Raw genomic sequence first — 116453 nt, forward strand, 5'->3', positions numbered from 1 at the left:
AAGCTCTTGATAAATTATCACCTAAGAAAAAGTTTGTCGCGTTACCAACTTCGACGAACATTACATCAAACGATTCATATCGATATGACGATTAAAAATCCATTTATGAGGTTGAGAAGATGGTGGAAAAAAAGAAAAGAGAAAAAACGCATAAAGAGAATAAAACCGATTCATTACGATTATTGGTTTATAAAAGAATAAGTTTTTTTACAATACGGTTTGAGTATCGATAAAGTCTTGCAGACGTTTTAACATTGTTGATTTAGTAATGCAATATAATATATTTTCGATTTGTTTTGATACACCCCATAGATAAGCGCAAGTTCTTAATCGATCAACAAAATCAGTAATGTTTACAGCAATTTGAAGAAAGATAGTAATGGCACTTTTGATTTCCCTTTCGTCGATATTCGTGTTTCGATCGTTGTTTGCTTCGTTTAAAAGTGTATTTATTTCATTAAACGGAACGAGGTTCTCTTTGTCGAGCGAAAGGATAAACAAATAACGATTTCTGAATTTCCACACATCTTCCCATTCGTTGGTGTTGTATGGATCAAATCGAGCATAACAGTGGTTGCATTTTTTTTTACAGTTCATCTAAATATAGTAATTTAAACCGTTTAAAAATAAGAACAAAAAAATATATATATATCGATGTAAACTAAAACATTAACAGAGAAATGGAAAACACCGAGAAAAAAAGTTGTATTAAACAAATAATTGACGTAATAAAACAAAATAAAATAGCCAGTTTGATAACGTTTTTTATTATTGTTTTTTTTGGTTTATATTTTGGAAAAGAAAAAACTCAACAGCTTCAATTTGCTATCGATTGGATTGCAACAGTTTCACCTAATTATAACAGTTTCACTAACAACACTCGTGTTACTCATATACCACCACCGATAAAACCAACACCAATTACAACAAAAAAAACAACGTTTTATCAATGATAATAGTTTATAAATGAGAATTGAATAGCGAAAAATCGATCACCGATTCGTCGTTGTCGACATTTCTATGGACTGCTCGATGTTTAAGTTCGCAACTGTTACATAAAGGAATACGACAAATATCGCACATTGTCGAGTAAACAGAGTTTTTTTCCATATATATTTCACAAACAAAGCAGACCGAAAAAGATGTTTTTTTGTGTGCGTAATGCTCGTGCAATCTTTTTTTCAATCTCTTCCATTTTTTTAAATAAGTCATGGCTAATTTGTTGGTCTTACGTACGGAACTTTTTAAATCTTCTTGTTTTTGCGGGGAAGCGATGTACTGTTCAATCAATTCACATAATTTTTTAAACATATCGTATGCTTCTTTTTTTCCTCGTTCGACTTCCGCTTTATAGTCATTATCGATGACTTCCGCTTTATAGTCTTTACCGATGACTAAAATCTGACATTCAACATCCGTCAATAGATAGAGGATTTTATCAGCTTTAGTGTGAGGAGTAGACATTGTATTTACTAAAGAGATTTTTTTTTATCTAAATAAAAAAATATGTATTTTATATTATTAAGCAACTAAATAAACAAACAATAGATCTTTTCGTTCTATTTTGGTAAATATATGATTCCAATAAACATATTCGTCATTCGTTAATTCATCCTCCATCGAGTAACCTCTAATTCTTAACCATCTTCTAATGGTTTCATAGCATTTTTCGTAAGATTTTTCTCGTTCGTAATCGTAATCGATAGAGTCCAAAAGATGTTGATAGAGTCCTAACTCTCTTCCCATTTTTTTCCAATCTTTTCCAATACGAGGAGCAATAGCGTTGATAAATTCTTGGTATTTCATTATTATATAACTGAAAAAAAATCAAAAAATTTATTAAAATATATTTAACTGTTGTATTAAAATATATGTAAACTGTCGTTCATTTTTATTCGTTGTTGTTCGTCAATCTTCATTATTTCGGGTAATCGAATCATTATATCCTTAGCGATATCGACGGTGTCTCCGTTTTCATCATTTTGAATAATGTAAATGTCTCCTCTGATCGATTTAAGAAGTGGATAATCTTTAACATGAGAATTTCTCGGATAGGGAAAAGGATGAATGCTGTACAACGCGGTGAGATGAGGAGATATAACGAGATACTCTTCCATCGTTGGGACTTTTTTCACGTTGGTCAGTCTCGGTTTTCTAAGTCCGCTTTTTGACAAATGAAGAATGCGCACCATTTTATTATTAATATGCTAAAAACAAAAAAAAATTACATAAATAAAAAATTACACAAACAAGGATTATCGTCGATAATCATAGATTTTCCTTCTTCGTTTTGAATTATTGTACGAGCGTGATTTCTACAATGAGATAACGATGTTTTGTCTACAACGTAAACGTCGTAATTTGCAAACAAATTGTCAACGAACATTTTTCTTTTGTAAAGATTAGCAAAACATTTGTGATTTTCTAACCAATCGACTAATTATCATTTGAGAGTTGTAAAAGCGATTCTTTTTTTTCTTTTTTCAATTGTTTTTCGACTTGACAACACGCACAATTGCAGCAAATCGAATCAATCTTTCTGAGTTGACGAATATCTTCTTTTTTTTTTCGAATATTCTGCATGAAACGAAACGTTTTCCATTCTAGCGAGTTTTTTTCGAATCGTTTCTTTTCGCATCGTTTGCAAGAACAATTAATATTCATCTGAAAAAAAAAGAAATGACAATTTTTTTATTAGAATTTTTTTATTTGGTCGTTATAAAAAGACAATCTTTGGTTAGGGTTTAAACCCTTTCCTTTTAAACCGGAAGGATCGACTTGAGGTTGTTGTTGTTGTTGTTGTTGTTGTTGTTGTTGTTGTTGTTGTTGTTGTATAACCAAAGGAGGTGGTTTCTTTTTTTCCGTCTAAAATAAAAAATCGTTTTTCGCACAAATATCGTATCGACCTATAAGTTGAATTTTAAGCGACAGTTCTTTTTCGATATCTTTTTCGTTTCTTGTTCGTTGTTCTCGTTTAAACCAACTGTTTATCATTTTAAAGGATTTTTCTCTTATAAATCTGTAATCGATATTGATACAATCAAGTTCGTCTTCGTCTATGTTTAACAGTCTTCCCAATCGTTTCCAATCGCTCGCAATTTGATTAGCAATTTGTTCAAATTTTAATCTTCTTACCTGTCTTTTTTCTTCGTTATCCACTTCTGTATTTGTTATTTTTCTTTTTTTTTCCATCTATAAGAATTATATGTAAACATTTATATATGTAAACATATGTAAGAATTATATGTAAACATTATATATACATATATATCAATTTTTATATATCGTATTTTTTAGTTTTACACAAGTTGCAAACAAAAAAGTTCTCTTCCCAGTCGCCGTATTCATCTGTATTACAATGCGAGCACGTGTCGTATTCGAATTCGTGCGATTGTATCGTTTCGCTTTCACAAAACATATCTTCGTACATTTTTTGAACGCTGTCTTCGATAAGCTTCATTTCGGAGGTGAGTTTTTCTTTCGCCTTTTCGAATATTCCAGCATGTAAAATGACTTGTCGGTTAATCGAGCTCAACACCGCTTTTACGAACATTCTTTTGGGGTGTTTACAATCAGATTCGTTCACTTCGCGATCTAGTGTAAAATGATTTATCGGTAAAATAGCAAATGAATTATCGGTAAAATAGCAAACTTTTATTTTACGAACAAAAGAGACTGCGTCCGAAGTTGAAAAATGAGGAGTTGTGGATTTTAACGCCAAAAACGCTTTGACACGATCGAACAATTTTGTTTTCCAAACCAAGTTGTTATCGTTCAATCCGATATCGATGGAAAAATTCGTTATCGAAGAAACTACGTTTCCATCATTGTCTAAACATTCGTCTTGAATATACAGTCGCGTTATATGATGAGGAGTATTTCCAAAATCGATTGCGTTTTTAGAACCTGGTGTCATCCTATTGCCAAAGTAATACACGTCAAACATTTCTTCACGCATATCTTTTAGTCGTGTTTCAATTTTTTCGTAATCGGTTTTGAGTTTCTCGTGTTCGTCTTCGAACGTTCGTTCTTGCAAGTCTATTTGCTTGCTAAAAGACGACATCAAAGCGTTAACCAAAGTAAGACCGGGATAATTGTAGTCAAACTCGTTAAGTTTTCGATCTAAAATAACGAGTTCTTTAAGGTTGTGAATGTAACGAACTTTTATTTTACGAACAACCGAAGGATCGAGCGAGGGAATTAAGTCGTACTGATACAATTTTTTTCTCCAATCGTTTTCTTTCCAATCGACGTCAATCCCAAACAGGATTTTATTGCATTGTTGTTCGTATACTTCCAAACAACTAGATACTTCATCGCGTATTTCCAAACGAGTAGATCATCGTATACTTCCAAACGAGTGTAAAATGACATTTTTTTTTTTTTTTTTTTTTTTAAGCAATCTGAAAAAAAAACACAAATTAAAAGAAAAAAAATATTTTTTTTAATGTCAGAAAAATAAAATTTTTTTTACAATGTAATATCGACAGCGTTAATTTGTTCTGCCTCAGGATAAAAAGGAGTGAAAAATTTTCTCAATCTTTCGCTGTTATCGATGCAAAATTCCGTAGCGTCGATTTCTTGAACGACAAACTCGTTGTTCATTATTTTTTTAGCCTTCCAAGGATTTTCAAAATGTTCGCGATTCCAAATGGTGTTTTGATAATTGACACATTCTTTGATGAGTTTCATCACGGTTTCAGGGTTAGAAGTATCGACGAGTTGCACGCAAAAGAGATCCATTTCATCGCGAACTTCGTACGATCTTTCTTTGTTGTTGTTCAAAATCATGGTTCGTTTGACAGAAGGGTCGTTGTTGCAAAATTTTCTCTCCGCTCTGTAAAAGACCATGTGCTGTTCGAGGGTTTTTTTAAATTCGAGCAAAGAATACGAAGGCATGGCGTTTTTAATGGTTGTCCAACGACGATCCGCTTTCAAAGGTAAGTTTACTTTGATGGGTTTTTTGTAAAAAGTAGAATCGACAGTCGAATACACCTTGTTCAAAGTGAGAGTGTCTAGTTGAAAAAGAGGAACTACGTGAGCTTGAACATAACCTCCTCCGGTGATGGAATCGTTGACTACTTTTTCCACGTTTGAAACCATGTAGCAAGTAGCTTCAATACATTACCAAGACAACGAGGTTTTACGTCGGAGAACAGCTGAACCAACATTAAAAAAGATATAAAAAACTCATCAATTTCATCGAAAAAAAAAAAATATTCGTAAAGAAAAAAAAAAATGACGAATAAAAAACAACCAGATCGAGAAGAAAAAGAAGAAGAAGAAGAACAAGAAATTTCGTTTATGAAAAACGTCGACGCTAAAAGAAACGTTTTTTTAACAGGAAGTGGTGGTTGTGGTAAAAGTTACATGATTCGAAAATGCTATCGTTACTTAAAATCGATCGGAACGGAATGTCGCATGACGGCAAGCACCGGAATAGCCGCTAGTCTGTTCGAAGACGGAACAACGTTGCATTCGTTAGGCGGAATCGGAATCGGAAACGGCTTAAAAAAACAAATGAACGAAATCGCGAAAGAAACGTGGAACGAATTGGAAGTGTTGTTCATAGACGAAATAAGCATGTTGGACGGGAGTTATTTCGATCTTTTAAATCGATCGGTGAAAGAGGCTAGAGGAAACGAAAGACCGTTTGGAGGAGTGCAAGTGATCGTAAGCGGTGATTTTTTTCAAATATCGCCGGTGAGCGGAAAGTATTGTTTTGAAAGCGAAACTTGGAAAGAAATGAACTTTGCGAAAGTGGAACTGAAAACGTCGAGACGACAAAAAGACGAAGCGTTTGCGAGCATGCTTTGCGAAATTCGCGTTGGGACGGTGTCGAGTAAAACTTTGTCGATTCTCAATTCGCGTTACGAAGAAGATTTGCCTTTGAACGTTCCTCGGCTTTATTTTAAAAACGCCGAATGCAACGTTCACAATCGTTACATGTTGAGTCTGATCAAAAACGAAAAAACGCACGTGTTTACGAGCAGCGATTACAACGCTCGCGGTTATTCGTTTCAGTTGCCTCAAAAAGTCGAAGTTAAAGTGGGAGCGATGGTAATGTTGGTTAAAAATTTGAACGAACGTTTGCACAACGGTTCGTTGGGAATGATAACTAAAATAGACGAACGTTGCGTATACGTTAGATTCGATAACGAAAAGCAAACGTCGGCGATCGAAAAAATCGAAGAAAGGCATTAAGAAGGGGAAACGGTGGTTTCGAGTCGAACAAACTATCCGCTTATTTTGGCTTACGCGATGACCGTTCACAAAGCGCAAGGTTGTACGTTTGACAAACTGGTGGTGTTTTCTTCGTATCAGTTTGCTCCGGGGCAATTGTATACCGAAATAAACGAAACGTTAAAAGCGACATGGTGAAAGCGTACGGAGCCTCGCGTCCCGAATACGACGTTTTTTACAACGTGATGCTGAGCAAAGCTTATCAACTGTGCGGTGACGGTAGAAAACCGGGAACGAGAGAAATATTGTACGGAAACGAAACGTTGAGCAAAGCCTACGCGACACAGCACGACAAGCTGATGACGTTGTTCGAAGATCACGTGGTGGTAGATCACTGTCATTGGACGGGAAAAACGATCGGTTTGGCTCACAACAGCTGCAACATGAGTTACGGCGCTCGAATCGAGCTGGATCCCGTCATCAACGTGTACGCTCACAACTCGTGGTTCGACAATCAAGTTTTGAATTTGAGCAGTTCGTTTTCCAACTGTTTCAGCTTTTTTAAAATGACCGCCCCTCGCGACGAAGAAGAAGAAGAAAAAAAAGAAGCGGAAGAAGAAGAAGAAAAATACAAAGAGACGTGTCGTCACGTTTCGTTGGAAGACAAACTGTTTACGATCGCCAAGAGCTCTTCGAAAATTGCGCTTTACACGTTCGACGACACGGTGCGGGTGTTGGACAGCTTGAAAATATTGAACCAATCTTTGGATTCCGCCACTTCCATGCTCGGCGAAAAACTGCAAGTCGAGGTGCGAGAAAACATGATGGAGTTTTTGAAAGAAAAAAACCTTCTTCCGCCGACGACGAACGGTTTGAACGAAAGCGAAACGGCCGAACTGAGCTCGTTGTTGAACAAAAAAACCGTGTTTCCTTATCAACACATTAACGACGAACGTTTGGACGTCGAATACGATCGTTGTCCGCCGTTAGAACTGTTTGCCGAAAACTATTTGAGCAAAAGCAAAACGAAGGAAGAAGAGATGAAAAGAATAGAACCCGCCTACGTCAACGTCGTGCGAATGTGGGAGCTTTTAAAGTTGAAAACGTTGAGACCGCTGTTGAAATTGTACGCCGCGATGGACACCACGAGCTTGGGAGCCGTGTTGATCAATTTTGACAACAAGATGTTCGAAAACACGGGTTATCACATGATGAAGGTGGTTTCCGTTTTTAAATTTGCCAGCTTGTTCAATTCTGTCGACAGCGGAATTTCCATTCGTTTTCCTCAATCGTTAGAGCATCACAAACGATCGAAAAAATGCTCAAAGGCGGAATGGCAACCAACGGAATAAGCAAGTTTGCGGGCCGATACGGACGACTTTCCAGTCGCGGAACTGCCGTCGTATCGACAATGCGTAAAAATGTACGACGAAAACGGACAATACGCTCGAGCGCAGTTGCAACCTCTGGTCTTTCAAGCCGGAGAAATGGACTACTCGTGCGACACCTTGGAACGAATAAAAGAAAAATACGGCGATTTTTCTCAAAACGGATTCGGAAAAACGTGTTTGGTGTACGCCAACGTGGAGATGACGAAAGAATACCAAGACGCGATTGGAGGCTATTTGCCCATGATCGAAAAACGCGAAACCGCTCCCGAAGAGCTGAGTCCTTACGAAATCGAAAGAACGAGAAAAAAGTTAAAAAACGGCACGTACACGTTGCCTTTGAACAAAATGCCCAAGCTGGTTTTTCGTTTGTCGGCGCACGACACGGTGGAATATTTCCCGTGCTTGTTGGATCTGATAGAGCGATGGGGTTGTCGGTTGAACAAAATCTATTGCGTGGTGCCGTGTTGGACTTTTCCGTTGGCAAGAAACATGGTCAAAAACAACATCGCGCGCAGACAAGAGGCCCTTTTGCGAGGAGACAAGATCACGGCCGAAAATTGCAAGCTTTGCACCAACGGACATTACGGTTGGCTTTGTCAAGACGCCGCTAAACACAACACCAGCGTGCACGTGAACCATCAAGAAAAAACGTTGCAACGAACGGTGGCTCGCACACGAAGAGTGCTCGAAATGCTGTGCGACGAAGAAGGAGTTACGACGAAAGAAGCTACGGAAATGATCGATCCGCGATTTTTGTATTTGTTCGTAGACGACAACGAGAATTTGATTCGCCAACCGGTCGAACGTTACAAATTGGACACCTTTGCTCATCGCGTACGTTTAGACGGAACGTACGTCACACCCGATTATACTTACGACAATTACTACAAAGAGTATTTGAGAGAATGCCTCGTTCGCGACAGCAAATCGATCGTTTGTCTCGCACCGTCTTATCGTCATTGTGGTGGTGGTGGTGGTGGTGGTGGTGGTGGTGGTGATGGTGGTGGAGACGAAGAAGAAGAAGAAGAAAAACACGTGTTGGAATGGGTGTTTCGAGACGACAACGATTTGAACGAATGCGTTTTTTTGGTCGTTCGCGAAAAGAGAAAGCAAAAGATGAAATCGTTGAGACTGACGGCCGCCACCGTTTTGTCGCTAGCCAAAAATCAAATCAATCGATTCCGTTGGAGTTTTCAACAAGCGTTGCCCGAATGCGACGTGCAATTGTTGTTGGCCGATACAGATTCGTACGGAGTGGCCGTTAACCATTATTCGTACGATGGCGAGGAACGATTTAGAGATTATGTAGACAGACGTCTTTACGAAAATCCCGACGCTAGACGTTGGTTAGATTGCAGCAACTTGGACAAGAACGATTATCGTTACGACAACTCTCACGCCAAAGAAGCCGATTATTTTCAAGAAGAAGTGCCTTCACCGTGGTACATACAAGAAGCTGCAGCTTTGGCTCCCAAGTGTTATTCGTTGAAAAAAATCAATTTCAAAACTCGAGACGTCAGCGAAAAAAATACGGCCAAAGGCATGAACAAAACGGCTCTTTGTTTCGAAGATTACGTTTGCAAAATCGTCGACGACGACGAAAAAAACGAGAAAAAGGTGTTGCAAAATCGCATGCAAAGCAACGTAAACGGAATTCGCATTATAGAAAACACGCTCGACTTTGCCAAAAACATCAACAGCAAACTTTACGTGTTTAGCGACGGCGTGATGGGGGAAATACGCAATCACTATCGTTTGGAACCCGTTCGAGAGTTGAACAAGAGTTGCAAAGGCGATTTGCAAAAAATGTGCAGCGACGAACACGTCGCAGCGTTAAAAGCGTGCGAAGAAAAGATCGTAAACGAATGGTCCGTTTATCGAAACAGACGCAGCATGATCGAACATCACACTATTCCTCATTTTAAAAGAAACAAACGTTTGTAAAAAAAGCAAATAAACGCGTTGTTGTTAAAATGTAAATATTTATATAATCGTATGATGTGTAATAAAATATAATTGTATGACGTAATTGTATGGAAAAAAAAATGATGAACGAAATGACTCGTGAAATGATTCGACGATTAAAAGAAAGAGAAAAATCTTTTGAAATGAACGAAAAAGAAGATCGAGAAGATCGAGAAGGAGAAGATCGAGAAGGAAAAGATCAAGAAGGAGAAGAAAAAGAAAAAGAAGAAGAAGAAGATGAAGAAGAAGTCGATAAAAAGAAAGATTTTTTGTTTCGTTTGTTAAAAGAAAAAGGTTTCGAACCGTGCTATACCGAACGGGGAGACGGAACGTTGGAAAAAAAAAAAAAAGCCAAACATCTCATATTCGAACCTCGTTTAGACGCTTATCCGGAAAACGGTATTCTGTTGGGTCCTACCAATTGCGGTAAAACGACTTTGGCTTTGAACCTGATCAAATCCGGAAAATATCCTCACGCCGAAATGCGTTTTGTTTTGCAAAGCAGACAAACTTCGCCGTCACAACTCGAAGCTTGGCGTTCCATCGCCAGTTCTGATTACAATCGCATTCGAGCTGTGTATTTGACCATCGTAGACAGTGTGGAACGGTTGGACCAAGAAATATTGCGAATTTCTTCTTTGAGTTTGGAAGCGTTCGGAGTTCAAAACAACAAAAAAAGACGCATCAAAACGTTGGTGCTTTTTGACGATATAAGCCCTTTGTGCGTGAAAAGCGAGCAATATTTAACGTTGTGTTCTAGCGGTTCGCATCACGGTTTGGGCACCATGACTATTTTTCACAGCGTTCCCAATCATTCGGTTCATTGGCAAAATTTGCAAGTGCACTACAAGTTGGTGATTGCGTTTAACGCGTGTTCGTCCGTTCACGCCATGTTTCGAAACGAGTTTTCGTCTGGCGGAAGCAGATTGAAACATCCCATAGTGGATTTGTTAGACGAAAAAACGAAAGAGGGAAAGCATTTGGCTTTTTTTAGAAAAAACAGCAGCGTGGCTCGATTGAGAAGTTCGTTAGACAATCCCGTTCGACAAGAAGTTTTTGTGCCCGTAGACGGTAAAGGCGAATGCGATTTTGATTATTCGAGCATGAGCGTGGCCAAAAAACTGGTTTCTTTTCAAGGCTTTCCGTACGTCAAAGCTAAAGATCGCAATCAGCATTTTTATTTAAAATCGTGTCATAACGAACCCCCCGAATTAAAAGTTGTTTACCCCCCGCCTGACGATGTAAAAGAAAATATAAAATCGCGCGATGCAGACGAAACGATTCTTTACCAACAACAACAACAACAACGAAAGAAAGAGAAAAGAGAAAGAAAAAGAAGAAAACTAATCGAACGTGCGGACGTTTTGCTCAAACGAATAAAAACGCAAGTCCGTGATGACTACGACGACGACGACGACGATAACGACGAATATTAAACGAGATTGTGATGAAGACGCGTGGTTGATTGAAATTTTGCAAGAAAATGAACAAGAAAATACAAACATTTTTGAACAAACGTACGACGATTTGTGGTTTGACGAATTGAACGCTTATTTGTCTTTGTCAAAGACGAAAAAAGAAGAAAACGAACACCACCGCTACACCCTAGATGAAACGGAGTTTGGTAAAATCGACAAAAAAAAATTAAAAAGACAAAACACGAGAATCAAACTCAAACTGAGAGCTTGTTTTTTTATTCCGAACATGAAACAACGCAAAGATTTCGATCGAAACGAGATTGAAATTTTGCTGTTGCACATGATAAATCATTACAATCCTGTTCAGTTTGCCAAATGCGAATTGATGAGCGAAGAGGAAAAAAAAATGTTTGCAAAATGTTTTAGAGATAACGTCATTTCTCTGATAAAAGAGTTTATCAAATTGCATTTGTATCCGTACCCCGACGAATACGCGTTTTCTGGAAAAAAACAAAAGGATAAAAACGAAACGATAAAAGCGTTTGTTTTCGAAAATATAACGGCGTTAAAAGAATATTTCAATTCTAACGATTTTCATAAATACTTGCAACAAATAAACGTTCACGCTACCAAGTACATGTCGTGCATTACGAAGAAAAAAAAACTTGTATCATAGATTTGTTGAGATTAAAATTTGATATCGATTATATGAAATAAAAAAAAAAATGAACTTAAATTCTGTTTTTGATTTGTTAAAAAACATGAGAGAAAACGTTTGGCAAAGACAACGTCTTTTTGTGAAAGATGCCGAACCGAATAAAGATAACCCGGAGAATAAAGAGACCGAAGATGACGAAGATCGCCAACGAGAGGAAAATCGAATAGCGTTTGACAATTTACCTTCCAAACTTTTGTTTCAAAATTTAAACGAAGATCCTTTCACTCATCGCATGAGGAACGAACAAGTTAACAATCGCTTGGCGTTGTCAGACATGAAATTGCAAAACGTAATGCAAAACAAAACCGTGGCCGTAAGCGATAACGCTTGATGGGAAACGTGGGAGCAAACGGGAAGAAACGGAAGTTTGTTCGGTCGGCTTTTAAAACGTAATTATGCCAACGCTTTCTCGGACCGAGTGAAACAAATGGAATTATCTCGTTTGCTTCGTTCGCAAAGAGGTGCGAATTATCGTTTATCGAGTTCTAGCTCGAGCGGTATAAGCAACAACGGTATGTCGAGTTATTCCCCTTCCATAAAAAAAGAACGCGTAGAAGAAGAGGAAGAAAAAACGAAATTTATCGATGAAATGCACGTAGACGACTATTTTGCACGTTTTCGTGAGTTAAAAGATGTTTTAATATTCCCCGACACGCGTTACGAACACGAATACGAGCGTTCGTTTTTAAAACGAATGTGTCAAACTTCCGTTACTGTCGAATACAACGTATACAAAATCACCATGGAAGTACGTCATCGCGTGGGATTAAATCGTCACCCTCAATTGGACGATTTGAATGTTTTCGTCATACACGGTAACAGGGTGCGAAAGACGAACGAAAATTTAAAAAAGCTGTACGAACATCTTACAAACAACTACAAACCGAACGAAACTAAACTCAAAAACAGAGATAAAATTTTGTTCAAAGAAAACGTAATTCGTTCGGTTGCGACAGGAATTTCGCTTGTCGACGATTCGTTCCCGTTTTCGAAATTATGGAAGATGGAAATCAAAGCGGACAACGTCCATTTTAAAAAAAGCAACGTCGAACTGGAAAGCGTTACGGTACAAAGAGACTTGAAAATCGATCCTTATTATCCCATCATGAAAGGACTGCTCTCACAATCTTGGCTCGACGAATCGCCAACTCAAACGGGAAAAATAGCTAAAAGATTCTTTAAAAACGTAGAAAACGACTTGAGAAAATGGGAACACTGGTTGCTATCTCGTTACGCTCATTTCGATTATCCATCAGAAAATTTAAAAACGTCAATGAGCAACTTTGTAGAAGAGTATCAGTCGAACATTGTTAAAGGTACCGCCCCGCTGAATAGTGCTATTGAAGATTTTGCAGAATTTGCAAAGGGGAACGAGTGGGAGGAATTTTTGCCGTTGCTTTATCAGTGTTTTGTATTTAACAAAGTCTTACCGTTTAGGGATAAACAAGACGTTGTCGAATTGCATCAACGCTACGTTAATACAGTTATGGTTGGCAACGTATCGACGTTTTTAACAGATTTCGACGCTTCTTTACACGAAACGACACACGGAATATTTGCTGTATTTGCTCGTTTTATCATGTTTTTGGTAATGGGTTGCGTTTTGACTTCCAAAACAGGAAAGTTGCCTATTTATTTGAGAGGTTTTTTTAGTTTGTTCGAAACAGATTCGGAAATAAACGAAGCAAAATATATAGTTAACATCTTTAAAGAGTTGAAAATAACAAAAGATTTAAACTTGCTTACTCAACCTAAACTATACGACACTCGATCATGACGTTGCCTCGCGTACACGAACATATCGAACAATGGAAAACAAACATCAAGAGCAAGCTGTTTGTTCTAGGTCGACGAGATAAAATTTTTCGCTACTTGACCGATGCGAAACAAAATAAAAACGAAACAGACGAAAAATTGCTAGACACGTTGAAAGATGTACTAAAAACGCAAAACGACTTTGTTTCGATCAAAGACATGTTAAAAGCTTGGTCTACGACGAAAAAAATAAAAACTAAAACCGATTTTGACAAAAGCGAAGCTCCGAGAAAACCGTATTCGTACGAAACAGACATGGACAGATATAACGATCCCAGAACTTATTTTCATGCCGATTTGGCCGACATGAGAACGTTTAACGTCGACAGAAGAATATTTAGACCTAAATACTGTTTGGTAATGATCGATGGCGTTTCGAGAAAAATCTATTTGCGAAGTTGCCTGAACAAAAAACCGTCTACAATTGTAAAAGCTTTCAAAAGCATGTTTGAGGGAATAGAAAGAACGTTTGACAAACGTGTGCATTTACAAACGGACGAAGGAGGGGAATTTTTCAATTCGTTGTTTAAAAACTGGTGCAAAAAAAACGACGTTGTTCATTTTTCGAGCAAGACGGGTCATGCGTACCGCGCGGAAAGAGCTATTTATACTTTAAAAAGTCTAGTAAGACGATTGAAAATGAGCGAGCAACTCACGGTGAAAAAAAATTGGGACGTATATATCGAAGAATTACAAGACGTCATCAATTCGAGTCCTTGTTCGTATAGCGGTTTCACCCCTGTTCAGTTGGAGGGAAACAGTGACGAAAGTAAAGCGATGAGAATGAAAGATCGTTTGTCCGCTCAAAAAAAAAGAAAAGCACAATCGAAATACAACAACATGACAAGAGTGGAAAAAGAAAAGAAACCGATTTTAAAACCATTACCTGTTGGAACGCTGTGTTATCGAAGACGTTTGAAGAATCTCGATCAAGACACGTTTAGCAAAACTTCAACGAGAACCGATTCTTATTGGAACAAAAACGACGTTTACAAAATAATCAAGGTGATGACAACCAAGAGCCAATTGGATAATTTTTACGCTCCTACGCATCGTTATTTTATCGAACATACGATTGAAAAAAGAAAATATATCGCTCGCAGAGAAGATTTGTACCCTATTACATTAATCGATGAAGACCGTTATTTTGACAATTTCGAAGATTATAAAAACAATTATCTTAATCGTGTGCAACTTTAGAAGAAAAAAAAAAAAATGTCAACTTATACTACGTTTCGCACCTATCGCGGAGGTAACAACGAAAGAAAATACATGAAAGAATATCGAGGGTCTGGTTTAAAAAAAACAAAACAAAAGAAAATTCGACAAATCGTTCATCGCGCTATCAATAACGGAATGAAAAAAAGAAAACAACGCGGTGGAATGCCTGTTTTACCGTTGCTCGGTGGAGCCTTGTTAGGAAGATACATTTATAAAAAAATCAAATCCAAAATGTAATAAGTGTAATAAATGAATAAATCGTATCATCGTATCATAGTTTTTTTTATTCAATCAATTTCCATAGGTTCTTCTTCTTCGAATTTTTGTTCAATCGGTTCATCGATTTCCATCGGTTCGTCGATTTCCATAGGTTGCTCCTCACTTTTCTTTTTTTTTTCTAAACTCGTCACAAAAAAAACTCATAAATTATTGTATTGTATTTTTTAATTTAAATAAATCCTCCATACAAAATTGACACAAATAATAACTAAAGGTCATAATTTCTATAGATGGACAATGGATAATTTCACCATCATCAATATGTCCACCGCAATGTCCGTATTTATAAGGCGATGCGATCTGTTCTATTTTAGGCACCCCTAACAATTCAATATTGTATGATAATATTTGGTTTCGTTCGCAAAATCGTTTTTCCCATATACCGCCTTTGTATAATACAACATCGTTCTTCCCAATATATTGCATCAAATAGTTATCTACGTCTTTACAACACACCACTTTGGTACATGAAAACAATGAATCGTTAGACGACGTTAAGAGAGCGGTTTTTGGATAAAAGGGCAGTCTATGAATGTATTTACAACAAAACTCGAACGCGTTTCGATATTTCCTTCCCACGTAATCGTAATCTATACACGGCACGGCGTGAACATTTATCATAAAACCAAAAGGATCGAACATTCTTGTTAAAGAAACTTCTCTTATACAAGAATGTGTTTTGGTAATTTGTATCATCTCCATGTCCATTATCCACCATTTTCTTCGAACTTCTACTTAAAAAATAAAAAAAAAATGTGTTACTTTCGTTTTGTCAAAACCCACTTAACGATTCTTTTTCCGACTCGATTTAATTTTTTATTCATCGCATTGTTAGTATATCTCGAGTTTGTTCTTCGTTTGCAAAATTTCAATTTTTTACATTCAATTTTTCTTTTTACTATATTTTTTTTTCTCCACCATTTTTTAGATTTTTTTACCGGCAAAGAACTATTTACCGGTACTGATGATTCTATTTTAAAATCAATATCATCATCGTCATCATCAATAATTTGTCTCGGTTTGTATTTTATAATGGCCATTTTTTTTTATAACACTTGCACATATTCAATATATATTGTTAAAAACTTAGATATGTATTAATATCATACTGTCAAAATACAAAAAATAAACGCTTACCTTTGTTCATTTGTTCTATTCTATTCTCGTTATTGACACGCATCATTTTTTTTTACAATTGTATTATTTATACTGAAAAACAAAAAAAAAAACAATATAACAATATGGTAACAAACAAATCTTTGCACGATTATTTTACTTCAGAACCAATATTTGATGATTATTATTTGGGAGTATATTCATTAGACGAAATAAAAAATGCGTTTGATTATTCGCATTTGAGTAAAAAATTAAACAAAAAAGGTTGTTTTATTATATATAACAGCGATCCATCTTATAAAAAAGGCGAACATTGGCGTTTGTTAATGAGAATAGATAAAGATCATCTATTTTCTTTTGATAGCTTCGGTAAACAGAGTTTCGATCAGCAAATCCCTCTATCATTTTTAACATGCAACGTGCTTTTTGAAAACGCAAGTTTGGTAAATACAAACTCATATATTGATAGTTTATCGGTTAATTACAACGAAATCGACACCACTTTGCGAGATTCTAAAAAAGATTTAAAATCAAATACTCAATTTTATTATTTTTCGCAATTTATCAAATGTTATTCTTTGGAAAACAACATACAAAATCTTACCATTTCGTACAATCGTTTGACTTATCAAAGATATGATACTGTTTTATGCGGTGGTTGGTGTGCTTATTTCGCCTCTCTTTTCTTTCGAAACTTTGAAAAAATCAAACCAAATATCGACATGTCCTACTTCAAACAGCTGTTGTCATCACATTTTCAAGAAATCAACGTTTTTGATCAGCGTTTAGTTTTTGAATTTAGAAACTTTATTAGAAATGTATTTTTAAAATATTGTGACGTAATAGCCAAACGAGCTTTCTTACACGATATACAAGACAAAGAAGAAATAAACTTTCACGATTTTCATTCGACATCTTTCAAATATAACCCTATTCATATTTTTCAAAACGAAGTTGCCATTTTACAAAACAACGAAAACAAAGCTTTACTTAAACAATTTGATTGGTTAAGAACAGAACAAAACACTCACAACTCGACGTTTTTACACGAAAACGATTTAAACAAATTACCATACTATTGGTTAAACGATTCGATCAACACTTTGAAAGAAAATGAAAAAATGATTTCATTACAAAAAAGATTAACAGATATAGCAAGAGAAAATAAAATTTCAGAGGAAGATCGTCGTTTATTAACATTATTATAATATTTACATTTTATTGTTCTTCGCCTTCATGAGTCTATTTTCTTTTTTCAAAACAAAACAATTCTTTTTTAATTTGGCTAAACTGATTTTGTATTGTTCATTTTTGTCAATAAGATCTTCGTTTTCACAAAGCATATCTGTAACTTCTTTATTAAGCATATACCTTTCGTATTTCAAAGACTTTATTTTTTTCTTCAACCGTTTTATTTTCTTCACCATTTCGTCTCCGCTTAATAACGTATTCATGTTTCTATTCATTGTTATCTAAAAAAAAAATTACATAAAAATTATTATATATCATCAAACTCGAATTGTCGCCAATCAAAATCTTTTCTCCATTGATGTTCTTCTTGACATCTTTCTCTATTACATATATTTAATTTACAACACTCGCATTTATATACAATATTGTCTCTATGTAACCATATTTCATCACATATTTCACATTGCGATACGTCTTTCACCATTTCCATAATTATTTCTCGATAACGATTTACAGTTTTAGTTTTTTGCATCTAAAAATAAATTTTTTTTTTACATTTTATATCGACATCGCAAAAACAAAATACAATATCGAATTGACAATACTTTTGGATTACATCGTCACGACTTTGCTCTTCATTGCATTGATTTGTTTTCGTTACATCGCATTGATTCGTTTTCTTATCAACGATTGTTTCATCTTTAAATACGTCATCATCATCTTGAATATTTTTTCGTTTTCGTGTTTTGAGTATTTCCATGTTGCCTGTATTAACGAAATGCTATCAAGTAAACCTATCATCGACTTATATACGTTTCTCTTATTAATTCACCTGTTATTATTTGTTCCTAATAAGTTCTATTTTGCACACATTATATTTGTTCCTAATCAATATTTTTCAACGTCGTCATTAGCAACATCAATTTATTAATTCACCTGTTTATTGATGTTACTTCTATTTTGCACTCTTTTAGTTTGTTCCTAACCAATAACACCTATTTTATTGATTCACGTGTTTTACTTTTGTATACATTATATTTGTTCCTAATCAATATTTTTCAATGACGTCATTGATTTATTGATTCACCTGTTAATTGTTATCAAAAAATATAAGTTAACTAATTTTTTTTTTCGTTTTTATTTCAATCTATCAACATGACTCTCGTATGTTATACATCGTTTTTTGAAAAATATATGAGAGAAATAAACGACTCGGCTTTGTTAAATAATAATATTACTATAAAATTAACTTCTGATATGAAAGTTGAAAGAATAGAAAAAGCATTTTCTCTTACTATTAAAGGTGATACGTTATTACACTGGACACACGATAAGATTGTGAAATTGGAAGATAAAATGATTCGATTACGAAGTTTAATAGAGAGCGGTTGGGTTGATGAAGAAAACCAATTGAAAAAATATTCTGAGAAGCAACGACGTTATTTTGATTTTGAACATCAGTTACGATGTGGTATGTTTTCGGTTGAACAACAAACAATATTTCATTTTAATGTAAATTCGCTCTCTATGAAATATGCTGCTGTTTTTAAACAATCAAAAAAAAGAAAATGCAACGAATAATATTTTTTTTTGTTTTTTTAAAGTTGTATTACATTTGTTGTTGTATCATTTATTATTATCAATTATTGTTTTCACTCCTTGACCAACACCAGCGCTTATTGCTCCACTCGCTGCGGCTTTTGCTGTTCCTATTGCAATAGCTCCTGCTTTAGCTGCTAAAGCTGCTTTCGTAGCAATAGCAGTTGCTGCCGCCGCTTTACCCGCAATGGCCGCTTTAGCCGCAATGGCTGCTATAATTGGAGCGATAATAAAAGGTAATCCTCCTCTCTGTATTTTTCTTCTTCTTCGTTGTTTATATCTTTTTTTCTTTTTTGATATTTGTTTTATTCGTAAATATTTAATTCGTGAATTACTAATCATGTCTTTTATATTAATTGACTTCTTCGTGCTACTGCCCAATCTAATGCTTTTTTCCGTATGATGAAGATAAAAACTGATCACCAGCAATTTTTCCCAATCGAATAAGTTTTTGAATTTTTTCCCCTCTTCCTCGTTGTTTTCTGTTTTTCTTTCTGTGATACCTTCGCTTTACTCGTCGACGATACATTATTATGTTGTATTTTTTTTTATTCTTCCATCTTATATAACAAATTAATGCAAAAAAATACCGACTTTAACTGGCTTTTAACGAGTTAGGCGAATATGTTATTTCCTCATGTAAACCCGTTCCATTTTGAATATATTCGGTTGGAACATACACACCAATTGTTACTTGTCCTGTAAAATTCTCATGAAATTTTAACGTAATTTGAAAAGCGCTACTTCCCGTCATGATTTGAGGAGGGGCATTTTGAACAGAATTATAATCACTCGTCATATCAAACACTAATGGTTGATCGTAATTGTATTCCGGATTAAAATATTCTTGCACATTTGGAATAAAAGTATCATTCTGTTCATGATAAGCAGATATAAAATTATCAATGTTAGATGTTGATGAAAGTCCACCATTGTGCCAACTCGCATACATACGATATACTTGACAGCGAGTCAAAAAATCTTTCATATCAAATTGAATCACATCACCCGCATTGCTGTCATAACTTCGTCTGCAATTTGAAAACGAAACTTGAGATATAACAGCCGTAGATACATCTCGCAAAGTCATACAATTTTTATTTTGATGTTCTAACTGATCTTTTCGATAACAAGAAATAATAATAGTATTTCCCAACCAATTGGAAACTTTATTGTTTCCCATGTCAATAGTAAATTCATTTCTATTATTAACAACATTATCAATTGTTTCTAAATGTTGCATACGAAATAATGTATAAGGTTTATCTGGATTAGACATCATCAGAGATGTTTTCTCTGCAACCAACGTAGGATTTATTTTATGATTTAACATAAACAAACACGGATCTTCCATTTTTAAACCAATATTAGCTAAACTTGCAATTTGCACGTCAGTAATCGGAAAAATATGTTCTAACAATTTCTCATATTTGTTTTCAAAATATATTTCCAATGAAAATTTCTTTCTTCCAACGTATTCTTCTATTTCGAATATTTCATTCAACAGTTTTAAACGTATAAGAAAGTATAAACCGTTACCACAAGCTTTCTTATTATATCTTTCGTTCAAAATTGTTTGATAAATAGGAGCTTCCCCACCAATCGCACGAATATTAGCATTTGTAGCTTTGCTCTCCGTCACTGTTGGATGTTTGGCATAAAATTCTTTGCTTGTTTTATCGCCATAACTAACACTACCCATTTGTTGATCTAAATTCTTTTCGCGATACGTTTTTTTATAATTTTTTTTATAAGTTAACGCTTTCATGCGAGACAAAAATTCAGACGAAACAAAATTATTACTGCAATGTTCTTGATTTTTCGCTAAATTTGTGAACAATTTAATTCCTTTTATCCAGTAAAATATAAAATCCTCTCGCACGCAAAACTTTTTCATTAATGCGTCATCAGCATGTCCGTCTGTCATATTAAAATATGAATTATCATTCATATTTTTTAATATTCGCAATTTAAAAGCAAGACATATTTCACTCAACTTTATATGATCAACGGCTTCCCATTCGAAACGAAGTTTGATATCACGGGTTGTATTATTATTAGGATACACCACTAGCGTGGTAGACTTTATTATCTCTTCTTGAACTCCTGTTGTATTAAAACCAGTCCATTTTTCACTCAACCTTTCTTGCCATTCTTTAGATAATTTTCCCGAAAGAGCTTGTTTCAATAAATCTCCTTCTTCTTTCGTATTAATTAAACTCTCTTCAAGAGTAGCAGGATTATCATTAGGACTATAACGATCTTCCAAATTCTTTTTACGTAACTTACTTTCTGTAGACATTTTTTTCAAATAATTAATACAACATTATAGAGTCGTTTATATATTATTCATTAAAAAAAGTACATCAATTAGAATCGCTTTCAGATTCACTTTTAAACACGTCTTTTTTTTGTTTTTTAACGTCTTTCAATGCTTTCTTATAACCTTTTTGTAACCATTCTTTTTTTCGATTTTTATCAGGTCTTTTACATACAACAGTTCTTAAAGCGCACGTTCGACACATACCTTCAACATTTACTGCTTCAACATTTTCTAAACACACATTACACAATATATTTTTTCGAAATCTTTTTTTATGTTTTCGTACTTCAACATCGCTTTCTTCTTCATTCTCTTCTTCGATTACATCATTATTTCGTTTTTCGTATCGCGGCTTTATTTTTCTTTTTCTTTGTTTTGTCTTCGTCTTCATTGCTATATCTCTCTTTATCTTTCTCCTTCTCTTTCTTTATCAATTCAAGTTTATCATTCATTTCTTTTATTCTTTCATTCATTTCTTTTTTATTTTCTTCTTTAATTTGTTGTAAATATCCGTTTATTTGTTTCATTTTTTGATTATTTATCTCATTGTATATATGTCGAATCTCGTCATGAGATTTACTTGATGATTTATTTATACTAAATCTATTAGCATACGCTTTAATATGACTCATTTTTTTATCGTTTAGCTTGAAATTCAACAATAAATAGCGGATTAAATTTATCATCTTCAAAAATTAACGGTTCCTTATTCGAATTTAAAAACGTGCATTTCATTTTCTGAAACATCGTTACTCGATTTAAAATAAACGTTCTCATCACACCATCAAGTTGAGGTTTTATATCATTATTCAATGTCACATGAATATAACCAGCTCTTCCACTTTCATAATACTCATTCATGTCAAAGGAACAAACAATATTTTCAACAAACTTATTATTTAAAAATACCATTTGAGCTAACGCATTTTCAAACTGAACATGCACCATTTTATCGTCTTCGTGAGGAAAATTCAAAACATTAGTCGACATAAAATATATTTGTTTAACAACACATTTTACTTTATTTTCACCATATCTTTGTAAACATTCATCTATAGATTCCATCGACACTTCCAATAGAAGAGGATTATTTTCATTATTTTCATTTTCTTTCCATTTCCAATTTTTATGTAAAATAAACACATCTTTCAAAACACTGGTACCCATTGTAAAACAAATATTGGATCGATGACGTAATTATATAATAATTTTTCATTTCTCGAATTCAATAACGTACAACTAAATGAAGAAAAATCAACCGTATCTTTTACTTGAAAGTAACGCATTTGACCTTCTAAAAGAGGTTGATAATTATTTAATAATGAAATGTTTGTTCTTTTATCTCCTTTAACTGAATATTGATTTAAATCAAACGAAGCCACTACATGTTCTACCTTTATATTGTTTAGATATACATCACATTTCTCCGCCATATTAAACGTAATATGCACCCAACGATCTTCTTCAGAAGGAAAATTAACAGCTTCCGTTGGAAAAAAATAAATGTAAGTTAATACGCAACGATAATATTTTTTATTTATATTTCTTTGTTGAATTTCATTAACTACTGAATTCGATAATCTTAATGAAAAAGGGTTACTCTCATATTGCATACTATTATCATCGCGATGAATAATCATAGTTTCAAACACATTTGTTAATTTTTTATTTTTATTTCTTTCATCTCTAGGCTGATACACTATTAAATGAACACCTCTAATAGGATAACTTTCCTTCCAATTATCAATAATAGTACCATCATATCTTCTTTGAACAAGCGGTTGTTGATATATATCGGTACAATAAAATGTAAGCTGTTGAATAGCATCATCCGTTAATATATTCTTTTGTCCTTGACACCAACGATAATAATTCGTTTTATTTTTAGAAGGAATTTCTTTTCTCCACAAACCTAAACATACCAAAGGTAATTTTACTGAAGAAGAATAACTTTCTTTTATTTGCTCGCAATATAACCACACTTCCAAATTATTCTTTTTATCATTCATGTATGGTTTAAATTTAACTGATTTAAAATCTCCATTTAATAATGAAACATAATCATCATTATATTTTAATGAATATTTAAAATTTCCTACTGGATTTTTAAGAAATTTAATTACGTTATACACAACAGTTTTATTAATTGCTTCTAAAGATATATCATCATATAACGTAGGACACCATTTTAAGTTGTCTTTTTCACTCCATTGCAGAGTCCATAGTTCTTTACACATTACTTTCAAATATATATTATTCTTATAATCTTCAAAACTTAATCCATTTAACACCATATTTGTTTTTCCATCCATTAATCCTTGTTTAAAATAATCTAATATTTGAGGTGATCGAATAGGAAATATATTCTGTTCTGTTTGAAACCATGGAATAGTTAAATGAGATACAATAGTATCCTTATTCGCCGACACTTCTAAATACGAATAATCTGCTTTGTTCGCAACTCTATTATTCTTCAATCTTATAGACGACATCCCAAATAAAAAATCTTGAATACGAGGAGGAAAACAAGGCGCATATTTCCAATACGTCTTATCTGGATACAACAAATGCTGCCACTCTTGTAATATTGACTCTATTTCTACTTGTTTATCTTTAATTCGATCGTTATCTTCACCGTATAAGTATTCGTACATCGTTTCAATCAACAAACATTCGTTAGGGATTCCACTACTATGTCCTTCTTGAATAATATTGTTTCCAAACCAATACCTCATATCGGTTAAATGTTTATTTTTATTAAACTTATAATAATATTTTACACCAGTCGGATATATAGATCTTTGAATGTACTCTTCAAAAAATCTTGCAAACGGTGTTGGTACAAATATAGGATATGAATATCCAGTTTTAGGATCTTCACCAAACACATGACCAATATTAGAAACACGAACAGTAATTTTAATTTCATTTACATCACCACTTTTTTTATATTTATCGGAATCTCTAGGTTCTATTTTTATCGAAAACAAATATGTAAATTTCCTTCGATCGGGATCAATCATATCTAAAACGTTACTGTCTTTCGGATTATTATCATGTTCCACAAAAAACAAAAATGGCAAATTATGATATTCAGACGGATCTCTTAAAACATATTTTCCATTCTCAAACTTTTCATAACCTTGTCGAGCAAAATTATGAAGATTATCATACATACTTAATTTATCGTCATATTGAAAACTAATATATTGATGAAACGGAAATACTTTATAAACAGCAACCTGAGAATGAGTAGGAATAAAACTGAAATCCATCACACTTACAACTTCAGGTGAAGTAGCAGGTAAAGGGGTTGGAAGAGGAAAATAATATTGATTATGAATAAATGTCTGCTTCACATCGTATTTATCACTTTCCGGTTCGTTTACTATTCTCACGTCTTTACCCTTCGGCATTACATCATACCAAAAAAAATTTTTTGGTCTTAACCCTCGCATTTTAAATTTAATTTCTCCACGATTTTTATCTGTCACCATCTTACAAAAATTTCTTTCTCTTGAAATGTAACTTTCATTTCTCAAAGGACTAGCTGATATTCCACTACAAAATGAACCATTCCAAAATTTAAACGGTAAATACGAATTCGGAATCAACGGAAAATTCATGTTCCACCAATTTTTATCAATATCACTTCGTAAATCATCCCACTTAACCCACTTTGTACCATCATTCATAAATGTTCTTTTCATAAATACATTATCATCATCATTCCTTTTCAAATATTCGTCATTTACTAACTGTACAATACTATGATATATATTAGGTTTACTCCGTACATCTTCTCGAAAATCGATAACTTTTATATCCCATCCATGCACAATACACACCTTTTCTGTAATCCAATCTAACATAACCGGTTCCTCATTCAGTCCGATTCGAGAATAAAATTCATAATTATTATTATTATAATACTCTTTCACCTTGTGAATCCACGGATCGTTAGTTCTTTCTTCTTCCTTTTCCATTAAAGATAAATTAGTAGGTATTAACATAGATTGTAAATGGATTATAGAATCTCTCTTCAACATATTTCGAGACACGCTTTTTCTGAAATCAACAAAAGGTAAAGTAAATTCATTCGTCACATTAAAGAGATTTGTCGTTGATGAAGAATCGCCACGAATTTCAGAATAATAATAATGCGTGGCTTCATATAACGAATCATCTAACACTTCTTCCCACAACATATTTTTTTTAAAAAACAAAATATCATCATCACCTATATTTATATTTATAATCGATATTATATAATAATCGTTATTTTTATTCGTTTAAAACCGTATTTTTTCGTTATTTTACTCGGCATATTTTTTATTCATTTAATTATATTTTATTCTGGGAATTTCCCAGGGAATTTCCCTAAAAAATATGCAAAATATACTGCAGATTTTTGTTCATTACACCCGTCTTCGTTTTGTTTTACCCCCGGTTTACTTTTTTGTTTACTTTTCTCTGCATTCTGATTGGTCGGTTTACTTTTTTGTTTACTTTTCTCTGCATTCTGATTGGTCGGTTGGCGGACCCCCCGCAATGGTTTGTTTACTTAAGGGCCGTCGTTTGTTTACTTAAGGGCCGTTTTCTCTATATATACCGGTGCGTTCTTCAAAATTTCATTTGGGCGAAAGCCCCAAAGGAGATCAGACGGCGAAGCTCTGCTCAAATTTTTTTCCAAAATGGCGTCGAAGGAAGGTAACTTTGTTGTTCGTTTTATTTTTTCTTTATTTATTAAAATGTGCGGTTTAGTATATTTGGAGACTGGGAACTAGTTATATTTTAAACGGTGTTTTTTTCATTATTCTACACGGTGTTTTTTTTCATTATTTTATACATATATTTGTTGTACACATTTTCTTTTTTTGTATTTTTTCTATATTGGATGCTGTTTCAGATGTGTTTATTTTTCAGCAATTCTCTATTCACATTTCTGTTTCCAGAGTCCGAAAACGTACATGTCACCATGTACACTTCCACCTTTCTCTGATTGGTTGCTCTCATCACGTGATCATGACCTCATCATTGTCGTCACGTTCCATCACGTGATCATGACCTCATCGTTGTCGTCACGTTCATTAACGTCACAATCAGGTTGGGGAGTCGTGCTTGCACGACGACACAACGTGGTTGGGTTTCATTATTCTACACGGTGTTTTTTTTCATTATTTTATACATATATTTGTTGTACACATTTTCTTTTTTTGTATTTTTTCTATATTGGATGCTGTTTCAGATGTGTTTATTTTTCAGCAATTCTCTATTCACATTTCTGTTTCCAGAGTCCGAAAACGTACATGTCACCATGTACACTTCCACCTTTCTCTGATTGGTTGCTCTCATCACGTGATCATGACCTCATCATTGTCGTCACGTTCCATCACGTGATCATGACCTCATCGTTGTCGTCACGTTCATTAACGTCACAATCAGGTTGGGGAGTCGTGCTTGCACGACGACACAACGTGGTTGGGTTTCATTATTCTACACGGTGTTTTTTTTCATTATTTTATACATATATTTGTTGTACACATTTTCTTTTTTTGTATTTTTTCTATATTGGATGCTGTTTCAGATGTGTTTATTTTTCAGCAATTCTCTATTCACATTTCTGTTTCCAGAGTCCGAAAACGTACATGTCACCATGTACACTTCCACCTTTCTCTGATTGGTTGCTCTCATCACGTGATCATGACCTCATCATTGTCGTCACGTTCCATCACGTGATCATGACCTCATCGTTGTCGTCACGTTCATTAACGTCACAATCAGGTTGGGGAGTCGTGCTTGCACGACGACACAACGTGGTTGGGTTTCATTATTCTACACGGTGTTTTTTTTCATTATTTTATACATATATTTGTTGTACACATTTTCTTTTTTTGTATTTTTTCTATATTGGATGCTGTTTCAGATGTGTTTATTTTTCAGCAATTCTCTATTCACATTTCTGTTTCCAGAGTCCGAAAACGTACATGTCACCATGTACACTTCCACCTTTCTCTGATTGGTTGCTCTCATCACGTGATCATGACCTCATCATTGTCGTCACGTTCCATCACGTGATCATGACCTCATCGTTGTCGTCACGTTCATTAACGTCGCAATCACGTTGTGTCGTCGTGCAAGCACAACTCCCCAACTTGATTGCGACGTTAATGAACGTGACGACAACGATGAGGTCATGATCACGTGATGGAACGTGACGACAATGATGAGGTCATGATCACGTGATGAGAGCAACCAATCAGAGAAAGGTGGAAGTGTACATGGTGACATGTACGTTTTCGGACTCTGGAAACACATCATCAGATCCCTCCATTTCAAGTTCGTCGTGGGAATTTTTTTTTTTCCGGACACGCAAACCGAATATAGCTTTGGCTTTGATGGCTGGAGTGATGAGTTTGCTTTCGTTGATTTCTTTTTGCGTGGGGTTGGGTGTGGAGTTCATTTCTTCGACCATCATTTGATCTGCCCAGTTTCAAAAAACATTATTGTTTTTTCGATCGTTGAAATATTTGTTAGCGAAATCGTGATGGTAAGTGGCGTTGTCCACCCTGTCGACGGGTTTGCTCCATTTCTGATACATGTTGGTGGAAGTGAGTCTTTTATCCAAGTTTGTTCCAGGTCCTGCAAAGTTCATGCCAGGAATGTGCATTTCTTCAGGGAACTTTGCCCACGGCAGTTTGATTTTGCTGGATTGTTTGTTGAGCGATTCTAACAAGTCGCCCCCTTTCATCGATCCGTGAGAAGCTGACGAAATAAATTTGCTCTTAGTCGATCCGCAAACATCACAAGTTCCCTTGAGCATGCTTCTGTTGTTTTCGCTTATATCATCTCTAAAGTGAAGGGTGTCTGTTTTATTTTTGCATTTCACGCAGTACATTTTACATATTTAGAAAAAATATTTTCCAGTAAAAAAATGGACGTGATTTGTTTGTCATGGAATATGGGTAAGAGCAAAAGTAACAACAACAAGCTATTGCCGAGAAGTATTCGAGGAATCATCGTCGGAAAGTCTGGTTGCGGAAAAATGATTTTGCTGCTGAATTCGTTGCTTAGACCTGGATGGTTGGATTGCAACAACTTGCAGGTGTTTCGAAAGTCTCTTTTCCGGCCAGAGAACAAAGTACTGAAAAGTTTCTTCGAGAAAAAACTGCTATAAGAACTTATCCTCGAGTTGTTCAACCTTCCAAATTAAGATGGAAAAACTAAACGCGAGTCCTGAATGTGTCATTAAGGGGATTTCAAAAAATTGGGGCGGAAAAACAGACATGGAGTCCAATTTTTTGAATAGCCGACAACGTGCCTGAACCAGAAGATCTTGACGCCACGAAAAACAATCAAATGATCTTTGACGACTTGCAATTGACCAAGCAAAACAAGTGCGAAAAATACTGCATGAGAGGAAAAAATTCCAACGTCGATTGTTTCTATTTGGCTCAAAATTATTTCACGCTCCCATGACAAACCATTAGAAAAAATGCAAACTTTATATGTTTGTTCCCGCAGGATGACAAAAATGTGGATTTTATTTATCGAGACCACGTTACCTGCGAAATGAAAAAAGAAGAGTTTAAAAAGTTTTGCAGGCATTGATGGTCTGAGCCTCATGGATTAGCGGTGATTGATTTGTCCTCAAAAAAGAACTATGGAAAATATCGAAGCGAGTTTGACGATTTTTATTTTCCAAGTGTATAAAAATATGTCGGGATTTTATTTCATTGTAAAAGCAAAAAAAGAAACTCCAACATTAGGAAACAGTTCAATCAAAACATTCTTTGAAAAGCCAATCGAGTTTGATTTTAACAAAAAGTATGAAATGGCTTTAGTGGGGCTTAAGACTTATCACAGTTACACAAACATCAATTCTAAAAATAATGTTTTTAGGTACAGTCCAAACGTTGGTACAAATTGTCACACCATTTACATTGAAGAAGGAGCTTATGAAATAAATCAGATTAAAGATTATCTTCATAATGTAATGAAAAAGCAAGTTGGAAATTTGTACATTCTTACATTGAAATCCACATTGACATTTGGAAAGCCAGGAGCAACAACGAGATAATGGGTGTATTTTAACGTAGATAACAGTTTGGCGTCACTCCTTGAATTTGATAAAAAGCAATATACCTAAGTGGAGAAAAAAGAAGATCCAGTAAATCCTGATAAAGTTACAAGCTTCATTGACTACTACGAGTCTGAGAGTATTGTGAGAATTGAAGACTTTGGAGTAATAAGAGTGACGAACGACATTATCGGTTCGTCTTTTTAAGATGGAAAAACTACAAACGACATTTATTCTTTTTATCCTCCAGGGGAAAAAAACTTATCCTTTTTAGTTCCTCTAGGGGAAAAAATCGTCGAAAAGCCTTTCCACTTAATATACTTGCCCATCGTAGTGAACAAAATTTCAAGAATAGAGACGCAATTTGTGGACCAAAATGGGCATTTATTCGACTTTAGAGGGGCAGATATCATCGTGAGATATCGCGTCAGAGAAAGAATATCCTCAGTGCTGTATGACTTTTTACAAGCAGTGCTGTCGATCGGTTTCTTTTGTTAAAAAAATGAGCAATTATCAAAAGATTAGATTGAATATTTCACAGGGTCAAACGGATGAAATAAAAAAAGCGATTCAAGAAGAGAGCGACGTTAGTATAAGGCTGTCTCATCAAGATCTGGACGGAAATCACGTCCTGGCAGTGACAAAGTCTCAATTGAACAAAATTAAAAAGCGTACGGCAATGGCAAAAGTATCACACTTAAACTGAGCAAAAGACAGTTGATGCACAATTCGAAAATAGAAGGAGGATTTATCGGAACTCTTTAACCATTATTAGGAATGCTTTGAAGCACTCTTGCAACAAGAGTCGTCCCAGCTCTCGCCACAAGACTGCTGGCAGGAGTCGGTTTGTCTGCCGGTTCTGCCATGGTTGACAAAATTGCAGGAAGAGGCATTGTTTATTTAAACAAGAGTGAAAGAGGAATGAAATTGAATGCAGCTGGGTCAGTTTTGTTTTTAAGACCTTGGGTGAAAAAGATATCTGTCAATTGAGATGGATTGTTCTTAAGAAGCGGAAAAGGATATGAATCCGTTGAATCCGGTTTATTGCTAGGTCCAAATTCACCGTTTTCCAGCATTCCGTTTTTAAATTTAGTTTTATGAAATAACATCTCCCATTCGAGACCAAGAAGTCATTGTAAGAAGAAAGATTAAACAGACAGCGCATCACGAGCATGAAAAAAATTGAATCAAACTTAAGAAAAATCAAACTGAAAATATAACAACGCGAAAAATATTAAAATATATAAAAGTTTTTTAATTTTCAAAACGTGCACACCAATCATGCATTGGAAAATATAAAATTCATGCCTCGATTATGCTTAAAATGAAAATGAGCCAGAATCCTGCCCACAAAATATATGTGCAAAAATGAAAATGAGCTAGAACTCCCATTTCTCTCCTACTTTGGATTGTGAGAGTAGTGAAATATTTTGAATAATAATAAATTGTGATAAACGCCGCTTAAAGTAAATGAAGTTTTGATAAGATGCAATGAATACATTTGAAATTTTTGTAAAAAGCATTTGGATCAATTCAGCATAAAGTAACTGAAATTATAGTAAGATAACAATATGGAACAAAAATCGAATGGTGCAATTCAGTTTCACGGAATCAGTGAAAATATTTTGGATAATAATAAGTTGTGAAAAACTCAGCTTAGAGTAAATGAAGCTTTTTAGGATGTTATACTTTTCATCAAAATGATCACTTTTTGTGCAAGAGAGGAATTTAAGATAATTTAAAATAAAAACAACCTTTATACATTAAACTTAAATAAACCAATAGAGTTGTAATCCAAACTTTTATCTATTTTTAAGTTCATCCCCAATATCAACTATCCATCTAGTTGAAAACGAACTGTAAAACCAGTCTTTTTTAAACAATGCAAAAAATATTTTCCCATAAAAAAGAAATAAACTTTATTATCATCGGAAATGTTAGCTTTATATGAACTGGACAAATATATATGAGTCAATGCTCTAAAGACAAAAATAAAAAAGAATTTGTCTTACAGATGTCTATGAGTCAACCCTTCTGTTGGTGTAATTGTTCCTTTAACTCGCAAATTAAACTCAAAAAGCTTTTCTCCTAAGGATGCACAAAACCGACAAGGATAGGCAAGCTGGGGCGCAATCTTTTCGTTATTAATAATATCATGAGAATTAAATTGAACAAGAGATAAACAGAAGCACAAAATTTCATTAAAACAGAATTAGCAAAGTGTTATTGGCTACTTACGACGGATTTTTTAAAATAAATCAAGCCGTTCAATACCGTCTTCATCTAGAATAAGGTCAATTTCACTTTGCAAAAGGTTCATTTTGCCTGTACTTAGGAAAGTGAAGGCAGCATTTCAGACATTTAAAATATGCCGCTGATTTATTCTCATAACACGCGAAAATGGTTCATCATTTTTGCAGCTTTTTTTGACGAAGTTTAGAAAAGTCAGCGTCTGTAGTTGGGTCACTGTCTTAACGGACTGAATGCTTAAAGTTAGCAGTATTGAACATGCTGCTTTTAAATAAAATGATACAGATAGTAATGCCACTTTATTCGGAGATAATGGAGCTTTTCTAGGTCAGTTTTTAGAGTTTTACTCGTTAATCGATCTTCTAAGAAACTTTTTCTTCCACTAATGTTAAGACCCATAATTTGCATGCATGACGCCCCTGTGCAAGGTTCGGAGCAAAAGGCATTCCGAGCGCTGTTATTAAAAGAATGACGTTCGAATATTTGTGATTAATTAATTGTTCCAATAAAACAAATTCATCTAATCCATCTAAAATAAACATGGTAGAATTGAGCAAAGAAATTTCGTATCCCCTCAGAATATTTTTGTAAAACTTATATATAAGTTGTTTTATGTTTGAAACATTTTGAATATTGTTGAACTTTTTGAACTCAAAATAAAAAACAAAGTTCGAATCATTCCAATGTAATCCGTCTGACCAATTATAAAGACAGTTTTGGTAAAAGCTTCTTTTCCCAAGGCCTTTAGATCCAGAAATCACAACCAACCGTGACCTTTTTTTAAATACCTCCTCATACTTTATTGGTTTGTGACTATTTTGTTTATGGCAAAAGTACTCCCATTCGTTGAAGTCATCATTAACCGCCTTTAAGTCTGCTTCTTCCACTAAAGCTAACTTTAAATTATTTATCAGAAGGTTGAGATCTTTCTTTGACTCTCCCCATATCGATGGCTTGTCCCTGAAGTGTTTAGATAATATACTTTCAGCTGATCGCTTGCAGCTAAACAAGAAATATGTGAAATTACAGGGTTAAAGTGAATTAATACTTTATAAAGTTTTGTGTTTTCTCGAAAAATTGAAATATGTTTTTTAAACAGGAATTTTCGAATTAGCGTTTCTTAAACACTTAAGATGTGTTATACTTTCAGGGTGAAAGTGAAACAGTTTTGAAACTTTAATGAGAAAATAATATAAATGCAGCTTTGTTTTTATTCTCTATCTTATTTCGCTTTTTTTCTGTATAAAAAGTATTAACAGAGAGGAATATCCAATGAAACTGTTGATAATTTGTTTAGTGATTATTTTTATAAAATTAGCTTTAAATTAGAAAAAGAGAGTTGACTGAAGTTATATAGACTTTTTGAGATACCTGCACGTAGCATAGAAATATAAATAGCCGCATATAACATTGGAACCAAAGACATTAGGGTAATGTTTACAAACAACTCGTCATAAAACTCCGTGTTTGTAACGTTTACAAACACGGAATTTTATGACTAGTTTCCAAAAGCTATTAATAAGTTTAATTACTTTAACTTCGCTTCTATATTACTGTATCAAATGTCTTGATATTGAATGAAAAACCTAAATGAATGCAGTTTGTGGTCTCAATTGAAATTTAAAATGACGACGTTCAAAATGTCGCATTCGAATCTAAAAACCGCTTGATTCATGCAGACAGTAACAGATCTCGGCAAATCCTGACTGCATCTTCATTAGCAATTAAATCATCAAAGAAAGTATTCCAAAATTTGATGAAGGAAGGAAGATTAATCTTTCTTGAGAAAACTTCAAAATAAGTATGCATTTTTTACATGTGAACTTTATGTTCGAAAGGCTAAATAATATGGATATTACACACCACTAGTAAAAAGAAAACGAAAGATGTCTCTAAAGAAGTCAAGTTATTTTAATGGACAGTAGCTATAACAAAATGAATGAATGCCAAAAATTTCTGGAAGACTCTACATATTTCTCTGTAGGAACTATATCTAATTCTAATTTAACATTAATTACTTTAAGAGTAGAATTCCTAGATAGTCCAGGAACAGTTTAATACTATGAAGAATCTAAACCATAGGTATTTTTACAAAAGTCTCTAAAATTATCTTTAACATCAGTCAAAGGTAAAATATCTGACCTATTATGAATGTTATGATTATCTAAAAGTTTTAACTTCAAAGCCTCTCCTCACTCTTTGTGCATGTTCATAGTATTTATCACTAATATGCTAGCCAATAAGTCGACAGCAAAATGCTTCTTTTTGAGGTGTCCTTTAACTTTAATAATTGTCATGTATTTATTTGGAAACTCACATTTTCCTAAAAGTAGACCTAAGTGTTTAGATTCATTTTAGCACTTCTTAAAACTATTTTTATTAAGATAATTCATATTACTATCCAAACTAGCTGCTATAAGTATTTTGTTTTTATTATCGTCATCTATTATAACATCTTTTAAAAAGCTGGTATATTTTTCGTCGTTGTTAGGTATATTCTTAACGCCACTTTTAACTTTCTAAGGATTTTTTATGAGAAAAGGATAAGCTCGTGCGTCTCGAAACTATTTTTGTTACGAGACATTTTGATACGAGATCTCGAAATGACACTGAGTTTCGAGAACAGTTTTGATCAAGATTGTGGTTTTCACATGTTTTTTTTTCATTTTTGTACCAAAACTTTGATTAAAATAACAAAACACTATTTCAATGGCCAACTAAGCTGCCATTGACAATCCTCATCGTGAAACATTCGACTCTTTTTTCAGTTTCTACTAGATTGAAGGGAAGATTGCATCTAGCCAAGAACTTGGCAATTACAGTCTCCTCGTAGCTGCTCTTTGTCCTGCGGCTTATAGGGGAGACCGGGACTAGTTGCAACAAAGTTTAAAAAATGCATTTATCTCCTTAAACTTTAATATTTTTGAAATTTTTTTTTCAGGGTTATAAAATAGATCTTAGTTATTCCGCAATAGTGAAACAAAAATGAAAAAAAAGATATTGCAACTTACCCCGCATCGGGGCAAGTTGCAACAGTGAACGGGGTAAGTTCTAACATAATACTCTAAAAGTGTAAGCCTTGAAGAGTTCACAGAAAAATTACTAGTTAATCTTCAATTTCTATTTGGCAACAAAAATTTTATAATTACAATTTTAAAAAATGTAGTATTTTCCTAGAGCTGCAATACATTATTTTGCTAGACTTCCCACATACCTGATTTGTTTAGTAAACTAAGAACTATTTTTTGATCACTTGAATCATTTTATATAATTATCTATATTAAAAAAATCTTTTTTTTTTAGCTTTTCGTGCTTGAAAAAGATTTTTTTTAACTTACCATCACTTTATTATGGTCATATACCTGAAAGTTTAAAGTAAAACCCAAAAAAAATTCAAAACGAAAATCAGATTTTTATATCGAAAAATAACTTTTGAAATTCAGTAAAGTTTTTTACAGCTGACGTGTTAAAGTTATAGCTATATTATTTAAGAAAAATTTAGGAAAAATATATAAAAACCATTCTTTAAACCGCAATTTTGCAACTTACCCCTGTTGCAACTAGCCCCGGTCTCCCCTACTTCATGCATACATGGTGTAGATGTATTGATGGTCCTACCAAATTCCTCTTTTTAATGCCTCTATCCAAGATTTTAGGGGTATGTCCTCCTTGCTCTTGTTCGTATCGCTCATCTTTCTTTCTGAAAACTTTCTCAATGCCATTCTGGATGACTTTTTCCTCAGTAAAGTGCTTCCATATTTCTGTCCTCTGACGAACCGTGTTGTCAGACTAAATATATGAAATCAAATATCACGATCAAAATCAAAAGAAATATTTAACAAAAAAAAATTTCCAGGACAATAATTAAATACGTCCGATCGTTAAAAAGTTACAGTAACTACAAAAGAAAACTTGCACTTTCCCAGAAATGATTAACAAAGTTTGTACTGACATTAGCCAATTACTTCAATACGACATTTCATCTACATGACAATTCAAACTTGTAAGTTTTAAACATAACTGTTTAATTCCCTGACATCATTCACTTTTAACTTTTAACTTTGTCATCTTATTAAAAAACAAAAAAAATACTTTAAGTAATGAACTAAAGTAAAAAGACAACAAAATAAACAATAAATTATAAAAATATATAGCAATAAAGTGTTTTCTTACCTGATTCTTTGTAAAAAAGATGATAATATTGTTGAATAACAAAAAAATATTATGTTTAATATAATTTGAACTAAATTCGTTAAACTTTTAAAAAATTTTAACTTTTAGCTCCGTTTACATTGCAAAAAAAAAAAAACAATAACAATCCTGCTGTCAAGCGCGTCAATTGCCCCAAAAATGCATACTTTATACGGATTAACTAATTTATCCCTTTTTTTTTTGACAAGTCATTACGAGAAACTCGTAATATCTCGTAATATCTCAAAATTCTCGTTCTATCTCGAAATGAAGTAAATACGAGATTCTCGTAACTAATCTCGAAAAGAATCTCGTAACTCTCGAAAGAAACTCAATAAAATCTCGAAGTCTTCGAGATTTTATGGTGAACTTTCATACTCAAACTCGAAACTTCTTGTATCATCTTGTATCATCTTGAAATAAAAATCTCGATTGAAAATTTCGAGATGATACAAGATGATACGAGAAATTTCTATATGATATAAAATGCCTGTCAATTTCAGTTCATTCACATAGATCGCCGTTAATTACTTAAAGATTTCTCTTTCCAGAAAATTTTGTCTTTTATACAAACCAAATAAAATCTAATAACATCATCACTTAAGGGTTTCTAAAACGAAAAAAACCGAATCCGAAAATACGCGGTTTACTAATCATGTATTTGAATGATATCTGTTAAATATATGAAATACTCGTTAAGTACTTTTTACAATTTAAATTTTTTTGAGCATTCAAAATTTAAATCTTTGATGCAATCTTCGTTAAATGTACACGATATTTTAGTTTCACATTAAAAAAGATACGCCGAGAACTTTAAATGAAATTGAGCTTAATTTATATGCAAACTATTTTCCCTAGATATTTACAGTTATGTCTCTATGTATATAAAAGTATTTACACGTAATTATACTGCTACACGTAATTATACTGCTTATTAGCTTCCTTTTTTTTCCATTTTTCTCGTAATAATAATTTATTCGATATATCATTCAGTAAAGTAATATATCAACAGATCCTTCGGACTAGTAGTTTTTTAAAGTCAGATGGTGTTATGTTTAGATGTGTCTCCATACACATGTCCCGTTTTTTTCTTGTGCAATTCCTATTATAGTCAGCAGCAGAATATCTACTTGAATTCAATGTGACGCAAATGTTCACAATGTTAAAGATGGCAGGATTTAGCTACTAATTGCTATTTTTAGTAATTTGAGATCCAACCAAAATAAATGTAGGTTACGTTGCAGAAAGTTTCCAGGTAAAGTTAGATGATGCAGGTACATCAAACTGATCAAACTGTCTCATTTTATGAGCTATTGGTAAGAATAATTTAAACTCGATTGTTTTTAAACTTTTCATCCGGTGAAGTTGTTACTTTTGTATCCACCTATAAACTCAATCCAATATTACTTATCCAACAGCTGCTGCATAGTGTTTCACAAGTGCATCATCATCAGACTTTCTTGTTAGTGTTAGATTTGGTGAAGATTATGATAAAGTAGTCTATGTTAAATCCCATACACTACTTAATTGTAATCTTCACCAAATCCAAAGATTTTTCAAAAAGGTACTTTCAAACTAAATGTAGCCTTTGAAAAAACGCCTTGAGTAAAATAGGCTAGTCACAGGGAAAAACCTAAGCTACCTGCTTTAGTGAATGCTGTTGTTGTGTCTTTATGGCATAAATGGTTAAAACCATGAGAATTTGAAAAGTCTTCCGTATATTCAAACAATCCAAGCATTGTTGTGCCTTAACCTCATAGTTGATTCTTGATATTGCTGAAAAGATATATTAAACTATTGTTAGTAAGATTGACATTGCAAGCTTTAGAATAACCATTGCATTCAGCTTTAAATAATCTACGTCAAGTATGAGAAAGCTCTCTATTGAATGTGTAAGTAAATCTTGTAATTCATTGTTTATACACATATTACCAGGACTATTTATTTTTGTACCGTTTTCTGGCTCGTATGACTATTACTTTCATAAGTCAATTCTTTCTTCTCTTCAGTAAAAATTAAAATGTCCATTTTTTATTATGTTAATATAATTGATACAAAACGTTTAATGTTTAACGTTTAATGTTTAAGAGCGCGTTCTCTAAATACACGCGGTCATTGGAGAAAGATCTCTTAAGCGAGTTAAAACTTTTTTCCTTTTGGAATTTAATTATCAGTTTAGATATATTGCGTAAGGAATCATATTAAGATAAATTATCATCGTTAAGATCATATTATAATTGAAGTAAGTATATAAAATAGTTAAATATACAATTTTATTAGATAAAGTAGAGAGGGTTTAAATTTTTATTAGGTAAAGTAGAAAGGATTTAATGTAGAAAGATAAAAAAGAAAAAAAGAATTTTAGTTTTTTAAATCGTTTATAATTTGTTTGTTTTTGTTTTTGTTTTAGCAGTTTTATTTTTATTATTTTATTTTTTAGAAGAAAAATAGGGGTAGGGATGTTATTTAAAGTATTATTAATGCTATTTCCATAAAACTGTTATTACTACTATGAAAGTTCTGTGATGCTAATAACTAATTTTGTTCCTTTTTAGAAAATTTAGAAAAATAAATTAAAATTTTGTGCCAACACTGACTTGGCATGTCACATGTTATTGTATGTAAAGGTTAAATTTTGTTATGAGGATTACAGTTCTTATGAAAAAAAAAAAGAAGGTAAAGAGTATTGTTTGTAAATGTATATTTCATTTACTTTGAATCTTTTTAAATTTTCTCGTGTCATTTTTTAAATTTTTGTTTGCACACGTTTATTGTTTGCATATATGCTTTTTGCATATGTATATGTCGTAATAAGTACTTTATAGTTGCTTTATCAATGCGTTTTTATAATAATGTAAAGTGTTTTTTTATTGCTTGTGTATGTGTTAATATGTGTTATATAATTATTTTAAAAATGTGTTTAAATATGTATATAAGGTATATATTTTACCTTATATACATATTTAAACACATTTATTGTGTTTATAGTTGATACATATCTTTATATTATGATGTTTCCGTGTTTTCACAGCGCTATGATTTGGTAAACGTGTAGAGCAAGATTTGTCAACTTTGCCAGCCAAGTGATGTACTTTTAACAAAGGGTTACAAGATAGCGTTTAGTGTCAAACTGTTTCTGCTTTAGGTCTAGCTGTTTTCAAGCCTTTATTATTAATCATTCTAAAAATACATGATAATGTATTTTAATAACATTTTGCGTAATGTTGTTACTTATGTTTTGTTATATTTGAATGTTATCTTACTCAAGTTATATTATATACATATTATATAAACTTATGGTGTGTGCTTTTGTTGTGTGTTGTTGCTGTGATATTTTTTTTGTTATCTTTTGAGTTAATAGACATTTGGCTTATCTTCATATTGGTGTCTATTATTAAAAATGATAATTTTATTAAAAATCACTGCTTTTAATTATTCACTAAAGGCTCAGACAAATTATTTTGCCATATGTACAATATGTTTTATCTCAATTTGATTATTTGTCTATAGCGCTGTTTACTACATGATTTTGCTTTAAATATTTTGGAATCATGATGTTCCAGCATAAATTATTTTGTAAAAGCTTCTCTGGTAAATCACAACAGCTTTTCTCTATATGGTACATTGATTTTCATTTTTTTTATGTAATGTTTTTCTTATTCATTTACAAATTCGTTACCTTTTTTATTTTAGATTTATCAGATGATGTATTTACGTGGTATAGATGAACAAAATATTGTAAAGTTTTATGAATTTTTTAAAAACGTTTACTAATAACTTTTTTTGAAGAAATAACATTTAAGTTTGCAAAAAAGGGTTTACAACGTTTTTTTTTTTTCAATTATTCTTTGTTAGCAGTATGTTTATTTTCGTAATTGAATGTTTTTTAAAATTTTTTTAATATTATTTGCAAAGCTAATTTTTATTTTTATTATACTTTTTTTATAACTTTTATTATATTTTTTCATAATTTTTATTATATTTTATTAATCATCTCCTAGCTGATGTATATATATATATATATATATATATATATATATATATATATATATATATATATATATATATATATATATATATATATATACACTGTGTGACAAAAGTTATCGTACGCTAAGAAAAAAAAAAAGTATTCAATATAGACACAATTTCTCTGCTATATTTAATGAAAATTATTTATGATTTTTTTTTTAATTGTATTTATTTTGTTAATTTATGAATTTTTTGGAATTTATATTGAAATAACATTAAAATTAGGCTCAAAATTTGAAAAAAGTACATTAAAGATGATGACTAAAGTTATCGTACACTTGGCGTACACTAATATTTATTTAACTCCAAACCGTTATGTCCACCATTTTTCATACATTTTTGAAAATAAAGTAAACTGTAAACACTTTAAGATTATTTTCAATTGTTTTAAAAGAATTTTTTGGTTAAAAAAAAGTAAAATGAGCTTGAAACGGGTTAAGACCACTGTAGAAATTCGTAAGCTAATAATTAAGCATTGGAATGAAGGAAAATCGTTAAATTGTATTGCAAAAATTGTTGATTCTAAAATATCTACAGTTTCTTCAAATATTAACAAGTTCAAAAAAACAGGAAAATTAGCTGATTTGCCCCGAAGCGGTCGTCCAAAAAAACTGAATAAGCGTGCTGAACGAAGCTTAGCTTCCACAATCAAGAAAAATCGTTTTGTAAGTGCCAAAACTTTAGCTTGCGAAATAGAAAACGATTTGGGGGTTAAAATTAGTCCAAAAGCAGTCATTCGAAGTCTTAAAAGACAAGGAATAGTGAGTCGCGTTCCAAGAAAGGTTCCTTGTATTAGTGATAAAAATTTTAAGCCTCGATTAAACTATGCTAAAACGTACATTGATATGCCAGACTCATTCTGGAATAAAGTCTTATGGACAGGTGAGTCTAAATTTAATGTAAAAAGATCTGATGGGAGAATTCGTGTATGGCGTTCATCAAAAAATTGCTTAGAAAATGGAACTACAGTCCGAACATTTAAACACGGAAAAGGATCAGTAATGGTTTGGGGATGTATGTCGGCAGCAGGTGTTAGAAAGTTAGTATTTATTGAAGGAAATATGGATAAACATTACTATAAACGTATTATTAAAGAAAATGTTGAACAATCAGCCCGTAATCTTGGTATTGGTGATAACTTCGTTTTTCTTCAAGATAACGATCCCAAACATAAGGCCAAAGATGTGATGGAATTTATGGAAAAAAAAGGTTGGGACATACAAAATCATCCACCTCAAAGCCCTGATTTGAATGTAATAGAACATTTATGGGATGAAATCGATAGACGAATAGATAGAACAGGTGTAAACACCATTGAACAATTAAAAGTCCAAATTGTAAAGACGTGGGAATCAATCGATCCGTCTATTACAAAAAAACTCGTTGAATCGATGCCAAGACGTTTTGCTGCTGTTGTAAAAGCTAAAGGACAAAATACACGATACTAAAATATAAGTTTAGTTCCCATAATATTTATAAAAGTGTACTATTTTGAAAGCGTACTATAACTTTTGTCACCTTTTTGTTACTTTTCTTGCTTTTTCATCAAGATATTAAAATAAAATTTTTTTCTTCTGTTTTTTCAATTTTTGTTTAAATAATTATAAATCAAATAGTTTTTATTCAGTTTTTAACTTGTTCCTTGCATTTCTTTTATTCTAAATTAATGTAAGAGATGGGCTTAGGCGAGATGAAATAAATAATCAACAAAATGCTAGAAATGCTGCTTAATACGAAAGAATCCATTGTATAGCAAGAAGTTATACTATTCCAGATTGTAATTATTTAGGAGAAATGAATTATACTTGTCAGCATTGCTAAGAAATTTCCTGAAGAAAGACATTTTTTATGTTGCCATAATGGAAAAGTAGTTTTGTTGCAACCTTCATCATTTCCACATGATTTAGAAGATTTATTTAAAGGAAACAATCCAGATAGAATAACGAATCTAAATTTTTTAAAATATATTAGAAATTATAATGCGTGTATTTCTTTTGCTTCATTTGAAGCTAATGTAGTTCAACCCATGAATTATGGGCCGCCATGTTTTAGATAATGTAGTCAAGTTTTTCATCGTATAGATAATCTAAGACCAAGTTAAGATGTTCCGCCTACATATTGTCAACTATACATCTATGATCCACTTGCAGCAGTATATTTTAGAATGCAACAACGTGGTATTGATCTTTGCTTAAATGATTTAATGTTTTGATTGCAAGCTATTATAAGTGAAGAAAACCCATTTGCTCTTGCATTAAAAAACATGGCTGAAGTGGAAGATGAAGAAATTCGTCGAGCAGCTCTAGAAGGTCGCTCAGTGTCAGTTTTAGAAATGTCTTTACTTGAAGGGCAAGATAGACGTCGTTATAATTTCCCTTCACATAATGAAGTTGCAGTTGTATTTGTTGGTGAAGATGGTGCACCACCTGCTTCCAGGGAAGTTGTTATTTACACAAGAGGTCATCCTCTTAAAACTATATCAAGTATGTCTTCCAACTTAGATCCTATGGTTTATCCTCTAATTTTTATCTTTTTTCTTACTTTAGACAACTTTAGGGAGGAAATGAGGGGAATAGGTGAAAAAAATATATAATTATATATTCATTTATACTAGATAGAGTTGAGTTTACTCATGACTAACAGAAAAGCTTTTAATACTCAGTTAAAGAATAAATTGGTTTTAAATTGTGGCGACTTAAAACGACAACATGTTTTTGATGCAAAATCTTACAAAAAAAAATGTTGTGTTATAAAAATGTTTATTACCAAAAAACACGGATTTAAAGGAAAGTATGTTGATAGAAGTGCCAGATCCTTTGATATTATTTCTAAATTCCTCATATGACTGATTAATAGAAAGGGAACAAAGCATATTGCATTTACAGCTGTAGGTGCTGGGAAAGACTTTACGAAAGCAAATAATATTTTTGAAAGTTATATGAACTCATATTATATGTCTGATTGACATTTTAAAGTTTATACTGTTAGTTCTTGATTAAAATGATTTTCAGATCTTTTTTTAATAAAGTAAATTAAAACTAATCACTATTAATTAAAACTAAGTGGAGGAGCGGGGTTTCGAACCCCGGGCCTCTCGCATGCAAAGCGAGCGCTCTACCACTGAGCTACACCCCCTTCATACAAATGATAAAAATAAATTAAAAATTTTGATTAAATCATTTTGTTAAAAAAAAAAAAAAAAAAAAAAAAAATGGAATTATTTTACATTAAAAACAATTAAATTGGTTTAAAATAAGCTACTTTTTATAAATCATGGATAAAATCCATTTACTTAAGATTAATTTTATTTTGCTAATTACAAATCTTGATCTGTTACATTACAAAATATAACAGATTGTAACATGTCTAATTGTAACATGTTAGATTAGAGAGCAGACGGGGGCTTGTTGGCTACAGTTTCAGTTTTTGAGCTCTGTGCATTTCAGGGTGAACTTTCTTGAGGATATCAAATTGCAGTTCAAAAGAATATAAATTTGGTAAAGCTTTTATTACTTTGTTTATCTTTAACAGAAAAATAATTCTTCAAATCTTTAAATTTCGAAGATAAATGTATTTTTATATATAAAGAATATAATCGTGTAAACTTTTACTAAAAAATCCATCTTCTAAGCTTATATAAACTTACAAATGATTTTTGTTCAAAGTAATAGTAATACTTCACAATCTTCCAATTCCATTAGATCCTTTTTCTACTTATTCATATACTATTCTTTGTTCATCTTTGATCAATTCATTCTATCTAGTAAAGTAAATAATTCTACATCTATTTATTGCTATGATGCAACGCCATTTATGCTCTATTATAGCAAGCAAAAACTATGTTTCCCTTACAATTAAATCTCCAAGACATAAATATAGATGAACAAAAGTTATATTTTTTTCAGGTTAAAATGCTTCAAGTATTCTAGTATTGCCGTCTTCATATAAACTTCATTCTACACTTCAAATTTATGCGAAAAAATATTACTTTAAATTAGATCCATTCATTTTCCCGTCTTTGTAAAGTTATGTTTACACAAATGTTTTCCAAAAACCATGTTTCATGGTTTTCCAAAACCATAAAGCATGGTTTTTAGAAAAACTCTTTTTCAATCAGAACATATTAATGTAAAGAATACCTTTGAAGAAAAAATTGAGAAATATAGCAAGCTTTTTTTATGATAATGAGGTTATATTGCAAACAGGTATGTTTCTCCACTTATTGAGACAACACTAAAATGAAAGAAGCACCTATGTGATATTGATTTTAACTTTTTTGAGTCAGGATCAGATTTTCTAGATCCTAAAGAACTATAATCAGAAATTTAAAATCTTCTCTCTTTTAACGATGAGTTATCAGAGAAGCAGAATAAACGTATGGTTTATTACACTGGTTAATAGAAAAGTAACGTGGATTTTATCTATCATGCTGAAAAAGATTTTAAACTTCCAAAACAAGCAGTACGTGAAAATGCAAATTTTGCTTGTCTATTTTCACAAGATGAAGAAAGTATAAACCATATGTTATAATCATGTTAGTCGAGACGTGCCAATTATTGAACTTAAAAGATTTTGTAAAACGACTTGGAGGAAACTACATGGATTTATAGTAAAAAATCAAACAAGTAATGTAACAAATGGAAAGTGTGGATATGGATTTGATACCTTCTTTTTTTTACAATGTTGTTTTAGTGAGCAACAAAAAGTTAGGTACATTTATAAAAATAGAACACTATAAAATCTTAGAAATCATAAAAGTTTTTAATTGCACTATTGCTAAATTGGTTAATAATGCGTCATATAAAGAAAGAATGCAAATAGTATTGTCAGATAATAAGACACAATTTATAACTAAATTTAATCCTCACTATTGCTAGACAAAAATAAAAAATATAAATGGGCGTTAGTTAACTTGGAAAAGTACGACTCATTTTCTGACATTGACTTTACAAATAAACTACTTTAAGCATTCATCACATGGTGAAGTATCACTTAATGTCATTTACAGTGGGTGCAAAAAGTATCCGACACAAAGGAAAAACTTTACTTAATTAAAGTCTATTCAACAAAATAACATTATCAACCATTATTTTAATGTTATTTTACATGGGAAATACAAATATCATACCAAAACAACAATACCATTAAATGTTGACTTGATAATTGTAATTTTGTAAATGTTAAGGTTCAAAAAGTATCCAACACATTGTAAAAAATTTACTCAATACTTCTTCATGTGAACTGAAGCAGCCAAAACTGCTTCTAAACAATTGGAATACTTGTTCTCAAGATTAGCACATATGCTAGTAGGAATTTTAGCCCACTCTTCTTTGCATATTTCTTTTAATTAGAAAAGATTTCTTGGATCTCTCTCCTGTACCCTCAATCTAAATTCCCCCCACAGATTTTCAATTGGATTGAGGTCAGGAGATTGACTTGGCCATTCCAATAAGTCACTTTCCCTTTCCTGAAACCATGCACGAGTTGCCCTAGCCGTGTGCTTAGGGTCTTTGTCTTGTTGGAATATCCAACCTCGAGGAAGATTCAATTTTTCGGCTGACTTCACGAGACATCTCTCAAGAATGCTCCGATACATTTCGGAGTTCATCCTTCCTTCTATGATTTCCAATTTCCCAGGGCCAGCAGAAGAGGAATAACCCCAATACATTATGCTGCCAACTCCAACCTTCACTGTTGAGACGGTATTCTTCGGGTAAAACGCAGAGTTCTTCTGTCTCCAAACACGACTGACACAGTTCCGACCAAACAACTCTATTTTAGTCTCATCTGATCATAATATTTTATCCCAAAAACTCGAAGGTTTACTCAAGTGCTCTTCAGCAAAGTTCCGGTGTTTCTTTTCGTGAATTTTCTTCAAGAGGGCGGTTTTTCTTGGTGACCGAGACTGGAATCCTCTCTTTCGAAGAACTGTTCTAATTGTATTCTTGTAAACATTTTTCCTAGATGATTGAAAGTCCTTTGGCAGTTCAGAGCAAGTCAGTCAAGGATTATTCTGTACTTTTCAAACTAAATTCCTAGCTGTACGGTAAAACATTTTTGTTGGACGCCCTGAACGAGGCAGACTAGTCGAAAGATGGAAGGATTTCCACCTCCGAACAGTATCACCAACTTTCGAAATTGGGATATTTAACACAGATGAAATTTTTTTGTATCCCAAACCATCTCTGTGCAGCTGAATAATTGATTTTCTAGTTGATTCAGACAAATCTGCAGTTTTAGGTATTGTTGAAGAGTAAAATTTAGGCCACCTTCAAATGAAGATGTCAGGTAATGAATGACTGCAGTTAGAAAAATTCTATGACGTTCTTTTGCATTCTAGAATGTTCCAACGTTTTCTTATTCTAGAATAATCCCTCGAACATAACGGATGACAAATTATTGGCGAATCAAATTCTTTTTTTACGATGTGTTGGATACTTTTTGAACCTCAACTTTAACAAAATTGCAATTATCAAGTCAACATTTAATGGTATTGTTGTTTTGATATGATATTTGTATTTCCCATGTAAAATTACATTAGAATAATGGTTGTTAATGTTATTTTGTTGAATAGGCTTTAATTAAGTAAAGTTTTTCCTTTGTGTCGGATACTTTTTGCACCAATTGTACATTTAAGAACGTAGTTATGAATTGGCCTCTATTAATATTGCTATACAAAAATAAATAAAGATAAATGGTTGTTATAAGACATTACTTCAGGATCTTATGTAGATGGTTCAGCATTAAATGCTTTTTAATTCTTTCTACCCAAATGTATTATCTTGGATAAAAGTTATGAAACTCCATCAAGTAGTGTAAGTTTGACCGATCAATATCAAAAATGTTCAACAAACTTGCGATATGTAGTAATTATCAAACCAAAATATGATCAACAAACTAGCGATATGTAGCAATTTTTTATTAAAACAGGTAAATGACAAGAGTCTATTAATGTACAAAAAATGGTAAAGAAGAATATTAAGAATAGGTCTGAAACATAGTGATAAAAATCTATTATTTTTAAAAAAGCTGATGGTATAATAGGTTTTCTATTAGATATACTTCTATTAGATAAGGCCAATATAGGGGAGCATATTCTGTTGATGGTCAAGCAACAGAATATGCTCCGCTATATAAGGTGTGCCAATGACGTAAAAGCAAATCTTCTATAGCTTTTTGACTTTATATCCATTTCTCAAACAGTTTTGACCAGGGCATCTACCATTTATGAATGTCTGATTTGTAAGATTGCCAGAATCAAAGGAAATCAGGCTCACCCACTTTTTCAAAGCTTGACTTGGATAACTTTTTCACCAAAGCGAAGCTCAGAAAAAAGATGCTCTTCTTGTTTTTCTTTGCTACAAAAAGGCTTCCAAAATCTACACCGGCTACACTTCGAAAAAACTTTGCAGACGTTGCTTAAAAAGACAAAATTGCCTCATCTGCAGTGATTTCTTCTTCCTCATTGTTTCTAGGGGGAGCAATTCTACATCAGCAAGCTCATGGCAGAAAGCAACCAAATTTGCCTGATAATAATTTTTATATTCTTAAAAATTTGAAACGCTTTATATTAAATTAGAAAGCAATGCCAATGGCAATTTTTGCTTTAAAGCATGCAATATGCCATTACTAGATCCAAAATGTTAATGAAATTTTAATTATTGAAACAATCAAAATAGATTTTGACAAATATAATTGATGATGAGTAATTTATCAGAGATTCTCTTTTTAATCTATACATCACTAGTATTTTTCCATAAACTATTTCCTTTGCAGAATACATTAGAGGCAAGAAAAAGTTGGAAAAATGTGGGAAGTTTATTGGGTTAAAGAATTTGATTTGAATTTATTCATTTTCAATCCATTTGAAAGTGAAAAAGAATTTTTCTCTCAAATTTAAACATTCATTTTCTAATATTGCTGGATCATCAAAGTCAATTAGAATATCAAAGTCCTTCTCTTGCCTCAAAGCTTCAGATTTGGTTCATGTCCAACTCAAGATTGATCTTTCAAATATTGGAGTGAAAAAATAAGCAAGCGCCTGGAACAAAGTCTCACCTTGCAGGATTGCCGAAGAGGACTTTAAAACCAAATTTAACATTTTTGGCCGGCAACTAACTGAAGACTTTTCTATAATTAAAGTTATCCTGACTCATACAGTAAGATTGTGGTTCAGTGCAACAGCATGAAAGATTTAATTTTAAAATTGATGCAAGCAGTGAAAAACGGAAGACTTCTTTGAAAAAGTTGGAATCGATGGGGGTGAAGGCTTTTTGTAGGTGTGCCTTGGTGTCATTGACATTCAACAGGCAGTATTTAGGCTGTCCAACCATCCAAATGGCTTCTAATTTGAAAAAGTTCAAAAGGCACTGGAGACAAAGAACAGTTTATCATTACTGTCTGGGAAGAGCTTTTTGAAAAGTATGAAAATGTCAAGCTTATCCTAGATTTGATTCAAGCAACCACTGTTGAGTTTGTTTTGTCATATGATTTTAAGCTTGCTAACATCATATGTTGATTGTAATCTCTCCAGCTTCCACCCGTGCACTTGGTGCAAATCGGACTCAATACACCTTCACTTCTGTGTGACACCTCCACTTCTGTGTGAACCTATGGATCATTACAGATAACCTTTGAGGCATTTGTCAATGCTGTTTCAGATAAAAAACGAGCCGAAGACATTGATAATGTAGTCAATATGCTGCTCATTAAATAACAAGAGAATTTTCTAGTTTTAGAATCACATTGTGAAAATGTTAAAAATTTACTGGCCTCCAGTTAGTCAGTGCCTTTAAGACTTCCATATTCACATGCAGCCATTCCACGGTGGGCGTTTTGATCAACCAGAATGCGGAAAAAGTTTGAAAAACTCAGACTTCATACTTCAACAAACAGAGGAATCTGCAGTTGTCAGTGCCATTGGATTGCTTAATTTGTTGAAAAAGTTCAACTTTCTTGTTAATGCATGCCTTGGAAACCGTCTAGATTAGCAGTATGGGTTAAAAATTCATCACTTCAAAGACAGTTATTTATGTCTTGACTTACCTATTACACCAAAAGTGCATTCTGTCTTTTTCCATTTCAGCCAGTTCATAAAGAAAAAAAATTCCTAACTGGTATTGTTTAGTGAACAACCCACAGGAATTGTACATCACATTTTTCAACTACATTGGCAAAGGTATAAGCGCTCACAAGACCATCCTCAATATGCAATTGACTTAAAGAACTGCATCGTTCACTACAACAGTAAAGTCATGGGCAATTTGAAAAAAAGATTTCTCCCATAACCTTGGCTTTCCGTATCTTAAAATTGAAGCTGTTAAACAGAAATGTTTTGTAACAAAAAAGAATCTGGTGATTAATATGATACTTAACTCCTACCACATTTCTTTTCTGAATGATGCACTAAACTGTAAAAACATTCTTCTCCTTTTTGGCCTAATACAACTTTTAGGTAATTCCCATTTGGGTAAAGGTATCAAAAATGTAACTGTATTCTCCTCTTATTTTTTTGCTTTCTAAAGTTTTAATAAAAACACAGTTTGAATGAAACCTTCAGTTTTGAAGTTCAGACACCAGGACTTTGTAATTCATCGTTGCTATTTTATTGTCCTTGATTTAACGAAGCTTTTGAGATCTTTTTGCCAATATGTTTTGTTTTTCAATTCTTCTTCTCATTTTTTTTGCAACATTTTCTTACTTTTTCATGAATTTAAAAAATATCCCATTTCTTTAGCTCTTACTCAGGTGAGTTATTTGTAAATACGTGAAATTTTCTGAAACTGTGCCAAAAATTTATTGGTTTTTTTATTTGAAGAACTTTGAGCACATGCTTGAATACTTCAGAATTTTTTTTCTAACTCATTAACATATACTACTGAAAACAAACTGCAAAATGATGCTAAAAATGTATACAATTTTGTGTTATTTGCAAAAAAACAAAGTCTATATAAAGTTTTTTCTGTGAGACTTATAATCTGAATTTTTTTGTGAACTTCTAGGGTGACGTAAAACAGCTTTTCACATAAAAATGACTCAGTACTTGTTTTTAACGCACAATTTTCATAGATAATTGATTGTTAGTTGTTGTTTTTTTTTGGTTATAAGTAGATCAAAATTGAACTTGGTGGTTCCAGGTTTTTATATTCAAAACTAAATGTCTAAATATATTTGAGAAAATAACTCGGCTGCTATGCATAATTCTTGGAAAGTGTAATTTCATGAAGACGAATATTTCATTTAGGAATCACATTTTGAAGAAAATGTAGAACATAAATGAAAAGTTCGGAAAAACTTTTACAAATAACAACATTGTTACGATAAAAAATGTACAATGTATATAAAAAGGAGCTACACTTACGAATCGTTTGTATCTCATTCAAAATATTGGTTTTACCTATCAACCTGAGAGATTTTTCGACCACGGAAATGCAGTTGGAAGGACTTTTTAAAACTAGTTTTTTAAGCAACTCTTCCATTTTTTGTTTATAAATGTCTCTATTGATACCAATGTAATCAATAACAGAATTATCAAAAGCAGCATCACTTGCAAATCTTTTCCACTCCGGAAAAATTGCTGTCAACTAAAATGCATTTTATTCTTGGATCCATGATGAATGTCTCTAAAACAATTTAAAATTTGATGCATTTAATTTTTAACCAGTTGCTCATTTATTTATGAAATCTGGTTATCCTTTCAAGAGGTCACTTCATCAGCAAATGGCTCTCAGTACACACATGAAGTGTAAAGAAACACAGATCAAAACAGAGGTGGAGGATTTTGGTTTCGAAAAAGCATTTGGTTAGAACTAGAAAAATGAAATAGAATATGTACTTTATGAAAATAGTCATTATTTAGATTCAATTGATTCATCGACAAGTAAGAGATAATACTTTCGTTTCGATTCAGAAAGAAGAGTGTTTGTGTTGACCAATTGATGGAAAATATTAAAAAATGGTACGAATAATTTAATAAACGCAGGAAAAATGTTGCACTAAATACTATAAAATATATAGTTATACATAATTTGACATAATTGATAAATACTCAATTTATAGAAAAAGAACCACTAACAAAACAGTAACATAGTTGTTAAAATTCCAAGCATAGAGGAAAGTGGATATAATATAAGCTACTCTAACTATAGGATTGATAATGGCAACAATAATCATTTAATTGACTTCAGTTTCAGTTTGGTGGAGTTTACAAGAAGCTGTAAATTGTGAGCTAGATATATTTTCATAAGCTATTGTTGTGAGAAAGTAACCATTTCCTTCCTCACAACAGCTGCGGACGACGGAAACGAGTAGTTAGAACTTTCAAGATAAGTTTGTAAACTTTCTTTTTTAGTTAAAACAGAACAAGTTTTATTTGCGGTAGACTAACTTTTATGTCTCAAAAAAAAAAAAGAGAAAGAAAAATTGCGTAAGAAAAACGAAAAAAGTAATGATAATTGCCGATCAACAATTTAAACTTCTATATATGAAATGGATTAGATAAAGATATTTGACAAGAAGAATGTACCTTTTTATTTTAGCTACGAACGGTTTAAAAGATATATAAATGTCAGTTCAAAATCTCTCCTTTTGAATGGTTAATCAAAATTTTATATAATAACTTTGTGATGACACACTGTTTGAGCTCATTTTGTTAACAAATAATGACGTTTGATTGGAGATTTGTAAGTTAGCATAAAAAAAACGATTGAAAAGCTAAGTAATTATTGAATGTTTTATAATAGTAAAAATGCCGAGACTGTTAAAGTTATTAAAACAGCAAGAGGATTATGAGGAAATTCAAACACTCGCCATAATGTTCGATATAAATGACATAACATTTACAAGATTTAGTAAATAAAAACTTTTTGAGACTTATTTGATTCAAGTGAAAACAGCTTTTTTTAAAAAATTCAATTATTATCTCTGATTTCCATACCCTAAAGTACAACATTTTCTTTAAAAAAAACTTGCAATATCCGAATTCATACTTCTTGAAAAAGGCAACTCCAGAATTAGAATTACTGGAATTGAAAAAAGAGCAGGCTTTGCAAATGCATCATAAATCTCAGTCTCTAGCTAAATTTTGGAAACTGGTGTCAGAATCAAAGTATTTAAGGAAAGAAGTTTGCCGTAAACTTTCTATTTTCAGTACAACATACTTATGCGAAGCATTGCGCTCTACATTAAAGTTTGTAAAATTAAAATATCGTTCCCAATTAACAAATGACCATCTGACTTGTCGCAAACTATTTTAACAAATTCCAGACCAAACTTTAAAGATTTGACGAAAAGTAGTCTACCAATGTCATGGATGTAATTAATGAATTGGTTTTATACGTTTTTTTTATATGTTTTTGTTTATTTTGAAATTTAAATCTTGAATTGTTTTCTTTTAATACTGTATAAGTTTAACTATAAGTATTAAGCTAACTATACTTGAGTAAATAAAATGTTGACATCTAAAACAGATTATACATTCTTTGGGTATTCAAAGCAACATACGTTCCTAAACACGCAAAATGAATGTTGTTATGGCAACATTCTTTATGCGTGTTTGTGACTCTAAGTGGTTCATCATCAAGAAGGAGTTTTCTTTCATAAGGTAGTAGACAAAAACATGAGGTAGTAGACAAAAATAATCATACAAATGCATTCTTTGGTTATCAAGAAAATATCTTTCTGGAAAAAATATCAGATGAGCTCTCACAAGTATTTGAACTAGGTGTTATGATAAAGAGATGGTTTGATACGAGTCCGTCTGCAATCTAGGAAGACTACGCCAATGTTAAACACCAAGGCATACTGTAACTTTAGCTAGTACACTTTTTGCTCTATGCATGTTTCTATTTCAGCTTTGATTCTAAAAAGCTTTTCTTTTGACTCTTTTATGTAACCTCGCTGAACGATAGAACTTACACTTTAAGGTGATGTTTAACAAATGCAATTTGTTTTTATATATATAAAATTATAACCGGAGCAGAGTTGTAGCAGCTTCCATTAAATCAAAGACAATATTATTAGTATTATCCATTTTCTGGTTATATTGTGCTTTTTCCGATGTTCCATCCGAACCCCATGAACTTAGAAAAACCATATGTTCTTGCTGTTTGTTATGTTTTTCCAAGTCATTCAAAATATTCCTTTCGTTCATATTTACAATTCTATCAGCTGCATGTCTCATAAGTGGTTTAAATTTTACTCTAACGTAAGAATCAGTAGTTGAAATAGCTTCTGAATCAAATTTGAATCAACTTTTTCATTTTGAATGCTGAGCCATCAAGCCAATCTTTTTCATGAAGCTCAAATTTATTCTTGGTATTGTTGGTCAAAGAGCATTGATAATTAGGTAAATGAAGAAACAGAAAGACTTTAATGAAACATTCCTTTTTTTATGACATGCATAATGAAAGAAAATTTTCATGGGAGGTTTACCAACAAAAGAATTTTTTAACTTATTGGATAAAAATTTTAAATGATATTTCAGACAAAAAAGTAAGAACCCAGCAAAAAGAAATTGGCGTGATACAAGTTAACCCTTTCGTGCCGAAGGCGCACATATGTGCGCCTTGGACATACCAATCAAAACACCTCTCTAAAAGTTAGTTCAACCCTTTTTAGTCTTAAATAATAACCTTTTGTGCTTGTTGACATATAAATTGAGCTTAGGAAATTTGGATCTTTCAATTCACGGATAGTTTTCATGTTTAAAACACTAAAGATAATTGACAAAAATATATGTAGTTGTTAGACGATTTCAGCGCAGATGGCTTTGAGAAATAGGATTATAAATGATCCGAATGAAGCTCTTCGAATCCTTGATGAAATGGACGATGTTAGTGATTTGTCTTCTAAGTCTTCAGAGTCTGATGACAACGAATTCCAAGAGAATAAAACTGATATTTGCTCAACAACAGCTCCATTGACTATGGCATTGTCAGCAAGTCAGTCATCATCATCAGAAATAATTTTATCTTCATCATCTGAAGAATATGTTTGTTCGGAAGATGATTCAACAGAAAAAATAGTTGTGGATTTTTCTATTATTAATTCAGGAACTAATAATAAAGGACTCTATACAATAGCATTTGCTGATAACAATGGTACTGTAAATAATAAAAGAAAAATCCATAAACAACAAACAAGTAAATAACTTCATACCATTAAGACTAAGAAGCCTAGTATTAGTAAAGATAATAGAGAATGGAAAAAAATTAAAACTATTAGAACTATTAGAACTAGTTTTATTTTTAAAATTATATATATATATATATTTACTTGTGTTGGCGAAATATAATAAATAAAAAAGCTTGAAAAATTTTTCTTTGCTTTAAACAAAGTGTGGGCTTATTATTTTCTACTGATCTAAATAAGGAAATTATCCCATTAAATTAGTTACTTTTCCTTATAGGTATTTTTAATATTTTTATTGAATAACAAAATTAGGTAAAAAAAAAATTAAAAAAAAAATTGACGTCACCAGAGAAAAATGTAATTTATTTATTTTCTAGTTATCTATATTAGAAAAAAAAACCATAAAATGAAAGGTGAATAAATTTTGCACCGTTCTACAAGCCTTTAACCACTTTTAAAACAATATAGCTAGCTATTTGAAAGGCTTCATTAGCAAATATTTAAAAGTCGCAATGCTACTTCATCAATATGAAATAATGTCGACGTTATCAGTTCAATTTTTTTACTTTTTTAATTTAATTTTTGGATTCTGAATTTTGCCTGCTTTCCAATGATATATACTTTGTTTAACTTATTTTGTAAGGAAACCCATCTATTTAAGTGTTTACGTGGCATAGTATTGCGTTTTTTAAATCGCCTAAATAAATTCCGGTACGAAAGGGTTAAACACGATTGAATTTCCATAAAGGTTTTTATTCAAAATCTTTATTATAAAAATAAAAACCAAGCTGTTAATTCTTTTAATAGATAATTTTTGAAAAAAACTAATCATAACTCAAATTGGCGAATATTAGCGACTAGTATATTTTGGTACTTCAACATCAGATTAGAGAGCATTTTAATTTGATTATAAGACCTATGTTGTTATATGATTCTTAATCAGCATAAAATTCTCTATCATAATCATAAAAATAGAGAGCGAGAGAGCAGGGGGGGCAGCACTCGGGCGAACTGCAAAAACTTTTGAAGCCGTTTCGTTCTTTGAGGAGAAAAGGTGTCATTAGAAAAAAGGGACTCAATCTATTGTATATGAAGCTACTCACTATTTATGGAAAATCTGCTTTTGTTAAGGATCTAGAAAAGACATTCAAAAACTATGATGTCAGACCGACAAAAGAAAATGTAATCTCCATAAAAAACTATATGATGCTTTCGCTGACCATTAAAAATAGTTTGAGAAAATCAAACAAAGCATTTCTTAGCATTAAAGACTACATGGCAGCAAGTAACACAGTGTACAGCTATTCTTTAGTGCAAGAGAGATACAAAATTGTTACAATATTGGTGGCCAAAAAATTTTTGTAACCACAAATCGAAAACTCCTCATTGTTTGTACTCGCTGAAGTATCATGATTTGCTTATAAATGACTTACAGTTCCTTAGTAAGTCTAAAAATAAGTAAGAAGTTAACAATATCTATAGGTTGTCGGTTCCATAAATGAGGTCTAATCAAGATGGTTATTTAATTCTTAGTAACACCAAAATACCCAAATACTAGATGTGGGCGCTACTCGGTTTTCTCCCCACCACCACCACCTCCACCACCCATAATTTTATAATTGGTTCTGATAGAGAATTTTATGCTGATTAAGAACCGTATAAAAACATTGGTCTCAAAATCAATGAAAAGTGCTCTAAACTAAATTTGAAAATAAAAATTATACGAACAATCCCTAATATTCGCCATCTTGAATAATCTAACATTATGGTTGATTTTGTTGTGAAAAGCAAAATATTGCCTGCCTGATTATTATTATAAAGAAATGTTTTTTGGATTACTGATGGCGCAAAAGTTCTTTCGAGTGTAATCAGATATACGAACGAGCTATAAAACATTTTACTCTAGAATTTTGTTTTTACAATAGAATTTACGACTATTTTTTCTATAAAAATATGCATTCTTGTTAAAGAAAAAAGTTATAGAAAAGATAAACTTTAATTAAATAATAAAAATGGAATTTTATAATGTTTATTGCAAAAACTTTGATTAATAAAATTTTGCGACTGTGAAAATCGCCGTTTTTAATTAGCATGATCCAACCCATTAGGGTTATAGGGTTTGTTTGTTAGTTCTTGAAGAGCTGTGACAAGTAGATAAATGAAGAAACAGGAAAATTATTTTGAAACATTCCATTTAGTATGATAGAAATAATGAAAATAATGTTTTACTGGGAGTTAATTTGAAGTATAAAAAAAAAGACTATAGTTTTAAGTATATATACTTTGCTTATAAAAAATTTTAATTGTTTTAAAATTTATTTTAGTATATAACCAATAACAGAAATTTTCAACTTATTTCATATAAACGTATTAAAAGATAATCTAAACAACAAAGTAAGAATTCCAGCAAATTTGAGTGATTATTTTAACGCGAATGAATTCTCATGTTCTATTATACAAAATCTCAACTACGATAAAATAAAAATTAGATTGTAAATACTTTTAAAAGATAAATTTTATACAAAAAAATAATCATGAGTTAATATAGCGAAAATTAGGGATTTGTCGTATAATATTGTACTTTCAGCTTCAGTTTAGAGCACTTTCCATTGATTTTGAGACCTATGCTTTTATTCGATTCTTAACCAAGATAAAATTCCATATCAAAATCAATCATAAAATTAGAGGCGAGGAGGGTGGGGGTTGGGAGAAAGTTGAGTAGCGCCAAAAATATGATCGTGGAGAATGCTGAGAAAACCCCTAAGAAAAATCGGAAATAATATATATAGTCGGAAATAATAGATTAGCTTAATAGATTTGAATTATCTGTATTGAAGAGTATAGATTTTTACCTAATCCAGATGACTCTGACATGGAAGAATGTGCAGCTACTTCTGAAGTTTTTTTACAAAAAAAAGTTACTTCTGAAGATATTGTAGCTGTTCTAGCTGAACAAAACTCTTAACTTCAGACTCTATGCTTTAAACTTCAATCAGCCAAATTCCACCAATTTCCTTCTTGATGAGATAATACCAAATGTTGCTTCTACTGCACAAAGTTCCATTAATCTCCTCTTCGTAACTGAACTTCATAAGTTACTCCTTGTGAGCAAACTCCAATGCTTCTACTTCTCTCTCCAGTTTGGAAAGTTCAAACTCTAATTAAATTCTTACTGAACAAAGTTCTGGTGACTTGATTTGACTTAGTTAAAAATCATCAAGGGTCCTTTTTATTAAAGTTAGCACCAGTTGTCCCTGGTTAATATTTAAATGCTCCATTTGTTTTGAAACAAAACTCTAGTGTCTCTCCTGCTTAAGGTGGCTACCCACTATTAAAATCTGAAAAAATAAAAAAAAAGTGAAATTTTTTTTTTTCTTTTTTGTGGAAGGTTTAACCTTTATAAACAATAAATAACGTACAACAATGATATAAAAGTTCTGTGTAACTTTTATACCATTCTTTTACTAAACTGTATGCTATTTTTTACTTAATTTTATTTGTTTTTGTGTTTTTCTCCATTTAAAAATTTTCTATCTTCTAGCAAAGATATCTTTAGTTTGGTATCCTATTCAAATAAAAATTTGGGTAACTTGGTCTATTTTGGTATTTAATTTAAGCATTACACTAAATTGCAAATTCCAGAGCATTAAAAAAGACATATAATTTTTTTTTTGACTCAGCACATAGTTCATACAATAAACAATGTTTTTGAAAAGTTTGACTTAATTTGAAAAATTTGGCAGTTAGTTATCCTTGTTGAAAAATATGCTGTTTTTAAGTTAATTATGCACATAATTAATGACGTAATGTTGAAAATATGAAAAATTTGTATTTTTTTTATCTATTTTGATTCCAATGCTACTAAAATGTTTAAGTGTGAGGTAAAAAAGCGATTCTGTCAATATTTTTTTTAAATAGTGGGTAGCCACCTTAACAAATTTCAAGTATCTTTCCTGCTGAACAAAAAACAACTTATTCACTACATATTACACAAGAATATATAAAAAGAAATTTTCCTGTCACTGATCTTTTTGATATCATCAATTTGCCATATGTTAATCTCAGTTACGTTAAAGGTAGATACTTCATGTATTCTTATACATAAATATATATGATCCGAAGGTGATCACGAATAATACCTATTGCGTGTTATAAATTAAATTTTAAGATCAACTTTTTGTTTTGTTTTTTTTTAATGTTATGATATTCTGAATTATTTACAAAACAAAAATACTTACATTTAAATTCGTGATGTATATATTTTTGAGAGGAAAATTTTCATTTTATATTTATAAAGTTGTCAAAAAAAATTTTGCAATAAATTTTTTTCGTATAATACTTGAGTACGGAAAATTGAAAGATCCGGCAAAAAGGTGATAACTTTTTTAAAGAATAGTGGAAGAATAGAAAATTTACGGATATATAAGATCAGTTTACAAAAATTAATTACTTGAAGAAAGAAAGAAAAGGAAAAAATAGGAAAATGTCCAGAAAAAAAAGGAAAAAATTATTTTATAACGAAATAAAAAATGAATAAAAAAAAAAAAGTTAAAAAATAATGCTGAAGTGAATGTTTTATTGAAATGACGGGAAAGAGGGATAGCTAGGAAGAATTGTATACAATGAAGTGTGTAGTATGAAGGAGAGATTAAATCTTTATATTTAGTTTTCCGTGTTCCAATTTGCAGAGTTTGTTTCTATGGCAGAAGAGTTTATTGAACACACTAAGCGTGCCTTTTTCTGCGTGATAGTTGTATTTTATTCTTATGATTTCGGTCAGCTTTTTGGTGATGTTTTCGATAACTTTTTTTTACCCGGTACAAAAGATTTGTAGACGTGCTTAACATACTCCAATATTTCAATCAAGGGCGGACAATGCGCAAAAATGTGAATCACGTCTTCGATGCCGCCGCAAGTTTTGCAGTTTTCAATTTTAACCGTTAGTTGCCGTGAGTTCCTCGTGAGTATTGTCGCTGTCGGTAAACTGTTTTGTAGAAATCGGTACAGCACGTTTTGCGTCGGTCCGTATGCCTAAGAAGTGAAATTTCGTCTCCAGATAAGACAATTTTGTTTTTGTTAGTCTGGTCCAGTAACGTCCTGACGTCACAACTGTCTTTTGATTTTTTGTCATTTCCATGTATAATGATTTGCACGTTTTGTTAGCCGTGTCGAAGAGGAACTGATGTTCGGTTAAGTACTGTATTGCGGTTCTGTAGTATTTTGACGTGTTGTTGTCCCAGTGTCTCGGAAAGTTGTTTTTTCTCAAAAAGTTCCAGCCCTAGTACTTGTGAGTGAAATTTGTCAGGGAGCTCGCCAACCAATATTTGTAGAGGTAATGACTGTCGTGCGTGTCATCCACGTTTCTCTGTCTTCGTTGGAAGATGGTTTTGAGGTGAAGCGCGAGACATTGTTCTTTTGGTGAGAGTATGCCGAGACCTCCCCTTCTGTTATGAAGGAAAAAAGTCCTTCGTTTGATTGGATTGAAGTTTTGTTTTTGCTAAAAGTCGTCGAAGATGGTGGCAAGTAGGCGTTCCACAACCCATTAGGGGACGGGGAGTGTGTTTGCCAAATACCATATTCGACATGTCCAAGGTGTTATAAAGTAACGTTTTTCCTCTTAGCGATACCAGAAGGAGTCTCAAAAAGTGCAGCGTTTCGTCGAATTTGTTCAGGGCCGTTAACCAGTTAAAGTTTGTACTTTGGTTTAGTCTGGTGTTAAAAGTGACTCCCAGTGTTTTCATGCCAGTCTTGTTTGTCCAGGTTATGTCTTTTAGTCCAGCGTCAGTGCATGGTTCGAATCCGCCTAGTACCAAACCTCTCGTTTTCGACTCGTTGATAAAAGAACCGCTGGCTCTTTAGAAAATACTTACCTTTTGGAAGAAAGAATGCACGGATTCGACGCCTCTGGCGAAAAGAAGAGAGTCGTGAGCGTTCTGTTGGATTTTTAATGGTTTAAGGGTGCCAGGCAAAGGAAAGCCCTCGATGCCGTCGTCCGCTCTTACCACCAAAGCCAGCGCATCCTCTACAAAAAAGTACAACAGCAGCTAGAGCTGATCGCCCTGCCTGACACCGCGCTCTGTTAGGAAGAAAAGTGACATTAAACCGCCGTTGATGATGGATGCCGAGACATTAAAGTAAATAGTGTCAATGAAGGAGATGAAATTTTCGCCTAGTTTGTATTTTTTTAGGATTTTGATCAGAAAAGCGCGATCGACCTTGTCAAAAGCTTTTTCTTGGTCGATGGACAAGATGTTTGAGCTCAGCGTATTCTATTAAGTCCCCGACAAGATAAACGTTTGAAAAGATGTTCCTTCTCGGGATGCCGCACATTTAGTTTGGCTCTATGATTTTTCTCATCACTTTTGATGATCTTAGCGCGAGGGCTTTTGTTATGATCTTGTAGTCCACGCCGAGGAGGGAAATGGGACGCCAGTTTTTTTTGGTCTGTCGGGTCACCTTGACTCGAAGTCGTCTTCCAAGTCCTGCCAGAAAGTTTAATAGAAGTCGGCCGGAAGACCGTCTAAGCCTGGGGGTTTTCCGCTTTTAAACATGAACAACGCCGCTTTTAGTTCCTGCGTTGTCAGGCTTGCGTCACACATCTGTAAGGTGAAAACGCTTTTTGAAGTTGTCCAGTTCTGCAATGCCGTTCGTGTAGTATTTAGCGTTGTTGGAGCTTTCAGTGTCGAGCGCAACGCATTCCACCATGTTAAAGTCTCCGGCTATCACGATGGGGAGGCCTGTGTATTAGCAAACTAAGGTTTCGATGGGATGACTAATCGTGTTATTGCGGACACGCGATGATTATTTTATAAAGTAAATAGAAAATTTAATGACACACCTCACAATGCCGTGACGAACTACGAATTTTGCTTTTACCAAATGAGTCAAAAGCATGAATGACAGGAAAATAATAATAAAAAACAAAATTAAAATAATAAAATAAATAGAAATTTTTGAAGGATGAAAAGAAAAAGAAAAAAAGAAAATAAGCAATAAAAATAAAATGAAAAAATATAAAGTAAAAGAAAATAAAGTTTCTTAAGTTAAAATAAAATCGGAAATTTAGGTATATAGTCGTTATATATAATTTCATGAGAATATAGCCAAAAATAGTGCTATCAAAACATGTGAAGCAATAAAAAGGAGTGATAATTAAAAACATAAGTAAAATTTAGGATAATAAGAAGGAGAAAAAGAAAGATAAGAAGTTTACTCACTAGGGTTTCTAGCATACATTTTGGAATGATGAGGTCTTCCTCGTCGAAACTCAGTTCAACGTCTTCTTAGATGGTTAACGAATCCGTGGTTTCAAGGGTTGTATCAATGCTGATTGTGGATTTTAGTTGTGGAGCTGTAAAAACGCTTTTTTCGATTTGTTGAGGAACGATGGTGCTTTCGGTTTCTTGAACCTCGGTGACGGTTTCTTCAACTACTTTAATCGGTTCGTCTAAAGGACTGATGGGGTTAATTCGATGGGTAGGATCCGTTGATTGTTTTCTAGGTTCAGGTTGTGCTCTATGTTTATAACGAAGAGTCAACCCGTCCACATTTTCATACCTCGGTAATGGGTTCAAAGATGGATTATTCCAGCTTGATATAACTACGATAACATTACCCGTACAGATTTTTTCGCCTTCAGCATTCACCTTTTGGCAGTAGGAAGACTCGACTTTGCCTCTGCCCTTGGCTAAATGTTCTCCAAGGACAGCAATCGTATTTGAGGATGCGTTTTTCAAAAATCCAATGGGTATATTTTGAACTAGAACATGTGCTTTGGCTTTAGGTATAACCTTCTGACGAAAACGCAGCACGCATCCCTTCACAGTTATTTCTGTGTTCAGAAAAGCAGTGAGACAATCTGTATTATGAAGAGTGAATTCAAAATGCCGATTTGAATGATGTCGGGTGACACCCCTAACGGAAGAAAGTAGATTTTTTTCCTTTAAAGCGAGAAGAAACTCCGGTATGCTACAGTTCAAGTCGCCGTAATCGCAAACAAGTACAAGAGAGTTTTCGTTGACTGTAGACCTGCTGATGAAAATACAGAGTGAGACTTTCACTGACTTCGACAGCAAATAGGAGACATTAGACACCACAGCACTAGCGTAGCTCAGAGGAGCGAACGGCCGATCCACAATCATATGTGCGGTAGTGGCAAAAAACCGAATCACCAACCACAAAAAAATTAAAGTAGCAACCACCAATCAATAAAACACCACAAAGATAAACTAAGCACCAAATAGCAATATAAATTCTTGTTAAGAGAAGTTGGCTAATACTTTTGCACAGCAGCTATTAAGTGTTTCAACACCGTTTATATTTGCAACTTTTAAATCAACATGTTACTAATAATATTTTTACTTTATTTATACATTTTAAAGCTGCTAAAAATAGAGAAATTAGTTTTTAATAGCCCTCATAAATGTGCTATATATGGCACATTTATGGTAATTTGGCACATAAAAACACCCAAACACCATAACTACGCATAATTATATGATCGGCATGTCCCTTCATATGCCAAGTTACAAAAAATAATTTTAACGTAAATTTCTTCCGATCAATATTCGAGTTGTAAAAGTTGTAGCTGGCCACGTTTAGTAACTGCAATAATAAACAAACCAAATTTAAAGTTAAAAAGCAGCTAAATTATTTATAAACTGAATAATATGTAATTTTTCTTAAATAAGTGAAAAAGAGCACTTCAACATGTTCATTATTAGACTTACAGCTGGAAAAGAAAAAGTTAAATTTGGAAACACAACCCAATGACAAATGACAATTAGGTAAACTATTGACCTTGTTTTTCATTTAAATATATACTTTCATTTAAAAAAATCAGTACTAACTTATTCCAACATTTTAGAATGCAACAATTGGTCTGACAAGCGAATTTGTTTAAAAGACATACAAACTATCAATAGTTGGAAATAATCAAACTGATAGGTATAAATTTTTTATAATAAAACTATGCAAATATATAAACATAGATAATACAATATAAAGTGTATATTTAAACAAAAAAAATTTAGACCGTTCAGAATTTTTTTACAACTCAACATTTATTTCTCAAAATTCTAAAAAAAGTTGCACTCAGCCATAAAACTTTGCTTTGCCAATACTTAATATTTTGGCTCATCTAAAATGTTAAATTCGTTTAAGTAAAAACTTTGCAAATTTATTTTATTAAAGTTTTGACAAAAGATAAAATGTTTATTTGAAAACAAAGCTGAATTTTGCTTTTACCACGTCCATATAGTTGTACATATGAATATATATTTACTATTTTTGGGGGGATTTACTCATTTTATAAGAATTCAGTAGAGTTCCAAAGCAAAGTTTTAAAAATTTTATTTTTAGGATTTATATTCTAATTCCTAAAGTTTCATGTTGTTGTTTTCGCTTTGATGAGATTTATATTATTTGTGAAATTTCTTTACTTAATCTTGTAGTATTGCAAATGTAAATAAAATAAACTGTGGTAAAATCTCAAGAAACAAATTTCTTTCAGTTGTACATTCAAAAAAGATGTATTTATTTTTAATGTGTGTGTATATATATATGTATAGTACTGTCCATATTTACTTAAATAGCACTACTTTTTAATGTTTTAAATATTTTACTAACAAATGAGTGGAAAATAAATTTGAAGCAATCACTTGAAATATATGGTTTATAACAAGAAGTATATATTTTTGTATACGGAAACTATTTAATAACATTCTGCACGCTGTTATATCTCACTAACGCTGACACATGCGTTTGCACACAGTTAACCCTTATTTGGGAGAAGGTAAGTGTTTACATCAGTAGTCAAAACTAGTAGCAAAAAGATTGGTGACCGAAAAAGTCCCAATTCGATGTTTCAAAACTAAGCCAGAACCTTAAAAATGATAGTGACTCCTAACTACAATAATTCAACTTCTCTATATGATTGGCTATAAGTAACATGAGCTTAGGAAGAGAATCTTTATTTTAAGAAATTACGTTAAAACTTTTGAAATCAAAATTTTTTCTATTTTATTTTTTTATTAAAATTCAAATTATCACAAAGAGTGATGAAGTTCATAAGTCCATTCCATTAAAAAAATAATTCAGAAAGTTTGTAATGAGAATACAAGATGTAAGGGGAAAAAAAAAAAAAAGATAACATCATTTGGTATGTTATTTTAAGTGTCATTTTCTAGCAGAATCTAGGAACACAATATCCACTTGCAAGAGTTTTCCAATTCAGCCTATTTTAACTATGCAACTTGTTTTTGTTATCACTTTTGAATAAAAACTTCAGAATTAAGACGAATGGGTGAATAGTAGAAGTGCATTTGTTATACAAATTGTTTATTAATTATTGATTAAAAAAATCATATCAACTTGGACAAACCAACATATTAAAAATGCTTATTATTTGTCATTAACAAACACATTTCAACTAATGTACTTATTTTTACCAAAATATCCAATTTTGTTATCTGAACTTAAATAAACTTGTAAATTTTAACATTTTTTTTACTTTAAAAAGAGTGGAAATAAATCTTTGTTATTTTTCTCTTCATATTTCTGGGGTTTAAAACTTGATTACAAATTATTATCAAAAATCTTTAAAGCATATCAGAATCTAAAAGACTTCGTGCTAAAATAATGCGCTGCTTTGTGAAAATAAGCGTTATTAGACTCTTCAAAATTCATTCGATAACAGGAGTCAACAAATTTTCGTTTTTGAAAGGGTAAACCAAACCTTGAAGTTCGTTTCGGTGATACGTTTGAACATCCTAAAAATGGATATAAAAAAAAATAGAAAAATCTGTTAATGAACAACTTCTTTTGCCGATTTTCTATAACAATAAATTCGCAACCGTACTGGATTGGGTCTTGCGAATCCATAACATGGCACGTAATGTTGTTCTTTATAATCCTTTTCTCCCTCTTTTTCTCTAAATTTTACTGGTTTATGTTCATTTAGCGAGCAATATGTGAACGGATGCATCGTAGGATGGCCTAAGAAATGAACAGGGGGTTTGCCAATTGATAGATAGTGTTCTAAAATGAAAAACACCACATAAAAACAAGATAACAAAAAAATTTTAAATCAACTTTCTCTGAGCAAAAAATCATTTTTCTTGTTGTGAGCCAGAAAGATAAGCAATTTTGACCGAGGGCTAAATAATTTTTAAAACTTTGAAAAAAACTGCCCTTTTGAATTTAATTTTGAAAATTTGAAACTATTTTACAAAAGTAGTCTTAATAACATTGATTGATTTTGCGTGAAGTTCTTACAATACAGTTAATTATTTTTTAAAAATATCAGTATATTTCAATTAAGAAGGCAAAGGGTTGGGCTAATTTACCCAAATTATTTCAACTTTTGAATACTAACAATTATCTGTAAATTTTCACATCTAGCCAAGACAATTTCATCTGATTATGGGAACCAGTAAAATACTTTTATCCTAGGTATAGTCTGACCGTAACATGGTTCGTGTGTACGCCTGATTCAGAATCAATATGCTTAATGTGAATCTTAAACTCAAACACCAATTGTTCATGTTCATAGCATAAATTATACCACCCAAAGTTCAGCTGCATTTATCATGTTTGTGCAATTTAAAACCACTGAATATGGGTTTTAATGGCTCATTGCTTTATTACTGTTAATGTGGGGAACAACTATTTGAAAATGAAGCTTTCTTTTAATGTTTTTATCACAGTGTTTTCTTGAAAAAAAAAAACGAAACCATTTTTGAAAATGTGAAACATATCTTCCTGCACTTTTGAAATCCATGGCAGTGTTTAACTCTAAGTTTATTTTCTGTGGCTTCTTTTCGTGATAAAATGGTACACAAACAAAATTATTACAGAATATATACATTTTTAAGTTTTTATGATGAAATTTTTACCACAGTTTAATAGAGCTACCATTTTTTTGATAATTCCTTGGCTGTGTCTAATTTTGCTGAGTAGGTTGCCGGCCAGCTCCAAAAATTGTGTTATTTTCAGTTTTCTATTTGTTTCTAGCAGTTTTGTCTTCCACATTTTTTATATTTTTCTAGTTTTGTTTTATATGTATTTCTAGTAATGCTAAAAAAACTAAATCCTAATGCTAAAAAAAAATTAAAAATAGAATGTGAATATGTGGAGCCTTCAAAGAAAACGTTTTCTGATATTTAGAAAACATGTATTAATTTCTTCAAGGGATGAGAACATTATAAAGTGAATAAAGAGAACATTATAAAGTGAATAAAGAGAACATTATAAAGTGAATAAAGAGAACATTATAAAGTGAATAAAGAGAACATTATAAAGTGAATAAAGAGAACATTATAAAGTGAATAAAGAGAACATTATAAAGTGAATAAAGAGAACATTATAAAGTGAATAAAGAGAACATTATAAAGTGAATAAAGAGAACATTATAAAGTGAATAAAGAGAACATTATAAAGTGAATAAAGAGAACATTATAAAGTGAATAAAGAGAACATTATAAAGTGAATAAAGAGAACATTATAAAGTGAATAAAGAGAACATTATAAAGTGAATAAAGAGAACATTATAAAGTGCAAATTTTGTCCTTCAACGCACAACAAGCAACAGCAGCATTACTTTATCATTTAGAAAAAGTAGAAAATACAAAGAAAAAAGTGATGAAAGCTTCGTAGCTCGCCAGCATCAGCCTTAAGTTCCAAGAAAGATCCTTGTTTTGGCTCAAATGATTTCTGTTGATATTATTACCATTTATAAATTATCACATTTCATTTATAATATAAAAAGGATGGACTGCACATAGTTTTATATTTCCAAGCTCTAACCAATTTATGACTTCAATGTTTTTGGAATTCACTCGGCTGTTAATGTACTTTATAAAAAACCAAATGATCAACGTGCGAAGTATGCAATTAAGATTTTTTTATTTGAACAATTTGTAGAAAATTATTTTACAAATTATTTCCTGATATCTGATATCTAGTTGGTTTATTACTTAAATATTTTGTATAAAAGACTTGTGTGGGCAATATAAAAATGAAGAGGTTATATGCTCATTACAGTTCATAATGATATGAACAGTTTGAAGATATTTTGAATAGGTTAATTTTTTTGTTTGAACAGTTTGATTTTTATTAGACTAATATTTAGTCACAAGTGACTGGATAACATAATTGGTTGTAAATGTGTCATCTTAGATAAAGAATGTAATAATTGGTTGTAAATGAGTCATCTTAGATAATAGGATGTAATAAATGGCAAAACCCTTTTAAATCCGCTTACACCTAATTGCCTTGGCAAAACCAAAGTGACATGCAAATGAATGCATGGTGTAGAAAAAAATTATTTTGTTTCCCGCTTGCTTATTAAATGCTTCTCAAGGAATATAAGATTAGCATTATTATAATTAATTGATATGCTTAAATGCAATTACTGTTCGAGGTAATCCTAACAGATCCTTTAAGGTAGAGTGATATTTAAAATACACCAATTTTTGTCAGAGTTCTGTAAAAAAAATGCGGAAAAAAGAAAGTAATTTAAATCCCTAAGGTTTTTAGTTCACGCTTAAAGTTTTTATTTGCTAGTTTAACTATTATAAATATAAAGCATGAAATATTTACCGTTTTTTTTCTCTGAGACGCTGCCATACATTGGAATGAACGGGATTGTGCCAATAGTAATAGGCAACTTTATTTCCAGATCAAATCCCATTGGAACATTCAACTGTAAATGAGCATAATACGACACACTAATACACCGAGACTTTAACGATGGAGCAAGTGGAGGAATTCTAATGGGTTCATTTTGCCAATGGAACGAATCACCTTTTGATATTGCTTTGCCTTTAAGAGGAATTCAAATAACACACTTATAAAAAAAGAACTAAAAAAAAACTGAAGAAACTGAACATTTTAAAAGATAACATCTTATCTTGTACCAATTTAACTAAAGAAAAGTCTTTACTAGATATCTTTCCTATCACTTCCTCTGATGTTTTAGTGCTATGAATATCTGATTCCTCATGTGACCCTTTAAATTCGATTGCTTGCTTTAGCTCAGCTGTGAGACATGTAATTTCCCTTCCTGTTTTATTACTTACATTAGCTGTTACACTAATATTTTCACCGGGACAGTAACCAGTGCGATCAATACTTGCAGACAATGATAATGGTCCTGACTCACAGCATAAGCATCCTAAAGATTAAAAGATGAATTTGATAATGAACACAATAATGGATATATTATGGCCTGTGGCAGGATGTACATACCTAGAGTACTTTGAACGCTATCACCCAGGGCTTTGCTGAATTTCTCATTATTGACATCGATAACTTCATTAACCACAAACATCTTGTGCTGCTTAATGTCTGGCTTCCTCTCTCTTTTAATTTTCACCTTTAACTCATACCTTACGTGTCCATGTTGACCTTCAAATGAACTGGGAAAGTCATGGTGAAGTTGGAATGAAAACGGATACTCATGTAAACCTTCAGGGTGCTTTTGACTTTTTGCAGATTCTAAAATGTTTTCAAGATAAAATTGACGTTGTTTTAATGTCACAAAATAAAATCATTTTTGCTTCAACAAAAAAAAGTTTAAAAAGAAATTGTTGGATATAAAACTTAAGTGTATAATGATATTTAACTACGACAAAAAATTTAAAAGGACTTTTTATAAACTATATATCAAATTTATATAAACTTTTGGAATACAAAGTGAAATATGGAAGTGTTGTTAAACTTTTCATACATATTTATAAATCAAATGTTTTAAAAATATTAATTATCTATATATAGTATCTATATATACTACATACATACATACATACATACATACATACATACATACATACATACATACATACATACATACATACATACATACATACATACATACATACATACATACATACATACATACATACATACATACATACATACATACATACATACATACATACATACATACATACATACATACATACATACATACATACATACATACATACATACATACATACATACATACATACATACATACATACATACATACATACATACATACATACATACATACATACATACATACATACATACATACATACATACATACATACATACATACATACATACATACATACATACATACATACATACATACATACATACATACATACATACATACATACATACATACATACATACATACATACATACATACATACATACATACATACATACATACATACATACATACATACATACATACATACATACATACATACATACATACATACATACATACATACATACATATATAAATACATGTATGTACATATATATACATATATATATATATATATATATATATATATATATATATATATATATATATATATATATATATATATATATATATATATATATATATATATATATACCAAATAGTTTTCTTTCTTCCGTTATGAGATTTTCGTTGCTTATAAACTTCCGTATTTGCGGCGTATCATCAATAGTAACATGATCTTCCCATTCTGTTTTAACTTTTCCTTTGCAGCATATTTTTAAACATTCCATTTCCATGTGTTTACTCAGTTGTAAAACAACTTTCCCTTCTAATTTTTCCCCAGAATAAAATACAAGTCGGTTATCTTTAAGCTGTATTTGAAAAACCACCAATTTTTTTGATGTCATGATGATTTGGTTTGCGTCACTTTTCTAAGATCTTATCTTTTAATTTGTGAATTTTTAAAAATTAACTTAAAAACATTACACTTCGATTTTCTTTTGATTTGAACATTTTAAAAAGATGAATCCCTAAATAAACTCGAATTATTAAATATAAGAAGCACACTCAACTTAAAATCCATTTCTGATACTTTAATAATTGATTGTTATTGATAAATAACATGAATTAGTTATTAGCAAATTGAAGATTAGATATTTATTCAAATTGAAATACATAAAAATTAATTATCATTCATATTAAAATAGAACTTTTTAAAAAAAATTTCTATTAAATATCAAAACAAGTTTTTTATAAGAAAAAAGAAGGGAAACGGACGCTACTAAATGAATTTATCACGAAAAAAAGTTTTATAATTGGACCAAGACTGAGATAATTGAAATATGACTGAGAAGTTTCTTTTTTAAATTCTCTCAATATATTACGGGGGATGGAGGGTGGGAAGAAAGAGGGGAAGGGAGAATTATCTTTATTGTGCATAAGATCTGAAGGTAGCATTTTGCACCCATCGCCACGTCATTTTATATAAAAATTGAAAAAAATAAGTAGTTATAATCTCTTTACCATCGTCGGTTTAAAACTTAAACATTTTAGAAAAGCAGTTTTAGAGTTCGGAGTTTCAGAGTTTCAGAGTTCAGAGTTTCAGAGTTAGTATTTCAAATATATTTATAACGTGATGTTAACAAGCCAAATCTTAAGAACTTTACAAGATTTTCTATGATCTTCTAATGATTTCATAATTGAAAATCTCTTTTTTGACTTTTATATTGTTCATTTTTAATTATGTTTATTTATTTTGACCACATTTTTTTAAAGCTATGGTTTTATTCATTTTTAGAAACACACTAAAAATTGTTTATGATACGGATCTCAACTTGATTTTTATAGCACAGTCGTATCAATGAAACAAGAAATACAAACTTTAATTATGAAGTTGCGTAACTATGTAAAACTATAGTTATGAAGTTATGTAGCTATGTAAAGCTATAACGTTTCATAAAAGTTTAATATAAACATGTAAACTTTAGGAATAGAAAATTTCAAAAACACATTCATTAAAATGCTTTTGAAAAATTGTTTTATAAAGTCAATAAAATGATTAAATTAATTTACCTTTCCTCCGTTAACACAGCTTAATCTTTACATTTTCTATTGAAATATGATATTTTAAGTGCGTTTCTTTTGCGCATGAACAGGGGAAGGGGGTTATACGCTCTTTGTTTGCGTTAACTTTACTAAATTTACTGCATTTTTCAAGTTGTAAAAAAAATGAACTGGAGTTTTGGAAAAAATGTCACTAATTTTTTGATTGAACCTAAGCTACACTTTTCAAAAAAATAATTTGGATGTGACTCTCTTGTAGCTACCAATACTTAGATAAGAAATTGGTAAATACTAAACTTAGTTTGATCTACTGATTTCGAAGATGAAATATCTAAAAATAACGAAAACTTTTTTATGTGTTAAATATTTTTATTTTAATTAACTGCACTAAAACTTGGGTTTTTAAAACTTCAAAAAGAGCAACGCGCTGTTTTTGAGGTTTAAAGTTTTTTTTTCTCTCAAATATGTTTTCGCTTCGTTAAATTTTATTCAGAGATATATGGTACCTATAAATGAATTGCAGCTAAGAAATTGCTAAAAGTTATAGTTAGAAATTACTATGAGATATAATTAACAAACGAGGATAACTTTGTTTGAAAAAAAAAGTTTTTACACTGAAAACTGAAACTTCCATCAGATGATGCCATTTTTCCCTTCAAATTTTTTAAAGATCAACCAAATAAAAAGTTGCACAGGATTTATGCAATTATCGAAAACTTCATCATTTGTTAGAAAAGATTTTTTAGAAAAGAAAAATTGTGGGATGAGAAAAGCAGCCTTTTAGCATAAAGTAAAAAGATCAAAACAGATAATCTGTTAAGAATCCTGGAATTTAATAGAAAATGAAAAATTGTACCCTGTAGAAGTACCTTAAGTGAAGAAAAATTATGAATGACAATTGTATAATATTGATTGTTATCAAACTGTTGGAATAAAACCAAATGAAAGAAACGAAAGAAAACTAAAAATTACAAAAAATTACAAAGTTAGGGAAGAAAATACTAAACTTCCCACACGTTTCTAGTCATGTTATTCACACAAAACCGAATAAGACGATTAAGGTGGTGAATTCGCCATCAAAGTGAAATTTCTAGTGTTAAGTTGTATAAAGCTTTCTTTATAACGCGTCCAACTCACGGGTGAGGTGATTGAGATCTATTAAATTGCTCTTGGTGTTTTATGCAAGTTTTAGTTTGATAAAAATTCTACATTGAACATGCTATCAAATCATAACAATATAAGTATTTAACTTTGATGCTGCTTTTCATTTTAACGTTACTTGATATAAAGCAAATTAGCACAAGTTGCAAACAGAATTTCGACTGTATGACGTCAACCGCTGCATATGATAGGTACAAGAATTATGAGGCTCTTTTTATCAAGTTTTATAACAGTAAAAAAACTACAAGCGCAACAAATTTTTTTCGCGGTGATCTGAATCTTCATCATGTCCACAAGCCTTTTATAATAAAATCTTTTCTAGATTAAAACACTTGATCAATGACCAATCACCTGCAAAATCATGACCAATCACCTGCAAAATCAATGACCAATCACCTGCAAAATCTTAATTTTAAAGTTTGCTTGAGTTTTATTTAAAAGCAATTTTTAAAAAGTACGTACTTTTAAGTTGGCGCTTTATTCACTTTAACAAGTCATAAAGGACGTATATATACAATTTTCTCGAAACTGATAAATCCCGCTGATTGACTCGTTCCGTTTTTTTTAATTGTACAGCAGATTTCAAAGCAGAATGTTTGCATTTTGTTACCACTTCCTAAAATTTTATTGAAACTGCTGCATTGCAAGCTGATATAATAAAAATATTTGCTAAATTAAAAAACTCTGCTTGCTAAAGTTAAAAAAGCGACTTTAATGGCAAATGAGTTGGATGTTTCGCCCAAGTTACCTCAATAATGACTGAGAAAAAAATGGCTGAAGCTTGAATGCTAAGTTTTGATAAATTAACAGATGATGTCATAAAAAAGTTTAAATAAAATATTCACCTTACTTCAAAGATTATTTGACAAGTCCAGCTTTTTATTCAATTACTTGAAAATTATATTCAAAACTTATCAGCAACAACTGAAACAGAGCCAAAAAATGACGCTGTCTGTTCTTTTCGTTTTCAGCTTTTTTTGGACCCCTCAAACCATAAGTGCTCTTACATTGATAGAAGCATCTTTCATGTAGTAAGGTGATTTAAATAGCTACGTCCTCAAAATGGTTTACATTTTTCAGCATGTTAATCAAAAGGACTGTTTATAAATCATTAGGAACCGTTCTTAAGGTATTTATTAATTCTAATTTAAACCCTCGCATTAGCTTTAAACATATTGGTGAAATCAGCCTCATTTTGAACTCAGACTCACGTTTAAACAATGTAAATTTTTATAAAGATAATTTACGGTGCAGCATCAAAATCACCGCCGTAAAGACCAACATTAAAATGTTATTTCTTTTATCATCTCGCCCTTTCATGTAGAAAGGTGTTGGTAGAGGAGTTTGAGTCCGCTTTTTTCTGATGTTGACAGAAACTTTCATTTTCACGCACACTGAATGCACTTTTATAGAATCGTTAATTTTTTGTATAGAAATAACTAGTTTACAAAAAATGGTTAACACAAAACTGTGTAATATTTAGTATGTATTCAAAACAACTTTTTTTTTTTTTTTTTTTTTACAATTATTATTTCTTGCAATTTATACTTCACTCTTACTCGGACAGTTTTAACAATGATTCATCGTTCATCTAGCCTTTGTGAGAAAGGTCTGTAAAATCATTTGATATCTTGTGAAATATTTGCTCCATCTCAATGATTTCAAATGTTGAAAGTTTCTTGCAATAGGGGTGCAGTTTTTTCATTGATACTTCTGTTATTTCTACTCGAACCTTCTAGTGGTTGTATCCCCTTATGTAGATCATTCTAATCTTCCTAGATTTGATATCTGGAAAGAGTCTCCTGTACATTTCCTTTAAATAAAGTAAAAAATTTGACTCATAGCTTCTTCACCCATAGTGAAGACGCTGCTAAGTCAGGAAATAAATTATATAGGTTATCTAAATTATAAAGTAGAACAGGCGAATGCAACAGAATTTCAACAGCATGTGCTAATACTTTATGCACTTAAGATGGAATCGCAATCCAAGAACCATACAAATCAATAAATAATTTATGTTTCTATACAGTATGAATCCAATTTCTTTGAATTGATTAACTGCTGGCAGATGATTGAGATCAACATGTTTTTGTATCGAATAACCATATCTTCTTGTGTATATAAAACTCCTCTTAATTTTTTTGGATTGAAGAAAGCACGTCGATAAATATTTTTGTTCGTTATAAACCATTGAAAAAAAGGAAAGTTTTTCTACCTGCGCCTTGAGATTTAGACATTAAATGTACCTGGAACTAAAAAAAACCCGAATTGACACCGTAAGGTACACTGCAGGCCAAAAGTTTCCAGACACTTGATATTTTTTATATAAAAAGCTAAAATCTATCCTGTATCATTAAACTAATCAATAATATTAATTTATAATACTTAAACTTACTAATTTTAAGTGTTTATGTAAGTTTGAGGTCAGTAATTAGGTATTACTGGCCTCAAACTTATATAAATAAGTTTGTTTTTTTAATTGCTTATTTTAACTTGGTATATAGCGTTGCATTACTTTTAAGAGTTTGGTCTTGTTAAAGTTATTTATTTGTTGAAACATGAAGGAAATATTTATAATATAATGATATCCGACTAAAATGATTAAGAATATTTAGTTTTGTTTAGTTTTCATTTGGTATTAATGACGGTTGCATTAAAAAATCTTCAAAAAAATTTTAAAATTTTATAATTCGACTATTTAGTTAAAAATATGGGTAAAAAACCTTCTTTAACGGTGGTAAAACGTTCTGAAATAATTATATTACATAAAGAAAGTTATTCAGTTCGTAAAACTTGCAAAAAATTACAAGTTGCCAGAAGTACTGTACAAGAATACCATCAAACGATGAAAAGAAACAGGCATTTTTGAAGACAAAAATAGATCTGGTAGACCACGAAAGATAACAAAAGCTGAAGATAATAGTATAATATTAATGAGTAAAAGAAATCGAAGACTTACGACCCCGGAAATAACTTCTGGCTTTAATAGGAGTCATTCAAAATCTATTTTGTTAACCACTACAAGCAGGACTTTCTGGCCGTATAGCTGTCAGGAAACCGTTGCTACGGATTGGAAATAAAAAAAAAAGGTTACAATGGGCTATAGACTACCAAAATTGGACCGATGAGTCCAAATTTAAACAGTACTATTGACCGACGAGTCCAAATTTATACTGTTTGGGCAAAGAAGTAGAATTTACATCAGAAGAACAACAAAAGAATAAATGATCCCAGAGTGTTTAGTGCCGACAATCAAGCATGGTTGTGGGTCAGTTATGGTATGGGGATGTTTTTGTTTTTTTTCATCTGGTGTAGGTGGCCTAAAAGTGATCGCACAAAAAGTGATAAAAACTCGTGGGTTATTTTTTGACGAAAAGACAGTTTAATAATAATAGTGTTGTTAGTATTTTTTTTATTTCACTTTTTGTCTTTTTTTTTTTTTCTTAAATAGTAACTATATGTATCTTTTAAAAAATAAATATGATATTTGAATTTTATTGAAATAATTATGGGAGTTTGAATTAAAAAAAACAAAATCCAAGTGTCCGGAAACTTTTTGCCTGCAGTGTATATGCAATTCATCCATGAAACTTTTGCTGAGCAATTTTTGACATTTGAAAAGTTGTCATAAATACTAAAAATCTAACAAAAGTGAAAAAATGTAAAACTGAATGTTTGGTAGGAGTTAGTAAACATGTCATAGATTTGATTGTGACGTTTGTCTAAATCAAACTATTCCAAATTTTTAAATGTCCAACAAAGATAAATTTAAGATATTTTTTTCTTAAATTTCGATATAACAAGGGAATTTGAAAGATAAACCTAAGATAACTTTGGTTTTAACTCTCGTAGTACTTGTATACGATGTAAAGAATTTTATTTTTTTATTTATAAGTAAGCGTGCTAGAGCGGTCTTTATTTTTTGTAACAGAGAAAAGTAACAAAGTTCTTGTTTTTATATAACAACCAAAAGGAAGCGTAAGAGGCTTGAATGGCTGCGCGATTGCGCGCAACACTTACGATAGAGGTCCGGGAAAAGTATTATTCTTTACCGTACAAATGTTTTTTAAAAAAAGTCTCAAAGAGCATGATTCACTCTTTCGTTTTCGAAAATTTGACTTCATTACTAAAAAACTCCAAAACGACATAACTTAGAACATTCATTTTCTGGATTTTTCTAATCCAATATGTTCCTAATAAAACTCTGAAGTCAAATATAGAATTTTAAAGTGTGACTTTTGACCACCTGATTCCATACTACATTTTCAGGTACTTGTCTTCTTCTCTCAATCGTTAGATGATTAGTTAAGGCTTTACAAAGCTGTTTTAAACTTTTATAGTGAAAGCTTGTATTTTTTTAGTATGTTGTAATCCATCAATATAGTTGGTTTTTGTTTAAAGGATTTTTTGAGAATAAAACTTTTGGTGTCTCATACCTTAAATAAAGTATCAAAAATAGTTACACGAAGTAAAACTTTAAAAATCCAGAAGCTTAACTATCGCAGTGCTGTCTACTATTCCATTGTTCAACACTAAACCCAAACCCAAACCGTAATTTTTTTAAAATTTTATAGGAGAACCAAAATTTTACCATTTTTTTAATGTTTACAAATCAAGTTCGGTTCAATTCTTGATAAATTTGTATCATTGATTAGTCTTCACTGCCACGGCAAATAATGCCCCATTTATTAATTTAAGCTTGCAAAAAAACCACATAGTTGGTAAGGCTTCGCTCCTTCTTGTTTACGACCATGGCCTCATAATTGTATACCGATCCGTACTCAAATTTAGATAAATTGATGTAGCGGCAAAAGTTTTACGCGAATAATTATAAAATCTACATTCGATATGATGCCGCTGAGATTATTGATTAGCAATCACTTAGAAATTGTTTTACAAGTGAAGAAATTTATATAAAGTTCATTGGTGTAACCAGGTGTTAGGGCATTTCCTTCACCCAAAATTACATGCCACTTAGATATCAACTTAACAAGTTATAGATGTAGTATCGTGAACTCCAGTTGTTAAATTCTGATAGTTACTCACAATATTACTAAAATTTTTGTTTAAACATCTTGCTGACAGATTTCTATCACCACGTTCATAAACTGAAACGAAGAATTATAAAGTACTTTGTGTGCAAAAATATAATTGCATAATGCAAAATTAAAAATAAACTACAATCTGCATTAACCACTGGTTATGTCTCTGTGTTATTAAAATTGGTAAATTTTATTCGCGCCACCCACAGAAAGGATACTCACTCCACCCGCCCCTCACCTCACGTAACAAAACTTAAATCCGCTTCTGATCACGTCATACGGTCACGTGACGCTCTTTTATAATAAGGTTCCTCTCGCAGATGACGTATTATTCAAAGCATACTTACTTTAAAGCTCTATAAGAGACAGCATGCTTTTTCTCATACACTCACCAGTCTCAGCAAGGAGATTCTCTCATTCTTTTAACTTCGTAGTCTCAGAAATAAAAACGAAAATTAAAAATAAAAATGTTTAAGTTAGGAAAGCAAACTGAATGTTAATACAATTCACGATTGCATTGAAAATTTACATTTGTAATATTTACTTATAATATAAATTTTACATCTCTTATATTTAATAATATTTTTGATTTTTTTCTATATACAATAAAGTTTTATATTATAAATAATTTTATTAAATTTTTTATTTTCCTGTCGTGAAGCTCCTAGAGGTATAAAATTTCTGAATGTAAAGCGTCTGCATCTTTAGTTCAATTAGTTGTGGTCGTAATGAATCGCTTGAATAAAATTGTAAATTGCAACCATCTAAATTTCTTCATGGTAAAAATCTTCAAGTAAAATTTCTCATTCTTAAGGATGACATATAGCTGCAGGCTTTAGACCCCGTATTTTATGATTTTTGCGAGAGCAGCAAAATCATTAGTTTTTATTGCATTGCGACATCCCGTTATCAAAAGACTTTTGAATTTACCAACTGTGAAAAATCAAATAACAAATCAAGTTTAATTTTCTGCATGGACAGTAAAACTTTTGAAAAGATTATCAAATACTGAAATACTGAAACAAATGATTGCATTATTGCATCTACCTCTCAAGTTTCCGGCTTTTTGTATCGTTTGATTGACAACCTTTAGGTATTTCAGAAGTTCTTCGTGATTTGTGCACCTGATCTTGTAACCGTTTAACAAATCAGTATTCAAAGCGAAAAGCTCTATGTAACCACGGCGCATATTTTTCCTATAAATAAAAGAAAATATTTCATCCCCCCGAGAAACTGCAGCATACAATCGATGAAATTAATGACAAATATAATAATTTCCTCGTTGCAACAAGTGCTAGGGATGTCAAAAAGTTAAAACTTACATATCTAACATAAGTCTAGAATCTTCGGCCCTGACAACAAGATTGCGTATTAAGTTAGAATGATCAGCCATTTCAGCAGTTAACCGTTCACGAACCGCGTGAAGCTCGTCTACCTTTTAGGCGAAAAGAAAAAAAAACTTAAAAACTTAAAAACTTATTGAAAAATAACTTTCATTAACCGGATGTCTTAAAGTTACCTTAATTAGTATAGCTTTAAGTTCCTCCATTTGTTCGGGAAATTCTGCAACAGATTGAAGATCCTTCATAAAAAAGGAGAAAAAATGTACTTTTTACTTAGAAGAATTCCTCTCAGTTTCGGATAAAGTTTTCAGAGAGAAATAATCTGATCTGTATACATATATCAAAAACATACTTGTATAGCGAGAAACGAAGCTAAACTTTGAATAATATTTCCAACAAGATCCATATCATCTGAGCGTATTATTACCTAAACGGTGAAAAAGTTAAAAAAAGATTTCATCTTGTTTCTGCAAAGATGGAGAGCTTCAGTGGTGAACAAAGTAATAAAACCGCAACTAAAAGAACTTTCAAATTGAATTCAGAGGAGTCAATAAAATTTTTTGTATGATTCTTACGCATCGCTTTGGGATTTACTTTATCAAATTTTGAACAGACTTAAGTTGAATCTTGAATCAAGTCCCAATTTACCTTTATTATTTGACTTTCTTTCACCGGTTTACGTTATTTTCCGATTTTAAACTTGCAACAGAAAATTTATTTCTTCCATGTTATGTAAGAATATGGTATCAAACGAGTGTAGAAAGATACTTCAAATAGTTATATAGACTTTAGGGTATAAATCCAAAGGAAGTTAGAGTCTGTTATGAATTAAACGAACATAAAAACATTCGTTTGTCATCATGATTTTAAATTGAAACTTCACGTAAACTTTAAACTTTAGATAACCATCAGATATTCACTAAATCAGTGGTTCACTTTTTCACCTTTTTTTTTTTGTTGCACTTGAATATATTTGGCTTCAGGAGGATTGTACAGTTTTCACACGTATTGCTATTCTTATTGAATGCAAACAGGGGCAATTTTTTAAGAAATGAAGACATTTTTTTTAATAGGATGTTGAAAGGAGGATTTTGATGAGACAAAATGTAGACATAGTCCTGTTTTTATTATGTTAATGTGGTTCTACAATTGGATTGAATACTCTGAAATTGATACTTAGAAAAATTTCATATTATTACATTGCAAAAAGAAAGTGGAAATGAGCCAACAAATAAAAAACATTGCATTCAATTAAATTTGGAATCTATGATGATGGAATTATCATTGAGCAAAAAGTTATTTTGCCGCTGTACAAGGATTTTCTATAAGAGGAATAACAAACCCGATCAAATCACTGATTTGGGAAAAAAAAACTTTTCCCAAAAACTCAATTAGTTATCATGAATCTTAAAATTATTGTACAGATTTTTAATAAACTCTAAAAACTTAGACTTGTTTAACGTAAAGCTGTCCACTGATGCAGTTTACTCAAGAACTGAGGGTGCTTCTGTAATAGGCAATCAATCTCCTGTGGAACATCAACTTTCTTTTGCTCATGCAATTCATTTAACAGCAATAGATGAAATTTGTAAAAAGCAAAATAGTAATGATAATAATCAAAATGTTAATGGCGAAAATCTTGATGAATTCGATGAAAATTTTAATATATTTAGCAATGACAAAAATTAAAATGAACTCCTACTGAGCTCCTAATCTTCTTCCTGAGCTTCATAAAATTTTGGTTAAGAAAAAGTTTTAGCTTTTAAAAAACCAACTTTAAAAACTGACACTTTAAAAAATTATTCTAAAGGTAAATTCGGACGAGAGCTAGCACCAATTTTGGAATCAAAAACTCATTGGAATTCAATGTTGGCCATGGATTTGAAGATTTATTAAAATTAAAAAAGCAGTTTTGGTAAATTTCTTGTGGATTTTGGATTAGAAAAATTATTGGTGTGTGATGAAGAATTTAAAGTAATTGAAAATTTAACAAAAAATCTTGAACTGATTGCCTTAGCCTCTGAAATGATTTGTAGAAGGGAAAATAGATTATAATTTATGGTTAAAGAACTTGATGTTCAAGAAAATTATTTAACAAAGGATTTTAAAAATTTCCTGATTAAAAGAATTGCTCATAAAAGGAAAAAAGATCTTGTTAGTTTATAAAGATCTTTAAATAATCCAAGTTCCTACAAAAATAATTAAGATGAAAAGTCATTTCATATGCCTTCTAAGGCAGCAATAAAATATTTAACAAAATAATATCTGAGGTTTTTTTCGACTGATGACAAAGTAGCAACAGAAATTAATGTTGATAATACCAATAGCAATACTACTACAGATGAATTGTGTGATATTTAAAAAGAGTTTTACAAAAAAAGATTGCAGTCACAGTTGGCTGACTTAATTAATATCAAACCTCTCCATTTGTAGAAACATGAATGTGTAATGGCTTTTGGATACGAACAGCCAGGAATTTTAAGTCCAATTCTCCATCATTTGCAGCCACATCAGATGTGAGCAAGAAATTCTGATTAACCCATAAGATAACCTAAGTCAGAAGAATCTCAACTGAATGAAAAAAATGTCATTTAGCAATAAACTAAAAAGAAAGTTTTTAACAGTTAAATGAAATAGAAATAGTATAATACCACAACAAACAAACACTAGAAACAAAATATGAAACTTGATAAAGTTCATTTGAAACAAAAAAACTAATGTGTTAAACTGTTACCCTATTTATTCTCTCTGTAATATCAAACTTTACGAAAGATTTTGGTTGTGCATATTTATCGCCACATAAATCATATAAAGCAAATCTAAAATGAGAAATATTCAAGGTGAGAAAACATTCCCAAACTAAAAATTTACTGGATTTAAATTTTGACAAGTTCAAGGAGGTTTAAAAATTTATAAAAAATATAGTTATAAACATTATAATAATTGCTAATTCTAATTTAACTTTACATATTATAAGATAAGAATATGTAAAAGATAAAAAGTATCATTTAAAAAAATGATAAAAAAAATTATAGAAAAAGAACTGCAGATAGAATTATTTAAATTTCTATAAAACTCAAAAAAATGAACTACAGAAAGATCTACAGTGGCGAGCAAAATAATAGGTGTGAATAATAAATTTCACTTAAATTGACATTTTACAGTACATTTTATAAAGTGACATCTAGGAACTGATTGCTACACAAACTATGCTTATTTTATTATAACAGAGAGCAGTATATTTCCAATTTCTTACAAATTTATGAGGGGAATACCCTATCTATATATTTAACCTACAAATTTGGTGGAGCAAAACAATAGGTGTGTGTTTATTTTAACCTGTTTGCTGTAGGATTAAAAACATTTTATTATTTTTATTTGTTGTTGATATAAAGGTAAGGTCAATATTTATGCAACTTATATAAAATAATAACATATCATATTTGTATTGAATTAGAATTAGATATAAAATGGGACGAGGAAAACATTGCACAGCGATAGAAAGAAAACTTATTAGAAATTTAAGAAAACAAGGAAAAACTTACAAGGAAACTTCAGTTATGATGGGATGTTCTCAAAATAAAGTTACAAATGCCTTAAAACCAGAAAAATCACGTGAGAATAGAGGAAGACCACGCAAAACGTGTCAGCGTACGGATGATCACAATACAATTATTTCAAAAAAAGACCCATTCAAGCCAGCAACAAAAATTTTAAATGAAATTAATGAAAATCTTAGTGTTTGGACAGTTAGAAGAAGGCTTTTAGAAAGTAAGTTGCCAGCTCGAACTCCGAGGAAAGTACCATTACTTGGTAGAAAGAACATTATGAAAAGAAAAATTTTTGCAAAAAATCTTATTGCTTGGCGGGGACCAGGTATGACCAAAAATGGCGTAATATTTTGTGGAGTGATGAAACTAAGATTAATTTATTTAATTCTGATGGAAAACAGTATGTAAGAAGACCATCAAAGCAAGAACTTCACTGCGAAAACAGTGAAACACGGCGGAGGAAATATAATGGTGTGGGGTTGCTTTTCCTGGTACGGTGTGGGGCCACTTTTTTGGACCAAAGATATTATGACCCAATATACATACGTAGACATACTAAATAATGTCATGTTGCCATTTGCCGAAGAAAATATGCCGATAATTTGGCATTTCCAACAGGACTGTGACCCAAAACATACATCCAAAGCTGCGAAAGAGTGGTTTACGACCAATAATGTAAAAGTTTTAGAATGGCCACCTCAGTCACCGGATCTAAATCCTATTGAAAATTTATGGAGGCAGTTAAAACTTAAAATTTCTGGACAAAATCCAAAAAATAGAAATGAACTGTGGATGATGCTCCAGGAGGCTTGGTACAGCATTCCTGTAGAAGTTTGCAGAAAACTAGTGGATTCAATGCCGTCAAGATGCACGGAAGTATTAAAAAGTAAAGGGTATGCAACAAAATATTAATAATTTGCAACCCTATTGGCTTCCATCTTCATTTTTTATTTTACACCTATTATTTTGCTCGATGTGGAATTTATTTTTTTTAAATTAAAATATACTATATATATTTAATAACTTAATTTTTATTAATTTCTGTTTATTTATGTAATAAAATAAAAGTTCTAATAAAAATTCAAATTTTTATTTTATTTGTTTCAAAGATATTCTCGTATTTGTTAATTTTTTGGTTCGCACCTATTATTTTGCTCGCCACTGTATATAAAAAGAAAAAAAAAATCATAATATTTTAAAATACCTTGGCAATTGTCGAGTGAGTTCAAACACATGAAATTGTGAACTGTAAAAAACTATATACATTATAATAAAAAACAAATAAACAAACAAAAAAGAATTTTCAAGGTATTGAAAAGCCCTCAGTACAACCTTGCTTTATAGCCAACAAGTGCCCTAATATGAATGTCCACTTGAATGTCTTTTGGAAGGTAGATAGGGATGTGCATTGAGTTCGACAAATTATTTGATTGAGGATGAACAACATAGCTTTCACCATCAAAAATACCTATCATTAAAATTACTTGATGTATAAGAAGCAATTTTCTTGAAGTTTTTTAAATTATAAAAAGTCAAAATCAAAAAATTCCAAGAAATGCTTAATATAGTTTAGCTCAAAAAAAAATTTTTTCGGTAAGAACAGTTTGACTTTGTTTCAAACTTTTGACTAATAATAAAATACTTGCATTTAAAAAGAACTACATCTACTTTTCATTTTGTACATTCTTTGTATCACAAACTATTTTACTTAGTTAATGAAAAAAAATAAAAATTCTTTAAAATTTTGTCATAAAGGATTGAAAATATCTTGAATTTCATAACCAAAAATTTCTAATATCTTAACATTACCTTAAAATGGGTACAAATTTTTGTTCATTAATAGTGATGAATCGGTAAGTATTTTTTGAAATATATAGTCAGTGTATTTTATGATCAGTAAATATATATAATATTTTAAGTAAATAACTTGCTAATTTACTGAAAATTTAATCAAAAACTGATATCTAACTTAACTAACTGACAGTCATTATATAATACTGACTGTCTAATTAAAATACTGATCATCTTAATAAAATATTACAAGTTAAAGATAAATAAATACTGACCGGTTCATAAAAATTCTTATTAAATGACACCCTTTTAAAAAATTAATATGATTTTTTACTACAAAATAAAGAAATTATTTTTTGAGTTTACCTTCTGCAAACATCATTATGCACCTAATAATTGTATCATTTGTTGTTCGCACTGTCAACTCAACACAGGGTAGACTATTCTCATCACCATTTACTACTCGCAAAGAGGTCTGAAGCTGAGTATTGGCTGGTATAGAGCATGTACCAGTAGGTAAATCAGTGCTTTCATTTGATTGAGTGGCTGCCTAAATTAACTTTAAAAGGATGTATTTGTTGACAGAAAAGCTTTATATCATAAATTCAATATATTCAAATGAAGTTCTTATTTTACATAAAATATGCATGATATAAAGAATGAGCCCTTTTTGAATTTAAAAATAAGTCAAACATAAACTCTAGAGTATATTAAAGAAAATCAAGCCAAAATAGAATTATTAGAACAAATACAAATATACCTTTGAATTCTGCATGTAGTTACTAATTTCTAAAAGAAGGTTGCTCTTTCGTTGCATCATTTCATGCATTTTGTCTTGCTGAGCAGTTAATTCAATGACAGGATTTTTATTCTCTGACAATGGAAGAAATCCTTTTACTAAAAAGAATATTTTACATTTGTCATTATATAGAAGCATGCTGTTGCTTTAGATATTTTCAGAGCTGATTGTTGTTATATTAGTATTTATTGTTATTAAACAATTATATATTATATTTACTAAGATTAACAAGTCAAGCATGTTAACCAGATAAATTATATGTTTTGAGTTTATTCACCTGATTTACAAAACTTTAAGCATTATATATGACACCATAAAAGTGAGTATCATAAAACTTTGATATCATTGTAAAAAACTTGATATCAAATATTTGAGTACCAAAAGCATACAGAAAACTTTAAAGAAATAAGTCATGTTAAATAAAATCAACTTTCTAAATGCTAAATATTAGCAACTTGACACTATTCCACTGAAATTAAGGTATTACCTTCTCCATCCATGGCGCAGACTATAAGCTGATTTTTACCATCCATACGATAATCAGCATCCAACACACCAGAAATAGCTGAGGACAAATTTTGTTTAAAAACAACTTCTCCTGTACGATCACTACGTGCATCTACCTAAATAAAAGCCATAGACTGCTTTAACTTTGAGGACCATTTCAACTTTAACTCTCAGTTTTAAGGCAAACCAATTATTCAAAACAATAATTTGAACAATGATAATACCATCAATCAAATGGTCAAATCAAAACTAATCTTCTTGAATCAGTAAAGAAAAGGCACTAAAAAAGCTGCAACTCTGGAAAATTAAGTTATTCAATTTACCTTGTCTAGAATTTAGTAGACTGAGCTTCATTCAAATATACAAAATTATTCATGGACTAGATGGATGAATGGATGTAGTTTGTGTGTGTATGTGTGTGTGTGTGTGTGTGTGTGTGTGTGTGTGTGTGTGTGTGTGTGTGTGTGTGTGTGTGTGTATGTGTGTGTGTGTGTGTGAGTGTGTGTGTGTGTATTAGATTACTTTATTCAATATTTTTTTACATACAATTCAATGCATAGATATATAGAAGTAATGCATGTATGTTTTAGCATAATTTTATGAAATTTTTAGAAATGGATTTACTTTTATCTCTTGAACAGGAGGTTTTATTCAAATTGCACTTTTTTTTTTTTTTTTTTTGTGTTAGTGTTTTGGTGATTTTTGTATATACAACCTGTACCTGCCTACCTAGTCACCAGTCTTGCTTTTGCTTTTCAATACATACTAATATAACTAGCCCAATGGTAGTGCAAACATTAAATAATGGTTGACACCAAACTCTAGTTACAAAATGCTTGATAAATAGAAAGACTAAATTGACTGAATTTTTAATGCACTCCTGCTTCACCATTTATCATCACATGAAGCACAATAAAAAAACAAGGAGCTTTGTCGATGTAAAATTTTTCTAAAGAACTGTGTTAATAAAATTTTAATGATTTTAAGTTTAGCTTGACTAATAGTCTGGTAACTAATAGTAAAATAATAAAAGTTATCATTTATCAACACACAATTTTTTCATAATCTTAATCTGAGTGCAACATCCTGATTTATTTTAGCTAAGTTAGACTTAGGCTGGCTAAATTTTAAAAAAAAGTTTGTAACATTTGCTGAATAACATTATACCTAAGGCCTAGACCCTACATAGTAATGGCTTGACCTGCCTAGGTTCCTTAGTATCATAACTATCATTTGCAATGGTTCTAAAGCCTAACCTTCAAAGATCTAACATAAGAATTAAGGGTATGCTTAAAATTTAAAAGAAGAATACTAGCCTAGAAGTCAAGTCAGAACCAATGCCAGTAATTAGATTGCCTTTACTTGTAACTTGATAGCCTATATTATTTTGCCATTAATATGCTGATGATAACAATAAGAGTGATGCATACACTTGGAGTGGAAGAAACGAAAGCACATCAAAAAGGTGATTTTCTTCTAAGGTAGAAAATGTTTACAATGATATTGAAATTGTAAAAGAGAAGATTTTATGAATTGTAGTAGATGATCCTTCAATTATGATAAATAAAAACAATTATATCTTGAAGGTTTTGATAGTGAAAAGGTATTTTAGAGTGAATACCAAAGAACCAAGCCTTAAGAATTAGAAGCTCTTCTCACTCACCGTTAGATTGAAATCAAGAAATTGTAAGCTGAGGATTTAACTCCTGATGACTTTTTTATGGAGTGGAGAACTTTTGTATATGAATTTATTAACATCAGTGAACTAATATTTATCTTCAATCAAATGCCAGTGAAGAATGGGAAATATGTGACTACACGATAGAACTGCTTGAAGAAAAAGTAATTCTTATTTATCAAGAGAAACGCTATTTTGGTATTAACAATTATGCTACTCATATAATTCAGTGTTAAAAGACTATTTTCTGCTCTGAAAATAATAAATCAGATTTGAGGTCCTCCATGAAGGTGGATCTAGCAGAAACAATTCTACTCCTGCAAATAAACTCTCTTTAAATTTTGGATTGATAACAATATTATATTTTATTTTACCAAGTCTTAAAGGAAAGTCTTTACTGAACTTTTTATGTGTAATACACAATTGGTGCTTATGCACAGAAAAGGGTGGAGTTGGAATTAGAACTTTTGCTATCTGATTCCACATTTCTGGATTAAACTTTGCATTTATCATTTAATAAACTATTTCCATATATCGTTTATTCATTATTTTATATACATCATATGATTTTTTTTATAATTGGTTTGAGTATTATCTTTTTGTCTGTACTTTGGAAAAAAACTAACAATAGGGCCCATAATGTTCCCACCTGAGATATCAAGAAAAACAAAAAAAAATAGCTGATTATGTTTGGTTTTGGAATCCCAATAGTAAATGTTACTTAAAAATTATGAAACTTTAAAAGAAATGAGAATATAAACTGAGCAAATAAAGCTTACTTTTCCATTAGACCATCCGGTGACAAGCTCAGGAACTCCATCCTCATCCAAATCAAAACTATGAATGGTTACAGCTTGATTTTTTGACTATAATAAAGAGCATGTCTCATCAACTTATTTTGAATGGCATGTAAATTATCAGGTTGGTGCAAAAGAAAATTCGCATAATTTCAAAGTCAAATATGATGCACATGCGTAATGCAAATGCAAACAATATATACATTAGTTGAAAGAGCAATCTTATTTGCACATTTTAAATTATAAATTCTAATTTTTTAATAACATTATATATAATTCTTTTTTAGAAAATGCCCATAGAAAAAATACATTTTAGACATTGAATGTTGTATGAATTTCGGCAGGGTAAAAATGCAACAAAAACGACAGAAGCGATTTGTTCTGTTTACGGTGTGGATGCTCTAAATGTTTGCGTTTGCCAGAAGTGGTTTGCTAAGTTTCGCAGCAGAGATTTTGATCTTGAAAACAGACAATTTAGAGGAATTGCTCAAAGAAGACCCACAGTAATCGACTCGAGGATTAGCAGAACAACTTGGAGTTGATCATTTGACTGTTTTAAGACAACTACATGACATGGGAAAGGTTCAAAAGGTAGGAAAATGGGTCCCACATGACTTGACTGAAAACAACAAAATGCAACATTTGAGCAGCTGTATTTCTCATATGGCTAAGTACAAAAAAAAGGACTTTTTGTGGAAAATTGTAGCAGGTAATGAAAAGTGGGTTTATTATGACAATCCTTCCAACAAAAAACAGTGGTTGAGTCCAAGTCAATCAGCATCTGCCTCACCTAAACCCGATATTCATCGAAAAAAGGTAATACTTAGCATATGGTGGGATATTAAAGGTATTGTAGACTATGAACTGCTGAAACTGAAGCAAACTATTAATGCTGTACGCTACTCGCAACAATAGAGACGTTTGAATGAAAAAATCTTAGAAAAAAGGTCCGGACCAGGTCATGGAAACCATAAAGTCATATTGCTGCACAACAATGCTCGGCCCCATGTTGCAATGAGAACCAAGGAAACTATTTTAGAACTAGGCTGGGAAGACTTGCTGCATCCTGCGAATTCACCAGACATGGCACCATCAGATAACCATTTGTTCCGTTCAATGGAGCACTATCTATGGGATAAATCATTCAAAGAAAACCAAGATTTAAAAAATCAACTAGATGCCTATTTCAAAGCAAAGCCCCAGTCTTTCTACAGAGATGGAACCCGTCAGTTGGTCATAAAATGGCAAAAGGTCATAGATAGCCAAGGAAATTATTTTGATGACAAATGACTTCTTAATTTTAACTATATTTAATAAACAGTACTGAAAAAAAAACGAATTTTCTTTTGCACCAACCTAATATTTTAATGGCATGAAAATTATTTTAATAGCTATTTATATTATTTAATAATTTATGACATTTAATATTTATTTTTCACATTTTTATTTATTATCTATTTATCATAACTTTCATTGTAATTGTCATAAAATTTAATCAATCATCACATCTTCATCATCATAATCATTTTCATTGTTGTCCTGATTGCTGTCCTCATTGTCATCCTCATCACCATCCTCAATGTCATTATCATTATCATTGAAACTGTCATTATTAACTTTAGAAAGAAAATTTACCTTTATTCTCCAATATCTTGCACTTCTATCATACACACCCACAGTACCATTAGATAATGCATAGCCAAACTTAGAGCCATAGAGTGGGTATAAAGATGTTACAGCCTAAAAATTAAAGAGTTCTAGTAAATCAATTAATCAGGTGGTGAATAGAGATGGTAATCTTTGTTACCGCCTCCTTTCACTAACCTGATTAATGATTATTTTTTATGTTTGGGTATAAATCCATTCATGCTAGTAAATGACTTGATCAAAGAAAAAAATAGGAGGAATTTTACAGAGTGATTCTAGGCAAATTCAACTTTTCTTGACATTGTTATTAGTTAATATTGTTTTAGCTTAAGAAAATGAATCCCCTTCAGAAAATTTAGATACCATGAGTTTTAAAAACATCTGCACCATAATTGAAACAGTTGGAAAAATACTTTTAATACTGTTGAAAAATGATGCTATATAGGTTAAAGTGGCTCAGTTGTATAACTTTGTTTTAGCTTTAATAGAAAATATTTTTTATTTTGATGCAAAATTAGAAATGTTCATGCAAATTTTCTTCATGGAGTTCAATAAAAATGTAAAAAAATTGGTGCAGCCATAATCATACTTAAACATTTTACCTCCGTTTCTGTCATCTCAGCAATTATTTCATCATCTTTAAATACACGAATGTCAAAATCTTCTGAACCAACAAGAAGCTAAATCAAATGAAATTACAAAACTAAAAAATTTTTTTTTTTGCCATTAGTGAAATTATTTTAGTGATATTTAAGAAAAATACTAAAAGTATGGCAAAATGAGGTATGGAAAAACTTTGTAACAGCAGTTAACAATTGCTACATTTTGCATTAGATAAAAATAATTGCACCTCATTGTAGCCATCCCCATTAAAATCAACCAAAGCCATTGAACAAACGTTATCACCAGTAACCTAAATTTAGAACCTTAGTTAAAGAAAATTTTTTTTAAATGTAAAAATCTACTGCAAACTAAACTATATAAAGACTTAACTAAGACTTAACTAAAACAAATCAAAAGTCTAAGGCAGACAAAATTATAGGATATGCCCACAAAAAGTACAAAAAATACATTAAACATAAAACATAAAAATATATATATACCGTCCAAAATTCATCATTGCCTTCACTATTGAGACCTTGTATTGAACAATTACCACCAGCAAGTACAAGTTTAGTGTTGCTTGAGCCAACTTTTCCAATTAGTAAAGAGTTAACCCCATCTGGCATCTACAAACATTAACATTGCAGATATTTTAGTTTCAAGAAACATGGTTTAACCAAAATAGTCATCTTATTCAAAACTAGAAAATTGAAAAAGCAATATTAAAAGTAATAAAAAAATAAAAGAAGAAAATCACCTCTTTGTAAAAAAGATCTGAGTTATTTTCAACATCATATGCAAGCAAATTTGTTGGTGTTCCAACAAACAGCATATCTCGAGAAGAATCCACTAAGGAACCACAATAAATAGAACTCACTTGCTGGTTAATATTTAACAGTGCAATGTCTGCAGAAACTTGTCCAGCTTCTAAACGACCACTGATATGGCCTACTCGCGCATGAGGATTATGTATAAAAACCTTTGAATTTAGATATAAAACATTACCATTAGAGCCATAATAGTATATACATTGAACTGACACTTTTAGCAAATGAAGCAAATAAAACATATTATCAACATTACAAACTTTATTTGCAGTTGTAGCAGCACTAAGACATGGATGCTTGCCATCATATTTTCCTATAGCAACCATTCTTGGAATGATCTTATGCTGGAGTTTCATTGAAAATACTGGAACTAACATCATCTTTGTTTATTATTGCTATGATTAAAAATTAAATCAACCTTAAAGCAACCTAAGTTACATTTAGTGAATTCTAATAGAATATAATTCACAGAGAAATAAGAAGGATAAAATAAAAAGAGTGGTTTTGATTGTTATAAATAAAATGGAATTCCCTAAAAAGACTGTTAGTGTCAAACCTTACTTGTGAAATACTTTTATAATAATGGCACAATAAAAATTTTTAGTCACAAGCATTCAACCACATGGCTCAGACTTTAAGGCACACACAAAAAAAACACACTAAGATTTAACACAAAAAGAATCTTATTTGAGTATAAAAGAGAAAAACAATACAAAGAGGTTTCAATTTTAACATCATAAACTCAATCTTCATTTTCCTTTTGTTAAAAAACTCTTTGACACAAAATCAGCTTGTGATCCTTCAAACCATATAAACAATACTTGAATATTTATGATCAATTAAATATCATTTAAAAATATGTTTCTATCTTTTTATCATATACCTACTTTTATTTAACAACATTATTTTAAAATAAAAAATCCAAACTGATAAATATGTCAAAATATGAAGGAAATATTTTTACATCAGGTTTAAAAAATCAAATTTATTTATCGCATAAGAATATTGAAAAAAATAATAATGGCATCTGTAACAACACGCTCTTTTTTTTACAATATCTACAAATGAAATAAATACAAAATTTATGTCAGCCACATAAAAATTTTCAAAATAAAAGATTTAAATTGTTAATTCCTTCAACTTTATCTGAGACAAAGTAAAGAATATTGTAGTAATATTTGTTCTAAATATTTCTTGCGATTGAAATAACATTTCTGGTGCCAGCCACAAGTTCCCTTGTATTTAACAGCTCTATTTTTTTATGCTTTTGTTACTTTAGGCAGATAAATGGTCATCTGTAGCCAAAGTATCATCTTGTGAGAGTGATGCAAGAAGCAATTGACGGATACTTTCCAATCGAGGTGTGGTAAGAACTGAACAGTAAGCCTTGAAACGTTTTACCTTGAGATTAAAAAATTATATGAGCCCTTAAGGAGCTTAAAAACCCTTAAGGAGCTTAAATTGTGCTCATATGTACAAAAATTAACAAGCAATAAACATACTTCAAATTCCAAGTAATCCAATTTGTTTTCCCAATCCTGTAAACAAATTATATATTTTCATACTACAAATTTTTTTTTTTTTTTTTTTTTTTAAAATATCAATATTCTTTATTTTGATATAAATAGTAAATTTGAAATAACTTTATGATTATTACTGAATAATGTTTCTCATGCAAATCTGGTTTATCTTTTAAATGAGTTAAAAGTTCTTCTTCTAAACTTTTGACTTTGTCAATATGATTTCTCAGTTGCTGCTCCTAAAATTGATTTATTGACTTCATAAGAGAGTTTTAAAAAATAACAGTTACATTTTAATCAAAGCAGAACTTTATGTTTACCCAGTGAGAAAGAGGCATTCTTAATGCCTCTATAACTATGAAAATAAGCTATTACTACCCCAAAAAATGGGAATGTTCCTTATAAAGATTGAAACAATCAAACACAACCATAAAAGAATATTAATGAAAAGTTGAAATCTAATTTTAAAAATACCTTGGTCAATTTTGTTTTTGAAACAGGCATTACAGGTCTTTGAAAACGCATGCTTTGTAAAGAATAGGATTTTATCAACAAGTTAATGAATCAAAAAATTTATAAAAATATAATTTGAAAAAAAAAAATGCAACAGATCTGTTGAAAGCCTCAAGACTTTCAATTTATTTTTGTACCATTATATAAGCTGTTTCAAAAATCTTGAGCTTAAAAAAAAAGTACTAAGGCATATTCATACTTTTACATTAAAGCATTTTTAGTTATTTTGCTGCTTTATTCTATCGCTGCTCATGTTACAGTACAAAAGTCTTAATAAAGTCAAAATGCAAGACTACTTTAAGGGAGAAATTCATTTTTAAAAGTATGTAAATAATTCTGTAATTACTTAATATTCATAAATTATAAAACTTACTGTCTGTATAATGGATGTATAACAGAAGTCCAGTATTTTTAAAAATTAAAGGTTTTTGGAAAATGAGCAGAATTTAATTGCATAGCTTATACTTTTAAAATATGATTGAACACAAAAATATTATCAGTATGTTAAAGATAGATTCAAATTTATTGATAAATACAGACAATTTTCTAAGAAAACTGAATAAGTTATATTTACATACCTTGAGCTAACAGGTGCTGGCAAAGGAGGAGAAGACAACATGGCTGCTGCAACATTAATACAATCCGTCCATTGGCGGACATCTTCTTGATTTCTAAGAATTAAAGCCATGAGAAAACCAGAAATACTATATAACATTTCCAAAAGCAATAGAAACATAAATACAAACAAAATAAATACTGCAATAAATACAAGCAGGTTCTAAGAGCTATTAATGTATATGTATTTGACTAAGGTAACTATAAATTACATGATATTTTGCAACAAATATCATATAATAATAATTAACAAAGTTTAGTTTATAAGAACATTTTTAACTTCATTTAAAATTCTTAAATCGTAAACTGATTTAATTTAAATTGCTGCTAATTATAACATCATAATAATTTTTGGTACATATTATTTTAAGTTACCTACTTTGCTTGAATATAATAAACACTCCAATCAGCGGCAATTATTTTGAAAACATATGCACGTTTTTTGTAATCTTTTGCATAGCCTGCTAGTGCATGATGGATACCAATAGAATGAACATCATTCATATTATCAGGCTATGAAAAAATGAAATCATGAAGGTTATCATCTATCAACAATTCTAAAACTCAGAAACTTCTAATGGAGAAAATGGTGACAGATTTACAAAGAAAATATTCTTAAAAACATCTTTCTAAATTTTTCCTCTGGTAACATTTCATTAATTGAACTTTTTGTATTTATAAAATTTCTTCTTTACACTTATTAAATAAAATTCCTGTATTAATTTCCACATCCAAAAAAAAATTGAAGCAGTTTTTTATATGAAAAAAGAAAAATAAGAGATAATTATGAAACTTTAGGATAATAGTTTAATTATTTTTTTTTTTTTGTATTATTGTAAATTTTTACTTTTACTATTAAAAGTGACATACTTTTTGAAATATCATTATGATCCCTTTCAAAAAACAATAGAATTGACGCCAATTTCTTTTCATAGCAGAAGCTAAAACATGTTAGTATAAAAAAAAATAGCATAAAATTCTCAACACAGCAATACACTATTCAACAATATATAAATTGTATACTACAAATAAAGTAGAAATTATACCTTAGAAAAGATGTTATTCAGAATACGAAAATGTGATTTCAGTAATGTATTCAGCTGATGTGTATACATACATACACATACATGCACGCACACACACACACACACACACACACTTACACACACGTATATACACATACATGCACATATATACACATACACACACATACATACAAATGCATACACATACAAAATATTGCAGATGTTAATTAGTGAGCTTGGCTTTAAAAGGCTGCATTACAAAAACCAGTTACATGGAGTAAGTTGCCAAACTTATTGTTCAAGTCTCTTTGAATAACTTAACTTTTTGAGAGTTGGAGCCCATTTTGTTGCTTTTCTTTGAACTTATTCAAGAAGGTTAATTTCTCCTTTAAATAGGGTGACCAAATTGCTATGGTAAACTCAAGATATGGCCTAAAAAAGACTTTAAATAGCTTCAGCGCCATAATCTCATTGACAAAATATAGAAAGAATTCTGAGTTTTTGGATGCAAATTTGAATATGCTCACTAAATTTGAGACCACTTGAGAAATATACACTTAAGCTTTATTCAAAAGTAGATTCTCTCTTGAGCATTTTGCTATTACTGAGAAACTAATTGGTCTTGTTCTTTTTATTTTTCTGTAATATGACACAATATCTTTTAGTATTGAGTTTTAACTTCCATACAATGGGAGAGTTGTATAACAAGTTGAGCTAAACTTTTAACTGATAGTTTGTTCTTAAGTTGGGCAACTGGGCTATCAGTTTTGAATAGTCAGCAAATAATCCACTTGGTGAGGAAATCTCAGCTAGATCAAACAGTAGGAGCCTAAGTACCAAACCTTGAGGAAAACCCCTTAAAACATCAGATCAATCCAAGCATGCACCATCAATTTGAACTCTTTGTTTTTTTTTCATTCAAGTAGGCTTTAATCTAATTAAGAGATTTACCCGCCAAATAGATTTAAGTTTGATCAGAAGTCTGTGTGGTAAAGAACTGAAAGCTTTGGTGAAGTCCAAGTAGAATCTGGCGATAGTGGTTTTTAATAAAATATTGAATGTTTCTGAGAGATTGGATGTGTAAGATTTTTGGTTTAGGAAGTCATGCTGACTATTCAAAATTAGATTATATTTATAAAGATGTAGAAGAATTTTGTTTTTGATGAACAGTTCTATAACTTTACAGACAACAAAAGTAAAATAGGCTTATAGTATTTTGGCATTAAGCAATCTTCTTTTTTGTATATATGGCTAATATTTGCTAGTCTCCAAAGATCAGGAATGAGCTGTTTTTGAAGGAGTCTTGCAATATTGAACAAATTCAATTAGCTAAGGTTTTTAAATAATTTTTGAGGAAAAGTAAATGAATGCAGTCAACTCGAAACAATTTGTTAGGACCTAAGTCAGCTAACTAATCTAAAAAATCAAGGCTATTTAAATCCAAGTTATTATTATGTATTATATATTTAGTATTCAGTAGATTTGTAGAATTGATTTTTCATCTTCCTTTTTGGCCTTACATATTGATGTTTTTACATTTTGCATAAATCATTATATTATTTTTTCAGAACATCAATGCTCTATTTGAAAATAATGCTTATTATTTTCTCTTGCCTACTGCCTTGTTCCCAGTTTCCCATTAAATATTCAAAATATTATTTATGACATTTATTTCTCAGCTTAGAGCAACACAAGTAAATCGTTCTCAGATTATAATCTGTTTGAAGTAAAACTGAAAGATTTTTAATGATTAAATCCAGTAGGTTCAGTTAAATTTCTGAAACGTTTGTGGGTGCAAAGGAATTTAAGACTTTTAATATATACTGAAGACTTTTATTAACTTGATTCTTTCATGAGCTTTATGCTAAGAAATCATTATTCAATGGAACTGAGGTTTATTATAATGTAATAAATGTTGAGGCTTAACAGTTACAGAGAGAACATTTAATGTTATTTGAGTGAAAGTCTTAAATTAAAGATGTTTTATTTAAGATATTTTTTAAAAAAACAGACTCACTTCTTCTTCCACCAGAATCCATCACTGATTTTCTATTTAAATAACCTTCACAGATCACTCTATCTTTAGAATCAATTTTTAACTAAAACAAAATCTTTCATCTTTTAGTTGATCATTCATCAATAGGCTGATTTTTTGATCAGCCTATTGATGAATGATCAACTTAATAAAAGATGAGGGTGAGGAACAAAATAAATCTGTTACTGTTGCATTGTAATTTAGAAAGTTTATTTAATTTTTTAGGATTTAAGTTAATTTTGTTGGAAAATTTACCACTGCGGACCAAAACAACCATCAGCTTCAAAATTCTTGTATGTAAACCATTGTAAACACTAACTTTAATAAAAAGCTCAACAACATTCTTAACATTAGTTATAAAGTTGTACCATAATTGATATATATATATATCAACTTTAATGAAGTTAAAAATAAATTATAATTCTATTTGCGTTTCTTAAAATTTAAAAACAATCAAGACTACATTTGTTCTAATTTCTCAGCACAATTTTTTCGTGCGATTTTTATCAAGTTTTTGCCTCAGTATTTTTTTGTTTACTAAAACATCGCTTCTGTTAAAAGCTAAAATTCAATAAAACTATCCTATTTTAAATAACTCTCCTTGTTTAGTTCATTGCAAATGACTTTACAGCTAAGAGTATTGTGTAACTTATTGTTCACTGAATCTTTTACATTTGCAGTAATATTTTTGTAAGTATAAAACAAATCAGGTTTTTGAAGAGAGTTTTTTTGCTGCTGTTGGGAAAAAATTGGTATGTAATCATTTCCAATAAACCCAAGATAAGGATTCAGCAGGATTAGATTAAAACTCTGACATTAATATCAAATGATTTCTTATATTATATTATGACTTCTGGAGAAGCTGCCATTATTGTAATTATGCAGCATGTATAAAATTCCTGACCCATATATTTTAGATCAAAAGGAATAAAATTGTTACCTGATCATCTTATAACATCTGCAACATAATGGATATTCAAAAATTCTGGAAAATAGTGTCAAAATGTCAAATTTTTGTAAATATATTTTTTTTAACATTGGTCTTGGAATCTTAATAGTAAATATCAACATTGACATAATAGCTGTGGTTAATTCAATAATGTTAATATTTACTATAAGGCATTATCTAAACAAGAAGAGCAAGTGGCAGCTAGTATTTTGAAAGAAAAAATGGAAAAAGAAAATAATAAAGAATCTTCAAGTTTTTTATATTGACTGGTAGAAACCCCGCCTTAATATCACCTAAAACTACTTTTAAGCTTAAAATCTTAGGCAAATAATAAGCTTGGAGATCTGCTGTTTGTGCAAGTTATTAAAGAGTTACAAATCTTGAAGTGTCTACGAATAGAACAAAACATCTTCTCTTTAAAGGGGAGTTGCAAACTAGTGTAAAAATTAACTTGCTGTTTCATATTGAAAAGGTATTAAGAGTTTTTAACATAACTAAATTTAGTTGAAAACCTATATTGGTATTGGCTGAAACATTTTACATCTACCAATTGAATAATCACAAACTGTTTTTTTTAGTCTTTGTTTAATTTGTTTTTTAAAACCTTTGTTTAATCAAAAAAAGTGATTCTGCTACCTATTTATAAGCAAAAGTTCAGCATTTGTTCATGATGCCTTCATTTTTAATTTCATAAATAATATAAATCTGTATAGATTCTTAGTTCAATTATTACTAAATGGATAATTTTAAAATCATAAGGATATCTAATATAGACATAAAATGAAGTTTCTGATCTAAATATTAATTTTTTGTCTGAGTGCAAGGACTTTGAGCATATAGTTAAATTGGTCTGCAGTGATATATAAGCAATTACAAAAACAACTCAAGCTACCTCTATGAACGGATTTCCAGATAAAGAATTCTATGAGTAAAAGGAGTCATTTATTAAAAAAAAAAAAAACAATTAAGTATGTCTTTATTTTTCATAAGTTAAAAGCAGATTTAAAATTTGTGTTTGATTGCAAAAAGAAAACTATGTAAATAATAGTAAAAATCAAATGTTTACTTACTGCAGTAAGAAATAATATAATGGCTTTAATATACTAGTATTTAATGTCATGCAAATGTAACATGCATTCTTTAAAAAGCACTAATTTACTTTTAATAACATTAATTACTTTTCTTTTGTGTTTGGGAGAACTTTGGGAGACTGATGAAGCATGCGCACTATTATCAATAACAACATTTACATTAAAAAACAAAAATCTTGCTTATTATTCACAGCTATAAAAGTAACACTTCAAAAATATAAATATTTACTAAAAACTTAATTTTACAGAATGCAGCAGAAAACAAATTGGAGAGTATTTACTTCAAAGATCTATAATCTATATATTTTCTAAGTAAGTCATGACATTGAAGGGTAAAATATTTATTAATAAGCATAAGTTTTGGGCCTAAAACATGATAATAAAAAAAGTTGTTTTAGCATTTGAACTTAAGGTAACAATTAATTTCATACCAGAATACTTTCCATGAACGGTAAACTCAGAACACAAAAAAACTTTCAGATGTTTTCGTATTTAAAACTGTTAACTAATAAACAAAAAGTATTCAGTGTAGATTTGACAATTTTACCTGGAAGCAAACACCATCTTCTTAGATTTTATTGAGTTATATAATGTCTGAAAGAAAAAAAAGTTCACTAAATAATTAAAATATAAACCTAAATGGAACAACATACCTTATTTTTACTTTTACAGCTATACCTTTAGTAACTCCTTTGGGAAGTCTTTGCCATCACAGAGTCCTGATAAATTGTTAATAAAATCATTCAAGCTCATTCTGTTTGTTACGCCCTGCAATTAAAATTAAACTAAAACCAAATGTTTTCTTTTCGGCTGAAAACAATTTTAAAAAACTAAGAATTGAATTAAATTTAAATCTTTTTTAAAATGTTAAGCAACTGTTAAACATTGAACACTTTAAAATGAAGACATGTTGTTCATCATAATCTAAATATATCTGTTACATCAATTAAATACATTTGTTACTTGATTAAATATGCATAAAAAGTAACCCACCAAAGCAAGAACAATTTTTTTTATCTATGTTTGGATTAAACTGAAAATAATATGATCTGATGTTAAATAAATACCAAACATATAATATACTAATTAAATATACACCAAAAGTCATTCATCAAATTAAAATATTCAAAGTTTTCTATAAATACCTTACATTCATGCAAATTAAAGTTAGTTTATAGTTCTTTTAAAAAGAGTATATTTTTAACACATACAGGTGTGTTACTTTGTTGTTACTTTACAAAATTTGATTTGATTATTTCAGCTAAATATTTTTCATATTTATGAAAAAAAAAACTTTTAAAAAAATATTTCATAAATATGAAATTTTTTAAACTTATTTTCAAATATTTCAAAAATAATTGATTTGACTGGAACATTAAATTGATTTGATAGGACAGAAGTGTGGCACAAATTTCTAACTTAATCAAAGCAGTCAACATATGGTTTGGGAAATAGAAATAAAACTGTAAACACAGATACATAGTTTTTATGATTGCATTTTTTTTGTTTTGTTTTGGTGAGTGACTTTTTTAAAAATCATAAGCAGATGAATGTGTTCAACTCTCATCAGAAAATAATATAGGACATACATAAGGGTCATAAAAAAAGTAAAAACTTTGTATCAAAACAGTTATAAAATAAACATGTTACTTCTTTTATTTCAAAATGATTTTCTTTTTCCTTCTTTTTTTTCTTTTAAATTGAAGTTTAAGATCAGTTTTTTCAATCTTTTTCAAACTTTTTCAAATTGTTTATTTTTGTCAAACACAAAAATCATACATTAGCACATAAAAAATAAACATACTGACCATGTAAACAAATAAACATGCGAAATTTAAAAAGAAAAACTTACCTGGCCATGTAAATCAGTATTAAGTAACATCAGTGAACAAACAAGTGTATGAACTGCATCTGAACAAAACATTCAAGCATAAGAAAGTTTTAGAAGTTGTATATTAAAAAATTGACAACAAATGGTCTATTCTAAATTTACTCTCCATGTACTCACTCAAGAGTAAATTAAGAATGGACCATTTATTGTGTACGTAATACATTTATGACCAGCGTATATCTGACATACTAAAAGCCCTAAAAAACTAATATTTTATAAGTAAATATTAGGAAACATTTATTCTTTCCTTATATTCAGTCTTTTTAAAAAAGCAATTAATTAACCATATAAAGAAACATTCCTTGATAAAAGATCTTTTTTTTTTAGATAAAAATTTTTTATTTTAGAAACCATACCTTCGCTCATATCACAATGTGAGTTACATTCCATATAGCGTTTTGAAAAGTGAATGAGTATTCTTTCTCGTTCTTGAGTTTCACCAGTTAATGGAAAGTTTCCTAAGAACATCCTAGTTTTAAAGTAGAATTTTAACTGTTAAACTTACTTCAAATTCAACAAAAATTTTAGGATAAAAAAAAAAATTCAGAATGATAGAGTTCTGGCAAGTCTGAAAAGAACTTTTACATATCATGAAAAATGTTGCAAATGCAAATATTGTTAATTTCTTTAGAGAACAAACAAAAGAAACTTTTAATCTGTTAACTTAGTTTTGATTACCATTGTTATTATACAATTAAAACTAGAAATAACTAACAAAAGATGCTTTAAATGGTATTAAATTTAGAGTGAAACATAAACTCATTGCACTCTCATTGCAAATAGTATTTTAAAGTATAACTAATTCCTTAGAAAATAATACTGCAATAAAAACTTTAGTCAATCATTTGATAGTAATCAAAGGTTTGTTACAATAAGAATTATAGAAAACCATAAAATGAGTGAATTTTTTTTTTGTACATCAATTTTGCAAAAAATTAATGTACAAAACTTTATGATTACAAATTATCAGATGATGCAATCAGCAAAGATGATTAAGAAATGAAAAGGAAGTTTCTTCAGTGTAAACTTATCAAAGAATCAAATGTTAGAAAACGCCAATTATGCCCGCTTTAGATTATTTTTAAGGTCTTGAAAGTCTTGCTTTTAAACATTCTTTATTTACCATAAGATACCAAACCATTAACAAGTAAATAGTGTTAATAAGAATTAAACCTGAAAATATTTTGCAAAAAGTTGAAATCCAATCCTATTACATTATTCTAACTCAGCATACATTTACCAGGAGCTTCACTAACTCACAAGAGCTACAACAACAGAGCAAACTGTGATTTTAATAGTATAATAAAGCTTGAAAAAAGAATCGAAGTTAAGGCACTGGCAGAGCCATCCTAGTTTGTTTTTTTTCATGGGTAAGACCATTCAAAGAGAACTTTGAATCTAAATACAACATGATAAAATAAGGGCTTTCATCAAACTACATTTAACTATGCCAAGTAAGATTGCTAGGAAACCATTTATCTAGGGAGTTTATGTTTTAACCATGAACTCCTTAAATTATTCCTACCTTGAAAATTGGAACAGCTAATCTGTTAGTTCTTTTTCAACTACCTTCCTACACACCTTATTAGATGTACTTTAGGAAAAAATTGACATACTTTAGGTTTTTTACTGATTCAAAATATGATTGTAGTTTTAAAATTAAAATTGACCTTGAAATAAAAACTCAAAAATGAAATACAGTGATAAAACAGTAAATAACTTTTTAAAACAGGACTAAGTTTGTAAAAGGAAAATTATTAAACTAAATTTCAAATGGAAGTTTCCATTAAACTACTTTTAAAAAATTGAAAAAAAAATATTTTAGATATGTTTATGTATAAAACTTAAATTTAAAATTTGGAAATAAGATTACAACATTAAGCCATGTATAAATTATACCGAAGAGCTCCATCTAAGGTCAGGCCATCAAATCTGTAAAACTGCAGGTACTCTTTACAAATCTGTTGACTAAATTCAGTGCTAAATAAGTAAAAATTAGAGATAAAACCTTTTACAAAATTTAATACGTTTGTCTTATTGTACTTAAACAAAATAATGTTCAATTACCAATGTATGCTCACTTACAAAAACTTAGCATTTCACTGAGTACAACTAAAACACAGCTTATAGATTTATGAGTTCTTGTTAACAAAATAGAGAATAACAATATCATTAAAAACTGACTTTTTCCCAAGTATAGGTGCAATATCAGTATCTTTATATCCATTCAGTGTATATAAATGACTAGCAATCTCTGCAGCACTCATTTCTTTGTTAATTACAGAATTAGCATCTGGTGGCTTTGAAAAACTTAAACCATCAGGATTTTTAAAACTAGCTTTATCAAATAAAGGTCCATATGTAATGTTAACTCGTCCTTGAGCTGATGAATTTTGTTGAGGACCATAAATATATTGTTTATCACTAATATCCTGCAGAGACTGAGCAGAATGAGCATAAGGAGTAAGTGTCAACATCTTGTGCTCTGAACCAATCCTTTCATTGCCATTTTCAAAAACATTTGGCGAAGAAACATTATTCAATTGAAAGCTTTCAACTTTTGTTGATTGCGGGATTTGATCTACGTCTGAACTACTGCATGGACGAGTATTTGATATGCGCCGTTGTATAGATTTATTTACCTCATGGATGCCACTCTGTGTTTGGAGTGTATAACTTACTCCATGGTTTACAGCTGATGTAGTAGCACTAGGTGGTTGTTTTTTAAAAAATTCAGGCGATTTTGAACAGTTCATAGGTTCATTAACATGTAAGTTAATTATCTCATTACGTACCAATTGAGTAGTAAATTGATCCTGGGGATCTTTCTGTTTTAATATCAGGCGAGGTGAAGAGGGTAAGTCATCAAGATTATAGTTATGAGAAATACTTTTTTCTGGTTTATAATCAAGATATTGTCTGGCAGATCCATTAGAACTCTTTTGAGTGCCTGGATCATAAGATGGATTTTTCTGCATATTTTTTTCATGTTTATAATATTCTTGCTTGGGCAAATTTTTGCTTAAATAAATATCTTCTAATGTATCATTTGTATTTGTCATTGAAAAAGAATTAAACATTGTTTTGGAACGGTTCATTATTGGTGATGGAATCCCAAATGATTGTGCTAAGTAAAATGATTTTGTTGGACTATTTGGAGGTTCTACATCTTTGTAATTAGCGATAGGAGAGGGTTCTTTTCGTGATTGTAACCTAGTAAACTTTCCATCCACGCCATTTCTTGAAGAAGCTCCTAAAACACGTTCTCCAGGATATGCAGAGTAAGGTCTATTTCCAGCAGTTTTATTTGAAGGTATTGATTGCACATTTGTTGCAAATTTTGTTGAAGGTATTGTTTGCATGCTTGATATGCCTGACACTGTTGTGTTTAGTGTGTTATTAAGAACATCAAAAGAACGTGTATAAGAAAAATTTGGATTACCTACCTTCATAGAATTATCTAAAGAGTTATTTCTGGTATGAGAAACCTGTGCAGATTTGGGTTCAATAAGAGTATCATCTGTCAAAAAAGGTCTTGCTTTTAACTTTGCAAGACGATCTGCAACAAATAGAAAACATGAAGTCATTAAAAAGCAATAAAATAATAATTAAAAAACCAAAACAACCTAATTTTTTTATTTGGATTTAAACTCAAATTTCTTTTGTTTCAAATATACTTGTTATTAATAGTACAGTAATTAAAAATATTGAGGAACTTTCTGCATACAATCAATAAATAACTGAAATGAGATATTAAACACTATTTAAATTTCTGAAGTTAGGCAAAAACTAATAATTTTTGGGTATTCAGATAATGAGAAAAATTATGTAAATTTCAGTTTTAATAAATTTCCTGTAAAAAAATTTCCATACCTTCTCTAAGAGTAAGTACAATCTTATCTTCACAACTCCTGATAAGGTCAACAACTACAAAAAAGTATTAGTATAGTATTTTCAATACTATGGAAATGTTGTAAAGGTCAAAAGTATTTAACTATCCATGATTTATGCCAAGTATTGCAATAATTTTAGATTCCAGGTTGTCAAAATTTCACCTTAATAAGTTGTTTAGGTGAGTTTGTTTATATTACTGGTTGTCTGTTTTTTGGAGGATCTTTTTTTTAATATCTCTTCATTCATTCTAGCAAAAATTCTTTAGATTTTCCAATGATAATTCTTTAAATTATATTATTTTACTATTAGATAATATTATGTTACTAATGCATCAATTATTGAAATGAAAAATATAATAACTTAATATAATAATAATTTTAAAAATATAATAATTTTAAAAACTGTTTTTTGTAATTTTTTTGTTGAAAAATTTTTGTTGGACTGGTTTACTTTTTTTAGCATAGAAAATGTAAAATATAAATTTAAATTTTAAATGATAAAAAAATCTAATTTTTACCCCTAAAGACGAACTTCCAATGATTTGAAATTTTGATTACTAAATTTTCATAATCATAAACATTTTTCTTGGTGGTCTAAGAATTTATAAGGAGATGTACAATTAATGGTTAAACTAATGTTTTACAAAGAATATGAATCAAAGAACTTTAGTGTAGAGTTTGTAGCATCAAAAACCAAAGCATAGAAAAAAAAATGAAATGCAAAGGCTGGATACTTTATTAAAAATACTTTTAATGCTTTGCAACCAAAAAATTTATGAATAGAAACAGGGATGAAAGAAATTCTTGACACAGATTTTATTCCTTACCATTTTCTTTTTAAAACTAAGTCTGTGGAAGCATTTGACTAATCTAATTTTAAAGTATTATCTGAAACTAAGAAATCTATTGATATGCAACAGTAATTTGAAAGTGTGAACTTTATTATTTATCTGTTCTTTAGAAGTAAAGCTACACAAGTACTATGCAGCGTAAATGCACTCACCAAACTTGTATCTCATGAAAAATCTGAAGCAAAATAAAAGTTGTACAATGGCTGGCAGTTTTTCTCACCTGAAATAAGTTGTGCCTAGCTACAGCTCAAACCAATGTAGTTTTAATTTTCAATGGCTCAATAGAATTTAAAAAGCTTATGGCTTATGGCTATAAGGTCTAGTCAGCCACCTTTTTGTTTATTGATGCCATAATTTGCGCTGTTTCTAAGATAAACTTCCACCAAAGCTAACAAAATCCATCATAAAATAAATAAAATATCAATATATTTTACCCACCAAATTGTAAATATACACATAAAACAAATTTAGGCAGAATAGGGGCCAAATCAAAGAATATTTAGAGGCAACTCAATTCTTTCAAAACTTTACAGTTACACAACATTATGAAAGCCACTCAGTTAAATACACAACTACATCCTAATTTTCAAGTATGATTATTTGGAAGAGGTTAATGGATACAGTTTAATCTGTAAAATTGTTAAAACTAATATTAGTAATTATGCTAATTGTAGAGTCTGTACCCTACATCCAATTACACAACTGTCAAGAAAAGAACCTGCAGTTAACAGTCCAACCATGGCCATTTTCACAACTTTAGTTCAGCCAGGTTTGGCTAAGGAAGACTATGTATAACTACTTGATTTGTGTAGGATGTTAACTACTAGCACAGAGGAATAGGAGCAGACCCACCCACTGAAATATTTTTAACAACATGTTATCTCTTCTCACAACACATTTTTTACAATTTAAGAATACTATGACATCTTTCATATGGTTAACATTCATTGGGAAAGCATTATGGCAACCAGATAACAGTCAAATGTACCTGCTGGGATCAAGAATCACAGAATTGATTGGTAGCAAGTTTTTATCTTTGCATACATTACTGTGAACTTGTTAAAATCTTCAAACAAAAGTTGAGAAGAATTTCAAAGAATGGTGTCTACTTAAAAAAACAAGGGACAGAAATAGAGACCCAGAAGGCTTTCAAAATTTTGGATGATATTTTAGATTGACTTATTCAGATGCCTTCAACATGATTAGTATTGATGAGAAAAAAAAAGGGGTTTTAACAGCACAGAGAGAGTGGTAGAAGAGGATCAATGACAGGCTTAAACAAAAGATCATGGCAATCTAACAAAAGTGAGACATCAGAAAATAAATGAATCTTATGAAGCAAAGAAAAAGACAGCAGTTGCTAACAAAACTGATAGTGACTAAGATTTAACATAGGAGGCAGCTGCTAGTATTGAGAAAAAACAATAATAAAATGCTGATGAATGTAAAAAATTGAAACCATTTTATCTCGAAACACTAAAACTTCTTTTTCAAACTCTTTGTATTAATTTATTTTAAAGGTCACATTTCTAAAATCTCAATCTACTTTTCTGTGTTGTATTGTAAATTGGATTAAAAAGTGGCAGAAATTTCATGCTTTTACTTTTATTGACTGCTCATCCCATGGTTATGAAAAAGATTGTTTTATTTGTTTTAAACATGTAAACAAATTGAAGAGATAAAACTAAATAATAAGTAATTAAATGTTTTGAATTTTTAAACCGAAATATTCTGTGCATAGATTTTAATGTATGCATTTAAAATACTATCATTTTATTAAATAAATTAACATTAACACTGGCAAAGTTTTTCTAACCAATACATGCACATTTTACTTATACATTTTTTTATATAAATGGATAATAGTTTATCTAGCAGAAAGATACACTATAGGGATTCACCAAGACTATGGATTGGCAGTTTTTAAGAATTTATATCCTGAATTGAAAGAAGTTAAGAAAATAAATACAAAGATGTCTAAAGTCTCAATGATTAAATATCATCAGCCAATAAAAAGACTGTTAACTACTTTGATATTACATTAAATATCATCAGCCAATCCAATAAAAAGACTGTTAACTACCTTGATATTACATTAAATATCATCAGCCAATCCAATAAAAAGACTGTTAACTACCTTGATATTACATTAAATTTAAACAATACCACTTCCCAACCTCAGTAACTTATACATAAAGAACCACTCCTGACCATCATTAAACAAACACTTATTTTGTTGGAACTTAGATTATTGAAATTATCATCTAATGAGCAAGTATTCAATTAGTTAGTTGTATGCTATGAAGGGCATTATTTAAGGCAGGTTATTGATACAAATTAATATTTAATGAAAATAGCAGCCATTAAAACAATAATAATAATAGCAGAAACAACAATTGCAAGCAACAAAAAAAAAAAAGAAACTGCTATCTATAGAAGCACCAATTTATTAAACAAAAAACAGGTATTGGTGAGTAACAATAGACACGTCAGTTTGGGATCTAACTTACTTTGATCATTTGTGCTTTGCACATTTGAATTGCTATCATAGCATACTTTATGGCTCTGATGACGTAGAAAGGTAATATGTAGTGAAGAAAAAAATTAACTTTAGAGAAAAAGAAAATAATGGAGATTGTGGTATAAGTTATAAAAAATATCCAAATAAAATTCTGCTGCTGGATTTTATTGAAAGCTGCATTTATAACAAACTTTGAAGAGGGTCTGGAAAAGTTATTAAAACTTGGTTAAAAAATGTTTTTACATTTTGCCCTAACACTACAATGCTATAAATTCAATTTGGGTGGTTGAAAAATAGTTATAACAACAACCTAAATATATACATATACAATTTGAAATCTCACTCAAAATCTTTTGAAAATAAAGCTTTAATCAAGTTATAGCTATAAAATATACACCAAGTTGGCTTATACGCCAAGTAATTTGTAAGACAATAAATATCTATATATGGCTATTTTACCATTATTTCATTTAAACATAGACTAAAAAAAATGGTTAGTTATAAAGTATCTTTTAAGACAGATATAAGATTTGTTTAAAGTCTCCGATGGCACAATTAAATATCATAAACACAAGTTTCCAGCATTTCAGTATTATGATTAATTATATTGTAATCAAATGGAAAAATAAATTCACCTTGCTTTGTTTGAAGTTCATATAAATTTATGCCATTGACCTTGTGCAACACATCACCAACAAATACCTAAACATGCAATAAAAATTGTATAAAATTGATTCTAGAAAACTTTAACTTAACTCAAAATCTTTCACTAAAGGGATAACATATATCTAACTTTCATTTTTACTAATTTTAAAATAGCCTACTTAGTAATAATTAACAGTAGTTAATTTTTGATTCAGTATCAACTATATGTTAAAATAGATTAACAACAAAATATGAAAAAAGGTAAAGTTTGGTACAAACCTAAGCTATTGAAGTGTTGATTTGAGTAATCTTATTCTTACTTTTATTTTATATATATTATTATAATAATAATAATACTAATAGTAATAAAAATAATAATAATAATAATAAAAAGAATAGTAATAATAATAAAAATAATAGTAAAGATAATCATACATGATAATATATAATATCATAATAAATTATATATATATATATATATATATATATATATATATATATATATATATATATATATATATATATATATATATATATATATATATATATATATATATATATATATATATATATATATATATAAAAGATCTAGTGAAAAGAAAAAAAATATGAAGTTGAATATAAAAAGTTTTTCAAATAATAACAATTAAGGTTAATGATTACAGTGATTCAATATATGAAAACATAATGATTTATATATAATTTTTGTTTTTAGTCCTATAAACTGATGATAACAGTATAATTTTTTAAAATATATATCTTGTAGAAGTTTTTAACCTAAGAACTTAACATTTCAATCAAAAAAAATATTTAATTCAGATATCTTTTTTTTTTACAAAAGGGCAAAACATGCACACATACATATAAGGTACAAAAAATTTGTTCATTTAGATATCAAATCAGCTTAAAAATGAAAAAAAAAATGCTAAGAACTATACAAGTTTAAAACTATTACAGAAATTTGTAACATCAATTAGATTTTTTATGGAAGAAAAGAATGGGTATTGTTTACCTGCCCTGAAACAAGAGCTGGACTATCTCTGACAAGAGCACAAATCATAGGTGGAATGTGTGTATCACATCCACCTATTACACTGAATCCAAAACCATTTCCAGGTTGACGATGCAGCTCAACTACCCTCTCATAGCTCATTTTTTGTAATATTTACCACTTACTCTATTTAACATTTTTGTGATTTAAACTAAAATGTGAAAAACAAACTTGATCTAAGTTACAGTAATAAACACTTCCTTAAATTTTACTTTGCAAGATCGGCCTGTAAATAACAGCCTATAAAGTAGCATATAAACTTTAATCATTCTAGAAGTATATGAGCATGCAATTATTTAAGCCAGAGACACTTGAGATTCCATAAAAACTTTTTTTGTGCATATAGAGAGAGGAAAAAACCTTTCAAACAGAAAGCATTCTAAATACTTTGTCAGTTTTACTTGTCTAAATAGTTTATCTAGGCCATCTAGTTATATAATTATAGTCGAACAGCTGGTAACTTTGTTACGCAAAGAGACTTTAATTTTCACTAGAAATGTAGAAAATTTCTAAAGCACTAAATATTATTGACAAGAAGATTATATAAAACTTGATATTCCATAAAAATTGACGAAAAAAAAAATAAAGATGGAACTTTAATTCGTGAAAACATTAGAGCCATTTTTTAAACTAAGACGGGAAAATTAAGACACCGTTGCGTTGGTAATAATTTCGCAAGCTGCACTTATTGCTGTTATTTATTGGTACTTATCTTTCTTTTTATAAGTGATCTATTTCTTTTAAATCTGTTTATGTCAGATGATTAAAAAATATATAAATTGTATTGATTTTTTTGTTATGAGATTAAAATTTTTAGTCAAATTTGCTATAAATAAAAGAATATCAATGGCCTTTAAGCAAAACCATATTGAAGCAGTCGGGACAAAACCAATACACTTAATCTAAAACTTTCTTTTGGTATCCAGATTTGGTAAATCTAATTTTTTAATTTATTAATTTATTTTATTTATTTATTCATTTGTTTTATTTCATTTTATTTTATTTTATTTTTTCATAATGACTGGTATAGCATCCTTGTATAATTAAAAGAAAGTTGTCAAGACGTCAACTTCATTTAACGATAATCAAAAAAAATTCCAAACGAAAGACGTTTTCTTTTTGTATTTAATGAAAGAAATTTAGAAAGATGTTGTGAATTTGAAAAAAGAGAAGGTGGCAAATTCAAGAAAACACAAAGCAAACAAATTTTTGATTTTTTAAACTTTAAAATCTAGTTTCATATCAATTTTTCTATAATATCCTCCGAACTGATATGTTCAATCTTCCGAACTGATATTCACGTATAATCACTTTAAAGTGGCCATGGATTGTCCGCGCGGCGTCGCATGCCCACTGGGTTCGATGGTACCTAAACAACAACAGCATCAAAAAATTCGAAAACCAACAGCGTATTATTCCAAGATGGTTTTTTGCGCATCGCATAAAATCAATTTTCTTCAAGAAAATAGCCAGATTTTAAATAGCCAAATAGCCAAATTAGCCAGAAAATGCTAATTTAGGAATTTAATGGGTCTGCAAAAACCATATTTACAACAACTCCTTCTTCTAGTTCAATTCAACCACCAATAATACAAACTCAAGTCAATGCTGCATGTGACTAAATATGTTTTCTAAAAAAGATATGTACAAAGTTGAAAAAGTTATAAAACTGCCTAATAAAAGCTGATGGAATGTAAAATAGGTTTTCTACAATTTAAGATCAAACTTTTTGAATGTAATTCATATTGCAATCAAATCAAAAAATAGAAAAAAATAGAAATAGAAATAAAAATAGAAATCCCGCAAATTAAAAAATAGAAAATGAGAGTAAACACTAAAAATGCAGTTTTAAAATCTAAAAAAACACTGAGATAAAAATGGCATTCTGACAGAAAAAAGAACCATGATATTGGCAATCCAAAATGCAGAGAAATTGATTATTTAACTTAATATTTGTATGTATTGAATAGTATAAAACCAATTTCTAATTTTTTGATGTGAACTAAGCTAGCAGTTGATGATTCCTTTTAAAAGATAATCATTGTTTAAAAAGTTGATAGCAATTCAGAATATAATAGCTAGTTAGAAGATGCGGAGCTGATGTTCACCTGCTCCACATCTAAATTTTAAAAAATGGGTTGCATCCACTGCAAATAATGTCTTTCTTCGCCGATGGTTTAAATTAATGAATTTTTACATTCGTTTTAAATTTACTCATATAAACACGGCCTGGAACTAGATTTCATTTTAAAAAATTTAGTACAACCATTTAAAGAAAAACAGAAAATTTAATAAAATTTAATCGTTTTTTTACCTCATATCCTTCCCCCCAATTCTTCCCCAAGAATTGTAGAAAAACATAAATCTTAAAATCAATATAAAGTGCTCTGAAGTTGAAAGTACAAAAACTTATAACAAATCGCTAATATCTTGAGTAATTTAACTTTAGGGTTGATTTTGTTCTCAAAAGTAAAACAATGTCACCCTGGTTTCTATTAATTCAAAAAAATATTTTTTTGGCTTATTCTAGATTGTAATCAGTAAGCATCTGCATATCGAAACTTTTTATTACGATACGATAAGATATCGATTTGTGCGTATCGTAAGTACCCAAAAAATCCTTACGATAAAGTTTTGATATTTATCGAAATATTGTGATATTTATCTTTTAGTTACGATAAATATAGTAACTCATATCGTAAATACCATAACGATACCTATCGATACATTACGATACTTTTTACTTTTCCCAACGAAAAAAATATTTTTTTAAAGAAACCTAAATAACTGTAATAAAATTACTGACAAATACACTATTCTATATATATATATATATATATATATATATATATATATATATATATATATATATATATATATATATATATATATATATATATATATATATTCTATATATATATATATATATATATATATATATATATATATATATATATATATATATATATATATATATATATATATATATATATATATATGTATATATATATATACACACATGGCCGCCGAGAGGGGGTGGTGGACGGGGAAGATTCCCGGGGCGCTGCGTGTGTACAAACAATTTTTTAGAGTAATTTTTAAAATATTTAAATAGTTTTGACTTTTAAAAGATTTAATTAACTTTTATTTTTCATTTACAATGACCAGAGCACGCTTCTTTTGGTCCTGAGTATGTAATTGATCATAATGAGGGCCCCTTAAGAAAACTTCCTCGGGGCCCGAAATTTATATACATATAGAGAGAGAGAGAGAGAGAGAGAGAGAGAGAGATAAATAGATATATATAGATTGATAATATATTTGATAATAATAGCAATAATATTCAATAACCCCATTCCTATAATATTCAAAAACCCCATTTACTTATCATTCAAATTTATTTCAAAGAATAAATAATTGAAAAGATAAAATAGATTTGTTTTTGTACTGAGTTATGGGAAGGCAATTAAACGATCAGTATGTAGCATGATTTAATTAAAAGTAGAACATGTGAAAAAACTTTAATATTTGAAGTTCGTTCAAAGAATGATTTGAGATCAGGTGACTTGAATCATGTGACCTGATTTCAGTTACAGTTACTACAATTGTTGTAAATGAAAATTGATTTACCCACAAACGATAAAAATACCAATACAATAAGGAAATCATCATGGCGTTAAAAAATAGGCGAATTATAATTTTTGTCAATATTTTAATCAATAGATTAAGAAAATATATTGCAAAATAAGTAAAAATAATGTTTTTAACTTAACATTTAGTTGTATCTAATACAAAATATCGTAAAATAACGATATTTTATCGAAATCATATTGAAACATATCGGATCATATCGAAACACATTATCGTAACAAATACCGTTTAGTTTCGATATTTCGATAACGGTACGCAGATACTTAGTAATCAGAGAGACAACCGAGCTATAAAACGTTATTCTTGTAAAACATGTGATTCCTTCATGTGAATTTAGTTTTAGAACAGAATTTAAGACCATTTTATTATAAAAACTTTAATTATTACTAAAGAAAAAAAGTAATTGAAAAGATCAACTTTCATGGAATAATAAAAATGATTCCTTGATGTTTTTTTATAAAAAAATATTCTTAATAAGTGGCTATGAAAATAGCCGTTTTTGATTTACACGATCCTATGCGTTAGAGTTAGGGCGTTTATTGTTGGTCTTCTTAAACCCATGATTTGTAGAAACGTCTTCTTATATGACAAGCGTAACAAAAAAAAAAAAAAAAAAAATTTCTCGGAGGTTTGAACTTGAAGTATTAAACGAAAGTCAATAGTTTATAATTATTTTTATATAAACAATTTTAATTGTTTTAAAGTTTATTGTTGTATATAATCAATAAAAAAATTTTTTAACTCCATAAAAAAAATTAAAAGATATTCTTAGCCCCAAAGAATCCAGCTAAAAGAAATTGGTATGATAATAATAAAACGCGATTAAGTATTATACATGTGTATTACATATATATATATATATATATATATATATATATATATATATATATATATATATATATATATATATATATATATATATATATATACCTAAATTGGTAAATCTACAGTTAAGCGGCCTAAAATAAATTTACTTTTTTGCTTTTTACGCTCTCGTTCGCGGAGATTAAAAGCATCAGAATATTTATTAAAAGCAAATTAGATAAGTTTCAAAGAAATGTTTTTAGTTTTTTTAAATTTCGGAACTGTGAACCTTTTTATATAACGTTTTCTATTGTTATTTTGTTATTTTTATGATACTGTTATTGTTTTGTTACTTAAGGTTAATAAAGTTATTGTTCCTGCTGATGTATTTTTAAAAGATATGTGACTATGAAAATAGCCGTTTAATTTATCAATTACAAAGAATACTGACGTGACAAACATAATTTATTAATATTTATATTTAAAAATTAATAGAAAGTTAAACAAGAATTAAAACAAGTTTTATCTGATAATAATGTTAGTTACATATCACTAATTTACCACTAATTTTTATTTGATAAATACAAATGGGTTATTATGTGCTTTTTATGACAAATGAAATAAAATATGAAAAACGAAAACAAATAACTTTTTAAATGGTTTTGCTTTATAAAGTTAAAAAAGCTCATACTTTATCAAATGAATTATAGAAAATACACCTACTAAAAAAATAATTCATAGTGGAATATATATTATGGAGCTTATAGAGTAGTTGAGGCAAAAAATGACCACATATCGGAAAAAATACTAAAAAAAAACACAAAATTAAGTCTGGTGAATAAAGGACCAAGGGATTGAATGAAACCAGATCTTGACAAAAAATTTTATTTAAGCTTTTTTATATTTTGCTATACTTTTTTTAGTCATTTTAAAATTATCCTTAAAGGTCTATTTTATCATTGAAAGACTTTGTTTACACGAAAAAAGTTCCCAAATTTAGAAATGTTCACCTTGAAAAAAATGATGAAAATCTGTTCGTGCCGACAACTAATTTCCTTTACCTCGGTGTAATATATTAATTTGTCAATGCGTGAAGTACTTACTTTATCCTGAACATTCTTACAAAACAAATGCTATAAAAATTTTAACTAATATCACGTGATCAGAACTTCGGTTTTAAATCTGTCGGCAGCCATTTTAATAGATTTTTTGTTGACGGGTGAAAACTTAGAGTTTGTCGGAAACTCGCATGACCTGCTGATTTCTGCGACCTCTTTGATGTTAAAGAATGAGTTGCACGTCCATCTATTATACGTCTATGGTTTTAACTTATTGTTAAAAAAGCAAAACTTTCAAATGTCTATAATATCTTCAAAATTAAGAATGTTTTGTGGGTTATTAGTTAATTATTCATTTACCTTTTCATGTTGTTCTAATATCTTTGTTTATTTTCAGATATTATTAGTAAAAAACAAAAGAAAGTAACATAATGACGGACTTGTCAGATTTTAAATTGTTGGTGCTCGTATGGCAGGTGTTAGTGTTACAGAATTAGCAAAATATATAGAGTTTCAAGAAGCACTGTCTTGGAAGTAATGTTTGCATATGAACAAGTGGGAAAAGCACCTTTTTAAAGTAAAACCAAGAAGAAAGACAAAGCTTACAGAAATGAACCGTCAGACACTGATACGTATCGTGAAACTAAATCATCGAACTACAGCTCCTAAAATTGTAGTAGAACTCAATGACCATCTTGAAAATCTTGTCTACCAAAACTGTGCGCCGTGAGTTACATAAAGGCCGGTTTACACCAGTGAAATACAAAAAGAAAACGTTTGCTTTCAAAGAAAAACATTGCAAGGCATCTGGAAATGTACAAAAAACTTTAAAATGGTCATTTGAGGAATTGAAGAATGTTATTTTCTCTGATGAATTGTCCATTATCTTATTTTATACCACCAGCTGTGTATACGTGAAGAGACAACCAAAAAATGCCTATAACCCAGATTGTTTTCTTCCGACTGTCAGCCATGGAAAAGGATCTGTAATGATTTGAGCGGCTATATCATGGAAATCGGCTGGCCCAATATTCTCTCTTTAGACGATCTTTCAATTATTGCCACTAATGGTCGACCAATGAAAATTAATTTGAAATTTTCCACTATTTTTTACATTCCAGTTTTAGTTATGCTAATTGAAAGTCAATATTTCGTTTGGTAACAGATACAAATAATAATTAACTTTTTAACAACATTTTTAAAACCGCTTTTTGAAAAATGTTAACAATTCTTTAAGAAGCTTCCATCGATGATTGGTTATTTTATAGTGAGGAAGTTAAAACAGCAACAGTTTAAAGTATTTTTTAAGCCGAAACGTTCTTTCCATTTAACTAAACCACTACCTGGAGTGAGTTTCAATAAGTTACACTGAAATATGTTTTTCGGCCACAAAGATTTAAAATTAAAGAAAAAAAATTGAATACCATTTAAGGATTTTAGTTCTAAAAATTAGCTTCGACATTCTTATCCCTAACACCAAAATACAGAGCTATTCAATGGTGTGTCATAGCAAAGAACCATTACCTTTTTACAACCAAACGATACGTTTTTATTTAATAATTCAACTAGGTATGAAAACAAGTTTTTATCTGATATGAAAAAAATATTTTTTTCTTAATTTTCTGTTCAATTCATTTAATTTTTGCAATATTTTAAGCGTTTTCAACAAACTTTTTAAACTTATCTAATGAATATATTTTAGTTTATATTTACTTATGCATAAAAAGAAAGGCAATTCACAGAACTAATATTGGCAAAAAAGTGCATAAAAATTGTGAGTCGCAGAAAGAATTTTTTTAAAAATTTTCCTAAAGGCATTGGCTTGCCTACATAAGTTTAATTGCTAAATGTGGATTCAGTGGCA

General features: G+C 30.4%; 4 protein-coding genes, 1 non-coding gene and 1 pseudogene across 7 annotated transcripts; 2 read left to right on the forward strand and 4 right to left on the reverse strand.

Moving 5' to 3' along the window:
* The first annotated feature begins 5304 nt into the window (after nucleotides 1-5304).
* Nucleotides 5305-6204, forward strand: LOC149890492 (ATP-dependent DNA helicase PIF1-like). Its single transcript, XM_090081036.1, has one exon. The coding sequence runs from the start codon at nucleotides 5305-5307 to the stop codon at nucleotides 6202-6204; it is 900 nt and encodes a 299-aa protein (XP_089937162.1).
* Nucleotides 6205-42835: 36631 nt separating this feature from the next.
* Trnaa-ugc (transfer RNA alanine (anticodon UGC)) lies at nucleotides 42836-42907 on the reverse strand. Its single transcript has one exon. It is a non-coding gene; the product is annotated as a tRNA-Ala (tRNA).
* Nucleotides 42908-53534: 10627 nt separating this feature from the next.
* Nucleotides 53535-56867, forward strand: LOC149890494 (uncharacterized; annotated as a pseudogene).
* A 7329-nt stretch (nucleotides 56868-64196) lies between these two features.
* LOC145180525 (arrestin domain-containing protein 3-like) lies at nucleotides 64197-69741 on the reverse strand. The gene is made up of 6 exons (XM_090083257.1): nucleotides 69322-69741; nucleotides 68150-68398; nucleotides 67845-68075; nucleotides 67502-67723; nucleotides 64761-64939; nucleotides 64197-64671 (listed from the first exon to the last, which is right to left on the reverse strand). Exons 1-6 carry the CDS (start codon nucleotides 69572-69574, stop codon nucleotides 64585-64587), a joined length of 1221 nt encoding a protein of 406 aa, XP_089939383.1. The 5' UTR covers nucleotides 69575-69741; the 3' UTR covers nucleotides 64197-64584.
* A 7830-nt stretch (nucleotides 69742-77571) lies between these two features.
* Nucleotides 77572-90892, reverse strand: LOC145202553 (BBSome complex member BBS2-like). Of its 2 annotated transcripts, XM_090081124.1 has the most exons (19): nucleotides 90737-90892; nucleotides 90407-90628; nucleotides 90150-90275; nucleotides 89897-89959; nucleotides 89649-89726; nucleotides 89035-89139; nucleotides 87382-87468; nucleotides 84905-85040; nucleotides 84379-84515; nucleotides 83985-84168; nucleotides 83160-83295; nucleotides 83032-83073; nucleotides 81011-81095; nucleotides 80696-80827; nucleotides 78629-78703; nucleotides 78453-78515; nucleotides 78256-78368; nucleotides 77981-78129; nucleotides 77572-77866 (listed from the first exon to the last, which is right to left on the reverse strand). In XM_090081124.1, the coding sequence occupies exons 1-19, from the start codon at nucleotides 90854-90856 to the stop codon at nucleotides 77769-77771; spliced, it is 2151 nt and encodes a 716-aa protein (XP_089937250.1). In that variant the 5' UTR covers nucleotides 90857-90892; the 3' UTR covers nucleotides 77572-77768. The 2 variants fall into 2 exon arrangements, with proteins under 2 accessions (XP_089937250.1, XP_089937251.1); XM_090081125.1 differs by lacking the exons at nucleotides 77572-77866; nucleotides 77981-78129; nucleotides 78256-78368; ... (4 more) ...; nucleotides 83032-83073; nucleotides 83160-83295 and having other exon boundaries at nucleotides 83985-84177.
* A 612-nt stretch (nucleotides 90893-91504) lies between these two features.
* Nucleotides 91505-109724, reverse strand: LOC145202598 (uncharacterized). Of its 2 annotated transcripts, XM_090081123.1 has the most exons (19): nucleotides 109038-109724; nucleotides 108016-108082; nucleotides 103989-104042; nucleotides 102300-103674; nucleotides 102015-102095; nucleotides 100472-100584; nucleotides 100077-100135; nucleotides 98903-98992; nucleotides 98772-98818; nucleotides 98312-98360; nucleotides 98026-98055; nucleotides 96167-96248; nucleotides 93995-94065; nucleotides 93504-93637; nucleotides 93088-93180; nucleotides 92471-92522; nucleotides 92134-92235; nucleotides 91979-92014; nucleotides 91505-91877 (listed from the first exon to the last, which is right to left on the reverse strand). In XM_090081123.1, the coding sequence occupies exons 1-19, from the start codon at nucleotides 109176-109178 to the stop codon at nucleotides 91752-91754; spliced, it is 2802 nt and encodes a 933-aa protein (XP_089937249.1). In that variant the 5' UTR covers nucleotides 109179-109724; the 3' UTR covers nucleotides 91505-91751. The 2 variants fall into 2 exon arrangements, 1 of the variants encoding a protein (XP_089937249.1); XR_016450527.1 differs by lacking the exons at nucleotides 91505-91877; nucleotides 91979-92014; nucleotides 92134-92235; ... (2 more) ...; nucleotides 93504-93637; nucleotides 93995-94065 and having other exon boundaries at nucleotides 96178-96248; nucleotides 98204-98360; nucleotides 109038-109696.
* Nucleotides 109725-116453: the final 6729 nt, after the last annotated feature.

Source organism: Hydra viridissima, unplaced genomic scaffold (assembly GCF_058129835.1).
Source record: "Hydra viridissima isolate aposymbiotic clone 2 unplaced genomic scaffold, HvirCarnegie_v1 scaffold_3, whole genome shotgun sequence".
Taxonomy (NCBI): domain Eukaryota; kingdom Metazoa; phylum Cnidaria; class Hydrozoa; order Anthoathecata; family Hydridae; genus Hydra; species Hydra viridissima.

Excerpts from the sequence above, each read along its gene's own strand:
- LOC149890492 (XM_090081036.1), top strand. The coding sequence starts at position 5,305 with ATGAAAAACGTCGACGCTAAAAGAAACGTTTTTTTAACAGGAAGTGGT.
- LOC145180525 (XM_090083257.1), bottom strand. The coding sequence starts at position 69,574 with ATGACATCAAAAAAATTGGTGGTTTTTCAAATACAGCTTAAAGATAAC. Across the intron at positions 68,399-69,321 it reads GGAAGAAAGAAAACTATTTG|AATCTGCAAAAAGTCAAAAG; the intron begins GTATATATATAT and ends AAAACATTTTAG. Across the intron at positions 67,724-67,844 it reads AGTGATAGGAAAGATATCTA|GCAAAGCAATATCAAAAGGT; the intron begins GTAAAGACTTTT and ends TTCCTCTTAAAG.
- LOC145202598 (XM_090081123.1), bottom strand. The coding sequence starts at position 109,178 with ATGAGCTATGAGAGGGTAGTTGAGCTGCATCGTCAACCTGGAAATGGT. Across the intron at positions 98,819-98,902 it reads TCCCAAAGGAGTTACTAAAG|ACATTATATAACTCAATAAA; the intron begins GTATAGCTGTAA and ends TTTTTCTTTCAG. Across the intron at positions 92,236-92,470 it reads CAAAAACAAAATTGACCAAG|GAGCAGCAACTGAGAAATCA; the intron begins GTATTTTTAAAA and ends AATCAATTTTAG.
- LOC145202553 (XM_090081124.1), bottom strand. The coding sequence starts at position 90,856 with ATGATGTTAGTTCCAGTATTTTCAATGAAACTCCAGCATAAGATCATT. Across the intron at positions 89,960-90,149 it reads GCAATGATGAATTTTGGACG|GTTACTGGTGATAACGTTTG; the intron begins GTATATATATAT and ends TTCTAAATTTAG. Across the intron at positions 83,074-83,159 it reads CTTGTTGGCTATAAAGCAAG|TTCACAATTTCATGTGTTTG; the intron begins GTTGTACTGAGG and ends AGTTTTTTACAG.